This window comes from Mustela putorius, unplaced genomic scaffold (assembly GCF_011764305.1).
Source record: "Mustela putorius furo isolate JIRA1106 unplaced genomic scaffold, ASM1176430v1.1 tig00000242_pilon_pilon_pilon, whole genome shotgun sequence".
NCBI classification, from domain to species: Eukaryota; Metazoa; Chordata; class Mammalia; order Carnivora; family Mustelidae; genus Mustela; species Mustela putorius.
The window spans coordinates 19,285,738-19,429,916 of record NW_025421325.1 but is presented as its reverse complement, the minus strand read 5'-3'; the positions used below and the strand labels follow the sequence as shown (position 1 = coordinate 19,429,916).

Sequence of the window (144,179 nt, the reverse complement as noted above, 5' to 3'; positions counted from 1 at the left end):
GCTTAGTGGGAAGCCTGTTTCTCCCTCTCTTTCTGTGTGTGCCTGTGCTCTCTCTCTCCCAAATAAATAAAATCTTTTTTGAAAACAGAAAACATTATTTTAGCACACATTAGGGATAACTGATAAAAAGAAGTCTTGAGCATACTGTGTCCTAGAGGAGCCAGAAGTTGTGAGATGTAAACCAAATGAGCCTGTACAAATTTGTCCTTCCCTAGACCTATCCATTTGAAAAATCCCCAAATAATTGGAAAATTAAGAAACATACTATTGAACAGTCCATGAGTCAAAGACAAAATCAGAAAACACATTAAGTTAAAAAAAAAAAAGAAACTATTTTAAGCCATGCAAAATGGATACATGATATATCAAAATTCGTGCTTTTCCAGTTAATACAATCATTAGAGGGGAATTTGCTTTAAACATTTTTATTGGAAAGAAATAAAATTCCTAAATACATTTTCTAATTGTCTACCTTAAGAACTTAGAAAAAAGAACAAATTAAATGTGTTACAAGCAGAAAGAAAACCTAAGTATTACATAAATCAATTAAATAGAGATGGAAAAACAATAGAGAAAATCAATGATACTATAAGTAAGTTAATTGAAAAAATCAATAAAATTAATAAACCTCTAGCTAAACTGATCAACTAAAGAGAAAGAGAGAGAATACACACAAATTATCATTATCAGGAGTGAAAGAGAACAGTACCATAGATTCCTATGGAAGTGATAATAAGGAGACATCATGAAAAATCTCTACCTAAATTTGACAACTTAGATGAATGGAAAAACTCCTTGACACAAAGATTATTGAAACTAACTAAAATAAAAACAGAAAATCTGAGTAACCCTGTAGCCACTACAGAAATTGAATTCTTTTTTTATTTTATTTTTTTATTCATTTATTTGACAGACAGAGATGACGATTAGGCAGAGAGGCAGGCAGACAGAGAGGAAGGGAAGCAGGCTCTTCGCTGAGCAGAAAGGCTGATGGACTCTGGGACTCTGGGACTCTGGGATCATGACCTGAGCTGAAGGCAGAGGCTTCAACCCACTGAGCCACCCAGGCACCCCCAGAAATTGAATTCTTAATTGAAAGTCATTCCACAAAGAAAACTCCAGGCCTAATTGGACTCATCAGTGAATGCTATCCAATGTTTAGAAAGAAAAAGAAGATCATCCTATAGAAGCTCTGTCAGAAAATAAAGGAGAGCACACTTTCCGACCCGTTGTATGAGATCCTCATTATTCTGATATCAAAACCAGACAAAACACTACCAAAAAGAAAGAAAAGTACAGATTAGTATCTCTCATGAAAAAAAATTACTAACAAATTCAATATAGCAATACACAGAAAATGAGATTTATCCCAGCTATTTAAGGCTGGTTAAGATTCAAAAACCACAGTTCACCATAACAAGATAAATTTTGTTTTAAAAATTATCTTCATAGATGTAGGGAAAAAAATTGAAGAGTTTCTACTTTTGTGGATGTTAAAAACTTGTAGCAAATTAAGAATAGAAGACTTCTTCAAACAGATAAAGAATTATGAAAAGCCTAGGGATAACCTCATACTTAATAACAAAAGACTACTTTCATCCTTCCTTTGGGAAGAGGCAAAAAATGCTCACTCTCATGACTTCTCTTCATCAGGAAACTCAGAATTCTAGCCTATGTAACCAGGCAAGAAAAAGGAATATAAAGCAGAAAGCACGGAAAGTAAAAGGTAAAATTGTCTTTAGCACAGACTGTGTGGTCATGTATACAGAGAACCCTAACAACCTGCAAAATACTATAAGAACTAATAAATGAAATTTACGGTGTAGCAACTTACAAAGTTAATGTACAAAAATCAATTGTATTTCTTTACATTAGCAACCAGAACTTGCTCCTTTTAAAATGAGTATTCCGGGTGCCTGGGTAGCTCAGTGGGTTAAGCCGCCGCCTTCGGCTCAGGTCATGATCTCAGGGTCCTGGGATCGAGTCCCGCATCGGGCTCTCTGCTCAGCAGGGAGCCTGCTTCCTCCTCTCTCTCTCTGCCTGCCTCTCTGCCTACTTGTAATCTCTCTCTGTCAAATAAATAAATAAAATTTAAAAAATAAATAAATAAAATTTTAAAATAAATAAATAAATAAAATGAGTATTCCAAAACATGAATAATTAGGGAGAAATTTAACAAAACATGGCTAAGACTTGTAACTGAGACATATAAAACACTGTTGAGAGAAACCAAAGAGGCCCAAACTAAATGGAGACATATGCCATTTTAATGGATTAGAAAGCTCTATCTCCCTAACTAATCTGTAGATGTGATACAACTCCAAACAAAATTCCACCAAGGCTTTCTAGTGGAAACCAACAAGCTGATTTTAAAATTTACATGGAAATACAAAGGACCCACAAATGCCAAAATAAACTTGGAAAGAAGGACAAAGTTAGAGGCCCTCGCTATCTGCTTTCAAGACACTGTGGAGTGACACTAAGACAGTGTAGTATCAGTGTAAGGATAGACACAGAAATCAATGGACGGAAGACAGAGTGCAGAAATAGAACCCCATGTATATGACTAATTGATATTCAACAATTTGCCAAGGCGATTCAGTAGAGGAAATTATAACTTTTTCAATAAATCATACTGGAACACCTGGACACTTATATTATTCATATAGAAAGAAAATAAACGCTAGCCTTCACAACATACATAAAAATAAGATAAAAATAGCATTTTTATGATTATGAATCATAAAAAAAGTGGAAACAATCTAAAATGTCCCTTAGTAAATGAATGGATAAAAAAATTGTGGTGACCGCCTGCGAGGCTCAGCATCCGACTCTTGGTTTCAGCTCTGGTCCTGATCTCAGAGTCATGAGACCAAGCCCTGCTGTCAGGCTCCCAGTTGGGTGTGGAGCCTGCTTGGGATTCTCCCTCTCCCTCTGCCCCACCCTACCCTCTGCTCAAGCATGCACACTTCTACTTGCAAAAAAAAAAAAAAAAAAGTGGGATACAATAGAATACCACTTAACAACCAAAGGAATCAACCAATGATATGGTAACATAGATGATCTGAGAAATATGCTGGGCAAAAGAAGTGAACCACAAAAGAGTACGTGCTGCATAATTCCATTTATAAAAGACAAATTCCGTTTACGGTGACAGAACGCAGATCAGTGGTTACCTGGGGCAAAGGCAGGGATTAACTTGGGTTGAGACACAGGGTACTTTGGGGGTAACAGGAATATCCAGTATCTTGGATGTGGTTGTGTGAACATATACATTTGTCCAACCTCGTCAAAATGGGGTATGGACACAGGATAAATTATTTTTCAGTACATTATATCTCAATAAAGTTCATTAAAAAAAAAAAAACCCTAAGCAGTCTGGGGGGAAAGGAGGCTTTAAAAACACTAATAAATAATATATGAAAAGGAAAACCACAACTTGACGCAGTCCTAGAGGCAGGGGCCAGAAGGAAGGAGGCGTAAGGCAGGTAAGAGTCTGTGAAATGCCTTTCCCCTCCGTGGCCCCAGGTGTCGCTGAGGCACAAGCAACCGAATCCTGTCTGCTATCACCTATAGGTTCTGCTGACCTTATTTCTGTAGCAGTTGCTGGCTGAGCCCACGCACAGTTACAGTCACCATCACGGGGAACCTTCCACAGCCACATTGGATCTGAGGGTCCACGGCCAGACATCTTCCCATACGCTTCTTTTCGGAGCCTCTTCACTACAGTGTCATCTCTGTTACTACAGCAAAGGAGACTGAGACTCAGAGAACTGAGTGACTTTCCCAAGATCACAGAGGAAACGACAGACCTCCGATTCAAGTCCAAGCACCAAGGAACTTTGTTTTCTGTATTCTCTGATGCCTTTTACCCTTGTGTCCCTGGGAAAAGTAACTCGGTTGTAATCAGTTGGACTCACCAGGAGCAATAACGTATCAATCACAGATGGTAACAGAGCTGGGAAGTGTATCTGGGATACAACATTCCCCTTCTTGCTCCGGACATTCCACGTGTATTTCTGCAAGAAGGGACTGACTAGAATTCTGCTTGCTGCGCTCAACTAGGTTTTACTTAGCAGTTCAGTTCAACAAATATTCTGCGGGTGGGGCACCATTAGCAGTGGAGCATTCGGCAAGGAATAAGACATGGTCTTTGCCTTCTAGGAACTCCCTAGTTAGTACTAGACCCTCCTGACCAGCTTAGGCCTGTCTTCTCCCGTGGTCCTAATGCCAACTATTACTTCCTACTGAAATCCCATGAGCTCACTCCCAGTGACTCCCAGAATGGGGAAGATAAGGGTCCGTGTCTAGATTTTCTGTTTTCCAAGAAGGACCATGGTGTTCTCCAAGTCCAAATGGAGGCATCTGACAAGTACAAGATCAGTGGTGGCCACAAAGGAAAGAGTAATTTAAATCAGACAGAGTGCGCAGAATCCAGAACAGAGAGCTTCTCTGTACGGAGCTGTAAGCCTGGAGCCCCACACCCTCAAGCTACTTGAGAATTGCTGATGTTACATTTGGGGTTGTTTGTCAACGTAATTGTCAAATCTGATAGGTCAAGGAAACAGTCACCAGGTCTCCTTATGTTTTCCCCTACAAATCTTGTTTTTTAAGATTTTATTTATTTGTTTGCTTGTTTGTTTGTTTGAGAGAGTGTGTGTGTGTGTGTGTGTGTGTGTGTGTGAGAGCATGAGAGGGGAGAAGGTCAGAGGGAGAAGTGGACTTCCACAGAGCTGGGAGCCCAATGCGGGATTTGATCCTGGAACTCCAGGATCATGACCTGGGCCGAAGGCAGTCGCTTAACCAACTGAGGCACCCGGGCACCCATTCCCTACAAATTTTAAAACACTTCTTTTACTTATGATCACATATACCTCAAATCACAAACGTTTCTCTGGGCAAGGAGGTGGCATAGAGAGAGACACATTTGTGATAAGCACCATTTCTTCTATTTCTGCCCAGGCTTTAGAAGGAAGGGGAAGGGAAGCAGAGGTTGTTATTCCCGCTTTCCAGGATGAGATGTTCAGACACCAAGAGGAGTAACATGAGAACAGAATGGATACCCCCTGGTTTTGTGGGTCTCAACCCTTTTTAACATTTTGACATTTCTATAATGCTACATTATGCACATTTATTGGAAAAATTAAAGTGAAAAATTTATTACATCATGACATGTAAAATAGGGATGCCTGAGTGGCTTAGCTGGTTAAGCATCTGCCTTCAGCTCGGATCATGATCCTGGAATCAAGTACCGAGTTGGGAATCCTTGCTCAGTGGGAAGTCTGCTTCTCTCTCTGCCTGCTGCTCCTCCCTGCTTGTGAGCTCACTCTCACTCCGCACCCCCGACAAATGAATAAAAAACTAATAAAGTCTTTTTTAAATTATTAATTTTTAATTATTTAGTTTAAAATTTCATTTTATTATTAATTTTTAATTTTAAAATTTTAAAAAATAATTAAAAATTAATAACTTTGGGTGCATTTTCTTTATGAGACACGTACGGAGCAGAAAGCATGACACAAACCTGATTTTTGGCTTCCTCAGACACACGTGGTTCCTACACAAATGGCTCCTTGCTGGTGATACACAAAATAACCTCTGTCTTCTCACCCATCAATTTCAGCATACACCAACCCATTGAATCTTTTCTCCAGCTGTCCACCCGGTCAACACTGGGGTGCCCCCTGGTGGCAGAGGTTTGGATAACTTTCAAACACCCAAAAATTTTTCAAAGTCACTCCGTATTTAATTAATGTTCTTTCGTCTTGATGTAACGTCAGTGAAAGACATAATCTTTATCTTTTTAGCCACCTCAAGTATCCTTCACAGTTAAAACAGCGTCTAGCACACAGTAGGTGTCCTGTAAGTATTCGTTAAATGACTGAAATAGTGAGTAAGCCCGCCTGCCCACACCTGGCTGTCCAGTGAGCCTGCTCTGTCAGGCTCTTTGGTGTGTTTTTGCTGGTATCCATGTGTGGTGTGTGGCTGAAGCCCCTCTCCCAACTTATCAATGGAAACTCAGCCCCAGCCTCTCCTCAAAGAAATGAGCTTCGCGTGCAGCTGCAGCCTGAATATATTTAACAGCAAGAATGATCATATAAATCATATGCAAATCAAATCAGCAAATATATTCTACTTCATATCTAAATAAACTGAATTCTATGGATACTGCAAACCACAATGGCTTATCAAGACATATAAATTATTATGAAAATAAATCATGAAATCATTCTAGTAGTTTCCAAATCACATATTCATTTTTAGAACTTTTTACAGTAATTTTTTTATAACTACCTGCCAGATGATACCCTTGCCTGAGCCACACTGAAAAGACTTAAAATTCATTATGACTTTTGTCATCAAAATGCATTTACACATAATTTATTTTAAGATTAATAACCTTTCCCTTATAATTGATATTTTCTTTTATTTTAAAATGACATATTTTTTCACAATTTCTTCATTTATTATGTCTTCTGCTTCCTTTCTTATTCTCTTCATTTAGAATGACAGGTTAGTGATTTTATCAGTCATCAAAATAAACTATCAGCTTTGATACTGGAAATATGTTTCTTATATAGCTAAATAAATTTTGAGGTTTGTTAGGATATTATTTACTTACACTAAATCACTGATTAAAAGAATTTTTTTCCACACCTGTAACCACTCCTATTTCACAATTTTTATGCAAATGACTATTTGTACTTTTTTTTTTTTTTGAGAGGTGGGAGAGGGGCAGAGGGAGTCTAAAGCAGACTCCATGTCCAGTGTGGTACCAATGCGGGACTTGATCTCACAACCCTGAGATCATGACCTCAGCCAAAATCAAGAGTCAGATGCTTAAACTGACTGAGCCCCCAGGCACTCCAACTATTTGTCGTTTTAATGTGATTTGCAACCTGCTTTGCAAAGCTTGCAGTTCAGGTTATCACTTAAGGTTATTGAATATTTCAATTATCCTCTCTGCTTGTTAGGAAATCTAAACATATTATCTGTAGATCCCCACATTGGAAAAGTTTTCTGCTCTGTAAGAACTATGTAAGTTTCCCATTTGGATCTAGAGTCCTCAACTATTTAAGCCAAAGAGGCCTTTCCTTCCATAAATTGTCTGATCACCAAGAAATACTCAAAAACATGGGGGCAGGCCACTTATACCTATTGGCCTTGTAGTAGGCATGGTGACAATTGGGCCAATGCTAGGTACCCATGCCTAGATCAACAAGTCCTGGGCCTGGCTATGCTCAGATTCATTCCTCACCCTTGCCCTGCTCTGCTGTAGCCTGCAAGCCCCCATCCATTAGCCCAATGGGAGACACTGGTGGGGACAGAAAGGTGGGAAGAGAAGAGAAGCTGCGGTATTTCTTTCCTGTCTGTCTTTTCTTTTCCTCCCTGTCTGCCCTGGCTCCATCTCCACCAGCATCTACATGCTGTCAGCAGTCCCAAGTCCTGTGGGGCTCAGGTCTGCCAGGGGACCCGTGCCCTGGCCCTGATGACCCTCATTGCTTCTTCTCTTTGTCTCTCAGCTTAGAGATGGAATGCCTTCCTGCTGTTCCTAGTCTTGCATTGTCCCTGTTTGGTTTTTGAGGCCCTCCCTCATCTAGATACCCAATTCTCTGCATTAAATCTCTTTTACTACACATAGGTTTTCCTGGTGAATCTAATGTGGTGTGATTTCAGAGTCAAATAATAACATCCCCTTTAATGCCTCTCACGACTTGAGTCTGTCCCTTTATCATTTCTTTCCAACTCTGCTTTCAACAACATCCTGTCTGTGGTTGGAAAATGCCCATGAAGGGAGCATTGACACCATGGAAACCTGCAAACACTATATACCACGCCCACCCTGCCCACCCCCCACTCCATCAAGAGGTTGTTGACCATTTACCAGCACACCACTAGCAGAACTCTGGATGAGTAGGGTAATGGACACTTGGCCCTTTAACTAGAGACAGGACTTCCTTGTGGAGTTTGGTTTTTAGCTTTCCTCACCTAGTCTTTAAAGAGAACTGCCCCGGAATGAAGACTGCTGTACCGCTCTAGGGAGCCATGCTAACCACTTTCTCCTGAACAGGGTCAGCATTACAGTGAGATGAGGCAGGAATTTGCCTCCAGCACAAAATTTTAGGAGGCATCCGAAAACCCAGTAACCAAGATGACTGGTATTCTAATGCAACATTCTCAAAATTCGCTCAAAATTAATGCTCCTGGGTGGCTTGGTGGGTTGGGCCGCTGCCTTCGGCTCCTGTCATGGTCTCAGGTCCTTGGATCGAGTCCCGCGTTGGGCTGTCTGCTCGGCGGGGAGCCTGCTTCCTCCTCTCTTTCTCTCTGCCTGCCTCTCTGCCTACTTGTGATCTCTCTCTCTGTCAAATAAATAAATAAAATCTAAAAAAAAAAAAATTAATCCCCCCAAACCCATGAAAAACAAAATGTCAAGTTTTCAAGTAAAAACAGGATTGGACAGGGGTGAGATTGGGCTGAGGTGAATAAGGTGAGTAATATAAGTCCAGGTAGAATCCTGTGTGGGTTAGATTTTGGTAGCTTGTTCATATGGGTTTTTTTTTTTTACATTAATTTGGATTTTTAAGAATTGTATTTAGCAACGATTTCTTGGCTATGACGGCAAAAACATAGTCAACAAATGAAATATAGATAAATTGGAGCTCATCAAAATTAAGAACTTCTGTGCATCCAAATACACTATCAATGAAATTAAAAATGCATGCAGAATGGGAGAAAATACTTGTGAATTACATACCTGATAAGGAATTAATATCCAAAATATATAAAAAGTTTCTAAAACTCAACAACAAACAATCCAATTACAAAACAAAACAAAACAAAAAAACGAGCAAAAGACTTGCATACACTTTTCTCCAAGGAAGCTATAAAAATGGCCAACTAAATGCATGAAAAGATACTCAGCATCACTAATCATTAGAGAAATGAGAATCAAACATACAATGAGATACCACCTCACACCCATTGATTGTGTTGACTATTACTAATAAAGAAATTTAAAAAAGAAAAAGTTTTGGAGGGATGGAGAAATTGGAAATCATGCATTGTTAATGGGATGCAACATGGTAAAGCTATGGGGAAAATACTATGGAGGTTCCTCAAAAAATTAGAAATAGGGACACCTGGGTGACTCAGTTGGTTAAGATTTCAACACTTAATTTTGGCTCAGGTCATGATCTCAGGGTCGAGAGTCAAGACCCACAGTGGGCTCTGTGCTGAGCATGAAGCCTGCTTAAGATTCTCTCTTATTCTCCTTCTGCCCCTCATTCCCCCACTCACACTCTCTCAAAAAAAAAAAAAAATTAAAAATAGAACTATTTGATTCTACTTCTGGGTCTATAGCCAAAAGAATTGAAAGTAGGGACTCAAACAGATATTTGTACACCCATGTTCATAGGATTCAGCATTATTCACAATAGCCAAAATGTGAAAGCAACCTAAGTATCCACTGATGGATATAGAGATACAAAAGAATAGTCTATATAATGCGTATTATTCAGCCTTAAATAGGAAGTACATTCTGACACAAGTTATGCCATGGATGAACCTTGAGGACATTATGCTAAGTTAAATAAGCCAGTCACAAAAAAGACAAATACTGTTTGATTTCACTCATGTAAGTTTTCTAGAACAGTCAAATTCATAAAGACATAAACTAGAATGGTGGTTTTTAGGGACTAGGGGGGAAGAGGAAGTGTTGGTGCTGGTGTTCATGGGGACAGGGTTTCAGTTTGGGAAGATGAAAATAGTCTACAGAAGGGTACTCATGAAGAGACTGTCTTTTTTCCACTGTATATTTTTTCCTGCTTTGTTGAAGATCAGTTGACCACAGAATTGCGGGTCCATACCTGTTCCAATGGGCTATGGGTTTGTTTTTGTGCCAGTACCATGTTGTCTTGGTGATCATAGCTTTGTTGTAAAGCTTGAAATCAGGCAATGTGATGCCCCCAGTTTTCTTTTTCTTTTTCAACATTTCCTTAGCAATTTGGGATCTCTTCTGGTTCCATACAAATTTTAGGATTGTTTGTTCCAGCTCTTTGAAAAATGCCAGTGGGATTTTGATCGGGATGGCATTGAAAGTATAGATTGCTCTAGGCAGTATAGACATTTTAACAGTGTTTTTTCTTCCAATCCATGAGCATGGAATGCTTTTCTAGCTATGCATAGAAGAATGAAACTTGACCATTCTCTCACACCATACACGAAGATAAACTCGAAATGGATAAAAGAGCTCAATGTGAGGCAGGAATCTATCAAAATCCTAGAGGAGAACACAGGCAGCAACCTCTTCGACATTGGCCACAGCAACTTCTTTCAAGACATGTCTCCAAAGGCAAAGGAAACAAAAGCAAAAATGAACTTCCGGGACTTCTTCAGGATCAAAAGCTTCTGCACAGCAAAGAAAACAGTCAAAAAAACAAAGAGGCAACCCACAGAATGGGAGAAAATATTTGTAAATGACACTATGACAAAAGGCTAATATCCAAGATCTATAAAGGACTCCTTGAACTAAACACACACAAAACAGATAATCACGTCAAAAAATAGGCAGAAGACTCTTCTCCAAAGAAGACATACTAATGGCTAACAGACACATGAAAAAATGTTCATCATCATTATCCATCAGGGAGATTCAAATCAAAACCACATTGAGATACCACTTTACATCAGTTAGAATGGCCAAAATCAACAAGACAGTAACAAGTGTTGGAGATGTTGTGGAGAAAGGGGAACCCTCTTACACTGTTGGTGGGAATGCAAGTTGGTGCAGTCATTTTGGAAAACAGTGTGGAGATTTCTTAAGAAATTAGAAATAGAGCTACCCTATGACCCTGCAATTGCACTACTGGATATTTACCCCAAAGATACACATGTAGTGAAAAGAAGGACCATCTGTACCCCAATGTTCAAAGCAGCAATGGTCACAGTCACCAAACTGTGGAAAGAGCCAAGATGCCCTTCAGCAGACAAATGGATAAAGAAGATATGGTCCATATATACAGCGGTGTATTATGCCTCCACCAGAAAGGATGAATAGCCAACTTTTGTATCAACGTGGATGGGACTGGAGGAGATTATGCTGAGTGAAATAAGTCAAGCAGAGAGAGTCAATTATCATATGGTTTCACTTAGTTGTGGAGCATAAGGAATAACACAGAGGACATTGGGAAATGGAGAGAAGTGAGTTGGGGGAAATCGAAGGGGGAGACAAACCATTAGAGACTCTGAACACTGAGAAACAAACTGAGGGTTTTGGAGGGGAGGGGAATGGGGATTGGGTGAGTCTGGTGGTGGGTATTAAGGAGGGCATGTATTGCATGGAGCACTGGGTGTGGTGCATAAACAATGAATCTTGGAATACTGAAAAAATAAAATAAAATAAAAAGAAGGGTGCTGGTGATGGCTGCACAACATTATGAAATGTATTTAATGCCACCAAATCGTGCATTTAAAATTAGTTAAAACAGTAAATTTGTCATAATATCTATTTTACCACAATTTCTTAAATACTGCCTTAAAATATTATTCTTCTTGATTACTGTGGTCTTTTCGGCTCCTCCTCAAATTTTCCAGTTGTGGACAGTACCTTATTTGCCTCACTCTAGTCCCAGGCCTGCCCTGGAACACTTGTCAGGCAAATGTAAACAGTTTTCTGGTTGTCTTATTAGTAGGATGACGCTTCTCCCTGACATGAGCGTGGCCCGTGGTTGCTGGTAACCTTCCGCTCCCGAATCTGGCAACTGGGGGATAAGGACTTAGTTTGGGGTGGGGGTTCAGAGCGGAGTGTGACAGATGGTAGATTTGGAATGCTGAGGGATGGACCCGTTTCCGAGAAGTCTTTGAGGCAGGAGATAAGATGCCAAAGGGAGAGTGGGTTTATGGGAATTTGCTGCTACAGGTAGCCGCAGGAGGGACACCAGGGTGGTTCAGTGGTTAAGCATCTGCCTTTGGCTCAGGTCATGATCCCAGGCTCCTGGGATTGATTCCCACATCAGCTCCCTGCTCAGCGGGTAACCTGCTTTTCCCTCTGCCTCTGTCTCCTGCTCTGCCTATGTGTGCACTCTCTCTCTCTCTTTCTCTCTCTGTCAAATAAATAAATAAAATCTTTTGGAGTGTGGCTTCCCTCTCTGTCAAATAAATTAACAAAATCTCTGGAGTGTGATCAGTGTAGGATCAGTGTCTCCCCACTCTTTCAACTTGTGACACACCAGGAAGACGAGAAAACACACACCACATGCTGGAACCTAGGAGGCAGTGTGGCGATTGAGACAGCATATGGGCTCCGAGGGTCCCCCAGGATCACCAAGTGTCCCCAAGGGCTCCCAAGGGCCAGGGGTATCTGCACATTTGTGTTGTATTCACAGCACCCCAGTTGAAAAGCCTTTTTTTATGTCTTAAAAAAAAAAAAAGGTGTGAGTGTGGTGGGTAAGAATCTAGTATTTTATTTTCTTGGATTTGCATTTTTCAAGCTCTGGAAAGATGGAATCAAGTTTACTGAGGGGGGGTGTGGGAACTGGGCAGCTGGAGAGCCAGGGTGGTTATGACACTTGTCACAGTATCCTTTATAAGTTCTCATTCTATGTAAACAGGTCTCAGAAATTCCCAGCTGCTTATGGAAAAGCAGAACTATCCCAGTTGGTTATGTAATGGTCCCAAGACCTCAGAATGCCAACTCTTTCTGGCAGGGTTTACCTTGACCTGCCATTGACCACTGCCTTGTTTTTTATCTTATCTCACTTGAAACCCAGAATGGGCCCTCAGGCCAAGCCCGCAGAGCACTTTCCTCTGGAAAGAGTCCCATTCCCTTGAGAGCAGTGGGGTCAGGGGGCAACGTGCCAACTCAACTGGGAAACTTCCCTTGGGGGGTGGTTCCATCCTGCTCCTTGACTTTCGGTCATCTCCATGGACATTATTGGATTCAGTGATCGTGGACTGGACAGTTCACAGAATTGCTTGCCACGTTCCCCTTTATCCACTAGGAAAATTCCAGGGTCTCCCACCTCAAGTTTTACTGAGGGTTGACAGCACCTGGCGCTGTCAGGGGGCAATGAGAAGGTGAGGACGGACAGCGCCTGGGCGTGCTCCCTCTAGTGCTATTTGCCTCTCCCCTCATCCTTCCCTGCACAGGGGAGAGAACCCAAGGGTCTGAATCCTAAGGCCCTGCCCACCCTCACTCCTTCTGGGGCCTGGCCCTCCAGTCCTGCCCTACGCCTCCCCCCACCGCAACCCCCGCCTCCCACACAGGAGCCTTGCCCACTTAGCACCATCTTGCAGTCAGACCCACGCAGGTGGGTTGAATTCTGGCTGGGCTCCTTCCCAGCTGTGCGTGACCCCAGGAGGGCTATTAACTTACCTGAGCCTGGGATTTCCCCCCTGTAAAATCCTTATAAAGTAACACCTGTAGGTATAATCTCCTGCAAGGGAGTCCACGTCCCACACTCATCTCTGGGTCCCTGCATGGCTCTGCTACTTGGTGCCTACATAGGACTTGTCTTTATAATTATTCAACTACATTTTTATTTTATGCAATTTTCTGTATGTATGTTGTATTGTGCAGTTTCCTCAAAAAAGTAATTTAAAAAAAGGCAAACCTGTAGAGGCCACTTTTAGGCCACAGCCTTGAGCGATAGAATGGAGAAAGGGCCCAGAGTCACCACCTGGCTGAATGCAGACAAAACATTATCCCAAGTGTTTGGTTCTATAGGTGATAAGAAGCAGTATCACCTGCCCTTGCATCAGAATTCCCAGGGTGCTCTTAAAGACACCCATTCCTCAGCCCCACTGTGAAGAAACTGCGAAGAAGGAAACTCAAGAAAATTCTCATCCATCAGGCACCTACTATGTCCCAAGTGCTTCCACCCATCAGCCTATTTCATTCTTCCCCCAGTCCCATGAAGTTGATGCTGTGATCTGCCTCATTCTGCAGGTGAGAAACTGAGGCTCAGAGAAGATAACATGGGCAGGAACAGTGGAGTCAGGATTTGGACCCATGACAGTGTGGCTCCCTGGGCCCTGCTCCCCCTTTTCCTACTCCCCTGGAAACCACACTTTTCCAGACTCACTAACTTAATATCTGGTAGAGCAGTGTTTCTCAAAAACATGGACATGCACTTGAATCACCTGGGAATGTGCTAATTCTGACTTGGCAGGTGTGAGGTGAGGCCCGAGAGTCTCCATTTCTAACAAGCTCTCAGCCCGTCATGTTCTGTACACCTTGCTGTGAGCAGCAACACAAAAAAAGAGGCAGAAGTGCACATTCCTGGGACCCAGGCAATCCTGTAGTTTCTGCTTAAGGGTTTCCAGCTAAGGTGCTATAGACTGAATGTCTCCCCCCAAAAATTCATCTGTTGAAAACCTAAACCACAATGTGACAGTGTGAGGAGTTGGGGCTGCTGGGAGGCAATTAGGTTATGAGGGTGGATCCACAAGAATGCGATTAGAGCTCTTATAAGGGGACCCCAGAGGGCTCCCTCACCCCATCTGCCATGTGAGAGCACAGCAAGATGACCATCGATGAACCAAGAGGAGGGCTCTCACCAGACACGGAACTTGCCTTGATCTTATCACCTTGATCTTGGACGTCCAGGCTCCAGAACTGTGAGAAATAAATGTCTGCCATTGAAACCAGCCATTCGATGGTATTCTGTCATAGCAACCCAATCAGACTAAGACATAACGGAAACTAGATGACCTCCCCCCCCCCAGCCTGAGGGTGCCCTCGCCACACTGCCTCCATTCTGCGGGCATCAATCCGACACAAAGCCCAGCCCTCTGCCTGCCTTACAAGAGGATTTGAGACCTTGGACACTTCCCTACAAATGTGAGAGGTGACAGGGGCAAGCTCATCTCGGGCCACATGCCAACTTCTCCCTCAGCTCTGCTATGTCCCAGAAGGTCATGCTTGAGACCCATGGTCCCCTGGGAAGTATGGTCAAGACCCTGCTCCAGAAGTTTCTCTCTCAGGGATCCCCTGCCCTAACTAGGTCTCTGGTGTCTTGGAGAATAAATGCTCTTTGGCACATTACCACTTCCTCAAGAAATTTGCAAAAATGAGGGCCCTTTGCAAATCCTTGTTCTTATTGTTGTTGTTTTAAAGATTTTATTTATTTATTTATTTATTTATTTATTTATTAAAGACAGATGGAGATCACAAGTAGGCAGAGAGGCAGGCAGAGAGAGAGAGAGAAGCAGACTCCCTGCTGAGCAGAGAGCCCAATGTGGGGCTAGATCCCAGGACCCCAGGATCATGACCTGAGCTGAAGGCAAAGGCTTTAACCCACTGAGCCACCCAGGTGCCCCCTTATTGTTTTTAATGCAAATTCTCTCCCTACTTGGCCGGAAAAAGGGACCAAACACAGTATTTACTTGTCAAACCCAGGCTTTCTCTAACTAATTGTCCTGCCCCTAAGGATTCAGGTGGACTCTTCTTTGAAGCACCTTTTGGGGTGTGGCTTCCCAGCTCAGCCTAGCATCAGTGTCTTCCCACTCTTTCTACCCTGTAGCACACCAGGAAGACAGGAATACATACGCCACCTGCTGGAGCCCAGGAGGCAGTGCCGCGGCTGAGACAATGTGCTGGCCCGGAGGGTCCTGGAGTGTCCCCAGGGGTCCCAAGGGCCAAGGGTGTCCGTATCTCTGCACGTTTGTGTCGCATTCACAACGCCCTAGCTGAGAACAGAGATTCTCTCCTTCCTTTGAGGGCACATTCCACGGATGCCATCTGTCCTTGTAAGTGGCTACAGCTCGCATTGTGAGGGCTTTAAGGTAATCCTCAGGTGGATCTGAGTTCCAAGCTCTGTCCTCAGAACACAAGCCTGCCCTGTGTCACCAAGAGAGTGCCTTGCCCGCTCTTGCACCCACCCCCTGCCCCAGTGTCATGGCTTCTGACAGGGAATAGTGAGTAAGCTCTCTGTCCCTCTCTCTCTACACCCACCCCAACCAGAATTGTTCATCACTCTGTCTCCTCCCCTGGCCCCTGACCTGACATCCTGGAGAATGTTCTCTGCACCTGCTCTGAGATGCCACACAGCAATGGGCAGGAGTGTCTGCCTCTGAATCATGACAGAGCCTGCTTCTAACACTGCCCCACACAGTACAGGGCCTGCCCAAGGCCAGGGGTGAATCTGTTCAGGGGCACATTTACAGGCACAGTCATCCATAAAAACAGCAGCCTGGCTCAGGGTTTGCATTGTCTTCAAGCCAGAAGTGGGGTCCTGCTGGTGCCTGCTCCCTCCATCTGACCCTGGCAAGTTGAGTGCCATCCCTTGCACTTGCCCCCATCCCGTCTGAGTCAGTGCCCCCCATTCCAAAATGGTGGCTTGGCCTCATTTCCCAACCTCAACCAGCATAGCCTCCCCGCTCCCTCTTATGAACTTAGTTTCACAAGGAAGGAGAAGTCAGGGGCCTCTCTGCCCTCTAAGTTCTGGAGCTATGATTTTGCCGTCAGTCACTCCCGCAGTAACCGGCCCATCCAGCCCGATGTGCTTTCCAGGATGCATAGTCGACATGCCGCCAGATGCCTTTCTAGTCACAGCTTGCTTCTTTCTTCTGGAGGTGTAGGGCAGGAGCCCTGGCCGGGAATCCTTGCGACTCTCCATAGTGTCCCCAGGGAACGTGCACCAGCCAAGCCCCTGCGACACCCACCCCACAGAGCAATGCTTGGCTAATTGCCGTCTGTCCTGCACCTGCAGCCTGCCCCAGGTGCTCTCTTACTTGACAACAGATCCATAATCCAGAAACATGGGTCAACCGCAGGTTCCAAGTGCCTACCTGGGGGCCTAAGCTGCCTCCCTGCTCAGGTTTCAGAAGCACAAGGCCCGCCAGCGTTCCCATGGGGGAGGAGAAACGTCCCTGGGCCAAGAGTCCAAGAGAGTGGATCTTACTTGACACCAAATCCAAGAGAGCCCTGGGCAGGAAAGAGTTTCTGCCCTTGGATCCGCTATAGGGCCTGGTCAGAGAAAAAATGAGAGAAGTCAAAGGACCTGTCAAGATGAAGGCCAAGCACACCTGCAGCCTTAGTCACACTGTGGTCTTCAAACATGGCCCCACCTCCATCCCAGGAGCTGCCAGCAGCTTCCCGGGCCCCCAAGGTGTTGACTCTGGCAATAAGGGAGGGTGCTATGAGTGCACAAGGTCTGAGGGTCAAGGCAAGGGCAGAGCGACCGATAAGCTAAGTGGGGTTTGGGAATGGTTCCAGGCAGAGGCATATGTGCCACCACTTTGCTTTTCCCCTGCTGAGAGCTGGAGCTTTGAAGGACTGCCCAGCTCAGGCCTGAGACCCTGGGCAGAGGGTAGGACAAGGTAGCCAGCTGTGCCCCCAAACAAAAGCTATCTGAGTTTTCTTCCAAATGTACTAGTAAGGATCCCCTAAAGCCATGGTTATTCACCTTCTTGGGTAGAAGGGGACCTTTGAGAAACTGATCAAAACCAACACCTTCTGCCTGAAAAAATGTTGCATCTGCTACGTGGCTGAGTTTGGTGTCCGGTCCCTCTGCAACCTGGTTGATCCATAGGCAGGATCAGAGGATGGGAAAGCTCTTGGAGGGTGGGGTGAGAAGTGGGTGGAGGTCACTGAGTGCCTGGAGAAGGGGGAGCAGAACTGGGACAACTGTTAACTAAGGTTAAACCCTGAGGTGAGAGGAAAGATGGTGTTAAAGATCTGAGTGAATTTAAAGATCTGGTTGGCTTTATTCAACTGTTCTTCAAGTGGGCAGCATCCCTTCTAACAAACAGAAGGGTGCTCTGAGGAGTTCAAAATGGAAGCTTTGTGTAGGCAGAAAAGGAGGAAGATAAGCAAGTTAAGGAGCAAAAGGAAAGAAAAGATTGTTTTATGCAGGTTGCCTTCTTTTAGGGGGAAGGGCAGAGGGTCTTATCAAGCAGATGACCTCACGCGTGCTGGTCAGGAAATTCTGGACTGTTGGGTTTAAAATTCCACTCCTGGGAGAGGCTAAAACTGCAGTTAGGTAAGCTATGAAGTCTTTCTTCTTAACAATGGGAATCTCTCTCTCTCCGGGATGGCTGCTGGAATAAAGAAAGGATGCTATATCCTAATCTGGTTGGGTTAGGTGTTAGTGAAGCATCTTCAGCTGGTCCTGACTTGATCACCTGTCCAGGGAAGAATCCAGCAGGAGACCAAGAAGAACACAATTCATGGAAGGCTTTGGGAATAACATGGAAGTACCTCCTCCCTTCCTTTTCTCTTTGGGTCTTAGTAAATAATTTAACACCATCATGTTGAATTCTTTGTGTGGCTTTCAGGTTGCCAGACAACTTTCAAACTTGGCCATTGTAATGGGCAAACCATAAGGTTTTGCCACCCCACAAACCGTGCCTCCAGGAGGGATCCCTCTCCCCTCAGATGTAAGCAAGACCTTGCCTCTAACTATAATAGAAATCAACCAAAGGTGATGGGATGTCACTACCTTAATTAGGTTACATTATGTACTACTCCAGCTTGCTAGGGGACCTACTCTGGAGACTGTCATTGCTGGATGGATCATTTCATTCATGTTAGGAAAGCTTATAATGGCAAGACACTTCCAGAAGCCTCTACAAGCTGGGAGTAGTTTCTGGGAGCTGAGGGTGACCTTTGGCAATAGTGTGCAAAACCCAGGGAGGACCCTTGTTGATATAATCTCAAGGAAATCTGCCAGCGACCTAAATGAGCTTAGAAGCAGATTCTTTCCAGTGAGGCTTCCAGATGAGAACCCAGCCCTGGACAACACTTTGCAGCTTTGTGTGACCCAAAGCAGAGAACTGCTTAGCATCTGTTAGGATTTTTACCTGGACTCTTGATCCACAAAAACTGTGGGATAATAACTATGCATTATTTTAAGCCACTAGGTTTGTTATGAAGCAATAGATAGCTAGCATGGCCATGGGCCAAGAAAGTAGCTTAATGGCTTCTTTTCCCTGGATGGTAGTTACTAGAAATGTCCATGCTGGTGGACAAAAGCAGAGAGGTTCCAGGACATGGATAAGTGGTCTCTCATTGTGTCTCATGTGTCCCTGTGTTGGCTTGGAGTTTAACATTTATCAAGTCTTGGACATTATGCTTTTATTCTATGAATCCATTCTATATCTAAACCTTATCCTTGAACACTGTCGCTGTGAACCACCATCAAGACTTCAAGGGCCTGGATTTGCTTCATCTGCAAAAGAAGCCAAGATAGAGATAAGAGATATGAGGTTAAAACTGATGGTTGCAAAAGCACGGCTGGCAAAACCTGTCCAGACTTCAGTGAAGTCTGAGTTGTCTCGATTGAGTAACCCTACTCATTTGGAGAGTTTTGGATTACTTGTGTCAACCTGAATTCTGGTTACCAAAGCTTTCTCTGATTTGGCTGGTTTCCACTTAACTTTTGATTCATGTCATTAATTGTTACATAATGCTAACATTTGTGTAATACTCAATGATATATTTTTTTCTTTTCTACTCAACTAGCATGTATCAGGTGCCAACTGTGATGCCAAGGACCATGAGCATTGACAGATGATGAAAGGTGGCCCAGGATGCTTATGTGACTTGCTCACTTACAAGGTCACAAGTGAACTGGCAGAGGCTGGAATCCAGCCTTCTGGATGCAGAATGTTTGGGTCCTAAGGTGATTTGCAGGAATATCCCCAACCGCTCTCTTACAAGGCTGCCCCTAATCTCTCAAAGAACATCCCTTCTTGCTCCTATTCAATTCAGTCCTTCAACACCTACCATCACAGTCTCAGAGACAAATACTGGGCTGAAAGGACCACCTAAGGAACCTCTGAAGTCTGAAGATCAAGGCTTTCAAGAGGCTCTGAAGATGGCAAATGTGTTCCTACACATACCCTGTCTGGCTTTCAGGGGTACATGTAGGGATGGAAGATCCCATCTTTGGATGTCCTCAAGCTCTGTTGATCAAGATCAAATCTTCCATGACAAGTTCCTGAAAGCAAAGACCCTGTGACTGACTTGGTTTATACAAGAGCCAGCTGAGGAGAACTAGGTCTCTGTGCTCGGCATCAGGGGAGGGCAGGGTGATGATATTTCGGCCTTTGTATCCAGCCCCTGGCCAGAGCTCCTTAAACCCTTATAATTTCCTAAGTGATAAGAGGTATAGGAGCATCTTTTTGGTTATAATATTTAATTTTTGTCCTTTGCTCCTGAGACAGCTCTAGACTGATAAAGATGAAAGGCACAACTTTTGTTTTTCATAACACACCCCTTTCAGCACCATCTGTGTTTGTGTGCATGAGGTGACTTTTGGAAAACCGCTCAAGATAGGACTGGTGGCCAAGGGAATCAGTCTGTGTTCCGAGAATTGGAACCTTCAGCCCCACCCCAACTTCTAAGAAGGAGACAGGGGCTGGAGCTTGAATTAATCACCGATAGTCAATGATTTAATCGATCATGCCTGCATAATGAAGCTTCCATTAAAAGAACCCTACCTGGAGGGAGGTCAGAGAGCTTCCTGGTTGGTGAGCACATGGAGGTCCCAGAGAGTGGTGTGGCTGGAGGGGGCATGGAAGCTCTGTGATCCTTCCCCATACTTCGCTCTGTGCATCTCTTCCATTTGGCTGTTCCTTGAGTTGTATCCAGTAATAGTACGTAAAACACTTTCCTGAGTTTTGTGAGCTATTCTAGCAAATTATTAAATCCAAAGATGAGGTTGGGGGAAACCTTTGAGGTCTGGACTTGCACTTGACTTTGGAAGTGAGGGCAGGACTGTGGGAGTCTGCCCCAAGTCTGGGTAGTATTAGACTTGAATTAAATCATAGGATGCCCAGCTGGTGTCTACAGAGAACTGCAGAAGCGTTTGGTGTCAGACGCCACGGCAGGGCCGCGGCGGGAGCGGCTGTGCTGCTAGTCTCTCTGAACTATCCAGCTCCATCCTTGTCGCCTGGGTGACACCCGCACTCGCCGCCAACATGACTGAGCAGATGACACTTTGTGGCACCCTCAAGGGCCACAACGGCTGGGTGACTCAGATCGCCACGACTCCCCAGTTCCCGGACATGATACTGTCCGCCTCTCGAGATAAGACCATCATCATGTGGAAGCTGACCAGGGATGAGACTAACTATGGCATCCCTCAGCGTGCTCTTTGGGGTCATTCCCACTTTGTCAGTGATGTGGTCATCTCCTCAGATGGCCAGTTTGCCCTCTCCAGCTCCTGGGATGGAACCCTTTGTCTCTGGGATCGCACAACGGGTACCACCACATGCAGATTTGTAGGACATACCAAGGATGTGCTGAGTGTGGCCTTCTCCTCTGACAACCAGCAAATTGATTCTGGCTCCCGAGATAAAACTATCAAGCTGTAGAATACTCTGGGTATATGCAAATATACTGTCCAGGATGAAAGCCATTCGGAGTGGGTATCTTGTGTCCGATTCTCACCCAATAGCAGCAATCCCATTATTGTCTCCTGTGGCTGGGACAAGCTGGTCAAGGTATGGAACTTGGCAAACTGCTTGCTGAAAACCAATCACATCGGCCACACGGGCTACCTGAACACTATAACTGTCTCTCCAGATGGATCCCTCTGCGCTTCTGGAGGGAAGGATGGCCAGGCCATGCTGTGGGATCTCAACGAAGGCAAACACCTCTATACACTCGATGATGGGGACATCATCAATGCTCTGTGCTTCAGTCCTAACCGATACTGGCTCTGTGCTGCCATGGGCCCCAGCATTAAGATCTGGGACTTGGAAGGCAAGATCATTGTAGATGAACTAAAGCAAGAAGTTATCAGTACGAGCAGCAAGGCAGAGCCACCTCAGTGTACCTCTCTGGCCTGGTCTGCTGATGGCCAGACTCTGTTTGCTGGCTACACAGACAACCTGGTGCGTATGTGGCAGGTGACCATCGGCACCCGTTTGAAATATGGCAGAGCTTTAGGAATAAAACATTGGTTTTCTGACTTTAAAAAAAAAAAAGAAGAAGTGTTGAGAGTAGTAGAAACAAGATTTCCCCTTGTTGGAGATTGTTTCTTTGAGGCAGACATTCCTCCACCATCATGACCCTAGCCAGGCCCAGCTTGCTCTCCTAGAGCTCAGTCCCAGGGGATGTCCATACACGATGGTGGCATGGGACCCTGGAAGTTTGTTCGGGGTTGAGCCCCCAGGACTAATTCTCCCTTCCCTGCTCCTGAGGCTCCTGTCCTCCATCTGCTCAGGCTGCTCACCCTGCCTGGTCCCTAGCTCCTCTGTGTCCATCCCCAGCTCCTCCGTGACCTCCTAATACTGATCCACACTCGGGAGTGCTCTCTCTTCTCTTTCCTGCCTGAGTACAGTGCTGGCAAGGACAACGTCCTTTTTGGAGATGCTCTCCTTAAGCTGTTCGTCAGGCTATTGCCTGAGCCCCGATCCCTTCTGGATGGCTCCTAGAGTGCCTTTGCACAGGTCCCAAATTCTGCAGTCAGATATGTAGGACTTCTCCAGGAAACTCTCTTTTTTTCCTGAATGTCCTCCTGCCTTTGTTACCTGATCCTGGCCCTTTATCACCAGCCTACTCACTGCCTGCCCCAGGCTGTCCCCTGTGCAGACACTCTAGCTAGACTGAGGGATGGGTATTCCTAAGACCATATATTCATACCTTCATGTGGACTTCCTCAATTGGTTGCGGCCCAGGCTCAGAGCCATGCCGGCTGCAATGAGACATGGGAGCAGGTTTCTCCACTTCTCTTAAAGGATCCTGGTATCTTGACTCTGGCAGCATTAAGTACAAGCCAGCCATTCCCAAGCAGTGGAGAGAGAGAGAGAGAATCAGCACATGGCCAAGGATGAAAGCGCTCAGGGAGGCAGTAACTGGATGGACTTGTTCCCAGAGGGCGGAGGGCTGTACAGATGAGAGATTGGCAACCTGTCTCTGAGGTGGGGTGGGAAGATGTATATCCAGACTGCCACATCTGGCTTGGAGGGACTGGCCTCCTGGGCTCGGAATGCATCCTTTTCATCCCGGCTGTAGCAGCTTCCTTGAGAGGCAAGCGTTTTGAAATGCCATTTTTGGATATTGCCTGAGAATTTTACTGGTTTCACTTGGGGGCTGGTGAATGTCCAGGCTTCAGAAGAATGAACCCTTTCTTACAGGCATCTGCTCTGTTGAGGGTACCGTGTTTTTGCAACACTATTTCATTTCTTTCGCACAGCAACCCTCTCAAACAAGTACGATTTTGCGCAGTTGTCACTTAGCATGCTTGTTTTCCTGGCATCTAGTTCAGTAATGTGTAAATGTGTTTTGGGTGCAGTGAGAACACTCAACTATCGGAGAGCTCACAGCTAAGAGGAGGGAGACGTGTGAACAATTACAACACGGTGTTCTTGGGAAGTTGGGCGCATGGTAGTCTGGGTCCTCTGAGCATCTGACCTTGAGATGCAATTAGAGGTGTAAGAGATGTCTTTGGCGGAGTGTCTGTGAGGAAAACAGGATCTCTTGCTTGGTGGTCTCAAGGAATGTCCAAGAGCTTTGCGAATCACTGGTTCAGGGGTGAAAATACTCTTTCCTTGAAAAAACAAGAACCAAGCACAGTTGTATTTCTCTGTCACTACTTCTCCAGTATAGCCTCAACCGTTATATTAATTTTTATAACTTTAACTGATGTGCCCTCGGTTTCACAGAGAAAACTGGCCGGCTGCAGGGGGGAAAATGGGTGAGAGAGAATTGTTCATCTTACACAAGCATCTGAGCAGAATGACAAAGCTCACAACCCCACATAATGTACTTCTAGAGACACATGTGTCCCTTTTACAACTTAAAGTAGCAAAAATGAACTCAGTCATTAACAAGACCCCAAGATACCACCTCCCTATACCATAAAAATAAGAAACAACAGCATGTAAAGTTAAGATTATGTCAGTATCGATGTTTTGGTATTTTACAGTATTTAGACATTCTCTAGATACCCAACGATTATCACTAAACTAACTCAACAATATCAGTCCACCTTGGAAGTGATCTATCAACTACACAAAGTTAATTACAGTTGGAAGAAAAAGTTTTTCAGAATAATGACTAAATTTCCTCGAACACCAGTTTATATAGTTAATAATCCTATGAGTTAAGTTACATTAAGTGTTAGCTTATGTAATAAGTAAGCCTGTCGGGACACCTGGGTAACTCAGTTGGCTAAAGTTTGCCTTCAGCTCAGGTCCTGATTGGGATCAAACCCTGCCTGGAGCCCCGTGTGGGGCTCCCTGCTCAGTAGGGAGTCTGCTTCTCCTGCCTCTGCCCCTCCCCAACTTGTGCTCTCTCTTTGACAAATAAATAAAATAAAATCTAATAAATAAATAAATAAGCCTGTCTACATTTGGGAAGAAAAAGGTTTTCAGAATAATGACTGAATTTAGTCGAACACCGATTTACATAGTTACTAATCCTAATGTTAAGTAACATTAAGTGTGAGCTTATTTAATAAGTAAGCCTGGGGCACCTGTGTTGTTCAGATGGTTAAGCATCTGCCTTCAACCCAGGTGATGATACCCAAGTCCTGGGAGTGAGTCCCATATTGGGCTCCTTGCTCAACAGGGAGTCTGCTTCTCCTGCTGCCTGCTGCTCCTTCTGCTTCTGCTCACTTGCTCGCTTGCACTCTCTCTGACAAATAAATAAATAAATCTTAAAAAAAGAGTAAGTAAGCCTGTCCACATTTGGGAAAGATAAGGCAAATAAAGTAAAATAAAATATATGCTTGTGTGACATACTGAAAAATAAGACAAGTAATAGACTATTTTTAAAAGATTTTATTTATTTTTTTAATTTATTTATTTGACACAGAGAAAGATCACAAGTAGGCAGAGAGGCAGGCAGAGACAGAGAGGGGGAAGCGGGCCTCTCGCTGAGCAGAGAGCCCGATGCGGGGCTCATTCCCAGGACCCTAAGATCATGATCCCGAGCCAAAGGCAGAGGCTTAACCCACTGAGATACTCAGGCACCCCTATTTTTTTAAATAAAAATGATCGAACTAGTCTCATTTGCTAAACATGAATTTCAACAGGGATTATTAACAAGTATGGATTCTTGTGAGGAAAACAGGATCTCATTTGCTAAACATGAATTTCAACAGGGATTATTAACAAGTATGTCCAAATATGGATTCTAAAATGCTTCCGAATTGGTATCAGATATTCAATTCCTTTATTTGCAACAACAACAGGCAGAGAGAGCTTGTCGTTTTTTTGTTTGCTCCCACAATTTCAGCTACGGGTCAAAAATCGCAGAATCACACAGAAGTCCGAGTTACCCGGTACAATGTGTTAAAGAGCTGTTTGTCCCAACGGCCACAGAAGTCTTCATTGATTTGAGCTAAAAAGAGACAAACAGAAAAACTAAAAGAGACAAACGAACCAGATTATCTGTTGTCTCTTACTCACTAGAGAACGGACTCAAAAAACTCACAAAAAGAAAATTCCTCACTGCTGCTGCCTGGGTGCATTGCTTACAAGCCATGTGGGAACCAGAAATCAAAACAAAACACAAAATCAATACAGAGGAAAGAAGAAAACTAAAGAAACAAAGAATCAGCAAAGTTAAAGTGCTATTGCTGCTCGGATTTCTTCTTGAAATTTGGAGAAGAGTTGCCCAGGCTTCCTTCAGAAGAGAGGTACCCTCCCCTGGCAACACAGTTTACCTTGTTCTGTCACAGGGATCCACTGGACATCTAGGAGGATGACCTCCAATACTACTAAAGGATTTTTTTGGGAAAAAGATTGAGTTATGACTCTCACACAAATATAAAATAAACAAAGCTTGTGTTTAACTGATTAGTGAATGAGGGAAACAGTAAGGTGTTACAGTTGACTCAAAGAAGAATTACACAAACACACAAACACACCCCCCTGTGCACACACAATGAAGAAGGCAAAAATGAATTTAATAGATGCACAACTCACTCCTTGGTGATGGGAATCAATTGTAGCTTCACCAAATAAAATCCATTTGCCTTTCTACAGACAAGAATCATCTGCATGGCTTTCAATTAACATACAGGGTGCTCAATAACACCACAATCATGAAAGGCACAGATATCCCAAAAGAGTGTGCCAACAATCTTTTTGTTCATTTCAAATTCTTTTGCAAATTGTCCTGACAGTAACAAGAGATTTATTGTGGACAAGCCAAGTTTCAGATGCCCTTTAGATGTCCAGTTGGAGATGTTAAAATTCCCCTAGATGGAACAAGTCTTTCTTTTGAAGTTAATGCTTTTGACCAACACCCCCCTGGCCCCCACCTCCCCACAAGACTACATGCTCCTTCTTATAAATCATATGTTAACTTTTTAAAAAAAGCTATTATTTAGCATCTACCACAATTGACTATAACTGCCTTTTGACTTGTTCTTGGTTCTCCCCAGGAGACTCTCAGCCACTTAAAAGACAACCTATTTCTTTTTTAAGTGTAGGGCCCCCACGACCCAAGAGCAACCTTTGCCAGGGAAACAAGATATATAGGGTTGCAACCACACTGTTCTACGGTTCTGAGATCTACCTAAGTGTTTGATAAAGAACTTGATAATCCCATATTGACGTCATGGTCCTGTGTGTGGTGTGGTGGAAGTCAGAGAAACAGGTTGGAGTTGACGAGGGAGCAGAAGGCCAGCAGAGGACAAACCATAAGCTGACAACCTGCAAACCCTGCCCGCACTCCTGGGTGGGACCTGTGTGACATTCCTCCGGGAAGTTCCCAACTGTCTTAAGGCCCCCAGTATCCTGCGAATCTTTAACATATGAGAATCCTTCTGAAACCTCCCCAACTCCCAAGTATAAAATTAGTCACCCCTCACAACCCCGGTACAGCAGCTCTTGCTGACCACAGAACCCATCCCCTGTGCTTTAAAAAGAAACACCTTCTTGGTGTGCCTGGGTGGCTCATTCGATTAAGCATCTGCCTTTGGCACAGGTCGTGATCACAAGGCCCTGGGATTGAGCCTCACATAGGGCTCCCTGCTCAGTGGGGAGCCTGCTTCTCTCTCTCTCTCTCTGCTTGTGCTCTCCCTCTCTCTGTGCATATGTGTCAAACAAATAAATAACATCTTTAAAAATAAATAAATAAATAAGACACCTTCTTGCACGTCTCAATTTCTTCTTGGCTGTCAGTTCCAGACCGCACCCCACCAAACCTTGATGTAGGAAAGACGCTAGGGTTCAAAGCCAAGGATCAAGAAAGAATTCTTGAGATGTCTTTGGTGCAAAAAAGTGATTTTATTAAGATAGGGGGACAGGGCCCATGGGCAGAAAGAGTTACTGTGGAGTCATGAGAGGTGGTGGTTATATACCTACGAGTTGGGAGGGATTTAGGGATCCCATAAGTCTCTAAGGAATTTTGGAAAACAAGGTCTTCAGGACCTTAAGGGGACTAAGCTGTTGTTGGGAAAAGGTTATTTATTACTGTCTAGTAAAACCGTAGTCATAGGATCCCTCAGATGTATATTGGTGGGGCATAGGCTTGGAGATGATTGCCAATGTGTATCTTGGGGGCAGTTAGGGATAAAGGAAATTTCCAGAGAATTTTTTTTTTAATTTATTTATCTGACAGACAGAGATCACAAGCAGGCAGAGAGGCAGGCGGAGAGAGGGGCGGCGGGGGGGGGGGGGGAGCAGGCTCCCTGCCGAGCAGAGAGCCCGATTCAGGGCTCGATCCCAGGACTCTGGGATCATGACCCGAGCTGAAGGCAGAGGCTTTAACCCACTGAGCCACCCAGGCGCCCCCAGAGAAATTTTTATATGCTAAAGTAGACTTATAGAGTCCTGGGGGAAGTGGGGGCTCAGGCTAGGATTACCTTTTGCCCTTAGCAAAGTGTTAACATCGAGGCAGCTGAGTCCCTGGAGGAATGTTACTCTGCCTGTTTCAAGGACTTGTCAGTGGGCTCTAGTTAGTAAGGAAATTTAATAATTTTCTCTTTTGGCTTTGTTTCTCACATCAACCTCACCTATATTCCAAAACCACATAATCCAAGATGTAATGAACTGGAACCACTCCAGTCATGAATGGATTAATTAACTAACTAAATTAACTAATTAGTTATTTGGGAACTCAGTGAAACATTGACTGAGAGGACTAAGGTCACAGAAGTAGGAATGGGCAATGCCAAGAAAAGATGCCTCAGGAAAGGGAGAACCCCATAGAGGTTGTGAAGCAAAAGAACAGGAAATGTTTGGGGAACCGCAAACTGGTCAGCATTACTTGAGCTGAAGGCCAGGGAGCAGGTGGGAAGAAATCAGCCTGGCTTGTAGACAGGAGAGGAAGCCTGCAGGGGCCCGTAGCCCTGCATGATGTTAGATTTTACACTGCAGGCAGTAAGCAGTTACCAGAAGAATTCTAGTCAAGAATTCTTACACTTACCAGTACAGAGCTTTGATTAGCAGGAGTGGAGTGACGGAGGTGATGAGAGAAAAGGAGGCAAGCTGAAGACAAAGCAGAAGCTAATGCCCCACAACCCACCCACCACCATCCCACCCCCACCCCATCCCCTGCACTCCCCCACCCCTTCATGGGATATATGTGACATCCCTCATGCACTTGTGGCTGCCCTTAAGTGAAGGGAAGGAAAAACAAATACTTAACTTGTAGAGATTACGATCCTGCAAGACCTAAGTCTCCCTCCCTTTACAAATGTCTTAGCAATGTACAAGAAAAAAGCATTTCTAACAATGATTTAGCTTTCAGAAGGAAATGTAGATACAGTTAAATGTCCTTATACCCTGCAGCCCATTGACAGATACTTGAAAGGGGCAGAGTGTAAGTTCCTCTAGGAAGCTCCCATCTATCTTCATGTCAATGCCTTGCTAGAGCGAAAACAACTTTAACTTGGTGATGGCTAATCCTCCAGTATCCTGTGAATCTTCCTTAACATATGAAAGTTCTTCCTTGAAACCCCCCATTTTCTTTACCTCCTCTAACCCCATAGTATATAATCAGCCATCCCTCAAGACCCCTGTGCAGCAGCTCTTTCTGCACACAAGTCCTGTCCCCATGCTTTAATAAATCACCATTTTGCACCAAAGACATCTCAAGAATTCTTTCTTGGTCGTTGGGTCTGAACTCACCCCACCAAACTTCATCTATATTCCAAAATCCCATCAAAAGCATCTTGAGGAGTCTCATACCCTGCCTCCTTGCCAAAGTCACTCATTAGTTCTTATTAGTAGCTGTTTTCCATGATCTATACAATTTTTTACATAGCCTAACATGTGGTCTGCCAATAAAGACAATGTTACATCTTTATTTCTGAGTTCCTCAGTGTTAGCTAGAAACTCCAGTACAGTATGGAATAATAGTGGTAAGAATAGTCCTCCTTGTCTGTGTCCTGATTTTAGGGGGAAAACATCCAGTTTTAATATTAGCTGTAGCTTTCTTTTGAATTTTATTTATTTATTTGAGAGAGAGGGAAAGAGAGAACAGGAGCAGGAGTGATGAAGGTCTAGAACCTAGGCTGAGGTCCAGAGCTGATGACAAAGAAAGAATTCTTGAGACATCTTTGGTGCAAAATGGTGGTTTATCAAAGCATGGGCAGGAAGAGCTGCTGCCCCGGATTGTGAGGGATGGTAGGTTATGTACCTTGCGGTTGGGGGAAGGTGAGGGGAAGGGAGGTTTCAACGGAGCTTTCATATGCTAAAGAGGGCCTAGGAGATGCCCGGGATACCAGAGGCCTTGATCAATGTTGTCTTTTGGCCAGCCATTAACATCAAGATAGTTGGGAGATTCCTGGTGGGATGTCACAATCCTGCTATCAAGCGTCTTTGTTAATGAGCTTTAGGTTCAGAAGAGATTTAACTATATTTACATTTCCTTCTACCTCAGCCTCCTTCAGTTTTGTTTATGGAGGGGAAGGTGACAGTAGGGTTTGAGGAACTGAGTTATTTGCCTCTGGAAATTGTGCTATTGATAAGGTAACTTCTTTGTTTGTAGATCTCTAGGACATTTGTAAACCAAGGGAGACTCCTGTCTTGTAGGATTGTGATTTCTGCAAGTTAGCTCTTTGTTTCTCGCTTATGGCAGTCAAGGGTGCCTGAGGAATGTCACACACATTACCTAGGGGAGCGGGTGGAGAGGGGGGGTGCAAGGTGGCAGCTTTTGATTTGTCCTCAGCCAGCCTCCTGCTCCCTCATCAGGAGCTGGAGCTGAGGGAGAGAAGCAGACTCCCCACTGAGTGTGGAGCCTGATGCAGGGCTTGATCCTAGGACCTGAGCAGAAAGCAGACACTTGACCAAGTGAGCCACCCAGGCACCCCAGCTTGTAGGATATACTCAGTTGCTCCTCACTACTCTCAGGTAGCAGATCTTTCTACCCATAAGGCTTTAATAGAATCAGCTTTTTATCATGAGTGGGTGTTGAATTCTGTTAAAAGGTGTTTTTTTTTGTTTGTTTGTTTTTTGTTTTTTCATTTTGCATGGATTGATATGATTATGTGATTTTTATTTTTAGGTGTTAATAGTATGGATTACATTGACTTGAATATTGAAAAAACCTTGTCCTTTTGGGGCAAACACTTGTAATGGCATATGATTCTTTTTATATATTGCTTAATTCTATCTGCTAATATTTTGTTAGGGACCTTGGTGTCTACATTCATGAGAAATACTGGTCTGCAGTTTTCTTTCTTTGCACTTTCTTTCATGCCACCCTTCGATCCATGGATTATTTTTAAGTATGTTGTTTGGTTTCAAAGTGTTCAGATATTTTCTTGCTATCTTTCCATTACAGATTTCTACTTTGCCTCCATTGTGATTGGAGAACACATTCTACATGATTTCAGTCCATTTGAATATGTTGAGGTTTGCTTTATGGCCCAGAGTTATGAGCCCACTATGAAGGTACACACATGCGGAGAGTCTTTCTGATTTGGGAAACAAAGGCAGGAGAAAAATTATTAAATTTGCTTACTACCCAGAGCCCACTGAGAAGTCCTCAAAACAGGCAGAGTGACATGCCTTTAGGGACTCAGCTGCCTCCATGTTAATACTTTGCTAAGGGCAAAAGGCATTCCTAGCTGATTCTCCCCTACTCCCCATCCAGGATCCTATAAGTCTACTTTAACATATAAAAATTCCTTTGGAAGCTACCTTTATCTCTAAGCCCTGCAAGATACATGTTGGCAATCATCCCTGAGCATATGGCCCACCAAAATACATCCGAAGGGTCTCATGACTAAGGTTTTATTGCATGGTAATAAATGACCTTTTCCCAACAATAGCTAGCCCCTCAAGGTCCTGGAAACCTTGCTTCCAAAATTCCTTAGGGGCTTATGTTATCCCTAATCCCCTCCCTACCTGAAAGTATATAATGGGCCACTCCTCATGACCCCAGCACAGCTCCTTCTGCCCACAGGTCCTGTTCCTATGCTTTAATAAAATCACTTTTTGCACCAAAGATGTCTCAAGAATTCTTTCTGGGCCATCAGCTTTATTCACTCATAAAGCAAAGTTAAATCACAATTATAAAGCAGGTTCAGGATTCCAAGCTCAATGACAATACCCTATATGATTACACTTGGCTTCTTACACAGCACACAGAGCAGGACAGAAGACAAGCCACACAACACACAAGGTAGCAGAAGAGGGTAGGAAGTTAATGAACTAAAAGCAATGTCACTTTATGAGTGAATAAAGGTGACATTGTGGAAAAGATGTAGGAAAGACAATGTTAGGGTTTGAAGCTGATGGCCAAGAAAGAATTCTTGAGACATCTTTGATGCCAAAAGGTGACTTTATTAAAGCACAGGGTCAGGACCAGTGAGCAGAAAGAGTTGCAGTGAGGTCATGAGGAGTGGCCCATTATATACTTTTTTTAAAAAATTTTATTTATTTATTTGACAGACAGGGATCATAAGTAGGCAGAGAGGCAGGTGGGGGGAGGGAGGGGAAGCAGACTCCCTGCTGAGCAGAGAGCCTCATGTGGGGCTCGATCCCAGGACCCTGAGATCATGACCTGAGCCGAAGGCAGAGGCTTTAACCCACTGAGCCACCTAGGCACCCCCCCCCATTATATACTTTAAAAAAAATATTTTATTTATTTATTTGAGAGAGAAAGAACATAAGTGGAGGGAGGGGCAGAGGGAGAGAGAGAAGCAGACTACTCACTGGGCATGGAGCCCAATGCGGGGCTCAATCCCAGGACTCTGAGATCATGACCTGAGCTGAAGTCAGAAGTTAACTGACTGAGTCACCCAGGTGACCCTATACTTTCAAGTAGGGAGGGTGCTAGGGATAGCAGAAGTCTCTAAGGAATTTTAGGAGCACAGTTTTCAGGACCTTGAAGGGGCTAATCGTTGTTGGGAAAAGGTTATTTATTACTGTCTAGTAATACCTGAGTCATGAGACCCTAGAGATGTATATCAGTGGGTCATATGTTTGGGGGATGGTTGCCAACAGGTATCTGGGGGGTAGAGATAAAGGAAATTTCCAAAAGAATTTCTATATTTAAAATAGACTTACAGGATCCTGGGGGTTGGGCTTAAGATTGCCTTTTGCCCTTAGCATAGTATCAATATCAATTGTGTCCCTAGAGGAATGTCACTCTGCCTGTTTCAAGGACTTGTCAGTGGGTTGTAAGTAGTAAGGAAATTTAATACTTTTTCTTCTGCCTTTGTTTTCCACATCATTTGATAAATCAAATTCACTCTTTTCCTACAACCATAAAATCTATAAGTTCAGAATTTTTTTTATACCATTATCTGAACTTCTCTAATAAGTTTACCTTTAGAGCTTTAATAGGAGAAAAACAAACTTTTTCACAGAAAACCATGTGACACATATTTAAAGGAAAAAGAAAATAGAACATTCTTTGTTTCAATGATTGGAAGAATACTGACTTGCTTTTTTAAAATTTCCTGTTTTGACATCACATTAATTTTAACAAATTTCAAAGCCAAGCATATGACTTCACCTTCTTCAAATCTAGGCCCATTTGTGATTTCCTTCTTTCATTATGATCTGTAATATTGTAAAATACTATCCCAGTTCTAAACAATGGAAATCAAGTTTGGCTTATTTTAGCTGAAAAGAACTTAACAGAAGAATTCCCCCACCCCCACACAAACACAGTCCCCAGATGGCTTCATTGGTGAATTATTATAATATTTAAGGGGAAAAAAAAGAGCAAAAACATTATATAAACTGTTTCAGAGAATAGGGGAATATCAAAAAGCCCTCAATTCCTCTTATGAGGCCGACATAATTTTGACAACAAAACCTAATGAAGACATACAAAGAAGGAAAATTACAGACTAATGTCTCTCATCAACATAGATGCAAATATCCTAAACAAAATATTAACAAATCAAATCCAGCAATGTAGAAAAAACTAATGTCTCTAGGAATGCAAATTGATTTAACTTCCAAAAATTAATCTACAGAATCTGCCACATCAACAGAATAAAGGAGAAAAATCATGTGATTATTTTAATAGATGCAGAAAAAGCATTTGATAAAATTCGTAGCAAGAACACTTACAGCAAACCAGAAATGAAAGGGATTTTCTCTAATCTAAGAAAGGGTATCTATAAAAAGCCTACAGCAAATATACTGAATGGTGATATCTTGAAAACCTTCCCGCTGAGATGGGAACATGCAAATGTGCTTATGGGTATCACTTCCATTCAACCTCATGCTCAAAGTACTAAAATGCAAGATTAAAAAAATGCATAGAGATTAGAAAGGAAGAAACAAAGTCGTCAATATTCCCAGGTGATGTGATTTTTTAAAAATACAAAATCCAGAAGAATCTATAAACTCTAAAAATTAATAAGAAATTTAGACAGGAGGCACCTGGATGGCTCAGTGGGTTAAAGCCTCTGCCTTCGGCTCAGGTCATGATCCCAGGGTCCTGGGATGGAGCCCGGAGTTGGGCTCTCTGCTCAGCTGGGAGCCTGTTTCCTCCTCTCTCTCTGCCTGCTTCTCTGCCTACTTGTGATCTCTGTCAAATAAATAAATAAAATCTTTTTAAAAAAAATTTAGACAGGCCAAAAGGTACAAAATAAGAAAAAAATATATTTTAGAGACACTATGTAAAGAGCATTGAAAAAAATGAAATACCTAGGAATAAATCTAACAAGATATGTATAAGACTTCTCTGTGTGCAAGAAAAGCAGAGATTGAGTAAAACTGTAGAAAAGGCAAAGAAGTTGAGAGATGGGCCCTGTTCATGGACTTAAAGACTCAATTGTAAAGATGTCAGCTCTCCCTGAAACGAATCTATAGATGTAATGTAGTTAGTTCTAATAAAAATCCCGGCAGAGATTTTGAGGAAACTAACCAGATGTTTTTTAAAAATCTGGATAAATTCAAAGGACCAAGAATAGTCAAGGCACTTTCAATTTATTTATTTATCATTATTATTATTATTTTCTTTAGTAATCTCTACATCCAAAGTGGGACTCAAACTCACAACCTTGAGATCAAGAGTCACATGCTCTTTGGACTGAGCCAGTCAGGCACCCCTGGCCAAAGCACTTTTGAAGAAGAAACATAAGGTGAGAGAGGCTTTGTCTATCAGATATTCTTTCTCAAGAATTTTTATAAAGTTCAATAATTCAGATAGTGTGGCATTAGTGTAAGAATAGACAAACAGGCTAATGAAACAAAATGCAGAGTCCAGGAACAGATCCATACATGGACAGCCACGTGATTGATGGGCATAATGACACTATTGCATAGTGGGGAAAGAGAGGTCTTTCTGGAACGTGGTGTTGGATCAAGTGGATATCCGCACAGAACCTCTCATTGTACACACATTAATTCCAGATAGACTGTAAGTCTAAATATGAAGGGTGAAACCCTAAAGCTTTTAATAGATAACAGAGATTACCTTCATGACCCTAAGGTAGGTAAAGAATTTCTCAAAGAGGACATGAGAGCCCTATCCACATAAGGCATGTTTGAGGGACAAGAATTCATCAAATTAAGAACCTCAAGAGGTTTCATCAAGAGTAAAAAGTCAACTCACAGAGTAGGAGAAGACATTTTTAAAACACATGTCCAACAAAAGTCTTACATTCAGAATATCTAAATAGCTTCTGACAATTACAAGAAAGACAAAGACAAGTCAATAAGAAAAAAAGTGGGCAAATCCCTTGAACAGACATTTCACAAAAGAGGATCTCCCAAAAGGCCAAGACACATATGAAAAGGTATGTGACTGCATCAGGGATATAAAAGTTGAAATCACAGTGCAACAGCAGTACATAACCACTGGAATGGCTAAAATGTAAAGAGAAGAAAACACCAAATACTGACAAAAATATGGAGCGCTTGCAATTCTCCAACTCTGCTGACAGGAATGTGAGTTCACACAAACACTGTTGGTGTAGAGAACACTGACACCTCCCACCCCTAACATCTAAATTGGTTTTTCATATGCACTCCTGATGTCCCAGCAATTTCACACACAGACATAGAACCATATAAATGCATTCATGTGTATTAAAAAAACACATATAAAAATATTCATCGCATTATTCATAAGGGTCCCAAATTGGAAAGACCTCAAATGTCCATCTAAAGGCAAACAGATTGTGGTATATTCTTATAATAATTTTAAGAAGAACGGTATGTTGGGTGAAAGCAGCTGGACACAAATTTGAACATATTGCATGATTTCGTTTATGTGAGGCTGAAAAGCAGATGAAACTAACCTATGATAAATCTTAGAACAGGGATTTACCCTTGTGGGTGGGGACAGAAAGGAATCTTCTGGGGCACTGGAAATATTCTATATCTTGATTTGGGTGATGGTTCCATAGGATATGTGTGTGTGTGAAAATGTACTAAGCTCTAAGAAACTTAGCAAGAGTTCTTTAAAAATAAAAGATGTAAAAGCTCTGTAAAGACAACATCAAGGGAATGAGAAAACAAGCCACAAGCTAGGAAAAAATATTTTCGAGGCATCTGGTGGCTCTGACTCTTGATTTCAACTCAGGTCATGATCTCAGAGCCGTGAGCCTTAGCCCCATGTGGGACTCTTCAATGAACATGGAATCTGTTTGACATTCTCTCTCTCCCTGTGCCCTCTCCACTCCACTCACACATGGGCTCTCTATATAAAAAGAAAAGAAAAGATTTGTAAAAGATGTATCTGGAAGAAGATTGTTATCTAAAATACACAAAGGACACTTAAAATTCATGAAGAAAATGAAAAATTCCATTTAAAAATGGGCAAAGATCTAAACAGTCATCTTACTAAAGATCTACAGATGGTAAATGAGCATATGCAAAAGATATTTAACATCATATGTCATTGAGGAATTGAAAAACAAAATGACAGTACCACTACACACCTATTAGAATGGCCAAATTTCTAAACAGTAGCACGCTGCCAAGGGTGTGGAGCGACAGTACCCTCATTCATTGCTGGTGGGAACTCAGAGTAGTACAGCCATTTAGGAAGACAGTCTGGCAGTGTCTTACAAAACTAAACATATTCTTACCATGTGATCCAGCAATCTCATGCCTTGGTATTTACCCAAAGGCATTGAAAACTTAACATCCACACAAAACCTCCTCAAGGATGTTTATAGCATCATATTCATAATTTCCAAAGCTTAGAAGCAACCAAGATGTCCTTCTGTAGGTGATTGGATAAACTGTGGTATATCTAGACAATGGAATATTATTTACCACAAAAAACAAAGGAGCTATCAAGCTGTGAAAAGACATGGAAGAAATGTAAGTGCGTATTCCTGAGTGAAATAAGCCAGTCTGCAAAGGCTACACACTATATGATTCTAACTCTATGATGTTTCAGGAAAGCCCAAACTATGGAGACAACAGAAAACCAGTGGTATCTGGGCTCCCCAAGGGATTTAAAAAAAAAAAATCAGTGTTTGTTAGGAGGGTGGGACAATTCAGTGGAACACAGGGTTTTTAGGACAGTGAAGCTATCCTGTATGGTACCATGATGCTGTATGCTTGTCATTATATATCTGTACAAACCCATAGAATGTACAATGCCAGGAGTGAACCTGAATGTAAACTATGGATTTTGGGTCTTTGTGATGTGTCAGTGTAATAGGTTCATTGATTGTCCCAAATGTCCCACTCTGGGAGTGGGCAGAGTTGATAGTAGGAGGTCCTGCACGTTGGGGACCAGGGGAACTCTACTTTCCACTCCACTTTGTTGTGAATCTGTTAGTGCTCTAAGCAATAAATTCTATTAAAGTGATTAAAACAATGTTATTAAGCTCTGTGAAAAAAATTAGGCAAGCTCCTTGGCCTGTAGAATTTGTGCATTCTTGTGCATATATATCTCAGTAGAAATTAGACAAAGAAATAAGCACCATAATGAGAACTTACCAGTCATTGGCCAGAAAAATTGAAATTGAAGACCCTTGGGGCACCTGGGTGGCTTAGTCATTAATCATCTGCCTTCAGCTTAGATCATGGTCCTAGGGTCCTGAGATCAAGCCCCATGTCAGGCTCCTTGCTAAGTGGGAAGCCTGCTTCTCCCTCTCCCACTCCCCCTGCTTGTGTTCTCTTTCTCGCTATTTCTTTCTCTATCAAATAAATAAATAAGTATCTTAAAATAAAAAAGGAAAGAAAGAAAGAACTTGAAGACCCTGCCAACCCTTAATGTTAGCAAGGATGTGCAGAACCCTGTAACTGTTCTGGGCACTGTTAGGTAGGGTACACCAAAGGTGAGCTTACATTAGGACCTAGCATATGCTACAGACCCTAGGCCTACACTCAATAGAAATTCAAACTTAACATTCACTAACAGATACATAAAAGAAAGTTCATGGCACCCCTATTCATAGTAGCTCCAAACTGGAGATAACCCAAATGTCCATGAGAATTAAAATAGATTTTGGGGGCAGGGGAGGTAGATTAAACCACCAGTAGTTTTAATGGTCTGGTTTTCTCTCTCCTGTTTCCTCACTGTTGTTATTGTTATTGCTATAACAATAAAGGATTCCTGAGAGCTTGTCCTCTCCTCTCCGTTGGGCGCCCCCTTGTCAGGACTCATCCAATCAACCCCTGTCCCTGGATTTTTGAAGGAAAAAAAACAAGGGCAAAGCACCACAGTGGGTGGGGCTCTAGCGCCAGGCAGCCTGAGGGGTGGTGCCTGGCCAGGGCAGGCCCGCCAGGAAATGTCTCCTAGGAGAGTCCTTCCTCCCACCCCCAAACCCACTCTTGGGCTTGCAGCATAAGGATAATTCCTGTTGGGCTCAGAAAGGAGTAATGGACGACCCACTCCACTAGGACTCAAGGACCACACCCGAACAGGGTCCGGGTCGGGGGTGGTGCTGCAAATCACTATATTCCTCAAAAGTCTGTTATCTTTGGGGAAAATTGATTTTTTTTTTTAATGCTGATTTTGTCATACGCTGCAATACTATGCAGCAGTGAAACAAACTTTGTCTTACACAATGGCATGGAGAGTTCTCATGTGTACCGTGTTGAACAAAAGAAGCCAGGCACCAAAAAAAGGACTCTCTGGTTTTATTTATGTTATTGGAAAGGAACAACCTTATCTATAAGAACTAACTTATCTATAAGTGTTAGAATCAAGGGTGCTGTTACCTTTGCGACAAGATTGGTAGTGACAACAGAGGGGCTTGAGAGGGGTTCTGAGAACTCACATATTTTATATCCTGATTCTAGGTAGTAGTTGCTTAGATTTACGTATCTCTAAAAATGCATTCATCGGTACACGTTAAGATTTGTATACCACATTACGTTACACTCCGGTAAGAAATGTTTAAGGATTTTGGGATCTAGTAAGATTACACATGCACTTACCCTCACTAGAGTCGATGGCAACATGTGGCACACGAAAGTGAATAAAATAAAGGGAAACAAGATTGTAAATATGCATACATATTTTAAGTAGAAAGGGGGAAAATAACCAAATAATATTTTAAAATTTCTGTGGGAATAGGAGAGGTAGAAGCGATAGATTTTTTAAAATATATTTTGTTTATTTATCTGACATGAGAGCGAGCACAAGTAAGGGGAAAAGCAGGCAGAGGGAGAAACAGGCTTCCCACTGAGCAGAGAGCCCAATGCAGAACTCGATCCCAGGACCTGGGGATCATGACCTGAGCTGAAGGTAGATGCTGGATCAACTGAGCCACCCAGGCATTCCGGGATAGACTTTTTAATTTTTATGTTGTTGTTATGTTATGTTATGTTATGTTATGTTATGTTATGTTATGTTATTTCTTGGGGGATAGATGTTTTTTTAAATTATGAAGTCATTCTGGGTTTCCTGATACTTGCTGTGAAAAATGATAGCAAAACAGAAGCATTTACTAAAGTGACTATTAAAACATAAAATAAAGAGCATTATTTTTTGTGCAAAGGAGTATTTCCAGGGCAATGCAAATTGTCTTTCCTGAAGGGAAGTGCTGAAAAAAGTTTCTGTACAATTATATAAACTACCTGGTGACCAGAATTCAACATTAACAGGGGCAGTTTTTAAGTCTTTTATTAAAACAGATTCTTTAAAATCATTCCTTTCTCCCCTTGAAACAGAATCCCATCTGTTTAGAGACTGACAAAACATGTCAGCGTAGCAGCTCATTTCCAGAATTTAGTAAACATTGCAAAATTAGTTTTAAGGCATATGGCAGACATTTAGCGTATCTTCTTTCCCTAAATGACTCCAGGACTTCAGGAGAAAACTAGAAATTTCCAAATGTTGCCATATAGATGCTCTACCTATTTCACGCAGTAGAAATGGTTACTTAGCAATCATATATTCCCCAGCCAAATAATTTTGCTTTAATATGAATGTGCTAAATAATTTTAAGAAAACTACTTTTAAAAAATAAGCTGTTTTGACACTAGTTTATTTAAAAGAAAAACAGGAATGGAAATACTGACTCATCATCACTAGAACCTTACTGTCTCCCCGGTGAAGTGTCATCCTCAGCAGTAAGTCTGGTGCCCACCTTACTCGTCAACCCCCTCAGCAATGTAAAAGGCAGGAAGCTGGCCACCCTTGGGCTTCCCTCTTCATGTCTTCAGCCCTTGTGGCAGCCAGAGCAGGGTGGGGGCTGTCCTTGGATTCCACGCGTACAAAGGTGACCATATCTATCCATCATAGCTATATGTGCTAAGACTCACATTTTTTAAAAAAATTAATTTTATTTAAATTCCATTAATTAACATACAGTGTGTTATTAGTTTCAGAGGCAGAGTTCAGTGATTCTTCAGTGGTATACAACACCCAGTGCCCTCCTAAATGCCCATCACCCAGTTACCCCATCCTCCTACTCCCCTCCCCTCCAGCAACCCGCAGTGTGTTTCCTATGATTAAGAGTCTCTCATGGTTTGTCTCCTTCTCTGATTTCTTCTTGTTTTATTTTTCCCTCCCTTCCTCTATGCTCCTCTGTTTAGTGTCTTAAATTCCCCATATGAATGAAATCATATGGCACTTCTCTCTCTCTCTCTCTGATGAACTTAAGTCGCTTGGCGTTAATATCCTCTAGTTCCATCCACATCGTTGCAAATGGCAAGATTTCTTTTCTTTTTTTTTCTCTTTTCTTTTTGATAGCTGAGACTCACATTTTCTTCCATGCTTTAACGTCTTTGAAATCAGGCTATATCTTTTTTTTTTTTTTTCAAGATTTTATTTGTTTATTTGACAGAGAGAGAGAGAGCATGAGCAGGGAGAGTGGCAGGGCAGGAAGGAGAAGCAGGCTCCCCACTGAGCAGGGAGCCCGATATGGGACTTGATCCTGGGACCCTGGGATCATGACCTGAGCCAAAGGTAGACCCTTAATCGACTGAGCAACCCAGGTACCCCAGGCTGTATCTTATAAGTGCTATTGAATAAGTGGCAATTTTCATAGTGTTGGCATTGCCTCCATAGGAACCTTGGTGTCAGCTTCCAAGCTCTTGGGCACCAATTGTAGGTGAATCAGATACACTGAGCTACATCCCTGAACCTGGACGCTGACACAAGGACGCTGACATGATATGATTGTAAAGCTGATTTACAGCACCAATGATTTTTGGTGTTTCTGAATTCTTTTAAGAAATGTCCTCTTTTTGGCACAGAGAGAAACACTGTATAGAAAAGAAAAGACATCCAAGTCAATAGTGATTCAGAAAAGTCAGATCTTGAGTCTTAAGTATACCAAATATGCACTTGACTATTTCTCATTTTATGTACACATGAGTGATAAAAATCTATGTCTGGTAAAATTGAAAGAAGTTTTCCAGTAAGATATAAAATATTAATTCCAAGTAATGTAAAAGCCTGATTAACTGGAAAAACTTTTTCTTTTTTTTTTTAAAGATTTTATTTATTTATCAGAGAGAGGGGGGGTGGGAGAGAGCAAGCACAGGCAGACAGAATGGCAGGCAGAGGCAGAGGGAGAAGCAGGCTCCCTGCCGAGCAAGGAGCCCGATGTGGGACTCGATCCCAGGACGCTGGGATCATGATCTGAGCCGAAGGCAGCTGCTTAACCAACTGAGCCACCCAGGCATCCCAGAAAAACTTTTTCTTAATGGAACATAAAAATGGTGTTACAAAAATGGCATAGTCTATGACATTTTAAAATTATGTTTTTAATGATGTGTTTTCTCAGTGCCTTGAGTGTGGAAAAAATTGGGAAAGCACAATCTTTAGGGGAGAAGGGCTTACTCTGGCCAATCCTTACACACTAGAAATTATCTTTAAACTTTTCTCAATAATCTATGTATTTTAGATTCCTGAAGTCAAATGAGAATTACATTTAAAGAATGGGTCAAAATAAAAATTTTTAATTGTCTCTCGTTAATAAATTCCTTAAATCTTTTTTCCTTAAGGATTTCAAACAAATATATCAATAGAGACTATATTACACATGCCTCAACATAGGGCGAGTTTTTCTTCTACCAAGATCTAGTATCTTTATCACATTAGTTCAAATATTTCAATAAGGATAAGATTCTCCAGCAAAAAAAATGTTTATATTCCCAAAACCTTTTAAAAGATTAAATGTTTAAAGAAATGTAAACCATATCTTGGTAAATAGTATGTACCAAGAGAAGGGATGTTGATGGTAGAGCAGAATTTCTAATTAATTTCATAAATTAATTCAACTCTTGCTCAATAGCAATTTGACTATGTGAAATTAAGAGGCCAATAAAGTGGTTTATAGACTTTGGCCTAGTTAATTGTATTTCCAGGTTTCTTTTTTTTTATTTTTTTATTTTTCATATTTCCATGTTTCTAAGAAAAGCAATTAAAATGTGGAATTGTTACATAATTATGATATTCTATTCAATGGATTATGCAGCTGTTTTTAAATGGTAAATATTAAAACTATATTTAAGTTACCTGTAACACATATGAAAAAAAACAAAACAAAACAGTGAATGGAAATGTTCAAAGAAAAACCAAACAGCTAGTGTGTTAGGTGATAAAAACTGAAGGTGATCCTTTTCTAAAACTTTTGGCAATGTTGTCTCAGCACTACTTTTACAACTGAAAAGAGAAAAAAATGCTTGACCATCTGATACTATACCATATAAGCATGAGGGAAACTGTAGATATGCATTATACTATTAACATCACTTAACTGATTGGGTTTAAAGGAGAAGACAACTTTTTTCATTACATATCTTATTTGAATTCTTAATTTTACCTACTTTTAAATATTCTATTTATTTGTTGGAGAGAAGGCATGAGTGGAGGGTGGGGAGCAGCAGAGGGAGGAGAGAGAGTTTCTGCCTGAGCCAGGAGCTTGATGTGGTGCGTGATCCCAGGACCCTGGGATCGTGACGTAAGCCAAAAGCAGATGCTTTACCAACTGAGCTACCCAGGTATCACTGAATTGTTAGTCCTATTTTTAAAAAATTTTATTCATTCATCTGAGAGAAGAAAAAGAGAGCATGAGCAGCAGGGATGGGCAGGGGGAGAGGGAGAAGCAGAATCCCTACTGAGTAGAGAGCCAGACACAGGACTCGATCCGAGGGCCCCAAGATCATGACCTGAGCTGAAGGCCAACCCTTAACCAACTGAGCCACCCAGGCACTCTTGAATCCTTGATATTTTTAAGTGAAAAAATTTAAAAGGTTTTTTGAGGATTCATGCCCTTGCCATAAAATACAGTAGCAAATCGGCAAACCTGGCCAACAGGAGTTAAAAAATACTATGAACATCCACTCCCTTCTATAGGAAATGTCCAAAACAATGCAATAATATTCGTTGACCAGAACCTATTTCATGATTTTCAGTGATATTCCCGATGGTAGTCTATGGAAATCTTTAAGATGTAAGACATGTGAGCAAAGTCTTCCTTTATATTCTTCCTTTTCTCATTTAAAATCAAAACTTATTTTTATGGTGAAACCCCCACTTTTGTCTTTGAAGCAATGATTTAGATCATTTCCAAATTAACCATAAAAAAACAAAAACAAAAAACCTCTTCTCCCAACAAGAAAGCTTTTCATAGCTGACATTGAGTCATCTCCTGGGACCCCAAGTTGTGCCCCACATACTGAATGTGTAAATAGAAAGGGCAACTATAATTCTAGTGTTAATTGGGGTGCAAATATGCCAGTGAATAAGAATACATGTATTTTGAAGTATTCATTTTTCTTTTACACTTCTTTCAGTTTTCTCCCGGAGATGCGTGTGTAGATTTAGAAAGATTTATTAAGGAAGCCATACTGGAATGCCTGCACAGGGCCCCAGGTCATCCAAGGAATCTGGTCGAAACACTGGAACACTACGGTCTAACGGACAGTGGGCCACTCAGCTCTGTTGCTTCTTCCCTTCCTATGGAAAGAATTAATTTCTGTTCCTTTAAGGTAATGAAGAATAAATTAAGAGAGCTGAAGAATTGTTCTCAAACCAATGAAAAATAAGTGAGCTCCAACAACACAATTATCTACATAAATCTTCATTAACAGTGTGATTCATAAGAAAAAAGTGCCAATGAGCTAAATGTCTCCCAAATGATGGAAACAAAACGTAGTATATGAGCGATGAAGCAGTGATACACGCAATGACAGGAACTTAAAAAAAATTTTATGCTAAATTAAGAAAGCCACTCAGAGACAAGATATTGTGATTCCACTTATGTGGGCTGCCCTGGACAGGCACATCCATAGACCCAGAGAGTAAATTAGTGTTTGCCCAAGGTGGAGAGGGCTAACAGACCATTTCTTTGCAGGATGTTGAAATAGCCTACAGTTACAGTGAGGGTTGCACAACTCTATGAATATACTGAAAAAATCACTGAGCTAGAAACTTCAATGGATGATGTCACCAAGATGCCACCACAGGTTTTTCCTGACTTTGTGCCCCTCTCATTAGAAAATCTAACAATTCTATGGGGCGCCTGGGTGGCTCAGTGGGCTAAAGCCTCTGCCTTCCGCTCAGGTCGTGATCCCAGAGTCTTGGGATCGAGCTCCACATTGGGCTCTCTGCTCAGCAAGGAGGCTGCTTCCTCCTCTCTCTCTCTGCCTGCCTCTGCCTACTTGTGATCTCTGTCTGTCAAATAAATAAATGAAATCTTAAAAAAATTTAAAAAAAGAAAAAGAAAAAAGAAAAACTAACAATTCTAGGACAAGACTCTGTGGAGAGAATTCTAGGGTAAGGCTGAAGCACACCTCCCCTCTACCTCATGTCACAGAGACCAAGATATGCTGTGTTAGAAGGTAAGAGGGGCAGCTACATGTCATGTGAATACACTACTGCTCCCCTGGGCCAGTGTAGCACCACACAGGCCTCTCCTGAACTTCCGATTCTTCCAACAGGAGGAGAACCCAAGGGTAATGACCAGCCGCCCCCCCAGCATTGTGGGTCACAATCCTGACCACAGATATTGCAGGGCTATCTGCAGGGCTGACACTGGGAATCTGTGACAGAAGTTTGGAGGGCCTTGCCACACGTGGGCACACCACACAAATCTTGGCAGACTGAGCACATACCCGTAGTATCCAAGTAGTAATCCCAAGCAGTGGCACTGCTCACCTGCAGACCTAGGTTGGACATGCACTCAAAGGACCTTGGCAGGGTGTAGATCTGCCTGATCTAGATTCTCAAACAAGAAATTTTGCCAGCCTTAGATGGTTCCTTGCCCAGACCCAGGCAAGGAGTTGAATCACAGCTTCACCCACTGTGGAGAGTGTCTTCCAGTCCCATCTGACTAGAAGGGCTGGCCACAACTTCTGGAAGCTGTGTGGCCCAGCAGGGCTTGAAGTGAGAGGCAGGTGGGCAGAGCTCTTTGCCCTCAGAGCAAAGTACCCCTCAGGGAGCATTCCTATGCTACACACAGGAAGGGAGATTGATTCAGAGTCAAGTCTGAGGATTGTTCCTGGGCACCTCCCAACTGAAGAGCCTTGACTTGCACCTTGATAATGATTTTTTTTTTTTTAATTTTTTGATAGGACACCTCAAGCTCAAGCAACAAGATAAAAAACATCACACTAAAAATCTTCTGCCCAGAGAAAGAAACAGTTAACAAAGTGAAAAGACAATCTACTGGATGGGAAAAAATATTTGCAAACCACACATCTGATGACAGGGTGATATCTAAAATATATAAGGAATTCATACAACTCAACAGCAAAAAACCAAATTACCCAAATAAAAAATGGGCAAAAGACCTAAGTAGACATCTCTCCAAAGAAGACCCATCGATGGCCAACACATACATGAAAAGATGCTCAATCATGCATCATCAGGGAATTGCCAATCAAAACTACAATAAAGTATTTCCTCACACCTGTTAGAATGGCCATTAGCAAAAAGACAAGAGAAGGGACGCCTGAGTGGTACACTTGGGTAAGCGACTGACTCTTAGTTTCAGCTCAGATCATGATCTCCAGGTTGTAAGATGGAGCCCCACATTGAGCTCTGCACTCATCGGGGTGTCTGCTTCCTTTCTGCATCCCCACGGGCTCGTGCATTCTTGCTCTCAAATAGATGCATCTTAATAAAAAAAAGAACAAGAGAGAACAAATGCTAGCAAGGGCATGGAGAGAATGGAGCCCTTGTGCACTGTTGGGGAGATGGTAAACCAGTGTGGTCACTGTGGAAAGAATATGGAGGATCCTCACAAATTAAAAATACAACTAACTACCCTGTGATCCAGCAATTCCACTTCTAGGAGTATATTCAAGAAAACCAAGAACACTAACTTGAAAAGACATTTGCACTCCTGTATTCATAGCAGCATTATTTAGAAGAGGCAAGACATGGAAACAATCTAACTGTCCACTGACGAACAAATGAATAAAGAAGTTATGGTGTATATTCACAATGGACTCTTACTAAGCCACAAAAAAAGGAGGAATCCTACTGTTTGCAACAACATGAATGGATCTTGAAGGCATTATGCTAAGTGAAATCAGTCAGATCAAGAGAGGGACAAATACTGTATGATGTCACTTACATGTGTGGGGTAAAAAAGAGCAGAAATCCTAACCTCACAGAAAAGATACCATAATTGTGGTTTCCAGAGGTGAAGGATGGGGGAAGGGGGAATTGGAGGAAAGTGGTCAAAGGGTACAAACTTCCAGTGGTTAGAAATATTAAGTCCTAGGGATATGGTGTCTAGCACAATGAGTCCAGTTACCGCTTCAGGATGATCTATAGGACAGCTGTTAAGAGAGTCCATCTTAAAAAAAAAAAAAGAGAGTCCATCTTAAGAGCTCTCATGACAGAGAACATTTTTTCCCCTTTATTCTTTTTTTCCTTTTTTTCTTCTTATTCTATCTCTAGGAGATGATGGATATTACCTAAACCTACTGTAGCAGTCATTTCACAACTGAACAAATCGTCATGTAATACACCGGGAACTTCTGCAGTGATGTACATCAATGATTTCTCAATAAAACTGGAAAAGAAAAACACCAAAACTTTGAACAGTACATAAAATAAATCTCAGGAAAGTTGTAAAAAAAAAAAAAAAACCCAAAAACCTCAGTACTGGTTTTAGAAAATAATATACATAAATATAAGCATTATATTAAGTAGGGAAAAATGATAAACTATTAAATCATTCAATTATTTAGAAGTTCTCCAGTTAAAAGTTAAATAGATTTTATTTATTTATTTATTTTTTAAAACATTTTTTATTTTTTATAAACATATATTTTTATCCCCAGGGGTACAGGTCTGTGAATCACCAGGTTTATACACTTCACAGCACTCTAAAAGTTAAATAGATTTTTTAAAAAGATTTTATTTATTGATTTGACAGAGAGAGATCACAAGTAGGCAGAGAGGCAGGCAGAGAGAGAGGAAGGGAAGCAGGCTCCCTGCTGAGCAGAGAACCCGATGTGGGACTCAATCCCAGGACCCTGAGATCATGACCTGAGCTGAAGGCAGCGGCGTAATCCACTGAGCCACCCAGGCACCCAGATTTTTTTTTTTTTAATGTAGGTGCAACACCCAGCATGGAGCCCACTGTAGGGTTTGAACTCAACGATAATCCTGAATCAAGACTTGGACTCTTAACCGACTGAGCCACCCAGATGCCCCAAAAGTTAAATAGACTTTAAATCCAGTTAAACCTCCAGAAGAGGTCATGTTTCCACCCCGCAGTTAAAAATTCCAAACATAGAAGCCGATCATTAATCACATAATAGAAATGCCTTTTGGTCCATGATAACTTTGTCCAATATGCCTGTGAGCAGTTCTACTCTAATGATTTCACAGGTCTTTGGAGGTGGCTAGAAGTAAGTAAATCTCTATATACTTATATAGGAATTGCTTCAGAAGGGGTTAGAGCAGTTCCCCTGAAAGTTTAGTCTAAGAGTATATATTTTTAAAATATATTTTAAAAAAGGCTGTCGCAAGAAAAGTTATCTTTAGAAAACTATGGACCTGCTCCATAGTACAGAACCTGTTCCAGTGAGCTGTGGCTGGAACAGAATAACCAAGTGGCGTTTGGAAATTCTCATCCCCATTTGTTGAGTCAACCTGAAAGGGAGGAGCCCAGACACCTGCATATTTACATAAGCTCCTCTAGGAGTCAGACATGGCCAGGGAAGAGAATTAACATCCTGATAATCAAGACTCAGCTCACCAACAGGAAGGTAATCCAAATAAGAGGTGCTCTCCATTACTAGCCAGATTGTCTTTGATATTCTTCATTTTCTACATTTTCTTTTTACAGAAAAGTAAATTAGAAGTAATAATTTTTGAAAAAAATGTTTTAAGATCTCTTGATCATTATGAACATGGGATTATATAGCAAACATTTATGTTCTGATGGGATAGTATTTAAATTAGGAGATCAACTTTGATAGTCCTTAAAATGTAATCTTTGGTCTCTAGTCAAGAGAATAATGGAGTCTTAGGAGTGATATTTAAATTAAATTTAATTCAAGACAAACATCACATACATCCACCTTCTCCAAAATGCTTAATTCATCTGAATTAAGGAAATGGCAATTATTCTGACTGAAGTCTTTGTTCTGTGATATGTGTGTTTGGGCAAGTTTAGGCAAACAGCAAAGGTTTAGAAATCCTACCACCAAGCCTACAGCATTTTGAAAATGCAAAAGCCAACTTGATTTTCCAATCTGGCAGTTCAATATGAGCTGTCAAAATCTCATCCAATTAGTCCTTCTATTCCAGATAATCTAGTTTCCTCGGGGTCATTATGGTTTTCCTTGGACAGCGGTCCAGTACACGTGAGCATTCCTTTCCAATTCCCTCAGTTAGCATTGGCAACTCTAGTATCAGAACTATGGAAGTTCAACATTGTTGTCACCAACTCTGGAAGATCAAATTCGTGTTTCCACCCCCAGTCCTTCCGAGCATTGCTGTCATCAAAGTTCATCGGCCAACTATCCGCTAGGAAAAGACATGGAAGAGAAGCTTGAATTACTCAGACTGTGGACTTGCAAAAATGTCTAGCACATTTTATATAAAGGTCTACTATACAAAATGCCACAAAAGAAATTCACCCTCCGAAATTCCTCCTCCAAGGAGACCAGAGTGGCCATTATGCACATATATAGCCACCCTCTTAGATCAGAAGATTCTATTACATGCCCACGATCAGGCACTGGGGATTGTGACTCACTATTAAAATCTCCCATGGACATGTAGGGCAGCAATCTTCTACTCCAGCAGTGCTCAAGGCCACAGCGGCAATCACAGCATCAGAAAACCCACGGACATTTTCTTGTGCTGTTGGCTGGTTTTATGTATCAACAATAAAATGGTGAAATGCTGAAAAGCTATTTATTTGGAATAGGATGATTCCACCCCTTTATATATCAGTGCCCCAAAGTGCAGCATCTGTTGTCTCAACAACAGCTTCTTCTTCAGAATGTGTCCAGAACCTCCTTATTCTCCATGCTTTATGTCCTCAAGGGACTCACAGTGCCAACTAAAGCTTCACTTAGATTTTGAGGAGAGTTGAAATGATGTACCCACCTATGGCCTGTCGAACAGAATCCACGTTGTACGTGATCTGGAATTCTGGTATGTGCTTGAGAACCTCCTGGGCCAGGTCCTCAGGGGTGAAGCTCATGGCATTGACATTGTAGGTCCTCATGGAGAGGGACTCTGCCGGGGCCTCCATGACTTCCAGAGTGGCCCTGAGGCAGTCATCAATATACATCATTGGGAGCCTCGTGCTGGGTTTCAGGTTGCACTCAAATTTGCCATTCTTTAGGGCATCGTGGAAGATCTGGACTGCATAATCTGAAAGAGAATCCTGTCTGTGACTCGTCTTATAACAAAATGATGAATGTGTTAGGTCAATGGTTACACCTTAGGCTCTTTATGCTCCTCAGCATCACTGAGGACCCCCAAAGAGGTCTTAGGAGTGTGGGTTACATCAATATCTACTATATCAGAAAGTAACGGAGCATTTAAAAAATACTGCTACATCTTAAAATGATAATAATAAACCCATCATATAGTCATATGTATGATATTGTATAGGAAGAAGAATGTATTTTTCAAACAAAAGAAGGCTTAGTGAAAAGAATGGCATGTTTTACATTTTGACCATGTCTTGTTGCCTGGCTCAATAACAGAAAGTTGGAGTCTCCGGTTGCCTTGTGTGTTCAGCTCACTAGGCTGTCACACATCACACAGTCTCTAGAAAACTCCACAGTGCACTTGTAAAGGAGAATGAAAAGAAGGCAAATGACAGCTTCATATTGATACGGAAAGAGTTTTGACCTCTTGGACCACTTGGAAAAAAACAAAGATCCTGAGGGATTCCCAGTGCATAATTGGAGAGTATTGTATTAAGGCAAAAAGCTTTTTAAAAAGTAACCTCAACAAAAATCTCCTTTAAAATCCCTCAGATTTGGGGATGCCTGGGTGGTTCAGTTGGTTAAGCATCTGTCTTCAGCTGAGGTCGGTCGTAAGGGTCCTGGGATCAATTCCCACATAGGGCTCTTTGCTCAGCGGGGAGCCTGTTTCTCCCTCTGCCTGCCACTCCTCCTGCTTGTGCTCTCTCTCTCTTTCAAATAAATAAATAAGTAAATAAAATAAATTTAAAATCTCTCAGATTTTGCCAAGGTTTAGCTTTTATTATTTTTTTAAAGATTTTATTCATTTATTTGTCAGAGAAAGAAAGAGCAAGCAAGCACAAGCAGGGGGAGCAACAGGTAGAGGGAGAAGCAGGCTTCCCCATGAGCAAGAAGCCCAGCGTGGTACTCAATCCCAGGACCTTAGGATCATAACCTGAGCACAAGGCAGACGCTTAACAGACTGAGCCACCCATGTGTCCCAAGGCTTAGCTTTTATATTATATCTCAGAGCCCCTCATATGGGAAGGATTTCTAATATGGGAGTTACTGAACATAATGCATGCTGGAGTTCAAACTCATAACAATAAAAATAACAACAACAACAATGACAAGAACAACACTTATGCTCCTTTAACAACATGCAATGCATACATATAGTCCATTTTCACGGAGTTCTCTGCATTAAGAAACAAAGGCTGGATTCAATTCAATTCTATTTGGTGTTCTCCTACATTACAAATTCGACATGACAAATTTGTTCTCGAATATTACCTGTTTGATTCTAGCACTGGGGATGGCTAATCATGGGCTGGATTTGCAACACCAGCATGAGCTGCCCTTAACACGTTCAAGTCAATGGGACTCCATGAGCTTCTCAGATGCGCTTGCCAGAGAGGGCGCAGAAACTCGGGGTCAGCACACAGCTAAAAAGATAGCTGGTCCCTTGCTGCTCTTCAGGGCACGTAGAAAACCTATCTTACTTAGGGCAAAAACGGGAAACAGCACTTACCCGTTGTTCCTCCTCCAGGCTGGGAGTCTGCTGAAATAATTCCAGGATATCTCAAGCATCGGAAATCTAACCCGTAACGGTAATGGTAATACTACAAAAAAGAGAAAAGCAACTTTAAAACAAATGCTTTAAACCAGACAGAGCAATGCAAAGAAAAGAAGAGCTCTTTCTTGGGGGGTGGGGGATGGAACAGAATATCTTTCCATGCAGTTCTATTGAAATATTCCTAAAGGAAGCGAGACTAGAATTTCTAAGGGCCACTCACTTTTCTTTAACAAGTAACCCTTCCGCTTTCACTTTCAAAAAAATCACTCTGGTGATATATCAACACGGTCAATAACAAATCAGCCTGCGCTGATTGTCAGCTCTTCTTTGGAAGAGAGTCACTGCTCGACACCCCAAACAATCCTCCGGGAGCGTGTTCCTGTAGTGCAGAATGGCACAGAGCTCAGGGGAGGGCTGTGGGGGAGGAGGGTAATGCCTGATACCTCAGCTAAAGGAGCAGACACCACTCCCACTTGTCCTAGAGTTTTGTGGGTTTTTTTAAGTTTTTAAATTTTATTTTATTTGAGAGAGAGAGAGAGAATGAGAGCGAGAGCATGAGCAGGGGGAGCAGGAGAGGGAGAAGCAGGCTCCCCACTGGGTAGGGAGCCCAATGTGGGATTTGATCCCAGGACCCTGGGATCATGATCTGAGCCAAAGGCAGAGGCTTAACCAACCGAGTCACCCAGGCTTCCGTTAGCACAGAATTTTAAAGACAAAGAATATTAAAAAAAAAAAAAAAAAAGAAAAGAACAAAAGTCCTTTGACCTTCTCCTTAACACAGTGTTCAAAAATCACATCCCATTACTGCCAATACTGGGAGCCTGACAGAACGGAGCAGTACCAGTAAGACAGATAGCAAATGAAGAAGAGGGTGCCATCGAGGGGCCAAGGGCTAAGGAGCTCTTCCGGAGCATTCAGTTCCTGCCACTTGGCAAACGCAATCAGTTTGGGAGCACTTCTGGGGGCTGGGCGGGGATGGGGGTAGAGGTAAACGTCTCCTCCAAGGATGAGTCAGCTAGTGTATGAGGCAAAGAGAACAGAAAAGGCAACACTGCGTCATCTTGCCAAGCAAGGCTTACTTCTCCCATGAGCTCGGCGTGGACCTTGGACACCCCGTAGATGGTCCTGGGCCTCTGCACACAGAGATCGGGAGTTGGATTCCGGGGAGAAGTAGGGCCAAAAGCTCCGATCGTGCTAGGCACAAACAATCGCAAACTGTGCTCTGCCGCGACATCCAGGACGTTATGCAATCCTGCAAGGAACAGACATGATGACCACCGTCTCAAAAATCTCCTGCAGAAGAACTGGAAGAGCTGGCAAATCAGCCATCCTGGGCAAGACCCAGAAACTTACCAGTGATATTGACGGCCCTGGCCAAGGACACATTCGCTTCCCCCACCGCACTGAGCAGAGCGCTATAATGAAACAACCAGGTGATGCGGTTGTTTACCACGATCTCCCGAAGATTCTTGTAATCCAGAATGTCGGAATAAATAAACGGGCCTACAAGGAACACAACAAAACCAGAGAAGCACAAGTTAGGGGTTTAAAAAGCCAAGGGGACCTTCCCCCCAGCACCAGTTGGCTCGTGAACTCCATTAGGGTCAACTGGATGGCTGGCTCATTGGACGCTGTGCAGCATTTTGCTTACGAAAGAACAAACCCCAGCCACCGCCCAGGTAACAGGAACTCGTGCTCATGAAGAGCTTAAACTTGCCACTCGCTGTCCAAGGCCTTTCTGTATACTTAGATCTGACCGGGAGGGAAACTGAGGCACAGAGAAAAACTAGCCAGGATCGAGTGAGTGGGAGAACCGGGGAGGGGGGGTGTGTCACAACCAGGCATCTGGCTCCTGAGTTGGTGCTATTAATAGTCCCCCTACAGGCACGGTAATTTCAGTCTGCGGAAAAGTTACCCAATTTAAAAAGGCTAGAGAAGTGGGTTTCTAAAAGAACATACAACTTGGTGTAGAAGAACCACAGGCATGAGCTAGGGAGAGTCAGGCTAGTTCGGTGGCAGCTTCCCCCACTTACAGCAAAGTACCAGGAAGGACCTGGAGACCTTACAAACATGTTTCTAAGGTAGGAAAAAGCTTGAGGACTTTGCAGTGTTTGTGCGTGCGTGCACAGCTGTTTAAGAGCAAATTTATGTTGGGGCCCAACTCTTGATTTCACCTCAGGTCATGATCTTAGGGTTGTGAGATCAAGCCCTGTGTTCGGCTCTGTGCTTAGCACGGAGAGTCTGACTCTGTTGGGATTCTCTCTCTCTCTCCCTCTTGCTAAAATAAATAAATAAATCATCATCATCATCATCATCTTTTTTTAAAGAGCAAATCTATGTTGAAATAGGAGGATTAATTTCTCCAAAGTTTTAGAGTTCTTTTTTCTCATTACAGAACTTGATTTTTGTTTTCCCTCTGAGAAAAGAAATTAAAAACTCAAAAAGGCAGGAATCAAAGTTTTTATTCCAAAGATACTATCCCAAATAATGCACAAAGATATCATCCCCAAACTTTACTTCAAGTTTGAAAGAGTTTTCCTGTTCTTGTAACTCTTAACAAGAAGCAGCATTAACTGCAGACATTTCACAGAATTACGAGGGATCATATTAGGAATGTGGGTTTTTGTGGTTGTTTGTTTGTTTTTTTAAAGAGATAGTGAGTTAGGGGATGAGGCACAGAATGAAAGGGAGAGAGAGAATCCCAAGTCAGCTCCATGGCCAACATGGAGCCAGACGTGCAGCTCAATCTTACCATGCTGATCTCGTGACTGAGCTGAAATCAGGAATTGGTCACTTAACCCACTGAGCCACCCAGGTACCCCCAAATAGGAATTTTTTTTTTTTAAGATTTGTATTTATTTATATGACAGACAGAGATCACAAGTAGGCAGAGAGGCAGACAGAGAGAGAAGAAGGGAAGCAGGCTCCCTGCTGAGCAGAGAGCCCAATGTGGGACTCGATCCCAGGACCCTGAGATCACGACCTGAGCTGAAGGCAGCGGCTTAACCCACTGAGCCACCCAGGCGCCCCCCAAATAGGGAATTTTTAAAAGTCACACAACTGGGCCTCAATAACACCTTTCTTTTCATCACAAGTCTGGTTATGAGCTGCTGCACACACTGATCCCATGAGCCGTCTCTCTAACTACATTTTGAAAATCAAAGATGAAACAAAAACAAGGCATCTTGATCTCTTACCACTGTGGAAGATGTGATCGGGGGGTTTCCTTATGTCAGACAAAATCACATTGTCCTTCCCAAATCGTTTCCTGTAGGAAAGAGCAAAACACGTGACTTGGTACATCTAGGATATAACTGGCCCAATGAAAATGCGCTTTCAAATAGGGCAAAGGACCAGTGGGGGAGACGATGAGCCACAGACCTGCTACATGTTTATGATATGAAGAACAAAATAAAATGATTACATGTTGCCAAAGACAAGTTGTACATACTAAAGAACTCATATTTTCAATTTCAGCTTTTTGGGCTCTTACCTCAAAAAGTTAGCAAGCCCTACTCCAAGCTGGCCAAGACCCCCTAGATGAAGAAGAAAAAAGTGGAACTTTAATTCAAATCTTACCAGTTCATTTATTCCCAGAACATAGTAACAGAATAAGACTGTAGGGCAATCTCAGCTAATTAGGGAAAGGCCCAGCCTGACCTGATAAAACTAAGTTACATCCTTCACACGAGGACAGAGATTGATGCGGGTAATTATTAGTCGCAGAGACAAAACTCTTTCTAGCATTGGGTGGCTGACAGGAAGCAACGGCGCAGAAAGAGAAAAAAATCACAAGAAAGCAGGATAACCTCCTAGCTCCTTAAGTCAGGAATTCCTCTCAGACCTGCCCTCATTATTTGATGAGTTCTGAAGCCTGAATGCAACAGGAGCCAAAACACTCAAAAGCCAAACAGAAAATTTGAGATCAGCCTCTGGAAGGATTATCAAGAAGCCCATCCTCCATTAGGACTGGGCTGGGGTGCAAGAGGGGAAAAGGGGGACAAACCAGGAAATCATCCAAGAAAAGGGAAGACAACTGAATTGACAAGGAGCCATGAAGAAAACTAATTTTTTTTTTTAATTTTTAAAAATTAAAATTAGAGCTTCCTAATTTAGAGGCTTAAAAATGCTGCTGAGCGAGGTGCCTGGGTGACTCACTGGGTTAAGCCTCTGCCTTCAGCTCAGGTCATGATCTCAGGGTCCTGAGATCGAGTCCCACATTGGGCTCTCTGCTCAGCAGGGAGCTGCTGCCCGCCCCCCCGCCCGCCTCTCTGTTTACCTGTGATCTCTGTCAAATAAATTAATAAAATCTTAAAAAAAAAAATAAAAGCCACTGAGAGGGATGCCTGGGTGGCTTAGTTGGTTAAGCGTCAGCCTTTGGCTAAAGTCATGATCCCAGGATCCTGGGATCAAGCCCCACATCCCATTGGGCTGCTTGCTCAGCGGGGAGCCTGCTTCTTCCCCTCCTTTGTCCCTCCCCCTGCTTGTGCACGCGCATGCGCAGGCGCTCTCTCTGACAAATAAATAAAATCTTTTTTTAAAAAATGCCACTGATTGAAATGGGTGAGCTGGGTTTGTGAGTACAGCTGGGGGAATGAAACTGCAAATTTCATCTGAGAGAGGTAAACGAGGCAGGGAGATACAGAAAGTGGGATTTCCTGTAAGTGCTTATTACCATGGGACTGGACCCAGGCCCACTGACACCACCACAGAAGGTGCTCTGCCGGTGGTGGAGGGAGGGAGCCAACTAGCACCAGATAAGTGGGGCAAACCAGGGAGGACAGTATAAGGGGGAAGAGATTACACCTGAAGTCCATTTCCAGCCGGAGTGGAGGCGGCGGAAGTGAAAGAAACACACACACACTGTGAGGAATGTAAGAAGCCAAGGGGATGGTGCAAAGAAGGAAATAAAGTGTGTCCACCACATCAGAGGTGGGCTTGTGTTGGCTGGAAGGACCTGGAGTGCCAGGTGAAACTTGGAGTGACGAGGACATAGCATCAGGGGCTGGGTGGACAGGAGGTAAGGAGCACAGGGAGCAAGTCTGGCGACAGTGAGATTAACGGCTTTCCAAGATGGTGGGGATGGGTTCCTCAGGCAGGCCCTAACATGTCTCCTCTGTCTCCCACACAAAAACAGGCAACAGCTGCTGGCATGATGTGGTTGAGGAGGTCAGTCAAGAAAAGATGCACCTGAGGCACCACCCACACTGTAGCCCCTGCACATTTGCTCCCCTCAGGCGATCTCAGCCACACAGCAGCTTCCTGCCCCCCCCCCCCCGTTTCCTAGAGCCAACCTTTAGACAATAAAAAATCACAACATGCAAAGAAAGCACTAACAACAGTGACAGAATAAGGATTTTGGGCTTGCCATTCTGGAGGAAGCCAATCATGGAAAAGGTTATTTCTGATGAATACATGTTAGCTGGTGGCATGGTAGCCCTTCCAAAGCCATCCAGAAAGAGCAAAGGAAAAAAAAAGGGAGGGGGGAGGAGGAGGAGGAGAAAAGAGAAGGAGGAGAAGGAGGAGGAGGAGAATCATCAAGTTGCAAATGTGGAATAAAGAAGGAAAGAAAAAAAAAAAGCCCAACCTGTAATTAGGACACGTGGCTGGTCTGTTCCAGAGAAGGAGGCAGAGTGGAAGTTGGCATCTGCTGGAATCTGCCGAGGGGAGGTGGCCAGAAACCGGAACGGCGGGGCAGCTGTCCAGCAGCCACAGGCTGGGCTCCCCAGCATCTGGCCCACGACCTGCCGCAGCATCCTAGTGACCAGCATTTCCCTGCAAACACCCTGCAATTAAAAAGGAGCAGAGTTCATTACACAACCTTTTATGCTTCCAACCCCTCTGAACACAAGCTCACGGGCACAACGTGGATTGGACTCCCGAACTGAACTAAAGAGACTGCTGAGTGGGCCAACGGGAAGCCTGTCAAGAGCCTCCTGCAAGCTGGGCTCTGTAAAAAGGGGATCAAACCCGGCAGGCAGACAAAAGCCGGGCAGAGATTTAGAACTGACACTGCACAATGCTGACATCGCCTGCATCTAACGGTTACTGTGGAGGGGACCGTGCATGGACCTGGAAACACCAAGTCAGTGCATCCCAACGAAGCCTTCACATCCTTAGAGCTGGCCGCAGTCTGTCCACGCACCACCAGAAGGCACAGACAGGTCCCAGATTAAATAACTTAGTGCCCTGTCCATCTTGTGCAAATATTCAGATATTATCCTTAGAGTGAACCAGACTAGAAAAGCAGATGGTTAAAAGATGGCGCTCGGTGACATTCGGTAAGCTGTGACCCCTTTGTTTTGCTGCCCTCTCCTTTCAAAAGGATCATCTGGAAGAGCTGTTTTCTCCTTTTCTTCCAGACCATGAACATTTTAGTCCCCCTCCTCTTCCTCACCAGTTTTATTGGTTACAGACCATGAAATCATTTCTGGCCTTAAGAGTTCACCCCTTAAGACAGTCCAACTGCACAAGGCTTGCGACTGGAGGTGCAGGCAGGGCTTTCACACATGACCCCCGGCCCCAACCTCCTGCCCCAGCACCCAGACAAGTGTGTCCCAAGAGTAAATCAGAGCCACACAGCAGGCTCTGCTGCTTCCCACCCTCTAAAGTCAGGCCTCCTGCACTCTGCACATGGCCCTGTGCCTTCCACAGTAAGATTTCCAACAGAGCTGGCAGAGGAAACTTCAGAGCCAACTCCGGTGACTCACGCCCTTCCAACGAGCTCACCAGATCTAACCATCATATCTTTGTAAACTATAGTTCAAGACCCTTTAAGATCTGAACTTAGCCTTCTCCCACATTCAACTCAGTACCTTGAGGAGAGAACTTAATACACAGCATTCAAAGCCCCTACAGCCTTCCCTCCCAGCTAACTTTGCCAAACAAGCAGAAGAGAGCCTTCTGCTGGAGCGTCTCTGGCTTGCTACAGGGGATCAGGCCTGGAAAAGGGGCCCCCACTCTGGACCACATTATAGGAAAGGCCCAAGTGTCCCTCATAAGACCTTTGGGGAAGTCATCTTTTCAACCATCATTTTTACCCAAGACCAGGTAAGAACTCTGATTCTTTTTTGGGGGGGTGGGTGTGGGGGAGGGAATAGAGTAAAATGTAATTTTTTTTATTGGAAAACAAGTACATAACTTGGAATGGATTTGACGCCAATTGTGCCATAAGCAAATTTTCTTTAAGTGGCTAAACAAAGTTTTTTTTTTTTTAAAGATTTTATTTATTTGACAGAGAGAGAGAGATCACAAGTAGGCAGAGAGGCAGGCAGAGAGAGAGAGAGGAGGAAGCAGGCTCCCCGCAGAGCAGAGAGCCCAATGTGGGACTCGATCCCAGGACCCTGAAATCATGACCTGAGCCGAAGGCAGTGGCTTTAACCCACTGAGCTACCCAGGCGCCCCTGTGGCTAAACAAAGTTTAAAAAACAAGTAACAAAAAAAGAAAATGTCCTAGTACAGGACCAGCAGTACCAAAAAAAATAACGTGTGAGTCCATGGAGCATATACCCATTGTGCAACAGTGCAACTCTGAACCACATATTGCCTTCAGTTCATACTCCACGGAGGAGTTATGGCTCCTCGCTTCTACAACATGCCAACACGTCCTCACAAAAACTGCTTAAAACAAAGGCACAACCCAAATCTTCCCTCATCTGACCAACTCCATCTCCACTGAGGTGTGCACAAGGACTGAGACTTACCCAGAGGAAGCCATGTGCACCATGTGACTGGACCGGCTTTCTCAAGGAGGGTTTCAGGACAACCACAGTAAGATAAGGGAAGAAAACAGGGAGGACTGAGGTCCTAATCACTATCTGTGCATGTTTCTGGACAGCAAGGGGGAAACCTTTTACAGATAAGTTACAAAGAAGAGGCAGATAAATAATTTGGTACAAGACACTGAACACATTCTGCACAACACCTGCACATTGCTGTCATCTGAGTACAAACTCCTCATAGCTCACGTGCCTGTCGCTGTGAAAATCTGCTTCCCTGCCCACTTCAACCTTGGCATCTGCTCACTTCTCTCTCAGGTCTGGCATCACATGGCGGAGCCCTGCATTCCTATAGCCGCGGCCATCTTTATCTAACACGCGGATGGCTCTCCAATTTCTTCCTCATTTTTCTTGCCATCATTGTCAGAAATTCCGGGCTGTCAATTGCTTTACCTCAAGACAGCCATCACACCTCAACACGGAACAAGTGTATCCCTTTAACACATGACATACTAAAAAGATAGGTCCCTGAAGGGTCAAGATTTAATACTACTTAACATTTTTACTGTCATATAAACGGCATTCTTAAGTAAATCTGGCAAACTTTTCAAAAAAGCTATCCTACACCAAATACTTTGGCACCAATCACTTTTGCTGCCAAGCAGTCACCAAAGATACTAATGATTGGTTTGGTGCTGATACCAGATGAACACAAACAAAATGACAAATCCAGCCATGACTGCAAATTTTTCCATTTGTAAGGCAGAATACACTTCTGTTAAGATACTAACACAGTCTTCATGTTTGCAGCTAAAATTTTAATTTGACAAGTTTCTCTATTATTAGAAGGTGACAGGACTAGGATTTCCTTCGATGCTTTTTCCTCCAAACAAGGCTTTACTGTGTTTCTCCAGCCACTGCAATTTGATAAACTATCCTGCTAGATGCTTCAATAGCTTTTTCACTACTAGTTTGTAAAGCTATAACAAATCATTTTTGGCTTCTCAAGAGCTCATCATATCTACATTTAAGTCATTCAGTTCATTTTTATTTAGAGGACTCTGAATGGTTGTTCTCAAAAGAATGCTACTGGCACTGTAATATTATACAAAAACTTTCTACAGTGTAAGACACAGAATGTAAATGTCTAACAACTGTAAAACTGATGAAATCTGTCACATTTTTAGGTTTTATGTAGTTCTCTGGAGTAAATTCCTCCCTTTCATTATTCAGGAAACTCTGATAGATCGTTTCATTTTTTTCAGCATTTATAGACATCGATGGTATAGCTCTGAGTAGAAAAATCAAGTTATCTAGTATCCCCCTGTTTAGCCAACAATACAAAAATAGATAAATATCCGTTCACTTTAGAATAGTTTTATATCATTTAAAAATTTATAAAAGTGTTCAAATCAAGACTATGAAGTATAATGTTTTGACTTCTAGGACCCTACAAAATGTCTCTGGGAAGCCCAGGATTCCCAAGGTTATATTTTGAGAAGAGCTGTTCTAAAGTAAAATTTGCTTTGCCAACCTAGCGATTAAATTTATATAGGGAAGTCATCAAAGATTCTTAGTCCCTCTTTAAAGACTCGATTATAGTCCACAGACTTTCTCTCCCAAGCACCTTCTTTACTTTAACTGCACAGGGAAGAAGAAACAATTCAACAAACTCTTCCCCAGAGATAATGGAGTGCCTCCCTGACCCAGGACTCTCCAGGGTAGTTATTATACCACTGCTCCCATCATTCTCCTGGCATTTACCTCTCTGCACAAACCACAGAACTCTAAGACAGCACTGACACTATGAAGAGGGTGGGACCGATATAGATGAAGACTTGGAGCTCAAGTACCTTTGCTCCTTGTATGGATATGGTAGAGCTAGGTAAGGAATCAATGAGGTTAATACTGAGGTCTCTAATGTATGCTGCTGTAAGAATGGGGTCCCTGGGGAAGTAGGTCAGATGAGAAGACAGAGTTTGGTTTTGGAAACATTAGGTGTTTTTTTTTTTTTTTAAGATTTTATTTATTTGACAGAGAGATCACAAATAGGCAGAGAGGCAGGCAGAGAGAGGAGGAAGCAGGCTCCATGCTGAGCAGAGAGCCTGAAGCAGGGCCTGATCTCAAGACTCTGGGATCACAACCAGAGCCAAAGGCAGAGGCTTAACCCACTGAGCCACCCAGACACCCCCAGAAACATTGGTCTTAAGTGCCAGGAGACAATATGGCTATCTCTCTCATAAAGTTGTGAGCTCTTATGAGAAATTCCTACCAGTAACTGATGTATGTCAGTACTCACCAAACAGTGTGGAACAGACCAGAAGGAGAAAACAGGAAATAACAAGGGTTTGTCTACACCACACACACATACACTAAAACAGAATGCCCCTGTTTGCAGAAAAAAATTACTTTGGTTTCTTAGGGGAGAAACTTATTTCAACTGTGACTGCTCTGAAGATAAATAATTCTGTTTCGGGAATATATATATTTTTTTAATGGAAAAACAAAAATGGATTTATTTTACTTTCAAATTTCACACCACAACATTTTACTGAAAATGAAGTGATTTTTAATCTATAAATAAAGGACTCTTTAAATGTCACTCAGGATGTTTTAAGACAGATTTGAATTAACAACACGTCTTACAACATTTCCTTTTTTTAAAAAAAAAAGATTTTATTTATTTATTTGACAGAGAGAGATCACAAGTAGGCAGAGAGGCAGGCAGAGAGAGAGAAAGAGAGGAGGAGGAAGCAGGCTCCCTGCCAAGCAGAGTCCAATGCGGGACTCGATCCCTGAGATCATGACCTGAGCCGAAGGCAGCGGCTTAACCCACTGAGCCACCCAGGCACCCCACACACAACAATTTCAATCAACCAGTCACTCTGAAAACACAATGGGGAGGCGTAACAAGTATGTGATGATTTCTTAATTGTCCAAGAGGATAAAGACCTTTTTCGAATATGGAAAGAAATTAGTCTACAGTATTAACCCCTAAAAACTATTCTCCTTTATAGACAACAATATTCAACAATATTATTTTCAGTTTCATACACTTTTACTTTATAAAGAACTCCCAGAGGAAGAAATTTCTGGAGGCTTTCCCAGATATACACAGCTACATTTTCTGTCCTGCCTACAACATCTGCAAAGTATGGCACATCCAGATCCAGATTCTTATGATCGAGGGGCTTCATAATTGCCTCCTCCATATACTCTTTGAGGTCGGCCAAGTTCATAACCATCTCTGTAACAGGATCAATCTCTCCATGCACTGCCACCACAACTTTATAATTGTGCCCATGGCCTTGTGGATTGTTGCATTTCCCAAACAGTTTCGAATGTTTGTTATTACTCAGAGGTTTGCTGTGGAGTCAATGGGTCATGCTGAAGGAGACAAGGCAGGACACTCAGACCCTGGGGGCGACCGCCCTCACCTCGCCTCCTCCTGTTTCAGGAATATTAAGAAACTCCAATTTGAAATATTTAAGGCCAACAAAATAGGCCTTTTCCCTGAGGGCACACCATCAATTTCCCTTAATGTTCTCACTGGCTTATGATCTCCCCAAAATCCAGGTCTAATCATTCTTGCCACGGAGACAGTAAATAAGAATGTATTAATATCTCTGGCACTAAAGAATGAAAGTAAAAGTATCCAGCACTGACATATGAATGGATTAAAAAAAAAATGTGGTGTATACACACAACAGTGTATTATTCAGCCTTGAAGAAGGATATCCTGCCACAGGCTACGCATGGATAAACCTTCAGAACATTATGCCAAGTGAAATAAGCCAGTTACCAAAGGCTAAACAGCATATGATTCCACTCTTAGGATTAGTTATATAAGGTATCCAAGGTGATGAAAATCATAGAAAAAGAAAGTAGAAAGGCACCTGCCAAGAGGTGGGGCATAACGCAGAAGGACTATCAGTGCTTCATTCATTGGCATACAGCTTCAGTTTTGTAAGATGAGAAAGTTTTACAGATCTGTTGCACAGTAACGGGAACATACTTAAACACTACTGGAGTGTTCAATTGAGTACACTTGAGTGTTAAAAATGGTTAACATGGTAAATTTTACATTATGTGACTGCAACCACAATTTAAAATAAAACATGTAAATTCATGTTTTTAAAAAAAGTCTCCAGCCCCAGTTAATGGTCTGCATATACATACATTGCTGAGGAGCTAGAAAATTCACCCAGAGATCAATGCTGTCTCCAGAAGCCTAACAGTCCAGTTGGTGCCTACCAAACCCTAGTCTCATTCAAACTCCTGAGCCCTTATCCCACTTAACTCCTCAACCTGTTCTTCCCACTCTGCTCATAAACCTGCTGAAACTTGTTCTTGTTCATCTCTTCTTCCAGTCTCAGAGGTCTGCAGGAGGGGTCAGTTGCTCTCAACCTTAATTCCCTACCCCTCAAAGTGGGGCTTCCTACCCTGCACTCTGTAAAACTGCTTTCAGGAAAGGGGTGCCATTTGCCTAGTTGATGATTTCCTGGCACCAGACCCTCCCGCACTAAGCTGCTGATTCCTGCCCTCTGTCCACCCCCCACCCCCGTCCCGCCCCGCCCCGCCCCGCACCCCAAGCCCACGGGTTCTCCCACCTCTTAGTTTGCTTTAAGGACCAATAACCCTTACAAAGGGCATTTGCAAGGCAGTCTCTCCTTTAAATATTCTGGTTCATTAAATAATAAATGTGTACTCTTGGGGCGCCTGGGGGCTGAGTGAGTTAAAGCCTCTGCCTTGGGCTCTGGTCATGATCTCAGGATCCTGGGATCGAGCCCCCCATCCGACTCCCTGCTCACTGGGGAGCGTGCTTCCTCCTCTCTCTCTGCCTGCCTCTCTGCCTACTTGTGATCTGTCAAATAAATAAATAAATAATCTTTAAAAAATAAAAATAAAAATAAATAAATAAATAAATGTGTACTCTTAATAGAACTGGCGCAAGGAAAAATCAGGCACTTCCTAACGACCGAGCACGCGTGAAACGCCTGCTTTCCTGAACCCTCACCGTATTCCTGAAGCTGGGATCTTTCTCTCCCTTTTACAGGATGAACTGCCCTGCCCAAGGTCAGGCAAGTACTAAACACCAAGAGGGGTAGGAAACCGGATTCGCTGAGTCTCAAACCCTCCTTCCACCACCGCCACACTTCTCCCTCAGGAAGCATCCCCGTGGCCGCGCTGAGGGCACCTTCTCCGCACCACCATTCCCGCTCCCCCGCGGTTCCTCCCGGCCTCTCCTCACGGGGTAACCCGACAAGCCCAGGGGCCTCAGGTCACCGCCACTCTCGCTGCGCGAGTCTGAGTACGCTCCTCTGCCAAACCTCAAGGTTCCTCAGTCTTGGGGGACAATGATAGGACTGCCCCACTAGATTGATGAGAACATTTAATAGAGTAATAAGAAGAGCACTTAGCAAACTGCTCAAAGACTCCACCAACGAGCTGGTCAAGTCTGGACTTACCGTGGTGATGATCCGAAAGACAGAAAAAGTTTAGGGAATACCCCAGAGCTCTAAGTTGGAGATACAGAGGGCCTCAGAGGTCTGGCTCTGCAGAGCGAGAGGAGGACGCCGGGGAGAGGGAACCCAAGAAGACACGGGGCCTCAGCCCGGCTCTCGCTGAAAAGGGTGAAGGGTCCCATCTTCTCCGGGAGATGCCTGGGTAAACCGGTTTTAGAACGGCCGCGCCTATCCTTATTCCTTGTTGGAGGGTGTCCTAGCAAAGTGGAAGGGGCCGGGTGTCGCCTCCTGTGGACCGAAGCAGCGCCCCCGACCCCGCGCCTCGCAGCTCCGTGGCGACGGCTGGAGACCGCGCTCACGCCGGGGCCAGGGGGACCCGCGACATCAGCCTCCGCTCCTAAACGGGGATCTGCTCCCGGGGACAGCGGCTGGGGTGACGTCCCGGAGCTCCGCACTTACCTTCCGACTGAGGCACCCAGAGGTGCTGCGTTGCGGCGCGGGAATGGGAGCTGGAGCAGCGCGCCGCCCGAGATCCCAGCGCCGCTAGCGCAAACCCGAGCCCGCGCCCAGTGCTCGGCGCCTTTATCGTCTCTGCATCCGAACCCGCCCCTCCGCGCACCAATCCCTTTCTTCCGCCGGGGCCGCGGCTAAGGCGCCGGGTCACGAGGGGAGCCGGGTGGAGGGCCCCGGCTGTCTGGGCAACCCTTTCCCCGCAAGTCTAGGCCACCTCCTCTGACCGACAAAGTGGAGAACTAAGGAACGGCTGGGAGCACGCGAGAGTCCCGCGCGCGCAGCGCGTCCCGCAGCCGCAGTGCCAGCCTTCCCGATTTCGCGTGGGCCTCGTCAAGGTGCGCGCCCCTCTGCAGGCAGCTTTCGCGACTCGGAAATCGGCCCCTCTGTGCCCCCGAGAACCGGCTCGGTCTGGCGTTAAGCGGCTCCGCAGGGACCTGGGGATAAGGGCGGGACGCAGGAGAGGAATTTGGAAGGATTGGCTGAAGAAATGGCCCAGGAACCTGAGTCTGGAGATGTGGTAGTTATTTCTTCTTGGTTTCCCACATGGGAAACATCATTGTCAGGTGAGATGACCCTCAAGGCCACGGACCAGCAGAGTCAGCATCCCGTGAGAACCTGTTAGACGTGAAAATCTGGGGCCTCATCCCGGACCTGCAGAGTCAGGATCTCTACGGGCGGGGCCCAGCGAGCTCTGTTTTAACAAGCCCTCCAGGTGATGCTCATGCGCACGGAAGTTGGAGAAGCGCGGGTCTAAGGCAGGGATTCTCAGACTTCGTTGCCTGTTAGACTCACCTGGAAGTTTTGGGAAGGAGTGAATCAGAATCTCATTTGGGGGCTTGGAGGGGTTAAGTATTTGTTTAAAGCCCCTCAAGTGATCCCGATGTGCTGTCAAAGCTGAGAACCACAGATTACGGAAAGTCTGGGTACAAAGCAGTCCCCACCCCATCTACTGAATCAAGGTCTACATTTTAAAAGATCTCCAAGTGATTCTCAAGCATATCAGGATTTTGGAAAACGGTTCTAAGAAAGGTCTCCTCCAACATTTAGAATCTGTGATGTTAGACAGCGTGTCGAATTTTCTGTTTAACACGCTCTTGGAAAGCTTCATGTCTTCAACATTTTCTCATACGACATGATCCTCATTATGGCTCTTTCTCTGGTGCACTTAAAGTCTAAAATCTTAAGTATAGACTTTTTAGCCTCCCAGGAGACCTTAGAGATTATGAGGGCACTGTACCCATTTCACAGTGGAAGAGGCGAAGCCCTTTCCAGAAAAGTGAAGACATTTGTTCAAGGCCAGGGGACAGAAACCTGGCCGGGGCACTGCGTCATGGCCCTAATACACCACATCATACCGTGAAGAGTTATTTTTGTTGTTGTTTTCCTCAGACCTTGTGATGGCGTCAGAGATCCTGAGCTTACTCTGAGAGGGATTGCGGGTAGGGATGTTGCTGAGTGGAACAACCCACTGGCATTGCTGCCGGTCTGGATGGAGGAGGGGATTTGGGGGGAAAGGCGTGACTTAAGATTTTGTTTCTGAGGACCCTGTATGAAGGAGGATTGATTTACAAGGGATTGAAAGGTGAGTGGTTTCTGGCTACCTATCATCCATTTCCTCTCTTTCTCAGGGAAACAGTCTGGTATTAATATCATCAGCCCCCTTCCTTTCCAGCCAAGGAACAGGCACTTCCACTGGATTTGAATCCTGGTCAGAGTGAGGGAGAGGCTGAAAACAGGAGGACTGGTCCCCATCAGCTGAGGGCCTCTCTGAGAAGGTTAATGCTGCCTGGAGGCCACTGTCTACGGGTTTCCTAACTCTGGGACTGTCTTGGGTTCCTACCCTTTTCCAGGCTAGTTCTCCAGCTTTGCCAAGTCTGTGTCTTCCTCCCATCCTTTGGCTTAAGTCATCAAAGTAGGTTTCTGTTACCCTAACCTAGATTCGGATAATATTCAAACTTTCCTTTCATTTTCAGGATTGAGATTTGGGCTCTCAGATCATAAAATCAAATAATAAAAAAGCAATATAAATATCCTCTAGTCTATATTGATGTAAATAATGAATAAATAAATAAATGAGGTAGAAAGGACTTTTTCTTACAGAAGAATTCCAACTAATCAACGTGGAAGAAATGAGGGACATAGACATTCTCCATAAGTACACCACAGCAATAATTGCTGCAGGGAACAAATTCTTTCTTCATTTTATTTTTATTTATTTATTTATTTATTTATAGATTTTATTTGAGAGAGGGAGCAGGAGCAGGGTGGGGGTGCAGCACAGAGGGAGAGGAAGACGTAGACTCTCCACTGAACAGTGAGCCTCATGCAGGGCTTGGTCCCAGGACTCTGAGATCAAGATCCAACTGGAAGGCAGATACCTTCCCAGCTGCCACCCAGGGGCCCCCTCTGCATTTAATTCAATCCCTCAATGTATTGGATGATACCAATTTAGTTAGGGTAGTCTACTAAATCCACTAATTGAAATGCTACTCTCATTCAGAAACATCCTCAAAGACACCCAAAAATCGTATTTAATCATGGCCTGCCAAGTTGACATAGACCATTAATCATCATAGTCTCCATAGTTTTGCCTTTTCCAAAATGCCATATAGCTGAAATCATACGGTATGTAGCCTTTTCACATTAGTGAATTTTACGTAGTAATATGCATTTAAAATTTCCTCCATGTCTTTATATAATTATATAACTAATTTATATTAATTATAATTAATTAATTAATTCACAATTAATCTTCCATTGTTTTTTAGCCCTGAAAAGTATTCCATTATCTGGATATACCACAATTATTTAACCATTCACCTACTGAAGAACATCTTGGTTGCTTCCAGACTTTCTCAATTATGAATACAACAGCAGTAAATATCCACATGCTCCTTTATCAAAGATTAGTTGCCTATGGTTGCGTAAGTGTATTACTGGGGTCTGTATTCTTTTCCATTGATATACTTGTCTGTTTATTTTTTTTTTTACCAGTACTACCCTGCCCTGATTACTGCAGCCTTATACTAACTCTTGAAGTTGGGTAGCATCAGTCTTCTGATTCTGGTCTTCTCCAATATTATGTTGGGTATTTGGGGTATTTTGCTTCTTTAGCCTCTCCATTTAAATTTTAGAATCATTTTGTCAATAACCACAAGGTAACTTGCTGGGATTTTCCTTGGGATTGCATTCAATCTATGTATCACTTTGGGAAGAACTAACATCCTGACAATACTGAATCTTATCATTAACATGGAATCAATTTGGTTCTTTTATTTCTTTAGGCAGATCTTATAGTTTACCTAGAGGACTTATACATATTTTGTTAGATTTATACCTATGTATTTCATTTTTGGAGGTGTTAATGTAAATGGTATTGTGTTTTAAATTTCATATTTCACTTGTTCATTGATAGTATATAGGAAAATGATTGACTTTTATATAGAACCTTGTATCCTGCAACCTGGCTATTATCACTTATAAAATCCAATTTTTTTTTGGCCAATTCTTCTTGATTTTCTGCATAGATTATTATCTCAGCTGCAAAGATAGTTTTATATCTTCCTTTTTAATATGTATCCCTTTGGGGTACCCTTGCTTTGTTCCTGATCTTAGTGGGAATGTTTTTGTTTTTGTTTTACCAATAAGTATGATGGTAGCTGTAGGTTTTTTGTAGATGTTCTTTATCAAGTTCTCACGGCCAGTGCGACAAATCGACCAGGAAAACGTGAGGGTTAAGAGAATGGTGAAAAGAAATTACGAGACAGAGAGATGGGGGCCGGAGGGACACTGAGGAGGATGTCCAACAGTGCCGATTTTATTTCACATCTTACAATCATTTATAAGGCAGACCACAATAGGAGGAGTAATACATCGGTACCTTGTCAGATGACTGCAAGTTTCTATAACAAATTTGCATTAACTACAAGCAAACCTCGTGATGCCAGGTAGTCTCGGCTAACGCCATTAGCAAGACAATCAACCAGGCAGTGGGTTATGGGAGGTACAGGAACAACAAGGACCAACTAAGAATTCATGACCCTGACCGCATTGTTCCCTTCTGTAGGGACAGTGTGTGGGAAGTCACATAGGTGAGCACACAACACATAGCACAGACCCTTTTTCAGTGTTACTCAACTTTCCTGTCCTTAACCCCTTATCAAGGTGTCCGGACTTTGAAGGAGACACAAGTCAGGGCCTGGTTTGATCCTCGACTTCAACCATGCCGTGGCCTCCAACACAAGTTGATGAAGTTCTTCTCTATTCTTAGTCTGCTTTGAGTTTTTATAATGGAGTTATTGGTGAAATGATTTTTTCTAAATCCATTAATTGGATGATGTGATTTTTTTTCTTGTTTTGCCTGTGATGTGATGGATTACATCAATTAACTTTTGAATGTTGAATGAAACTTGCACACCCAGATCATGGTGTTTTTCAAATTTATTCTTCCTTTTTCTGCCTTTTATTGTAATTTGTAATCTACTCTTACAATTAAAAGAATTACTGATAAAGAAGAATTTACTTCTGCCATTTTGCTATTTGTTTTCTGTATGTCTTAGAGCTTTTTTGTCCCTCACTTCCTCCATTACTGCTATCTTTTGTGTTTATTTCATTATTTGTAGTGACTTTAGATCTTCTCATTTTTTCCTTGTTTCCTCCTCCATAGATATTGTCTTTATGGTTACTATGAGTATCAAAAAAAGCAACCTAAAGTTATAACAATCTAATTTGAACTGATATCAACTTTATTTATTTAAAGGGAAAGAGGCCCTTTTATTTTTATTTTATCTTTTTTTTTTTTTTTTTTTTTTTTAGAGAGCAGGAGAGTGTGAGCACAGGTAGGGGGGCAGGGTAGAGAGAATATTAAGCAGCCTCCATGCTCAACACAGATTCTGCATGGGGCTTGATCTCATGACCTTGAGATAATGATCTGTGTCAAAATCAAGAGTCAGACGCTTAACTGACTGAACTACCCAGAGGCCCCTGTCTCCTGTTCTTTGTTACTGATATCACAAATTACATCATTTTACATTGTGTGCCAAATAAGATAGATTTTTCTATGTCTTTGTCTTTTAAATCCTGTAGAAAATTAAAGTGCAGATACAAACCAAAATGACAGTAATACTGATTTTTATATTTGCTTACATCTTATATTTGCTGGAGATATTTATTTCTTGATTTGGGTTTCCATTATTGACTATTGTTCTTTCATAACTAACAGAATGACTTCTGTTAGTTTGCGTAGACCAGGTCTAGTGGTAACAAGCTCCCTGAACTACTGTTAATCTGGGATTATCTCAATTTCGTCATTGTTTTGGGAGGACATTTTTCTGGGTATAGAGTTCTCAGTTGACAAGATTTTTTTCTTTTAATATTTTAAATGTGTCATCTGTCTTCTGGCCTCCATGGATTCTGATGAAAGATCAGTTGATAATACCACTGAAGATCTCTTATATGTTTTGATTCTCCCACTGCTTTCAAGATTTCCTCTGTGATTTAGTAGTCTGATCATGTGTTTTACTGTGGGTCTCTGCATTTATAGTACTTGGAAGTTATCGAGTTCCTTGGATTTGTAAATTCATGTATTTTTTCAAACTTGAAAGTTTTCATCCCTTCATTCTTCAAATAATCTTTCTGCTCTTTTATTTCTTTTCTCTTTCTCCAACTCCTATATGTTGGTCCATTGATGGTGTCCCATGGGACTCTTATGCCTATCTCCTTTCTTCATTTGTTTTCTTTCTGCTCCACAGGCTTACCATTTCAATTTACTGATTTTCAAGTTAGCTGATTCTTTCTTCTGCCTGATCAAATAATTTGTTGAACCCTCCTAGTGGACTTTATTTGTACTTCATTTCACTTGTACTTGCAGCTCAAGAATTTGGTTCCTTTTTATAATTTCTTTTTATTCAAATTTACATTATGTACATACACTTTCCTGATTTCCTTTAGTTCTTTGTCCATGCTTTTTGTTAGCTCTTTAAGCCTACTAAATGGCAATTATTTTAAAGTCTTTTTTCTAGTTACTCCAATGTCTAAAATTTCTCAGGGAGACTATTTATTTAAATTTTATAAAATTGGTTATTTTGTTATTTTTTATTTTAAAAAATATTTTATTTATTTATTTGACAGACAGAAATCACAAGTAGGCAGAGGGGCAGGCGGGGTGGGGGGGAGTAGGCTCCCCACTGAGCAGAGAGCCTCATGCAGGGCTAGAGATCATCACCAGCACCTTGAGATCATGACCTGAGCCGAAGGCTTACCCCACTGAGACACCCAGGTTCCCCTAAAGTTTGTTATTTTGAATGGATCATACTTTCCTTGTTTTTTTTTTTTTTGTTTGTTTGTTTTTGTCTTGCATGCTTGTGATTTTTTTGTTGTTGAAAATTAGACATTTGAATATTATAATGTGGTAACACTGGAAATTAAATTCTTATGCTTTCACAGGGTTTGCTGGGGACTTTTTATTTTTTTAATTATTATTTAAGGTTTTCACAGACTACTTCTTTAGTTGCTTTTCCAAACTAGTTTTGTATACATTGTATTCCTTGTCATGTGTGGTCACTCAGATTTCTGTTCCTTCAGCTCCTCTTAATGTTTTGGCAGTTTTCTTGGAATGCCAGAAGCTTCAAAAAATAATATAACAAGGGAGCCTAGGTGGCTCCATCAGTTAAGTGTCTACCTTCAGCTCAGATCATGATCTCGGGGTCCTGGGATGGAGCCCCATGTTGGGCTCCCTGCTCAGCAGGGAGTTTGCTTCTCCCTCTCCCTCTGCCCAGCCCAGTCACTCACGTGCTCTTTCTCTCTCTCAGAAAAATAAAACCTTAAAACAAAAACAAAAACAAGCAAACAAAAAATCTTTCTTCCAATCTTTGCAGATCAGTTCTGTGTTGTGCCCCTCCTTCAACTCTAGTCTTGCACTGAGCCTAGGGATCACCTGTGAGTAAAAAAACCTAGGACCTTCCTAACAATTTTCTCAACATGCATCTTAATTCAGGCATATATGTGGACTTCTAAAGTGATCCATAAATACGAGTTCCTTTGAATGTCTTGATTTCTTAAAGAATTTTCCCCAGGTTTACCACCCAGGCCTTAAATATATTGACTATAATTATATATCTTGACTATATTTTGCTCCAGGTATTTGCAGGTTTTTAGTTCTTCTTACAGTATTTTGGATGAAAGACCCACTGCCTTCCATCCTGAGTTCTGAGTTAGGTAGAAGAAAGATGAACACATTCAGTCAGTCCTATAGGTATCCTCTAGACAGGTTACAACAGATTTAAGCAATGTATTTGATCAAAGTCTGCTCTGCTCTCTTCACAATGAGACACTAGAGGCCCACAGTGATAACTCAGGCTGGTACTGTTTCAAGACTGTGCTGTAGAGGGATGGGACAATGGCAGGTAGAAAAAAATGCCAAAAATTTTTCCTACAGTTTTCAAGTCACCTTTGAATTCATTCAGGATTTCTTTTGTTACTGCAAAACTTGGACTCTTTTCCAGAGTTCTGACAAACTTGGATCTAAAATTTGTTTTTTGACATTTCTGTGTGGAAATACAAGGTTAGATCTGCTTACTCCATCAATTTATATCATTGTATATGCATTTTAAGGGACTTAATTTATTATGAAATTGCACTAATTAAATATTTGTAAATTGAAAATAGGTATATTACTCACATTATTTCATTAGACATTTAAAAATAATAAAAAACCTAATTTACCATCCTAACCATTTTAAGTGTACAGTTCAGTATTGTTAAATATATTCACATTGTGAATTTCTACAGCAATATGAATATACTTAACGATACTGAATATTTTGATCTTGCAAAACTGAAACTCTACTATTTAAAGAAAATAACTGAACAGTAACTTCCCATTTCCCCTTCCATCCAACCTATGGCAACCACCATTGTCCTTTCTGTTCCTACAGATTTGACTGCTTTAGACAACTTATACAAGTGAATCATAGCGCATTTGTCTTTTTGTAACTGGCTTATTCATTTAGCATGTCTTTAAGTTCCATACATGACATAGTATGTGACAGGAACTCCTTTTTAAGCACCGAATATGGGGGATCCGGGTATCTTTGTGAGTTAAGCATCTGCCTTTGGCTCAGTTCATGATTCTAGGGTCTTGAGATGGAACCCCACATTGGGTTCCCTACTCAGTGGGGAGCCTGTTTCTCTCTCTTCCTCTGCCTCTTCATCTTCTGTCTGCTCATGCTGTCTTTTAAATAAATATTTTTTTAAAATGGTGAATAGTATTCCACTTTTGTATATACCACATTTTGTTTGTTTAATCCATTGATGAATATTTGGGTTACCTGGCTATTGTGAATATTGCTACAATAACCTGGGATATCCAAATACTTCTTTAGTTTCTTTTGGATATATAACCAGAAGTGGGATTGCTACATCAGATAATTATATTTTTAATTTTTTGAGGAACTTCTATATTGTTTTCCATAGTGGCTGTGCCATTTGACATTCCCACCAAACAGTACACAAGGATTTCAGGTTCTCTACATACTCAACACTTGTTATGTATTGTTTTTCTGAGAGTAGTCATTCTAATGGATGTGAGATATCTCACTGTGGTTTTGATTTACATTTCTCCAATAATTAGTGATGTTGAATGTCTTTTCATAGGCTTTTTAGCCATTTATACATCTTCTTTGGAGAATTGTTTACTTAAATCCTTTGTCCATTTTTAAATCTGGTAATTTGTTGAGTTGTGGGAATTCTCTATATATTCTGGATATTAACCCCTCATTAGACATGATTGGCAAGTATTTTTCCCCACTGTGTACATTGCCATCTCATTCTGTTGTTTTCTTTGATGTGCAAAAGTTTTCAAGTTTAATGTAGGCTATTTCTGCTTTTGTTGCCTTTGTTTTTAGTGTCATATCCAAGGAGACATTGCCAAATCCAATGTCATGAAGCTTTTCCCCAGTTTTAAGTGTATTATGTTTACATCTTTAATCCACTGCATTAATTTTTGTATATGGTATAAAGTAACTAAAAAAACTTGTGCATGTGGGTATTATTTTCCTAGCAATGTTGTTGAACGTTTTATCGTGTAGTCTTAGCACCCTTATTGAATATCATCTGACCATATACATGAGAGTTTATTTCTTGGTTCTCCATTCCATTCCACTGATTTTTGTGTTTATGCAAGTACAACACTGTTTTGATTATTGTAGGTCTGTAATACATTTGGACATGACTAGAACATGATTTTAAGTTTTTGAGTCACTTTAATTCTGTCTGGTGTATACAGCATAGAGTTGCATTTTGCTTTATCACCCAATTTGGAGATTTTTTTCTTTAAACAGATGAATCAAGGCCATTCACATTCACTGGTTGTCTGACGTTTGGTTCCAATTGTCTTTTGTTTTCATATATATACTGTGTGTATCATGATATGTTTACTGTATTTTTTTGTTGTTCCTTTGTAGTTTTTATTTCCTTGGGTAGAAAAAATATGGAAGATTTTCTAGAGATACATTTATAATACTATTTATAAAGGTAGCTCCATAGACACCTTTGTCCTCACCTTACATTCTATGGTTTGATTTGCTGGGTTTAAATGATACCCTTGACTCCTACCTATTCCTTAAATGACAGCCAAGGAGCTTCTTTTACTTTGTCCCCTTTTCTCCTCTTATTTTAAAAATTTCATTATTTTTGCCAAAATGTATCCCTTCTATCCAATATTCTTCTATCCCTTGTATTAATCTTGGATCTACAATTACAGTATACTTAGCGCCCTAATTTAGTTGTCCCAGTTATCTATTAATTGGATGAAATTCATTCTTTCACAGACTTCCCAGGAAGTACTCTTGATTATAACATTACCTGGGGTTCCTGCATACTTAAAAACTTTGCTTTGACTCCTTAATTATAGGTTGGCTGAATATAAAATCCTTGGCTCCTACTTTTGTCTAATTTGAAAATGCTCTTCTCCTTATTTATCTTAGTATGTTATGGAGAAGTCTAACCTGATTTGACTTTTTTTCTGGACACCCTGAGGAGTTTGTTTTCCTCTTTATATTTCACATCTAATGCTTCTACTAGGATATGTCTTGAAATTGGCCAATCTGGATCCACTTCCACTTGGACATTCTTCATTTTTGGAAGCTCTTCTTGAATTATAGGTTTAAATATTAATTCTGTCCCATTATTATTCTTAAGGAACTTCCAATTATTCATACATTGGCTCTTCTTTGTGAGGCCTCTATGTTGAACTCTTTCTCTGTGACTCTTTTCACTTATTTTAAAAATTTTCACTCTGTCCTTTCAAACTTTTTATTATCTTTTGTACACTTTCAGTTGAACCTGTTCTCCCTCAAGGACCTTGTAATTTCAAAGATGACTTTGTCTTAATTCCTCAGATTCTTTCCGGAGTTTATTCAACTCTTGTTTTCTCTTTTCCTGCTTTGTTTTTCATTCACTTCTGTTCTAAGTTTTGTAGTTTATCACTTGAGGTGTTTTCTCATATCATATCTGGAGTTTTCCTTAAAAGTATTTATTCCTTTTGGAATGTGTGTCAGTTTTCTTCTGTTCAATGTTTCATGTTGGGGGGTAATTTTCATCAGCTGAGATATTTTCTTTTTAATTTTATAGCTCTGTATGAATGTCAACTACTGTTTTCTGTTCACTTTGAGTTCTTAAAAAAATTTTTTTAAAGATTTTATTTATTTATTTGACAGAGAGAGACAGCGAGAGAGGGAACACAGTGGAAGAGTGGGAGAGGGAGAAGCAGACTCCCCACTGAGCAGAGAGCCTGATGCGGGGCTCGATCCCAGGACCCTGAGATCATGACCTGAGCCAAAGGCAGATGCTTAATGACTGAGCCACCCAGGCGCCCTGAGTTCTTAAAATTTTTGAAGTAAGTTCAAACTTACAAAAACTTTGTAAGTTTTCTTCTGTAATTGAAGAATTTTCTTCTGTAAAATTCAAACAGACCAGTTATCTTGTAGAAGGTCCCCCGATTTAAGCTGGCCTGATGCGTCCTTATAATTAGAACCATGTTGTGCTTTCCTGGTTTGTTTTTACAAAAATGCCACAAAAGGGGTGCCTGGGTGGCTCAGTTAAGCATCTGACTCTTGGTTTTAAGTTGTGGTCTCAGGGTCCTGGGATCAAGCCCACATCAGGCTCTGTGCTCAGTGCAGTCTCTCATCCCTCTCCCCCCACATTCCCCCTCACTCACTCACTCTAATAAATGAATAAAGTCTTTAAAAAAAAATCCTAAACTGCCACAAAAGTGATACATTGCTCTTAGTATTTATGATCCATGATGTTGGTATGTACCATAACTAGTAATGTTAATTGTGCTTGGATAAGGTGATATCTGCCTGGTTCCTTCACTGTAAAGTTACTATTTTCCCCCTTTCTAACTAGCATTTTAAGGAAAGATACTTTGAGACTATATGCTTTCCCTTAAAAACTCACCTGCCAGTTTTAGCACCCACAGATGATGACTGCCTACATCAATTATTACTGCAGTGGCTGCCAAATAGTGACTTTCTAATTTTGTCATTCTTCTATGTTTCATAGTTGGCTATTTAGTCTAACAGAGAGCTTTCCCTTTTCCTTCATTGATTTATTCATGGTGATATGAACTAAGTAAACAGAATGCATAAATATATACTCGTAAATCTTGAGAGATATCTTTGAAATATTTATGTAGAAAGGTCATGAGGTCTGTAGCTTAACCTCAAATTTTTCAGCAAAATAATAGCAATAATACACACACACAATCAGGAGTGTCAAGTCAAAGGTGATAAATATTAATTATTCAGTCAAGTTGAACAGTTTATGGGAGATCATTGTACTATTTTGCAATGTTTTAGTGGCTCTGACTTTTTTCAAAATATAAGGTTTATATATAGCAGTTTTGAGATACTGCCAAAACCTTCATAGATATTTGAAAAAAAATTAAAGTCAGTCGATAGATTTAATTTACCAGCATTTGAATATATTCAAATTTTATTACCACTGTCTATAGACATTTAACACTAGCATCTTTGCAACAGTCCTCTGAGACAGAGAGCACACCACACACATCTTATATACTAGGATAACAGTTCCATGTTCAACAAGACTGTTTCATGATTAAGTAAACCAAGCCTGACAAAGCAGCCAACTCACCATGAGTGATTCCAGTTTCAGGACATAACTGAACTGATCACATAGGGAACATTACAAATAATATTAAAATGTTACAGAGACTTTAAAAAGTTTAGAATTCTTCCCTAAGACTATATATAGACAGGTTCACATAATAGAAACCTGTCCATTACAGCACTCTGAGGTTTTAGCAAAGCATACATTATACACATATTTGTCATACAGTGCAATTTTATTATGTAAGACATGAATAATAGCATACTTAAATCCAAGAGTCACATTCAAATATATCAAGAATACAATCCAAATACCCGGCTATTGAAGAAAGACATATTCTTTTTTTTAATATTACTAAATTGTGCAAGTACATTTTTAGTGTAGATGGTAACAGATCTATAAGGATGCTAAACAACAGAACTCAGTGTATTTGTGTAGAATAATCCATGTCTCCAAAGATATACGCATTTTAAAAGTGAAGCAAATGGAAAATGTCTTGGGCAGAGACACAGGCAGTGCTGCACAACTTTTTATTACAAATTACTGATACAGTTAATCTGTATACTCAAAGATCGCTAAACAGAATGTTTCTAAACATCAGGAAGCTTTCATCAAGAATTAGTTTTCAGGACAATGTAGTGTCTATAGTGACCCCCACTATTTTTCACTAAATTAAGCATAAACTACAGTTCCACAACAGAGTTCAAAAACAGGACTTTCTTAAGGGGAATTTAGATAAGAAGTTCAAACTTTCCAAAACCTCATCCTACAGTTTCACAGGGTCTCATCTGAGCTATTGGTTTAAAGGAAGAAGATGCTGTGGACATGATATAAAGACTCAGCGATGGTAGAAATAGTTTACTCAAGGAATAACAAATCAGAAACTGACACTGTAAGGAAATTAGCATTTCATATCGTCTGAGAATAAATATTAATGGAGGAATTAGTCTTTAAATGTTTTTTGTTAAGATGGTAAATTACATAAAAATACTATCTGGTAATAACTTAGGATACCAGCTCTGGAGGGGGAAAAGATCTAACCCACATTAAAGAATAATAAATAACCAATCTATGTTGTCTTGAGGTATAATAAACCTGTATCAGATGTACTGAATGACTTCCTTCTCTGGTAAATTTTGAAACTTCCAGGACAGGGAATCAAGTACTCTAAAATTTGCCCCCTTTTTGGTCCAGGAAATAACTTTCTGATAAAGGGTGCTCGTTATAGCCTCTTGTAGTTTTTAACTCATTAAATCTGGATATGGATGAATACCAAGATTTTGCCTCAGATTGGGGTCTGATAATAAGTGAATCTGATGACCTGGTTAAAACTGATAGTTAAAATAGCTGATTTCAAAACCAGATCAACTACAAGAATTACATCTCTACTAAGCAGATTTTAATTTATTTTAATTAATTAATTAGAGAGAGAGAGAGAGAAAGAGAGATAGCATGAGCAGCAGGGAGAGGGACAAGCAGGCTCCTGGCTGAGCAGGGAGCCCAACATGGGACTTGATCCCAGAACCCTGGGATCATGACCTGAGCCACCCAGGCACCCTGCAGATTGTTTTTTTTAAGTACAGCAAAATGTTCCTTCTATTTTTTCACTTCAAGAGACAAACTATTGATCAGACCTTTTCCATGATACTGATTTTTTTAATTTAGTGTAAATACTGAGTGAATCAAAGACTAAAATGTCACTAAATTTCATCATTTAAAATGAAAAGCAATGACATATCACCTCTGTAAATGAGGCCACAGAATTCAAAGAAAGCTTTTAAATTACCTGTATGGGATCTGAAATGACTAACTGTTGTCTTCCAAAGTTTTCCCAAAAATCACTTTAAAATCTTGTTTTAAATGCCTAATTTCTCTTAGAAATAAAATATATTTATAGGTTGTTTTAATCCTACTAGATTTTATAGTTTCTGCTTGTTTTCTTCTCATTTAATAAAACCAGAATGAAAATCTTGACCAAGCAATTAATTAACTGAAAAGTCTTACCACCCAAAATGTTTCAAAATCTTAATATAATCAACCAACTATGTTCTTGTGGTTTCTAAAAAAAATTGTTAATTTAAAATCTAAGGATCCCTGTATTGCCAACAGAAGACTATAGCAATCTTTTTTATTTTCAGAATATTCTCTGTAGGACCTACTTTCGCATCCCTAAAGTATAAACCAGCCTTTACTACAAATGAATACATAAGATGCCTAATATATATATATACTTGATTATATCTCGCTTGATTATTATTGGCTCCTACGGGGTAATTCATTTGCTCACTAATTCTGCCACACTCTCTAAATTCAAGTTTTTAAAGCCACATTTATCAAAGGTAATTCTCCAAACTTAATGTTTAACAAGTATCTTCTCATGAGTATATCCATTTTATGTATTCTTCTCATCCAAGGAATGGGTAACTTCATAGTATTACAAAATCCCTCTTTAAAGTATATTGATAACGCACCTTTGACACAGTTCTTGAGTTTGGGAAAACCCTAATATTTGCATTATTAATGTCCCCTTTGAAAATGCACTGATATCAAAGTTCGTCTTTATGACCTATAAACAGAACTGAGATTTGCACAATCCTGAATTATAAATTAATACTAAAATGCAAAACTTGTCCAAATAGCTTAAGATTGCTGCCTCAATAAAAGAAAAAGAAACACTATGCTATTATTGGACTCTGTCTCACACATAAAACATTCATCAGGAAGACAGGTTTAAATTGATGGCGTACAATTTCTCCATGACCAAGCCTAATAAAAGCCCTTATCCATGGAAGCCCAATGGCCTATGTCACCAGTGGGAGTTATTTCTAAAGAATCGCTAAAAACAATAACAAAACAAAACTCTCAATAGTTTTCCATATGGGTCCGTTAACTGAGAAGGGCTCCTTCCTATCTATTTTTGAGACAAAAACAGGAGCAAACAAAAGGATCAGCAGCATGAACAAATGTAGCAAGTGATTAAGGGGTGATAAAAAAGCTAGAGTATTTCCTATTTTAAAATATTAATATAAACATTTCACACAACATGGAGATATCAATAGCAAGATCTCCTTTGCTCCTTGCTGTAGCCTTTTGTGAGGGCTTTAATGCCTAAAGACTCATAACTATAGCCAAGAAAAAAAGTCAAGAGTAAATCTGAGCTTAGAGAAGAAGGCAGGCAAATATACCAAAGGAGGGTTCTGATACGTGTTGTTGTTGTCCAAGCCTTTTGCTACCAGTCCAAGGAAACAAAAAAGATGAAGCCTGGGCAACTGGAGAAGGAAAGTATTTGCTATTTTCTAAGGTGTCTGAATGTGGCCATAGATTATGCTAAACTAGATATTTTTTTGAATTATATTTTTAGCTCAATATATAACTCTAAAGCAGGGTTCAGTTTTGGTATGCTTTACACTGAAATGGCTATAAACAGATGGGGTGGAAATGGTATTAAACATTTATTCTTTGACTATCCTTTTAATAGAAAACTAAAATTGATAGTATTTATTAAAATGAACAGTGCCACAAAACAGAAATGTATATAGAAAGCACTGAACCACAGATTTTCAGCGTAGCAGGCATAAACTAGCATAGCATAAATATGGTCATAACATTTAAACATTTCAATCTGTTTCTGCAGTTTAAAACATAGCTTTGTCATGTTCATAAACTTTCACCTCTACTTTAATTAGATTTGCCTAACATATAATGAACAAATCAGCAGAGTCGAGATAAATTTTCAAAAGGCTCAGGCCAACATGAAAGGTTTAAGCTTAGTATCAGTAAACTCTTTGAATACTTAAAAATAAAACATAACTTAATAAAACTTAACACATATAGATACATGAAACAGTACAGTAAGAACTTCGGACAAGGGCAGTGCATTTCTGGTTTAAGGAAACCGTATTTGTAGCTTAATTACAATAAACTAACATCTATCCTAAATGATGGTTTAATGGGATATCCAGCATTTGATACGCATTTAATATGTATGGTGAAAAACCAATTCAACAGTAACGATACTGTATCAGTAACAAAGACCTACTTTATTTCTATATTGCACATACTTTTACTGTCTACTGTTAAAATTTACTTCTTAATGTAAATATCAGAGGATTATACTATAATCCTTGTAAAAATATTTACCTTGAATAAATATTCAGATTTTTCTTTCTTGACAAACCAGAATGAGAATGAATTCAGCTTTGTTAATCCAAAGCTATTTTAAAGAGAAGGGCACAGGTGTTGGAAATAGCATGTTAATCACAAAATTCTTGGTTTATCAACCATTTCAGTTTTGAAAAATATTTCTGTATTTGGAGTGTTTAAAAGTCTGATCTTTTTTAAAACTAACAGATATTCCCTAAAGAGATTAATCATATCCTTGACTGGTCTGGAGCACTGTTTGGAAAATAGACACAGAAAAAATTTTAGGATTAAATGGCATATAACACAAATGGCATTAAATAGGTCACCTGTTTCACATAAAATAAAATGACTAGCACCTCCTTTCTGCTCCCAAAGTAGAGAGGCCTAACAAGCCACATGAATCATGAGTAATTACAGTAAGTTTCATTCATAAAGTATTGAGAAATCCACTATATTAGAGGGTTCTCACATCTAAAGCCTTATGTTCAAGGCTTCCGTTCACGGTGTAAAAGTGAACTGAAGGCCAAGGGAGAGAGAGGTGGGATTCAGGTCCTGGAAGGTCCTTATTTATGCAGGTTGTGGGGAGACTTTTCAGGGACTCTCCTGCATTCCATCCTCAGTTTCCAGTTCTGCCAACTGCCTCCTAAGTACATTTACTTTTGCCTGTAATTCCTTGTTATATTCAATGATGTTAACCATTTCTTCATATGCTTCATCCAAATACTTGGAGGATCTGTTCCAACGTAGGAAAATACCTATTGAATCCAGTAAAGGAAGACAGAAGGCAAAAAGGTACATACAATGGATTAACATTATTCCATATATGATATATTCTTTTTTTTTTAACATTTCGCTTCTATATTTTATTATACTCTGAAATAGGCAAGTATCTTGAGGTACTGAAAGTGTAACTAAATACACTAAACATCACTATTTCTTTGTACATAATTTTCATTCTTCAACCCCCCCCCCACAAAATTATGAAATGAATTAAAACACTATTCTCTGATATATCCAGGATTATAAGTAAGCTGGTAACTTACAATGCCATAAATTTTCCAGTTCCACAATACAAATCTTTTTTTTGTTTCAATTATAGATCTTTACTCAGACCTGTAGGACCTTATATATCTATAAAATCACTTTCACTACAAAAGTGACAGTTAAGGCAACAGCTGAACCATAAACATTTCATTTAAAAACCTAAACTTCCCAACAAACAAAAGCTTGGGACCAGATGGCTTCACAGGTGAATTCTACCAAACATTTGGAGAAGAGTTAATACTTATTCTCTTCAAACTACTCCAAAAAGATGAAGTGGAAGGAATGTTTCCAAACTCATTCCATGAGGCCAGCATTACCCTGATACCAAAACCAAATAAACACAGTGCAAACAAACAAACAAACAAACAAAAAATTGTAGGCCAATAACCCAGATGAAACTAGATGCAACAATCCTGAATAAAATATCAGCAAACTGAATTCAACAATACATGAAAAGCATCATACACCATCAAGCAGGATTTATTCTAGGGATGCCAGCATGGTTCAATACCCACAAATCAACACAATATACCACATTAACAAAAACAAGGATAAAACCAAGTGATCATCTCAATAGATGCAGACAAAGCATTTGATAAAATTCAGTATTCATTTATGATTAAAAACTCACAACAAACTGGTTACAAAGGCCGTGTATGACAAACCAACAGCTAACATACACAACAGTGAAAAGCTGAAAGCTTTTCCTCCAGATCACAGATAAGATAAGGAGGCCTACTCTTACTAACACTTTTATTCAACACAGTATTGGAGATCCTAGCCCAGAAATCAGACAAGAAAAAGATATAAAAGGCTCTCAAATTGGAAAAAAAGTAAAACTGCCACTATCTGCAGATGATATAATATTATATATAAAAAAATCCTGAAGACTCCACCAAAGAACTATTGAAACTAGTAAATTCAGTAAAGTTGAAGGATATAAAATACACATAAACCCACATTTTTATACAGTAATAATGAACTACCAGAGAAATTAAAAGATAAAAAATTCCATTTATAGTTGCATAAAAAACCCTATGAATAGGAGGACAAGCTTTCACCAAAGAGGTAAAAGAACTAAGATATTGATAAACTGAAGACAGCACAAATAAATGGGAAGATATACCATGCTCATGGACCGGAAGAATATTGTTAAAATGCCCATACTACTCAAAGTATCTCCACATTCAATGCAATCCCTATCAAAAGGCATTTTTCACAGAAATAGAACAAATAATCCTAAAATCTGTATGAAAACACAAAAGACCCCAAATAGCCAAAGCAATCTTGAGAAAAGAACAAAGCTGATTTCACCTTCCCTGATTTCAATATACATTACAAAGCTACAGTGACCAACAAAACAATATGTTAACAGCACAAAAGCAGACACATTGATCAACAAAACAGAATAGAGTCCAGCAATAAGCCCCTATTTACACAGTCAACTCTTCAACAAAGGAGGCAAGAATATAGAGTGGAGAAAAGATGGTCTCTTCAATAAATGATGCTGGGAAAACTGGACAGCTACATGCAAAACAATGTACTGGACCACTTTCTTATATCATATGAAAAATAAGCTCACAATGGATTAAAGATTTAAAGGTAAGAACAGAAGTGATAAAACTCCTAGAGGAAAGCATAGGCAGTATTTTTTGACATCAGTCTTAGCAGGAATTTTTTGGATATGTGTCCTCAGGCAAAGGCTAACAAAACCAAAAGTGAACAAATGGGACATCTGACTAGAAAGCTTTTATTTATTCATTCATTGATTTATTTATTTATAAAAGATTTTATTTATTTATTTGACAGAGAGAGACATTGAGAGAGGGAATACAAGCAGGGGGAGTGGGAGAGGGAGAAGCAGGCTTCCTGTCGAGCAGGGAGCGGGATGTAGGCCTTAAGCCAGGACCCCGGGCTCATGACCTGAGCCAAAGGCAGACTTAATGACTGAGCCACCCAGGTGCCCCAGACTAGAAAGGGAAAGCTTTTTTTTTTAAATTTTTTTTTAAGATTTTATTTATTTATTTGACAGAGAGAGAGAGAAAGAGAGAGACATAGCACAAGCAGGGGGAGCAACAGGCAGAGGGAGAGGGAGAAGGAGGCTCCCCACTGAGCAGGGAGCCTTAAGTGGGGCTCTCCCAGGAACTCGGGATCATGACCTAAGCCGAAGGCAGCCGCTTAACAAATGAGCCACCCAGGTGCCCCATGACTAAAAAGCTTTTAAACAATGAAGGAAACCATCAACAAAACAAAAAGCAACCTACTGAATGGTTATTTTCAAATGATATAACTGATAAAGTGTTGCTATAAAATATATAAAGGAATCACTTAATTCAACATTAAAAAAAATCCAATTAAAAAAAAGGTATATGACTTGAATAGACATTTCTCCAAAGAAGATATATAGATGGCTAAGAGACACACAAAAAGATGCTCAACATCCCAAATTATCAGGGTAAAATGCAAATAAAAACCACAATGAGATATTAGCTCACACCTGTCAGAATGGCAAAAAGACAAGAAATAACAACCACTGGCAAGGATGCAGAGAAAAGGGAAACCTCATGCACTATTGGTGGGAATGCAAAATTGTGTAGCCAATATGAAAAACTGTATGGAGATTCCTCATAATATTAAACATAAACTACTAAATGACCTAGCATTTCAACTTCTGGGTATTTATCCAAAGAAAATAAAGACACAAATTCCAAAAGAATGCACCCTTATGTTAAGTGCAGCATTATTTATGATAGCCAAGGTATGGAAGCAACCTAAGTATCCACCAACAGATGAATGGGTAAAGAAGATGTGGTATATATACACCACAATGGAATACTACCCAGTCATAAAAAAAAAAATGACATCTTCCTATTTGCAACAACATATGTAAGTCCAGATGGTATTACGCCAAGTGAAATAAGTCAGGTATGAGAATAATAAATACCACATGATTTCACTTAGATGTGGAATCTAAAAATGAAAACCAAAACAAACAAACAAAAGAAAATAGAACCACACTCACAGATACAGAGAACAATTTGATAGTTGCCACAGGGGAGGGAGATGGGGTGATGGACAAAATAGGAGGGGATTAAAAGGCACAAAATTCTAGTTATAAATAAGACATGGGGATGCAATGTATTAGAGTTAATAACAGTGTAACAACTTTGTATGGTGACAGGCTGTAGCTAGACTTACCATGATGATCACTGTGTAATGTATGTAAATGTTGAATCACTATTTTGTACACCCGAAACTAATTATATGTCAACTACACTTCAATCAAGGAAAATAATAAAAACCTCAACTTCAGTGCTCTGTCTCTTAAGAGGTGCTCTTTTAATTCTACAGGCACATCCTTCTTTTCCCAATAATTATCCTTTTTTTTTTTTTAAAGATTTTATTTATTTGACAGAGAGAGATCACAAGTAGACAGAGAGGCAGGCAGAGAGAGAGAGAGGGAAGCAGGCTCCCTGCTGAGCAGAGAGCCCGATGTGGGACTCGATCCCAGGACCCTGAGATCATGACCTGAGCCGAAGGCGCGGCTTAACCCACTGAGCCACCCAGGCGCCCCCAATAATTATCCTTTTATTATAGACTAAAAGGAAACATTTCCTCATCTGCACAGATCTACATTAACTGTACCATCCCAACATCATGGGTTAAAGACATTCAAATAAGGAGGTACAAAAACTTCCCAGGCAGTAATATGTCAGTAGCTGTTAAGTTCATGAAGGTTTTACGATTCTTTAAAACACTTTCTATAAACCAATCTGCCAGAACCATAAAGTTACTCTCCATCAGAAAGGGAAAACAGAAGCATAGCTTGAAGACTGAACTTCGTGGATTTTTCCATTATATAAGCCTGTGTTTGAAATCCTGTTCTTCAATTCAGGAATTACTTAACACTAATGGTTAACTATGATGTAAACATAAACAGAAGAGAGACATTTTAAGGTCAAAGAGTAATCTCATTATACAACCCATATACCTACTATGAGAAGATTTTACCTTGCACAGAATTTCTTCCATTTCTAAGCTGAGGCACTAAAGACATACAGAAACTCAACTCTATTCTTAATGGAATGGTAGGAATTCATTCATGTAACAAGATTTCCTCCAATCACTTCATCTCTAAACTCTCAATGAGGTTTGGTAAAAACTAGTTTAATCATCCCTTAGGCCATCCAACTCCAATTATGGCTTTTCTCCCAAATAGCTAGTCTCTTACTTTACATATTAAACATGACAGTGGCTTCTAGGCAAACTGTCCCAGAAATCTTTAACAAAAAGTTTGGCTGTAATGTCTCATTGAAGAGATCACTGATCCTGCACAGGTGACTGTCTACAACAATTGAGAAAGAGGCAAAGAGAAGTTCTGAGCAGCCAGAAATTTCCAAGCACTAAAGCTCAGACTCCAAGAATCTGGAGACTATCTGAGGCTGCTTTCTCACAACTCTAACTTGGGAACACCTCAACAGATAAGATTAGAAGCATAAACCGAGGAGGAAGGAAGGCAGCTAATGACAGATATGCCAAGAGGAATGAGAGGTGAGAGCTGACATACAGATAAGTGACAGAGACCCAGTCTCAAACTCAGAGAGCAAAGCAATCTGAGGCCCTTTTACAGTTAAAGAGCAGTTTCCCACATATGAATTGCCCTTGTGGGCATAACATATTAAAATGTGGCATAATAACTGACATTTATGGCAATTACCAAACAGCTAGCATTCTGTGTGTGTATACTTGGTGCTGTTTAATACAAAGATGAGGGGTGCCTGGGTGGCTCAGTCAGTAAAGCCTCTGACTTTTGGTTGAGATCATGATCTTGGGGTCCTGGGATCAAGCACTGTGCTGGGCTCAGTACAAGAGTGTGCTTGAGATTCTCTTCTCTCCCTTTTTCTCTGCCCCTCCCCCTGCTCATGCTCTCTCCTTCCTCAAATAAATAAATGAATCTTTCAAAAATACAAAGATGAATAAAGATGTACTTATTACCTTCAAAATGATTAAAAAGAAATGGCATTTTGTAATCTTTGTTTAATAGATGGCTAATATATTTTAGATTTTGGTTAGATTTTTAAAAACAAGCTTTGGTATTTATGGAAATAAATTTCAGGAGTCTGAAAAATTAATGTAGGTTAAATACCTTCTTTAGAATGGACTGGAAAATTAAGTATGAACTACTGTTCCCATGAACAATGAGATATGTACATCAGTGCATAGAAAACATTATGTATGTTTATAGAACCTTACCAGAATAACTGGTTCATTAACGCTTCTATTGCATTTAGCAAAGTAAACTTTCCTAATGGCTATTTAATAACGGAAACAGAAACCATCTGCTTGGAGCTTAAAATTTATTCCTACAAACTTTTTTACACATGTACTTTCCCTAATACCCATGAGAATGAGAATACCCAAAGGGGGAAAAAGATCCAAAAACAAGAAGTGTTGGCAAGGATGTGGAGAATTTGAAACCCTCATGCACTGCTGGTGGAACTGTAAAATGGTGCAACTGTTATGGAAAATGGTATGGTGGTTCCTTAAAAATTAAACAGAATTATCATATGATCCAACAATTCCACTTCTGGGTACATAACCCAAAAAATCAAAAGCAGTGTCTTGAAGAGATATTTGTGCATCTGTGTGCCAACAGGTAGAAGCAACCCAAGTGCCCATCAGTGTAAGAATGGGTTAAAAAAAAATGTGGTAAACCCATATGATGGCAAACTATTCAACCTTAGACATTCTGACACAGGCTACAATATGGATGACTCTTGAGGACATTATGTTAAGTGAAAGAAGTCAGTCACAAAAAGGCAAACGCTGTATGATTTCGCTCATATGAGGTATCTAGAGTTGTCAAACTCATAGACACAGAAAGCAGAAAGGTAGTTACCAGGGGCAATGGGAAGTTGTTTAATGAGTAGAGAGTTTCAAATTTGCAAGAAGAAAAGTTCTGGAGGTCTGTTTTGTAACAACAGGAATATACTTGACAAGAATGAACTGTATACCTAAACATGGTTAAGCTGGTAAATTTTAGTCACAATTAAAAATAGTAATGTATCTTCCTACCTAGGGAAAATGTCCAATATTAACAGCAGTATCCATCGAATAACCACTGTTTATTTCTGAAATGGGGGCTGAACAAAACAAGTATGACTAGATAACATATGTGAAAGAGAGAACCATGTCCACACTGAGAAAAAAAGAGCAATCACATAGAGCTCTGAGGCTCAGGTCCACTCACCATCTTCAAATGTTAACAACAGCAGGTATCCAGAGGCAGTTCAGAGAGGATCCTTGACCATCAATAAAAAGTCTACAAAAGATGCACGGCTTACCTTCCCATAGCTGAAGACTCTGTGGAGCAACTGAAGGCCAGATGACAAGATTGTTGGCTTCAAAGAGAGGATTGGTGAACTTACTCAGTTCACCAGGCCGATTGACCCAAGACCACAGAGACATCGTCTTCTGCTGCAGCTTCAACTTACATCTGATTAAGGAAGAAAACTGCCATTAAAGCAATTACATGGTAACAACCATCATTAAATGCTCCTTCCCAGAGGACAGTTTCTTCTCTGTGTATATTAAAACTTTTAACAGATGAATAAAATGTTGTAGGATGACAGTATTTGTCAGAAAATCCAACCAGCATTATAACTCTCAGTAATAAAACAAGGATAAAACCAGAATCTGGTCATGTTAGGCATAGTGTTAAACAATAACCCAGAGAACAGAATGTTACTATATACAACTCCTTTATTGTATCTGGAACTGTGTTTTATTTTTTAAAGATTTTATTTATTTAGTTGTTAGAGAGTGAGAGCATGCATCAACATAAGCATGGGGAGAAACAGAATCCCCTCTAAGCAGGAAACCTCACATGGGGCTTGATCTCAGGACCCTGAGATCATGACCTGAGCCAAAGGCAGACACTTAACTGAGCTACCCAGGCACCCCGGCATTGTATTTTAATTTAAAATAACTAAATATAAAAATAACTTCCTTTTTTTGTTTTGGAAAAGTCTAGAATGCACAGAACAATGATTAGAGACATATTAAAAATAGAGGTTGAGTCAAATCTCAAAGCCTAAAATTTTTTAGAGTCTTAGCTCCTAGGACAAATAGATTACATGAACATAAAATGCAGATGGACTGTCAAAGAATAAAAATGAATATATCTTGATGTAAATAAAGATACGATCTACATTTATATACAATGAACAGCCTTCATAAGAATAACCCTGGACTGCCTGCGTGGCTCAGCTGGTTAAGCAAACTGCCTTCGGCTCAGGTCATGATCCCAGAGTCCTTGGATCAAGTCCCATGTTAGGCAACTAGCTCCATGGTGAGTCTGCTTCTCCTTCTGACCTTCTCCCCTCTCATGCTCTCTCTCACTCAGTCTCTTTCTCTCTCAAATAAATAAATAAAATTTAAAAAACCAAACAAACCTGGAATTCTGTAACACTCTGTTATCATAGAATAAAGTGAACTGGTGGAAAGTGAACTGGTGGAAAGTGAATGAACTGGTACATTTAAAATAAAAAAAAATTTTTTTAACAAGAACTGAAAGATAATTTGTGGTAAACCTTACATCAACCAAAAAGAGAATATATTCAATTTTCACAGGGTTCTACTCAAGTTGAAATTTTGCTATAAAATTGGTTTTGTCTCTGGAATTACTAGATTATTAGTTCATTACGCACATCCTTTTTATGCTAGCAATAAAAAGAATCCACATAACCAAAGAACCCCCCCCCCCCCATGTAGTACTACAATTTAATTGCTAGGATAGCAAGTCCTATACTATGTCCCCAGGAACCAGGCATGGCGAGGATAGGAAACCACCGTATCCACTGCTCCTGCAGTAAGTGGTTTGGCCCTGCCCCCCAAGCCTATCACTAGCCAGTCACTGAAGTTTTCCCACCTAAGCCCACCCCATAGAGCTTCAGAATTCTTCTCAATCAGCCCTATGACAGGATCTACCAAATGGCAATCAGAATGTGAGATAAAATGCTACCGTGATCCCTTTATTAAAGGCTAGTTCTGGGGTAAAAGTAAACATAACATCAAAAAGCAGTCCATAGTCAAACATGTTATTTAAATGCTGAATTAAAGTTATAAATGTTGCTTTACTGAAGAGTGTCTTTAAGCCTTTAACAATTATTTTGTGACTTTTTGAGAGGGGACATTATACTACATTATCCAAATTTTAACAAGTAAACCACCAATTCTCCTCCTCCCCCATAAGAGTATAGTCCAGGGGTTAAGCTGAACATGTTTTAAGAAATGGCAGGATTAGGGATGCCTGGGTGGCTCAGCTGGTTAAGCATCTGACTTTTGATTTCAGCTCAGGTCATGATCTCAGGGTTGGGAGATCAAAATCCACATCAGGCTCTAATGCTAAGTGCAGAGCCTGCTTAAGATTCTCACTCTTCCTCTCCCTCTGCCTCTCCCCATAGCTCCCATGTGTGTGCACCCTGCCTCCCCACACATTCTCTCTTAAAAAAAGAGAAGAGAAATGGCAGGATAAGATACTAGATTTCTAACACATTTAAGTGCCATGAAGCATTACCTTTGTGATGATTATTTGTATGTAATCTTTTTTTAAAATTTAGATTCAATTAGCAAATATATAGTACATCTTTAGTTTCAGACGTAGTATTCAATAATTCATCAGTTTCCTATAACCCCCAGTGCTCATCACATCACTATATGTAATTTTATCTGGTCAAAACAAATAAACCAAAACCAAAAGCCTTGACATGTACAATTTTGTTTTGTTCATCATTTTAAAAGCATATCTGAGTAAGAATCCTTTTTGGTGTAATATCTTTTAATTGCTTGGAATTAGTGAAATTGTCAATACATTACATTTTATATGCAGACTCCCAACTACTAAAGGTTACCAATTATCTCTCCTTTTCTTAAGGATCAGATGACATAGAGCATGAAGTACTTGCTGTCACATTTAGTAGAATCAAAGTGCCAGCCAGAGTACTACTGGGGCTCTGGGTCAAAGTGCCATCGGTGGTTAAGTTCTAGGCTCGTGGCTAAGCAGGTGATAGAAAATTCAAAGAAAAAATGGATGAATTTAAATGCCTATTATGTGACAAGTATTATGCTGGTTTTCATATATGCGTTATTCGATCCTCACTGTAACCCAGTGTCTCAGAGATTAAGTTTTGCCTGTAAAAGGAGCAAAAACAGATTCAGAGAAGTCATCTGGCTAGTAAGTGCTATAGTGGAGATTCAAACTCAAATCTTCTAATTTCAAGACTTGAATATTTTCCACGAAAGAACACTGCAGAGAATGAGGAAGGAGCTGATCATAGTAAAAAGAAAGGTACCTAAAGTTTCTCAGAGCATAGTTTAAAATGTTGCATGTAGGTGTGGGACTTCTGGAACGACAGGGTACAGATATCTACATATCTCCTCCAAAAAGTTAAGAAAAGAGTGGGAAAAACAGAAAAAATAAATACTTTCACAACTCTGGAAATTAACAAAAGGCTTGTGACAATCTGAGGAATATCATTCAAGAAAAACTAACGAACCTCTGAAAGAACAGTATTCGGAACATTTCAACTTGGCCAATGCCAACACCCTTTCCCCAGCTCTGCAGTATCACTGCAAACCAGCAGCCTTGTTGCCAATTAGAGGGACAAACCAGCCTTGGAGCTCCTCAAATAATACCACCCTCAGAGCATGTCAATATTTCACGATGTCTTCCAGCCCCCGGTAAAGCCTCCTTTGTAGGGTGTTGTGGTTATTTGACACTGACTCACAGTTTTCTCAGAAGGAAAAGCCCTATTCCCCAGGATATTTGTCAAAAACAATGGGGGGACAGGGGACAAAACAAATGAACAAATAAACAATGAGCCAGAACTATTTAACATCACAGTTGCCTGAGGCTGCCATGCCAGTTGGGGCAAATAAGAGCCTAGGAAAAATAAAAGATTTGGGCAATGAGATGTCCATGGGCAGCAGGGGTTGGGATGCTCTGACATACTCCTGGGAATTCAAAAGGGTGTGCACATGCCTAGGAAATGCTTGGGATAGCCCCAATTCTTGCTCCTCTGGCTGAACCGAGGCCCTGTATAAGCTGATGGTGAAAAGAGAGCTATGAACTAACTACCTGAGCACTGAAGTCATGTCTAATACACATATAGAGCGCCCCTCAGCAAAGGAGGTAAGAATTAACCATTCAGGAAGTAGAGAATCTAATTTCCAGATTTGCCATATCATATTATCTAAAACATCAGTTTTCAAAAAAAGCAAATTACAACACACATAAAGAAACAGGAATGTGTGGCCCATACTCGGGGGAAAAAAAGAAATTGTCCCTTGGGAGAGGCAGAACATATCAAACTTACTAGACAAAGGCTTTATTTAGGATTTTATTTATTTATTTGGGAGCAAGCAAGAGAGTGAGCATGAGTTGGGGGAGGGGCAGAAGGAGAGGGAGAAGCAGACTCCCTGCTAAGCAGAAAGCACCACGAGGGGGTGGGTCTCAGGATGCCAGGACTCTGGGATCATGACCTGAGCTGAAGGCAGATACTGAACTGACTGAGCCACCCAGGTAATCCCACTAGACAAAGGCTAAATTAGCTATCATAAATGTGTTTGAAGAGCTAAAGAAAAATGCCTGAAAAATTAAGGAGAGTAGGAAAACAATGCTATACCAAATGGACAATGTCAGTAAAGAGGTAAAAGTTATAAAAAGAAATAAACAATTCCTGATTTTAAAGTACAATTGAAATGAAAAATGACCACATAAGTTCAACAGCGGATTTAAGCTGGCAGAAGCACTAGTGAATTTGAAGATAGGTGAATTAAGATTATTAATTTCTGAAGAAAAGAAAAATTGAAGAAAATTGAAAAGAATCTCCAAAGCTGTGGAATACCACCAAATATACCAACATGCACCATGGGAGTTCCAGAAGGAGAAGAGAAAAAGGCAAAAAAAATGTTTGGAAAATAATGTCTGAATACTTCTCAAATATGATTCTACATACCTTAGACAATCAAGTCTAAGGTATGTAGAATTGGACTACATACTAAGGTATGTAGTCTTGGATTTATCGTCCAAGTAGGATAAATTCAGTGTCCACACTGAGACACATCAGTGTCAAAGTGTCAAAAGCCAAAGAAAAACAGAATTGTAAAAGCAACAAGAGAAAAATGACTCATTATATACAGGGGACTCAATGAAAGTAATGGTTGACTTATCAGAAATCATGAGGCCGGAAGGCAGTGGTATGACATGTTCAGGGCACCTCGTGACACAGCTGATTAAGCATCTAACTCTTGGTTCAGCTTAGGTGGTGATTTGCTGGTCATGAGATCAAGCCCTATGGCAGGCTCTGTGCTCAGTGTGAGTCTGCTTAAGACTTTCTTTCTGCCTCTGCCCCTCCCCTCCACACACTCTCTCTTTAAAATAAATAATCTTAAAAAAAATGAAGACCGATCCCACTAAAAATGGCAGAGTCAGCAGCTCCAAATGCCCATCCTTCCAGAGAAACATTGAAAACACAAGTAGAAACTGTGAGAACCTACTTTGTAAGACTTCTGGGAAGTAGAAGTACACAGCACACAACCAAATGAAGAATCAAGGAAAAGGGAACTTGAAAAACAATAAAAAAAGATTAATGATATTTTTATTTGCTCTTGCCCTACTGTTTCCCTAACTCATGGAGGTCTTGAAGATGGCAGCCCACGATCTTAGTATGGGACCCTGGTTCCTGGAGCCAGAGAGAATAGAGCAGTCCCCATTCACAAAGAATTGTGTCTCTCTTCTAACTTGACCAAGGGCTACCTGAAAGACTTGTCTGTTATGTCTAACTTCGAAATCACCATGGGCAGAAAAGTGATGGGCATTCCCAGAAAACATAAGGTGAATGGACAGTCTGTAGCCATCTGAGTAAAAAGGTTATGGATGAAGGGTACAACAGAGCCCCAAAAGCCCAAGGAAAAAGATTCTTTGGAAAATCAGTGTATTCAAAGCTGCCCATGTATACTGAGGCTTTGAGAAAGCCATTTGTATACCAAAGGCAGGGAACATGCTCAGAAAAGGCCCAAGAAGATCCCAAGAAGATCCCAAGATTTTGGCTGATCCCTAGGCTCAGTGAGGGCCAGAAGTTAAGGATGAGGCCCGAGTTAAGTATTGAAGGAATATTCCAGCACAATGCCAATCTATCTGTAAAGACTGCAAAAGGATTTTTTTTCCTTTGTTTTGAGTGGTTTTCCCTATCACTTTTCCCCTCCCTCTTTTCAACTCTCTCTTTTGTCTCCAGCCATTCAAGGAAATCACTGTCAAACACTAGCTCCACACAAACTGAAAGAACAGATACTTCAGAAACTACACATGAGAGAAAAATACACTTTACAAAATAGTTTAGAAAAGGTCTAAATAAACAAACAGTTACAGCTTACGGCAAGCAATAAATACAAACTCTGAGGACTGGGAAGAATCTGATTTCCAGAGAAATCACATTATGACATTATAATATTTTACATGTCCAGATTTAAAATTACAAATGATGCAAACAACAACAACAACAACAACAACAAAAAACCAAACCCTAAAAGTATGGCCCATTCTAGAATAATAGAAATTGTCCCTAAGAAAGTACTGACTTTGCTTTTCCTAGAAGAAGACCTTAGATCAACAGTTTTAAATATGCTCAAAGAGCTAAAAAACAAAACAAAACAAAACAAAACAAACCCCTAAAAAACTAAGGACAAAGAACTAAAGAAAACCATGAGAATAATGTCTCAAAACCTAGACTTGATCAATAAACAGACAAAATTATAAAATAGTACCAAATAGAAATCCTGGAATTGAAAAGTACAATATGTGAAATTTAAAAAAACAAAAAACAAAAAACAAACTCACTAGATGGTTTTAATAACAGATCTAAGCAGACACAAGAGTAAGCAAATTTGAAGAGAGCTCAACTTAATTTCCTCAATCCGAGGTGAACAAAAAAAGAATAAAAAAAATGAACCAACAGAGCATAATGGGAATCCCGGAAAGAGAAGAGAGAAAGAATATATAAAGAATTAATGGCCAATTGGTCAATCATACCTCAATACCAATAGAAAAAAATGAACACAAAAAGAACCATATACACAAAAATATTAAGGGCTGAAAACTCCCCAAACTTGATAAAAGATATGAATCTACACATTTAAAAGTTCAACAGGCTCCAGGAAGGATAAAGGCAAAGAGATCTATAAGGAGACACATTATAGTCAAATTGACAAAAGCCAGAGAGACTCTTCAAAGCAGCAAAAGAGAAGCAACTCCTCACGTAGAAAGATCCTATATCATCCCTCTACAAGAGATTTCTCATCAGAAACTATGGAGGCTAGAAGGGACAGCAATGACATTTCTGAATTGTTAAAAGGAAACAAAAACAAAAACAAAACTATCTACCAAGAACTTTACAACCAGGACCACTATTCTTTTAAAATGAAGGAGAAATTAGGACATTCCCAGATAAATAAAATCTGAGGGAGTTCATTGCTAGAATACTTGCTTTACAGGAGAAATGCAAAACAGAATACTTCAAGCTAAAATGAAAGGACACTAGACAGGAATTCAAAGCCATATGAAGGAATAACTCAGAAAAGATAACTATATATGAAGGTATAAAAGTAAGTTATTATTGTATTTTTGACTTGTAAGTCCTCTTTTTATTTTCTACGTAATTTAAAAAAGACAGATAAAAATAATAATAAACCCATGTCAATGCGCAAATAAGAATTTAATTATATGTAAGAATGTAATCTGTGATAACAACATATTGGGGAGTGGAGCTATGGAAGAGTGAAGTTTTGCATGCCACTGAAGCTGAGTTTGTATTCAAAGTAGATAGTTACAAATTTGGGATATTAGTTGAAATCCACCTGGTAACTAGTAAAATAAAAATAATACACACAAAATAAGAAGGGAATCATGACAGTACACTATAAAATAGCAAACATAAAGGAAGGCAGGTAATGGAGGAGATGAAGAACTAAAGAGGCATAAGACAAATAACATCTCAAACTGGCAGAAATAAGCCATTCCTTTTCAGTAATCACTTTAAATATATATGAAGTAAACTCTTCAATCGAAATGCAGAGGTTGGCAGAATGGACTAAAAAACATAATCCAACTATATACTGTCTACAAAAGATTTACTTTTGATTCAAAGATGCAAACAGATTGAAAATAGAAGGATGAAAAAAGATTTTCCATACATAGTAATCAAGAGAGAGCTGGAATGGATATATTACATCAGATGAAATAAACTTTAGGCCAAAAACTCTTACAAGAGACAAAGAAGGAGATTTTAAACTGGAAAAAGAATTAATCGATCAAGAAGATATAATAATTATAAACATATATGTACTTTACATGAGAGCCACAAAATACAGGAAGCAAAAACCCACATAATGAAGCAGAGAAACAGATAATTCTACAATATAGTTGAAGCCTGCAATATCCCACTTCTGACAATGTACTGAACTAGACAAAAGACCAATAAAGATATACAGGACTTGAACAAAATGTAAGACAAATACAGAACACTCTGCTCAATGAGAGTACACATTCTTCTCAGGTGTATATGAAACATTCTTCTGGATAGATCATAGGTTAGGCCACAAAACAAACCTCAGTAAGTTTCAGAAGACTGAAGTCATACAAGTACCTTCTCCAACTACTACAGCACGCAGTCAAAAATCAGTAACAGATGAAAAAACACAGATGAATGAAAATGAAAACACAATATCCTAATACAACATATGGTGATTCAGTGGAAACAGTGCTCAGATGGAAATCTATAGCAGTAAAAATCTACATTAAAAAAGAACAAAGATGGGGCACCTGGATGGCTCAGTCAATTAAGCACCTTCCTTTGGATGAGGTCATGATCCCAGGGTCCCGGATCAAGCCCTGCAGAGGGCTCCCTCCTCAGCTGGATGTCTGCTTCTCCCTTTCCCACTGGCCCTCAACCCCCTCCCCACCCCAGCTCATGCTCTCTCTCACCCACTGTCTCTCTCCCACTCAACTGTTTCTTTCTTTCAAATAATAAAAAAAAAGGAACAACAAAAAAAGGAACAAAGATCTCACATTAACAACTTTTAAATCAGTAACTTTATACCTTAAGGAACTGGAAAAAGAAGGGCAAATTAAACCAGTGCTAGCTAAAAGAAGGAAAAAATAAGTGGAGAGAGTAGGTAGACGAAATAGAAAAGACAACAGGGAGCATCAGTGAAACCAAAGCTGGTTCCTTGAAAAGACCAACAAAACTGTCCTTTAGCTAGAATGAGAAAGGAAAAAAGAGAAGAGGAAACCTTTTGACTATACCCAATTGAGATGACCAGTTAAGTATCTTTAAAGATTATTCTAATAGGAATCTTCTAAATAAACCTATAAACTTGACCTGTCTGGACTGTGAATCCAGGAGAATGTCACTCTGGGCCTGAGGACAGTTTCCAGGGGTAACAGACAAAGTCTGGAGCAGGAGCAGGGAAACCTGTATTATAGCCCTACTACTGGTGACCAACTGGCTGTGTGTCCCTGGTCAAGTCAGTTAACTTTCTGGATATTCCCCTCCCAATCTATAAAACTGGATGGAAGGTGAAGTTCGATTATATGTTAAGGCTTCTTCCAGATGTAAAATTACTGTGATCTTACATGAGGAAATTAACATTTAAAATGGTTACCCAGTTTACTCAAAGCTTTTAAATCAGTGTATGGACTAATTTTAATCTAACAGAACAAATCTAGGGCATGTTCTCACCTAGCACTGGACAGGCTCCTAGTAAGAACACATGTCATGTAATTTAATTTATACTAAATGTAACCTCTACCATCCTATAAATAATATCAATGTAGGACCAAATTCTGGTCTCTTTCAGGAAGTAACCAAAACAACCACAAGCAGAATGGTCCCCATCCCATGTAAGCAGTGTACCCACCTTTCACTTTCATTGTTGCCCAGAAATGTTCCAAACTGTGAGGCATATGCATGCTCAAAGAGCATGATGAGGAAATTCTCATTAAATTCAAAAGAGCAAGGAAACTGACGAAGTATCTGCCACACACAGTCCAAGAAGAGAAGAAATACAGGTGACTCCCACTTCTGTTTACTATTACAATAGGCTGACTGTGCACAGCGTTGCTGGAACGGGTGGCCAGCCTAAGACAGAGAAAATGGAAATGTGACAGTCATAGCCTAGTGAGAGCACATTATAGCACGCTCTATTAACATTATTTTAAACAACTGCAACAAAACTCTTACTAGATGGAATATCATATAATCTGGATGGTTGCCGTTTAATGATCTCTTGGTTTAAAACAATTTTCAGCAACTGGGGAAAACAGGACTTCCAAATATTTTACATAGCCATGCAGTTGAGGCATAACCATAAAATCTGCAATTATCCTTGGTGAACTCTATAAAATAAAATTGTCTAGGTCTCTAATTTGTAGCAAAGTCAAAGAATATAAGGTCTTTAGGTACCAAACAAAAGACAGCTACCACCTTTTATCTCTCCAAAGCATTGCAGATTATTGTAAGCTACGTAAGTGTCACTACTGAACAGAAATAAATATGGGGCTCTTACACACCAAATTTATAAGGTCACTCTTATTTTCATTATATATGGAATAAAGTTATTGTCATGAAAAGATCTTTATAAGTACTTTTATATGAGATAAAATTGTTCCTAGTTGCCCTCTTCTCTCCAAAGGAACTGGAAGAGTCTGCCCTCTACTGACTAAAGGAAATTTAAGATCATTTGGCTCTCTCCACCCAGAACCTTATTGACCTTACCTCAGATCACACCCTTCTAGGTATTTCACACACTTGCTTTCCTTTGAGTCCTCATGCTACCTTATCTGACAAAAATGTCATGAACATTTACCAGTGGCTAATGGTATTTTGATACCCATCAAAATGGTAATGTAAATCACAATCATTTATTCGTTTGCTTTACATCATGAAGAATGTTGCTGAAGCTATAGATTTTTACCAAATATTTGGGATGGACTTGAATAGAGATATAGGTTAGTTGTCAAGCAGGGTAGACAGACATGGTATACATAATAGCATTAACATATAATAAATCTAAATTTTTACTAGAAGGGCCAGAGATGATTTTTCTCCAGAGATAATTCTACTTTAAAGATCTATCTAAACATTTGTTCTTAATCATAACCATTTACTAAGTTACACAGTGTATATACATTTTGTAAGTCGAACTCTGACTTACAGGATTTCAATCTATTTTACAAGGCCTTTTTTCAGTTGTCATTCAGCATTATGTAATGGCACTGCGTTATGTCCTAGGGGTAAAAGAGAAACCAATGGGCATGGTTCCCCGACCTCAAAGGAGTCACTTTATTTGGGTCTCATTTAGGGAACAAGGTATGAAGACAATGGATTTATCTTTAGCTGTGAAGAAGGTTAAGGTCCCAAAAAAGACTTCATAAGCGCAGCGACATTTAGCTCTATCTTAAATAAAGCAGGAGGATGTCACCTGGTAGGGCAAGAGGATAGGGTGGAGCCGGACGAGCAAAAGGCAGAAAGTTCTAGAGCATGTGCCTTATAATACAAATCCTCATGCCCCCTTCCTGCTTTGTTCATGTTTTTTATCTCTACACTATTTTACACTCTTTTATTTCCCCTGTAGGTAACAAAGTACAATTAGTGAGAGTTTGTTAAAGGAATGAAATGCCAAATGAGCAAAATAAGCAAAGAGAGGCACAAAAGTTGAGAGGCAGTGAAGATTATAAATGTTTACTGTGAGAAAGACAGTTAAACATATCATTTAAGCATTTTAATCAATCAAAATTTCATATATTCTTTCCACTCCTGCAAACTGGGATCACATCAATTATTAGCAGTTCCTGTGCACATCAAGCAGCTTTTCTTACCTGCAGCCACTCTCTTTCTATCAGGGCCTCAAAACCACGGATGGTCCTGCTTCTGGGTTCTAAGATGATCTGGGCCAGGGAGGTAACCTGAAGTGTAGAATCAGTTCCTTCTGTTCCATGAATCAATATGGATGCCCCTTCCCTGATAGGAAAATCCAGAGTACAAATGGGATACTCCCAACATGGTCAATCAACTCCATTAATAACAAAACATTTACTGAGTACAGTATTTCAAACTCATGCATTCTGCTCTGTCCAGTAGGATTTAGAGTTGAAATAAGGCACATGAAGAGAGCTTCTCTTAGGAAAGAAATACTATGGGCTTCAAATATCACACGGCAAGATACTTTTTAAGCTGTAACAACCTTCACAAAACAATTTAGTTGAATTTTTTCTCCTTTAACAAAATCCAAAAGCAGTCTTTTATCACACATAATAGGTGCTTATTTCTTCTGCCTTTAATAGATGATTAAAGCGCTTCTCATCAAACATAGAAACATACACTTAAAAGTTATTTTTCTGTATCTCTCTGACCTTGATTCTACCTTTTCACCATTAGCTGACTATTAAGGATGCATTCATAAACTGTAATGTAACAGAGCTAGGAAAGAAGACCTGAACCACACTTTCAGAAACAGGAAAACAAGAAGAACCATTAAAAAAAAAAAAAATGGCATAAAACTGTCAATCTAGAAAGTCAGTGGCAATGATATTACTATACCATGATACTTAGGAGGAGTCTGGGACCCCATTATTCTAAAGACTATGAAAGAAATACCAAAAACTAAATTAAGTACATCTCCCCTCCTCTTCTTCCAACTCTCATATCGAAATGACAGTGAAGGATATTTCAAGAAAAAGGAGAATAACCTCAACCACTTTCTCCTAAGAATTTCAAGTTTGGGAACTACTATTAATTCTCTTCCCATGTACTAATATCCTTTATGTAGCTATAACAAAAAGTAATTTTTTATGATTTCCTCTTTTATTATAAACATTTTCCCATGTTTCCACATCACCTTTAGAAGTATTGTCTTAATGGTTATATAATATTTTATTAGGTGATCAACTAAAATTTGCCTAAATGTTTTAAGAGTTATTTAGGTCATTCCTAATTTCTGTTATACCATACTTAGCTTTTTGTCTTCTGTGAAATTATCTGAGAGTTAATTTGAAAATAAGACTCCCTGCCATTCTCCTACGGTTAGGTTAACAACCTCATTCTTAGGATGAAATCTCATGACTAGGTAGAAGGATAGGAGCAAATATTTAAGACTTCTGATACATACATTCAGTCAATACATCCTAGTTATCTGTGGCACATTTCACATTTAATTCAATTAATTTTTAATGTCTATTTTTACATTTTGAGTGATTGATTACAAAGGCAGATTTTTATGAAGATACAAATAATAAACCAGTATATATCAGAAAAGGGAACCCAATCCATGGCAAAATAAACCAAAACCTTCAAGTCGTACAAGAATGTGGAAGTCCCTATTTGTTTCTGTTGGCCAGCTGAATCTAAACAAAGGTGGAGCTAAATCCTGTTCTTCACCTTGCCTGGACCTGCAGTGTCCCATTAGTATGGCTGCAAATTCAGACAACATGATGACAAGTGTTCATTATCATTTACAGTTCATAAGAAAACAGAAGCCTCCACATTCACCATGCAAGGGGAAATCTTTTTAACTTAGGTTATAAAGAAACAAAACCCTTTAATACTAACATCTCATCATTCTCATCCCGACACCAAGAATCTCTACCCATTACTGGTTTTGTCACTAACTTATCACATAATCTTAAGCAACCTGTTCTATGATCAATTTCTCACTAACCATAAAAACATTACATACATACTTCCGTAATTTGGAAACATCAATAAAACAAATTATAGTCTCAAGGAAAAGTGCCACCCAACTATGCGTTAGTGATACTTATACATACATATTGTGTCAGAGGAATCTCCTTCTTAAAAAGGGCATTCTAAGCTTCTGCAACAACTTACACCAATCCTTTTGCCTCTATGTTCAAGTCTTCTGCCTCAAGTCTCAAGGATTAGCAACCTTCAACTGAGTGAATGAACTAAAATCACTTCACATACTTCACATCACTGCCCTCAGGTATGCTCAACTTGAGATCCTGATGTAACTACACATATCAAGTCGTTTGTTAATAAGATACCTGAGAAATCAGAAAGAATCATTATACTGTGTAACAGAATTACATGTTTCTTTTCACTGACATTTCCAAAGTAAGACGACCGGTTTTGCCCTCTGAGCACGGTTTAAGAAAAGGAAAATTGGTAGATCCACAATTCAAGGATTTTATAGAAAAAAAATAGTTCCTTTAGTACTTAAAAAAAATCTGTATTATTGAAGGTGTGTGATGTATGTGGTCAATTAAATACCAGACTCTATGTACATATTTCATCAATAACTGAATGGCAATGACTATCACATGTAGTAATTTATAAAATGATCTGAACATATAGACTAGGTGCAAACTTTAACACAATATATAAACATAGTCTGGATAAAAGCAAAGTCTAGTTAGTAGTATGTGTCCCATTCCGGAACACTGAAATACACTTTACCTGTCAATACACTGAGCTGCTAGACAAGCAGTTGTAAGAATCTCTTTGATGTGAGTCAGCCAGTTCGAAGCCTCCAATCTACCGAGCCATCGGTCCATGTTATGTGTTTGGTCATTACAAGCTTCTACAAGTTTAATTAAGCTCTCCTGAAGAATGTGATACCTTTAAAAAACAAGAAAAAGCAAAAAAGAAAATAGAAAATACAATGACGAAGGAGAAACCAAACTCAAACCCCAACCTCCAATATATCCAAGAGGCAAAGTAGCTCAAAACAGTACAAAAATATTTACCTAGTTATACAGTAATTTGATAACTAAACACTGAAAAACTAGTATTTAAAATGGTTGCAAAGAAGCTTAACATGCCTGTCATGGTAAATCATTCCTCAGATGAACAGATTAAACCAGTTCATACAGCTGAATTATCTGACTAGGGAGCGGGCCAGAACACTGCATTTTGTGACAAGTCATGAGGCCACACGACTGACATCCACAATCCTGTTCCCACAGGTCCAACACTAGATACCAGTACCTTCGGCAGGGATGGCCAAGGCTAGCTCAGATCCCTTGTTTATTAGCTCCAACCCCACCTGCCCATCCAGAAGCCCTTATAAACCTCTAGCTGTAAGCATAAACAAGAGATACAGGTAGAGGAAATAGGATGTGGGGGAGAGAAGTCTCTAGTCTTCTGACTTAGAAAACTATACTTATCTGTAGCATATCTGATCACTAAGTGTGGTGACCAGTGATCTACAAGTAGAGGAACAGACCTTGCAGTGATGAAATTGCAGAGTTTCACTTAGAGAGGACATGCTATTTGACCAAAAGTCACTTTTGGGCACCCAAGATTAAGTTTCCTGCTTATCTCACAAAACATGACAGGATATCCCACCAATTTCTAACTTTAGGTAAATGGGTAGGTTCCTTTGAGAACCTGTGATCTTTTAACAGCTAATGGTTCACTCTAATGCACTTCAAAAAAGAGTCCATTACTGTCTTTAGAGTCTTTTACCTCTCAATAGACTTATGAATCCGCCTCCACTGGGGATAATGAGCTTCTTGTTCAAAGCCGCCACCTTTGGCTCTAGCTTGCTGAGCGACATTTAAAGAGCGGGTGTCAATGATGTAGCCTCGTTTTCCTGCCCTGAGGGTAGCATTTATCAGCTTTTCATCTTCTTTGCACCTTCTCCCATTTGTGCCAGTGAGTGGCTGACCACTTCGCATGATTACCTAGAAGCACAATGCAGTTTAAAATTGAAGAGTAGCCGCTTTGAAAGTTTCTGAAAACAGAAATGAATTAGCTAGAGGAAGAGTTATCTAAAAAACAACTGTGTGACTCTTTGGAGATGAATTTGATCCTGAAAAAAATAAATATTTCTATATATTTGCAATAGTTAAAAACTATAAAACAAAAATAAGCCCTGTACTTTAACAGTTTTTCTTATCTCAAAAATAATTCCACATAATACAGTATAATTACTAAAGAGATCAAATATTACAATTCATTTAGTCAGTAAATTGTTTACTGGACAAGGCCTTGTAATAGAAGAATAATAGCCTATGTGCTGACAAACTTTTGTTTCAACTACATAAACAGGGTGGCAGGTTTTATCAAGAATTACAGGGACGCCTGGGCTCAGTTGGTTAAGCATCTGTCTTCTTTTAAAAAGAATTATAAAGAGAAAAGGCACCCATGGTAAGATAAAAAAGTTTATGCACTATTCTTCTTGTGGGAATCATTTTCATATCTTAAAAACTGTTTGTCTATTATTTATTCTCCTTTGGTCCTTTTTCATCCTTTTCAGTATTTAAAGACTTGGATGTTTCCAAAGACCATTAACTATATATTATAAAAGGTCTGGTTTTGAAACTTTTCTCAAGAAATCAGTATTATACTGGTCTCTTCCCTGGTGAATGGTTTAGTTATTTCCACTTAACCCCATAATACATGCTGTTATCTTTACTACCTTGAAATTTAACATGATGAAGAAAGATCATTCAGAAGATGACAACAGCTAACTCCCAGATGTCCACAGCTAACTCCCAGGTAACCATGTAAATAGACACATAGTATATTTAATATCAGTTTTCAAAATGCTTTGTAATGAACCCTGATTAACAGAAATACTACTGAGCAAACAGGATAGATGATCTGATGTCAATGCAGCAAATTTTTAGCAATCTTTTTATCCTAAATATCCATACTTGATTTATTATCCACAGAAAAAAGGGAAATGGAATATGAATATAACTTATCCACTAATTTACTATTGACTTCAAGATGAGAGAAAAGAAGAGAACAGAAACAGATTTAGAAAATATTTAGGGGGCAGCTGCATGGCTCAGTCGGTTAGGCATACAGCTCTTGATTTCGGCTCAGGTCATGAGCTTAGGATTGTGGGCCCCATATTGGGCTCCATGCTCTCGCTTAGGATTCTCTCTCCACCTGCGCTACTCTAGCCCCACCCTTGTGCATTCTCTCTCTCTCAAAAAAAAAAGAAAAGAAAATATTTCGGAAACATACACATACATACAGCAAGTGCTTGCCTATTCAATTACTGACTCCTGTATTTACTAAAGTTGTAACAATAACATGTGTCACTCTTCTCCCTTTTGGGAAAATAAAAATGTCCACTCAATTTACCTCTTATAGGGAAATTTAGCACAGATAATTAAATAAAGATAATTAATTAAAATAAAGTAGCCTACCACTGTTCTAGTTGGAGAAATTTATTTTTCTATCTAACAGCATTATTTTAAGTGTCAAATGAACATTAATTCTCTTTGTGCTGAGTCCTGAAGATAAACCTATCTGGCCTTTCTAATTTTGAGCAGCATCATGAACAAAATTCAAAATCATATCCTAATCACAAAACATACTACTCCTGATTCCCTCAAGTTTAAATGAAGGAAGTCCTAACAGGAGAGACTAATCACATCAATGAACATGTACATAGAAAAGGGAGTATTTCTAAGAAAAGATCTGCAAACTAAGGCTTTCAGTGGATCAAGGAGCAGTACCATACACTTACCATTCCATTTTTTTTATGGTAATAGCTGAGTACTGGGAAGCGTCCTCCATGTCGAAAAGCAGCTACCTTTCGAAGAGCTTCATCATCAATGGATTTGGGAACTATGACAATTGGCGGGTAAGAAGGGCAGACAGCAAATTCCTTATTGACATAGCTTAACCTCCATTCACTGGTCTGAAAAACACAAAATACTTCAAAGCTAAGCAAGTATCTCAATGTCACAAAATAATCTGAAAATTTTAAAGGACCTTAGAGATCAACTTCCACACAACGAAGAAGCCATCTCTCAGGAATTTAATGTAAGGATACCTAACCGATACTTGAAGGAGTTCTATTCTTCAGAATCAGCTTCCTGCTATGCTAGGGATCCTCTGTTCCTAGAAACTGCTTCCTTTTATTGAGCAAAATGAGGCTTCTGTCACTTCCTCTACTGTTTTTACTATGATTTCAGCGCATGTTCCTATTTCACATGGCATCCTATTAGCTGACATCATCCCATTCATCCTTTTTGGGTACCATTTATTTTATTTTATTTTTGGTACTCTTCAGTATAGCAACAGGAAGACTGTAATACTCTAGATAATGCTTAACCAGAACAGAGCTACTATGTACATCAAATCTCCTGTTCTTTTCTATTATTTAAAAAAAGGAGGGGCGCCTGGGTAGCTCCGGTCATGATCCCAGGGTCCTGGAATGTAGCCCCACATCAGGCTCTCTGCTCGGCAGGGAGCTTGCTTCCCTTCCTCTCTCTCTGCCTGCCTCTCTGCCTACTTGTGATCTCTGTCAAATAAATAAATAAAATCTTTTTAAAAAATAAATAAATAAAATTAAAAAAGGAAAATGTAGAAAGATCGGTAATATCTTTAAGACAATAATGACTTAATACTTAAAAAAAAAGTTATACATAGGAATCGATGAACTCATTTCTAACTCACTACACTAAGTACTAAAAGTATACCATATAAAGTTATCCAATGACAACTTATTTCGAATATTAAAAATAAAAAACACTTGAAGACTGTAAGAAGTTGTTTACGTAAATTTTGATATATTTCGATAAATCAGAGGTGGCCTAACATACTGGCCATGGGTTGCAGTACCAAGAAGATAAAATAGAACGATGTTCAACATACTGTAGAGAAAGAGATTAAAAAAACAACAACAACAACTTTTTACATGATACATTATATTTTTAAATTAAACCATTTTCACTTTTAAGTTATTCTCTTAACCAATTTTAAAGACAGTTTCCAAAAGATTTATTATTTAACAAAAGGAATTTACCTGTTGTCCTGTACCTCCATCTCATAATTCCCCCTTTCCCCAGAGGCAATCATTTTCAACTCTTTTAGCTTTAATTCTGGAGTTTACCTCCAAATTTCTAAATAATATGATTACATTGTTACTTCTTGATTTTCAAGATTAGGCATTACTTATTGATTTCCTACTCTGGAAAACGGTATGATCATCCACTGACCCGCAACACCACTTTCTGGCATATATTAAGTTTACATACCTAGGGCTCTCTATTCTGTCCCACTGGTGTATTTGCAGTAAGTCCCATAGCTTTTAGAATAGACTTGATATTTAGTAGGCTAAGTCTCTTCCTCCCTTTTATTTTCCCCTCTCCAAGACTACCTGGGCTCCTCTGAGTTCTCTGCTCCTCTGTGCGACTTTTATGAAATTTCATGTTAAAAGCCATTGCAGTTTTAATTAGACGCACTGACCCTATGGATTCATTTGAAGACAATTACATCTTTAAAATATTCAATCTCCTTGTCCACGAGCATAGTGTCTCTCACCTTTTTAAAGCTTTCTTAATTTTTTCAATAAAGTTGTATAATTCTCTCAATAAAAGCCCTGCATAATTTTCTTTAGTATATTCCTAGAAACCTTTTTTTGTTGTTGTTGCATTTTAGTTATATGTTTACAAAGTTGTGGTTGATGGAGAGAAATGCTTATTACAGTCGCCAAGAATCTTTCAGCTTCCTGTGTACACAAGCATATAAGCAACAATGACAGTCTTGCTTCTTTCATTCCAAGCCTTATACCTCTTATTTTTCCTTCTTGTCTTACTGAACAAGCAAGGAGTAGTGGCTGGTAGGCATCTTGTCTCACTCTTGAACTTAAAGTGAATAATAAAAAATTTGCTCTTTTTATGTTCTTATTTTGGGTAGCTTTATTAGATTTATCAGATAGCACTTATCAGATTATGTAAATAACCTTCAACTGTATTTCTGATAAGAGCTTTTATCAAGCATAGATGATTAGTTCTAGCCTACTGTTTTTTTCTATTTTCATTTTATTACACCATTTGTGTAATTTGTCTTTCCTCTCTAATTTTGTGATATTCCCTTTGCCTTACTATTTATAGCTATACTACAACACATTTAGTAAAGATTCTTTTTTATTGTCTTGCATGGTGTTTACCAGGACACTTTTGAGCTTGTGACTTTCATTGATTCTGGAGAACTCTGGACCATAACCCATTTTAATAGTGCCTCTCTTCCATTTTCTCTATTATCTTCCTCCTGAACTCCCATTTAATAAATGCTGGCTCTTTCCCCTTTATCATCCATGCATGTATCTAACTTCTCTATCACTTCCCCCAACTTTCTTGTTTCTCTGCTCTGTACTCCGAGCAATTACTTCAGATCTATATTCCAGATCATTAATTTTGTTTCTCATCAGGTACTTAAACCTTACATTAAGTTTTTTCTTTTTAATCAACTTTGAGATTATTTGTATGAAAAATAAACTAGATCCAGTTAGAATGTGTGGTTTCATGAGTCTTGATAGTCGTATACACCCATGAAACTACCACCACAATCAAGATAACAACATTTCAATCATCTCCCACAAAATCCCATGTGTATTTTTTACAATTTGTATCTTCCCCTCCACATCCCAAATTAGGAAATCACTAATCTGCTTTCAGTCACTATAGGTGTTTATCTAAAAAATCTTTGCCTAATCCAAGGTCATAAAGGTTTTCTCCTATGCTGTCTTCAAGAAGTTTTATAGTTTTAGCTGTTATTTCATCCATGTATAGGTCTTCTTTATACCCTATCACATTCTCTCTCTTTTTTAAAATTTTTTATTTTTTATAAACATATATTTTTATCCCCAGGGGTACAGGTCTGTGAATCACCAGGTTTACACACTTCACCGCACTCACCAAAGCACATACCCTCCCCAATGTCCATAATCCCACCCCCTTCTCCCAAACCCCCTCCCCCCAGCAACCCTCAGTTTGTTTTTTGAGATTAAGAGTCACTTATGGTTTGTCTCCCTCCCAATCCCATCTTGTTTCATTTATTCTTCTCGTACCCACTTAAGCCCCCATGTTGCATCACCACTTCCTCATATCAGGGAGATCATATGATAGTTGTCTTTCTCCGCTTGACGTATTTCGCTAAGCATGATACGCTCTAGTTCCATCCATGTTGTCGCAAATGGGAAGATTTCATTTCTTTTGATGGCTGCATAGTATTCCATTGTGTATATATACCACATCTTCTTGATCCATTCATCTGTTGATGGACATCTAGGTTCTTTCCATAGTTTGGCTATTGTGGACATTGCTGCTATAAACATTTGGGTGCACGTGCCCCTTTGGATCACTACGTTTGTATCTTTAGGGTAAATTCCCAGTAGTGCAATTGCTGGGTCATAGGGCAGTTCTATTTTCAACATTTTGAGGAACCTCCATGCTGTTTTCCAGAGAGGTTGCACCAGCTTGCAATCCCACCAACAGTGTAGGGGGGTTCCCCTTTCTCCGCATCCTCGCCAGCATCTGTCATTTCCTGACTTGTTTATTTTAGCCATTCTGACTGGTGTGAGGTGATATCGCATTGTGGTTTTGATTTGTATTTCCCTGATGCCGAGTGATATGGAGCACTTTTTCATGTGTCTGTTGGCCATCTGGATGTCTTCTTTGCAGAAATGTCTGTTCATGTCCTCTGCCTATTTCTTGATTGGATTATTTGTTCTTTGGGTGTTGAGTTTGCTAAGTTCTTTATAGATTCTGGACACTAGTCCTTTATCTGATATGTTGTTTGCAAATACCTTCTCCCATTCTGTCAGTTGTCTTTTGATTTTGTTAACTCTTTCCTTTGCTGTGCAAAAGCTTTTGATCTTGATGAAATCCCAATAGTTCATTTTTGCCCTTGCTTCCCTTGCCTTTGGTGTTGTTCCTAAGAAGATGTTGGGGCGGCTGAGGTCGAAGAGGTTGCTGCCTGTGTTCTCCTCAAGGATTTTGATGGATTCCTTTCGCACATTGAGGTCCTTCATCCATTTTGAGTCTATTTTTGTGTGTGGTGTAAGGAAATGGTCCAATTTCATTTTTCTGCATGTGGCTGTCCAATTTTCCCAGCACCATTTATTGAAGAGGCTGTCCTTTTTCCATTGGACATTCTTTCCTGCTTTGTCAAAGATGAGTTGACCGTAGAGTTGAGGGTCTATTTCTGGGCTCTCTATTCTGTTCCATTGATCTATGTGTCTATTTTTGTGCCAGTACCATGCTGTCTTGATGATGACAGCTTTGTAATAGAGCTTGAAGTCCGGAATTGTGATGCCACCAACGTTGGCTTTCTTTTTCAATATCCCTTTGGCTATTCGAGGCCTTTTCTGGTTCCATATAAATTTTAGAATTATTTGTTCCATTTCTTTGAAAAAGATGGATGGTACTTTGATAGGAATTGTATTAAATGTGTAGATTGCTTTAGGTAGCATAGACATTTTCACAATATTTATTCTTCCAATCCAGGAGCATGGAACATTTTTCCATTTCTTTGTGTCTTCCTCAATTTCTTTCATGAGTACTTTATAGTTTTCTGAGTATAGATTCTGTGTCTCTTTGGTTAGGTTTATTCCTAGGTATCTTATGGTTTTGGGTGCAATTGTAAATGGGATTGACTCCTTAATTTCCCTTTCTTCTGTCTTGCTGTTGGTGTAGAGAAATGCAACTGATTTCTGTGCATTGATTTTATATCCTGACACTTTACTGAATTCCTGTACAAGTTCTAGCAGTTTTGGAGTGAAGTCTTTTGGGTTTTCCACATATAGTATCATATCATCTGCGAAGAGTGATAATTTGACTTCTTCTTTGGTGATTTGGATGCCTTTAATTTCCTTTTGTTGTCTGATTGCTGAGGCTAGGACCTCTAGTACTATGTTGAATAGCAGTGGTGATAATGGACATCCCTGCCGTGTTCCTGACCTTAGAGGAAAAGCTTTCAGTTTTTCTCCATTGAGAATGATATTTGTGGTGGGTTTTTCATAGATGGCTTTGATGATATTGAGGTATGTGCCCTCTATCCCTACACTTTGAAGAGTTTTGATCAGGAAGGGATGCTGTCAAATGCTTTTTCAGCATCTATTGAGAGTATCATATGGTTCTTGTTCTTTCTTTTATTGATGTGTTGTATCACATTGACGGATTTGCGGATGTTGAACCAACCTTGCAGCCCTGGAATAAATCCCACTTGGTCGTGGTGAATAATCTTTTTAATGTACTGTTGAATCCTATTGGCTAGTATTTTGTTGAGTATTTTCGCATCTGTGTTCATCAAGGATATTGGTCTATAGCTCTCTTTTTTGGTGGGATCCTTGTCTGGTTTTGGGATCAAGGTGATGCTGGCCTCATAAAATGAGTTTGAAAGTTTTCCTTCCATTTCTATTTTTTGGAACAGTTTTAGGAGAATAGAAATTAGTTTTTCTTTAAATGTTTGGTAGAATTCCCCCGGGAAACCGTCTGGCCCTGGGCTTTTGTTTGTTTGGAGATTTTTAATGACTGTTTCAATCTCCTTACTGGTTATGGGTCTGTTCAGGCTTTCTATTTCTTCCTGGTTCAGTTGTGGTAGTTTATATGTTTCTAGGAATGCATCCATTTCTTCCAGATTGTCAAATTTATTGCCGTAGAGTTGCTCATAGTATGTTCTTATAATAGTTTGTATTTTTGGTGTTAGCTGTGATCTCTCCTCTTTCATTCATGATTTTATTTATTTGGGTCCTTTCTCTTTTCTTTTTGATAAGTCGGGCCAGGGGTTTATCAATTTTATTAATTCTTTCAAAGAACCAGCTCCTACTTTCGTTGATTTGTTCTATTGTTTTTTTGGTTTCTATTTCATTGATTTCTGCTCTGATCTTTATGATTTCTCTTCTCCTGCTGGGCTTAGGGTTTCTTTCTTGTTCTTTCTCCAGCTCCTTTAGGTGTAGGGTTAGGTTGTGTACCTGAGACCTTTCTTGTTTCTTGAGAAAGGCTTGTACCGCTATATATTTTCCTCTCAGGACTGCCTTTGTTGTGTCCCACAGATTTTGAACCGTTGTATTTTCATTATCATTTGTTTCCATGATTTTTTTCAATTCTTCTTTAATTTCCCGGTTGACCCATTCATTCTTTAGAAGGATGCTGTTTAGTCTCCATGTATTTGGGTTCTTTTCAAACTTCCTCTTTTGGTTGAGTTCTAGCTTTAGAGCATTGTGGTCTGAAAATATGCAGGGAATGATCCCAATCTTTTGATACCGGTTGAGCCCTGATTTAGGACCGAGGATGTGATCTATTCTGGAGAATGTTCCATGTGCACTAGAGAAGAATGTGTATTTTGTTGCTTTAGGATGAAATGTTCTGAATATATCTGTGATGTCCATCTGGTCCAGTGTGTCCTTTAAGGCCTTTATTTCCTTGCTGATCTTTTGCTTGGATGATCTGTCCATTTCAGTGAGGGGAGTGTTAAAGTCCCCTACTATTATTGTATTATTGTTGATGTGTTTCTTTCATTTTGTTATTAATTGGTTTATATAGTTGGCTGCTCCCACGTTGGGGGCATAGATATTTAAAATTGTTAAATCTTCTTGTTGGACAGACCCTTTGAGTATGATATAGTGTCCTTCCTCATCTCTTATTATAGTCTTTGGCTTAAAATCTAATTGATCTGATATAAGGATTGCCACTCCTGCTTTCTTCTGATGTCCATTAGCATGGTAAATTCTTTTCCACCCCCTCACTTTAAATCTGGAGGTGTCTTCGGGCTTAAAATGAGTTTCTTGGAGGCAACATATAGATGGGTTTTGTTTTTTTATCCATTCTGATACCCTGTGTCTTTTGACAGGGGCATTTAGCCCATTAACATTCAGGATAACTATTGAGAGATATGAATTTAGGGCCATTATATTGCCTGTAAGGTGACTATTACTGTATATGGTCTCTGTTCCTTTCTGATCTACCACTTGTAGGCTCTCTCTTTGCTTAGAGGACCCCTTTCAAGATTTCCTGTAGGGCTGGTTTGGTGTTTGCAAATTCTTTCAGTTTTTGTTTGTCCTGGAAGCTTTTAATCTCTCCTTCTATTTTCAATGATAGCCTAGCTGGATATAGTATTCTTGGCTGCATGTTTTTCTCGTTTAGTGCTCTGAAAATATCATGCCAGCTCTTTCTGGCCTGCCAGGTCTCTGTGGATAAGTCAACTGCCAATCTAATATTTTTACCATTGTATGTTACAGACTTCTTTTCCCGGGCTGCTTTCAGGATTTTCTCTTTGTCACTGAGACTTGTAAATTTTACTATTAGGTGACGGGGTGTGGGCCTATTCTTATTGATTTTGAGGGGCGTTCTCTGAACCTCCTGAATTTTGATGCTCGTTCCCTTTGCCATATTGGGGAAATTCTCCCCAATAATTCTCTCCAGTATACCTTCTGCTCCCCTCTCTCTTTTTTCTTCTTCTGGAATCCCAATTATTCTAATGTTGTTTCGTCTTATGGTGTCATTTATCTCTTGAATTCTCCCCTCGTGGTCCAGTAGCTGTTTGTCCCTCCTTTGCTCAGCTTCTTTATTCTCTGTCATTTGGTCTTCTATATCACTAATTCTTTCTTCTGCCTCATTTATCCAAGCAGTGAGAGCCTCCATTTTTGATTGCACCTCATTAATAGCTTTTTTGATTTCAACTTGATTAGATTTTAGTTCTTTTATTTCTCCAGAAAGGGCTTTTATATCTCTCGAGAGGGTTTCTCTAATATCTTCCATGCCTTTTTCGAGCCTGGCTAGAACCTTGAGAATTGTCATTCTGAACTCTAGATCTGACATATTACCAATGTCTGTATTGATTAGGTCCCTAGCCTTCGGTACTGCCTCTTGTTCTTTTTTTTGTGTTGAATTTTTCCGTCTTGTCATTTTGTCCAGATAAGAGTATATGAAGGGGCAAGTAAAATACTAAAAGGGTGGCAACAACCCCAGGAAAATATGCTTTAACCAAATTAGAAGAGATCCAAAATCGTGAGTGGGGTGAAAGGGTATAAAAAGAGGTTCAAAAAGGAAGAAAGAAAAAAAAAAGAAAAAAGAAAAAAAAGAGAAGAATTTAAAAAAAAGAAAACACCTAAGAAAAATATAAAAAAGAAAAAATATATGTATTAGATAAACTAGTAAAAAATCGTTAAAAAAGAAAAAGGTAATAGTTTAAAAAAAATTTACCCGAAGGCGAGAAAAAAAAACAAAAAATGAAAAAGAAAAAAATTAAATTAACTGCAAGACTAAAAAAAATCACAGGGAAAAAGCCATGAGTTCCGTGCTTGGCTTTCTCCTCCTCTGGAATTCTGCTGCTCTCCTTGGTATTGAAACCGCACTCCTTGGTAGGTGAACTTGGTCTCGGCTGGATTTCTTGTTGATCTTCTGGGGGAGGGGCCTGTTGTAGTGATTCTCAAGTGTCTTTGCCCCAGGCGGAATTACACCGCCCTTAACCGGGGGCCGGCCGGGGTGAGTAATCCGCTTTCAGGAGCTTTTGTTCCCTGAGCGCTTTCCGTAGAGTTCCGGAGGATGGGAATACAAATGGCGGCCTCCTGGTCTCCGGCCTGGAGGAGCCGAGAGCCCAGGGCCGCACTCCTCAGTGCGCCCTCAGAGAACAGCGCCCAGTTACTCCCGTCTGCCTGACCTCCGGCCGCGCTCTGAGCTCACTGAGCCTGCAACCAGTTCAAGGTAACACCGAGCTGTGAGCTTACTGTCGGCTCTGTCTCTGTAGCCGGCTTTCCCGTTCCAATACCCGCAAGCTCTGCGACACTCAGACACCCCCGATCCTTCTGTGACCCTGCGGGACCTGAGGCCACGCTGACCCCGTGTGGGCTTTGCCCCGGTTTAGCCTCTGGAGCGATGTCCCTCAGCGGAACAGACTTTTAAAAGTCCTGATTTTGTGCACCGTTGCTCCGCCGCTTGCCGGGAGCCGGCCCCTCCCCCCGGGGTCTATCTTCCCGTCACTTTGGATTCACTTTTCCGCCGGTCCTACCTTTCAGAAAGTGGTTGTTTTTCTGTTTCCAGAATTGCTGTTCTTCTTCTCTTCGATCTGCCGATGGATTTTCAGGTGTTTGCAATCTTTAGATAAGCTATCTAGCTGATCTCCGGCTAGCTGAAGTAGTCTCAGCCTGCTACTTCTCTGCCATCTTGACTCCTCCTGGTCTACCCTATCACATTCTCTTGATTACTGAAGCTTTATATTAAGTTTTTAAAATCAAGGAAAAGGTTGGGATGCCTGGGTGGCTCAGTTGGTTAATCGGCTGCCTTCGGCTCAGGTCATGATCCCAGCGTCCTGGGATCGAGACCCTGCTTCTTTCTCTGTCTCTGCCTACCACTCTGTCTGCATGTGCTCACTCTCGCTCTCTCTCTGACAAATAAATAAATAAAATCTTGAAAACAAAAATCAAGGAAAAGGGGCGCCTGGGTGGCTCAGTGGGTTAAAGCCTCTGCCTTCGGCTCAGGTCATGGTCTCAGGGTCCTAGGGTCCTGGGATGGAACCCCGCATCGGGCTCTCTGCTTGGCAGGGAGCCTGCTCCCTTCCTCTCTCTCTGCCTACTTGTGATCTCTGTCTGTCAAATAAATAAATAAAATCTTTAAAAATAAATAAATAACTAAAATAAAATCAATGAAAGTAAACCGTTTATTTTCTTAAAGGTGTTTTGGCTATTCTAGTAACTTTGCAATCCATATACATATTTTCAGATAGTTCTGTCAGTACCAACCCCAAAATAAAACAGCTATTGGAATTGATAGGCTTTTCACTGAATCTATATATTTGGAGGCAACAGTCATCTTTTTAAAAAATTTTTACTTGTGTATTTGACAGAGAAAGAGAGCACAAGCAGGAGGGAGCAGCAGAGGGAGGGAGAAGGAGAAGCAGGCTCCCATTGCGCAAAGAGTGAGACCTGGTGCTTGATCCCAGAACCCTGTGAACATGACTTGAGCTGAAGGCAGATGCTTAATTGACTGAGCCACCCAGGTGCCCCAGAGACAATTGTCATCTTAATGAGAGGTCAGCAAATAATAGTCTACAAGCCAAATCCAGCCTACTGCCCATTTTTGTAAGTAAAGATTTTTTGGAACCTAGCACTACCAATTCACTGATGTGTTATCTATTGCTGTTTTCATGCTACAACAGCAGAGTGATGTAGTTGTAACAGAGACTGCATGACCCACAAAGCCTAAAATATTTACTTTGTGGTCCGCTATGTACCTCAGCCCACTAGTGATCTTAACCATACTGTCTTCTAATCCACAAACATGGTATATCTCTCCATTTATTTAGAGATCCTTTAACTTCTCTCTGGAATGTTTTGTGTTTTTCAGTGTAAAGAATCTGTACTTCTTTTGTTAAATTTATTCCTAACTATTTTATTCATTTTCAGATTGCTTGTTGCCAATACAATTAGTTTTGGTATATAAACATTGATCAACCTTGCTAAACTTGTTTATGAGTTCTAAGTATTTCATTGATTTATACTCTTCTTTTTATTATTTCATTCCTTCCAGTTACTTTGCTCTTTTTTCTCCATAGCTTACGTTGGTGATTTTAGACCTTTTCTCCTTTTTCAATCTAAGCATTTTAAAGCTCTAAGTTTCTCTTTAAATATTGCTTTAGCTGTATTCCACATATTTTATGTTGCATTTTTATTATCATTCAGTTCAAAATATTTTCTAATCTTCTTTATGATTTCATTTCTTGACTCCTAGGTTAGTAAAAGTATTTTGTTTAATTTATATATAAATATTCTGGGTATTCCTAACATTTATTTTGTTTGTCCCTTCGGTTTTTATTGTTGTTTTTTTCTTTCCCACTAGTACTATTAGATTATTTATTTTTTTAGAATTGCATTTTAATATTTGTATTAAATTTTAAATTATAGCTCTTCCCATTTTTAAAAAAGTAATTGCTCTAGGATAATGGTTCTCAACCAGGGGTGATTTTGCATAGAGGTAACTTTTGTCAACGTGTAGAGACAACCACAGGCAGGGGGAGGAGTATTCTATTGGCATCTGGTGGTGCCAAAGATGCTGCCAAACATCCTACAATGCACATGACAGATTCTTACAACAAACAATGTAACTGTAAAAGTATATTTATCCAATCAGCCACCGCACACCCAGTCATCACCTTTAACATTATAGTTTCCATATATGTCTACATACACTATAAACACCACAAAGGCAATGCTATAATCTTTAAATAGTCATGTATATTTTTAAAAAAATTTTAAAAATAGCCTGTTATATTTACCTAGGTATTTAGCATTTGCAATATTCTTCAATAATTCTAAATATTCAAGTTTCCCTTGTATTACTTCCCTACAGGCCTCTTGGCAATAAATCTTAGTTTCCTTTTATCTGAAAATGTTGTCTCACCTTCCTTCTTGAAAGATATTTTCACCATATACAAAACTCAAGGTTGGCAGGTTTTGTTTCTTTCAGCACTTTATAGTTTTCTCTTCTGGTTCATGATTTCTGATGAACAGTCCACACTCATTTGATTGTTGTCTCTGTGTATGTAATGTTTCAATTTTAACTGGCAGCTTTCAAGAACTCCTTATTATTTCTCTTTGACAGGTTGACTAGGAAGTGCTTATGTATGTTTTCTGTGCATTTATCCTGTCTGTGGCTTGCAGAACTTTTTGAATTTATAGCAATCCTCAAATTCGGAAAGTTTTTGAACATAATTTTTTTAAAATATATTTTCTACCTTATTCTCTCTACTCTCTCCTTCTGGTTCTCCAATTACATGTATGTTAGACATTCTGATACTGTTACACAGGTCCCTGAGACTCTGCTTTTTTACTAAAACTTATCCCCTCCCTCTTCTTTCTACAAAGTAAGTTCTATTGCTCTAATTCCAAATTCATTGGTTCTGTTTTTTGTCATCTCTTCTGCTTTTAGCTCATTCAATGAATTTTTAATTTCAGATATAATTTTCACAAAGTTCTAAAAGTTCCATTCGATTCTTTTTATATTTTCTATCTCTCTATTGGTATTTCCTAACTTTTTGTTTTGTTTTGTTTTGTTTTTAAGCATATTTTCCTTTATGAGAAATTGGACAGTTTTAAGAACTGCTTTAAAGTCCTTCTGTGATGGGCACCTGGGTGGCTCAGTCAGTCGGTCATCTGCCTTCGGATCAGGTCATGATCCTAGTGTCCTGGGATCAAGCCCTGATGTTGGGCTCCCTGCTGAGTGGGGATTTCTGCTTCGGCTTCTCCCTCTCCCTCTGCTCTCCACATCCAGCCCCACCCAGCGCTCCCTTGCACACACTGTATCAAAAAAATAAAATCTTTTAATAAAAGTTCTTGTGTGATACTTTAAACATTTGAGTGAGTCATCTTGGGGTTGGTACTGCCAACTTTTCCCTTCAGAATGGGTCACAATATTTTAGCTTTATTTTAGATTGTATCCTGCAAACGTTGTGTTGTGGAAACTCTGCATTCCATTATAGTCATTTGGTTTTTTTGATTTTGTTTTTGTTTTTTAAGATTTTATTTATTTGACAGAGAGAGATTACAAGTAGGCAGAGAGGCAGGCAGAGAGAGAGGAAGGGAAGCAGGCCCCCTGCTGAGCAGAGAGCCCGACTCAGGACTCTATCCCAGGACACTGAGATCATGACCTGAGCCGAAGGCAGCGGCTTAACCCACTGAGCTACCCAGGCGTCCCATTATAGTCCTTTGAAGAGACTTAATGTTTTTTGTTTTAGTAGGCAATTAACTTTGTTAGCTTTGAATTGCAAATTCCATTAACACCTGTGGTTCAGACTTCAGCTGAACCAAGGCAGCTCAGCTCTTGGTTCTGACGGATCTTAGTATGCTCCAAGCACACATCATTCACAATCAGCCACAGGTTCAAGGTTGTATACCACAGAACCAAGGTTCTTCTTCTTTAGCTCTCTGATGCCCCAAGCCATTCACCTGGTTCCTCCTACTAGACGGAAAGTGGGCTTTCTATGGGAATGTTAGCTGTTCCATGTTATCAATGCCACAACTATGCTGACCTCAAGACAAAGTTCCCCAAATAGGAATTTCATTCTGTCATTCACTTTCTCTGCATTTTGACCCCTCCAAAATACGCTGCTTTCTGCTCAATTACCAGAGCTTTCAGGTGGCAGGTTTTTTTGTGTTTCATTTATAGTTTGTCACTGATCTCTGTAGGAGGTCTTCTCAGATAGAGGAGTTATTCGATCATAAGCGGAATCTTATTACCTTTTTTATATATAATTTCAAATAGATTGAGGGAGTACAGATATATCATGTATGACTATTTCAACAAAGTACCTGAAATAATCTTTCATGATATCCTAGAATAAAAGCATGCTTCAAGTAGGAGAAACTCTAGAGATCATTTCTGTTCAACATTTTCATTTTGTAGACATGGAAACTAAGTCCCAAAAAGTCAAGCTGCCAGTAACATATCTGGGATGCACCACAAGATATCCTGATAGCTAGTTTTAGTACTGTCAATACCACACATTTCTCTTAGACATAATAATGAAGTAGGGACTGGCTAATATTTTAATTAAAAAGTTTTCAGATGGAAACAACAACAACAACAAAAACCCCTTACTCAAAGAGAGTAACCTGGCAGAGGACTTCTAACAATATATAGAAGGCTTTACTACCCTTTTGACCCATCCTGAATAAATTCACACCTACATTCATTCACTCGACTAATATTTACCCTTTGCCTATCATGTGCTAGCAATACAATAGGAAACCAGAATGATAACGGTTCCAGCCCTTGTAAAGTTTATATCTAGCAGCTTATGCTCTAGACCAGGAAAGAGACAACAAAAAATGACTAAGAAGTTTTGCATACTGCTGACTCTCTCCTACTTGAAACTCACTCGTCCCTTGGGTTTTCCTCCATTCATTTCTTAAATGGTTCAATCCTTGTCATCCTTTTTACTTTAGATGCTTTCCTTAGGCATTCTCAGTCTCTCCTCATGGTTTCCAAAGAGTATTTGCTGATTACCCTCAGTTTTTCATTTTTAACAAGGACCTCTCAAGTAAGCTTCAGACTTTCTCTTCTATATATTCAATGATGTACCATACAGGCTCTTTGAACTGCCATCCCCCAAAATGAACTTACCTCATTCCCTTTAAACACATTTCTCTTTCTGTTTTTCTCTTCTCAATGGTAGCATCCTAGATGCTACTGCCTGTTTTACCTTTCACCTCCAGTGAGTGGCTCACCAATGCCTTTTAATTCTACTTTCTGAATCTTTCTACACTATATCCAACCATCTTCTGTGTATTTTTACAATAGCTTTTTCAAGCAGTTTCTTAGCATTTTGCAACAGAATTGATTTTCAGTAACACAAATCTAATGTCATTTTCCCTATGCCTTGTGGATACTTTTGTCAGCACTTATTTCATTGTACTTGATTAATTAAATAACTGTCAGACTTTCAACAAGGAGAAGGAAGGAACCATGCTTTGCTCATCTTAAATTTCCATCATCTAATAATAGTAACTAAATACCTCAAAAACAAGGCATTAAAGATGTTCTCATTAAATCTGTGGATTATAAAATTTGCAGAAAAATACCAGAATTTCATATATACAAACAACTTAAATAATTAGCTAAACCAAAAAGAAAATGCCTACTTGGAAAAGTATTGAATCTAAACAAAAATTAGTTAGTAAGTAAATACAATAACAAAAACACAGGGCAGATCCCTTACTAACACATATGAGAAAATGTATAAATTTTAGTTTATTTCATTATTAACTTAATTCTCAAAAAAGCAAATATAACTTTAAGCTGCTTGAAAGCATCAATAATAGTTCCAATCTATACCAAGTGGTATGGGTACTATATTTTAAGAGAATAAATGATAAGACGGAAGGTCCTGCTGGGAGAAGCAACAAGGGCAGTGTATGGCCCTGAGGCCACCATTATTAGAAAAAGTTGAAGTAAATACTGATATTTAATCTGCAGGAAAGAAAACTTAATGGGGACATAAGAGTTCCTAATTTGAAGAAGAGTTCATAGTAGAGGAATGAGATAAATTAAATGACACAAGGTAACATCAGAAACATTTCCTGTGCTGTCTATGTACAGGAAAACAGAGATCAGCTAAGAATTAGAGCTGTCCCCAAATGGGACACCATTGTGTTTTTGCAAATTCTCCCACACTATGATTTCAAGCAGAGGCTAAATGACCACATCATGGATGTTTTTAGCATAGCGGATTCCTGCACAGAACAGGAGACTGATTTGAATGTTGACCTGTAGAAGGTAGACTTAGACTGGTTCACTTATGGCACCTAACTCCAAGATAAATCATGGGTAAGTCCTTCGTACACATAGTGTTGGCTACCCAAACAAATCATCCAGACTTCTCCCTTCCTGATCACTACGTGACTGCCACTTCCCACCTAGGAAATAATTAAGGATTCCTCTAAGCTAACTGTTAGTGGTAGGTGATTACAGCAAAAAAGTATCATGCATTTAAGAATGTTTACTCTGCAGTTCTTAATGCAATAAAAACACTAAATGTAAGTGTAAACACAGGTAGTTACCCATGAAGTACATAAACATGCCCATACAATAAAAAAGTGACCTTCTGTTACTTTATTACTTTGCTGACATGTACATCTTTATTCTTTAAGTTACATAGTCCCCTGATCCTTACTTCTTGACCACCACCCCCACCATACCTTGGCCCATTTACATAAGTGTGATGGAAGAAGAAAGGAATAAAATTGTTAAGAATTTAACAATTCTAGTGACCTGGTCATAATAGCCCAAATTATAAAAACACAAAAATTATCCCCCGGAAAAAATTGATGTATGTTTCTCTAATGCTGTCTTAGGCACACAGCAGGTTCAGCAGACTTTTGGGGATGGCTCAGAACCCAATTACTACATATAAAGTTGCTTCTATGGAGAAGCTCTTAAAACAATCAACAATGAACTCAAAACAGGTCAGGACTATCTTCTTGAAGATCTTAATGTTTTACCAATATCATTTGCAAAATTTAAAAAAGTAACATCTGGGATCCAGCCGAAATCCACTAGAATAAAAATCCCTGCAGAATTGAAAACAAATTGTACAAATCTCTGAATGGCAGAAGCTTCAGTACTAGCACTAACAGAAATTTCTTTCAGGCATGGAAAAGCAAACAACACCTTATTAGTTGTCAAAAGGAAGGGATCATTTCACAAGTAAAGTATGGGTTATTTCTCATTACACATAAGTTATCTCAAACGCTACTCACAGCAGAAGAGTAGAGTTCAAACTCTTGCTCAGGAAGGAAAGAATGCCAGCCATCTTCCATCACTTCAAACATGGGCCGATAAAAGAAAGGGTACATCAGAGTGATAGAGTCCAGTGTAGACAATGCCTAGGGCATAAAAAGGAGATAAAAGAAAGAGAAAGGAACTTACCGCAATTTGAAACATCTTCTAACTACCAAATCGGTATTAAATAAATACAGTCTAATAAGGATGCACACCCCATCTACTTCTCCAACATTGTATTTACCACTAGACACAATTAAAGCTTACTGAAGCTGATCTCCATACTTTCAGCATCTAACAAGGTACTTGGCACATAGCATATGCTCAGTTAACATTTCATGAATGAACACAAGAACAAAAAAAGTGTGCACACCTATTCCAGAAGAAAAATTAAATAACTTCTTTTGATACCACTTAACAAAGCCTAATAAAAAAGGTCTAAATATTTCTAGGGATCAGAAAAGAAACAGGATCTGCTTAGAAAAAAGGCCTTGGATCAAAATTCAGATATTGAGTATATCAACATATGTACATTATTTAAAAATCAGTGTCTGTTATTTACCATAAATAAAGATGCTACAGCTTGGTGCCCACGTATATTACCTTCATGTTACAGTGACCCATTCTCAAGCTGGGGCAACAACTCTGTGGTTCCCAAATGAGCCTATAATCATCTGAAACACTTGAATTCTGGATAACACCAACAGGAAAACCTGACTAAATGGGAGGAACAGACAGATGGGACATCCTCCATCACCTGGCAGTTTCAACTTTCTGACAGGGGACTTATAAAAAACTTCTACGGCTGGGAAAAAAGGTACCAAAATCAATTAGCATAATTCAAATTACAGTAATTATGGAGACACTCACACAGGAGCCCAACATCATGTTAGTTCTCCAAAACTCTCAGAATAAAGCTACCTTCCTCTAGATCACAGAAAGACCAGATTCACAAACGAATGGGCCCAAGACTTTAAAAGCAGATTAGACATGTAGTTTAGCAGTTTAACAAAACATCTTCATCCAATGTTATTCTTCCATCTGCCCATAAATCATGACACTTTTCCCCCCGGGCTCATAATACAGAAAGTATGAAGAAGCATTGCTGTATAATCCACTATCCACTTCTATACAGTCTTTGGCTGCCAATCACACTAAACTGACCACTAAAGTGTCAATCACACTAACCTAGGTCACGTGTGACCTAGGCCAGAGCTGCTGTTGTTCAGTACAAACATTACTTTACTGTTTCACCTTTTAAAAATTTTGTTTTTAAGATATTCTTTGCAATATCTTTTAAAAATTTCATCTTTACGGAGGTAAAATTGGCAAATAAAACTAAGATATTGGGACGCCTGGGTGGCTCAGTTGGTTAAGCGGCTGTCTTCGGCTCGGGTCATGATCCCAGCGTCCTGGGATCGAGTCCTGCATCGGGCTCCTTGCTCGGCAGGGAGCCTGCTTCTCCCTCTGCCTCTGCCTGCCTCTCTGTCTGCCTGTGCTCACTCGCTCGCTCTCCCTCTATGCCTGACAAATAAATAAAATCTTTAAAAAAAAAAAAAAACTAAGATATTCAAAATGATGATATGATACATTGTGAAAGGACACCCCCCTGGAGTTAATTAACATATCCATCTTCTCACATACTTGCCTTCTGTTGAAAACATTTAAGTTCTACTCTCTTAGAAAATTTCAATTATACAATAATATAGTTTTATTGACTATAGTTACCATGCTTTACATTTGATCCTAAGACGTTATTTATCTTATAACTGTAAGTTTGTAACTTTTACCAACCTCTCCTTATCTCCCTCAGCCCCTAGCAACCACTTTTCCACTCTCTGCTTCTCTAAGTTTTTTTAGTATTTAGGATTCCACATATAAGCAGGAACATGCAATATTTGTCTTTCTCTTTCTGGTTTATTTCACTTAGCATAATGCCCTCCAGTTTCACACTTGTTGTCATAAATATCAGGATTACTGTTTTCTATGGCTGAATAATATTCTATTGATATACGGATAAATATCATATTTTCTTTATCCATTCATCTGCTGACAGATACTTAAGCTATTTCCATATTTTGGTTATTATGAATAATGCTGCAATGATCAAGAAAGTAAAGATAGCTCTCTGAGATGATTTTGTTTTCTTTGGATATATATCCAGAAGTGGGGCTGCTGGGTCATACAGTAGTTCCACTTTTAATTTCTTGAGGAACCTCCATACTGTTTTCCATAGTGGCTGGTACAACCACAATTTTAAATGCAAATCAACAGCCACTTTTTTTTTTTTTTTTAAGATTTTATTTATTTATTTGACAGAGAGAGAGATCACAAGTCGGCAGAGAGTCAGGCAGAGAGAGAGAGAGAGAGAAGCAGGCTCCCGCTGAGCAAAGAGCCCGATGCGGGGCTCGATCCCAGGACACTGAGATCATGACCTGAGCCGAAGGCAGCGGCTTAATCCACTGAGCCACCCAGGCGCCCCAACAGCCACTTTAGTAGGTAATAAGCACTCATATTCTGACTTGTGATCACATATTATGTCACTAGGACTTTTCCTTTAAACACATTAATGCTGAAAGAACTGAAAACATTTCAATTCCAAAAGACAGTGGAAACTACATAGAAAAAAGCTTCATTAGGCTTCCTGCTACATTTTAGAAAACTGACCACTTGCCAGTTAGTCTTCCAATGGAATTCTATTTGTGGCAGCAGAATATATTACGGTATATGGATTCTTGATTAGAAAGACTAGCTCAACTGTTTTATATAAGCAATTCACTTGTTACTACCAAGTTTTGTCAAGATGTATAGGGGAGGCGGGAAGGAACTGGATACCAGGAAAAGGTAAGAGACCAAGTTTACAATGTATATTTGTATGTTGTAAAATAATTAATAGATCATTCACTTTCTGAGGTCAAGAGTTTCTACATACTCAGTTTCTAAAGTACTTCAGGTACTATATACAGCCAATTAAACAACTGATTAGTGTCAGATGCTAACAAAACTAAATAAATGCAATCAGAAAGTGGGTAACAGGCTTTGCCCTATATTTCCTTTACCATTATCCTTCACCATAAGCAACTTCACTAACATCCACCAACCAGCTATATTTTAAGTTTTATATAAAAGGGATAAGAAGAAAAATGTAGACTGATTAGTGAAAATCCAAACCCACAACAGGAAAAAAAAAAAAAAAAGCTCAAATGAAATGGGTCAGTAGTATTCCCCTGCCCAAAGAGCAGGACAGTGTTTCAATTTAACAGCCTAGAAACCACAGAGTGTCTTCCTTACCCATGTTCACAAATTTGGCCAAATCAACGTTACTACATCACTTCCAAACGACAAGACAAATAGTTCAGCTCATCTTCTCATTTCCTCTAAGTAAAATTCAGCAAAGGCAGAAAGTAAACCAGTTCCATGCCATTTTTCTCAGCATGACAGTTTTTTAAATTTCTCTATTCTTATTTAAAAAAGCAAGTAAGATCCTAATTACAGATTTTTAAACTTTTCTGTCTCCTTTTAGTAGTTAAGCCAATAGCATTCATTCTGGATACAAAGACCAGATTAGTCACTCAAAGACCAAAGTGGGAAAAAAGTCGATGTGTCTATAATTGTTTAAAAATACTATAAACAAAAAGTTAATTGCTGTAATTAAGTGACAATGATTTAAAACAAGGCAATTTAAAATTTGAGTGTAAACCAAAATAGTTAGTTTGAATGGGAAGAAAATGGTGTGAGCTCTTCCATTTAAATATTAAATTATCCAAGCAAAATATCTATTATTTGTTATCTGAACAGATACTCAATACTGTTGTTACGAATATAAAACAAACATGCTCTGTCTTAAGCAAACATGACGTAGGGAAAATTACAACTTACTAAAGACAAACAAAGACTATAATCATTGGTGATAATCCCCTGCTTTATAAAAGAAGTTACTTTTTAGAAAAACCTTATAATATATACATACAGTGGAGTATCATTGAGTCTTAAAAGAGAAGGAAATCCTGTCAAATGCTACAAGTGAACCTGGAGGAATAAGTCACACTAAAAACTATTAAAAGTAAATAAAATCTTATTATATTCCTATAACAATGAATCAGGGTGAGGCCTTTCCTGTCAATTTTCAATATGTGAGTCACAGAATATGACCAACCATCTACTAAAAAAACATAAGAGCCATACTGAGTCAGAATATAAGGTTCTTTTCTAATTACTATTTATTTTCATCAGATTTTTCCTCTGAAATATTTACCTCAATGGAACTGGCTATATTCAAACATTCTTCCATTCCAGGAATATCCAACTGAATTATTCGAAAATCTTTACATTTTATGATGATGGTACCCAGTGGTCCCACAAATCTGTAAAAAATTACAAATTATGCTTAAGAACATATATTTCTATCTTTAAACATATGACTATCTCCTTGAAAAAAGAATGTAGTTGTAATTACCATCTATATTCAACTTTCTTCTCTCAAATTAGTCTAATTAAGGAAGAGTCAGGACATTAAAAAATGTGAGCCATAAATTATTTTAAATAGATGTACTTAAAATTTCCTGAATTCATAACTTCACTTAATGAAGATTATTCAGGGCCTTACTTCAAAGAATAGAGAAAAAAAGATCTGTAATTAATATATTAAATGTTCATAGAGCATAGGAAAACACTTTCAGATTTTACTTACTTCCAAGCTTGTAGTAGTTGATTTTAAATATACGTATCTCTCATTCAGTCTTTAAAAACTATTAACTTACATTATATATTCTAAATGCCATATCTACTCATAACTTTTGTATTGGTAAATTTTGTACAAATATAATTTTACCTTGATTACAATTTTTGTCTTCTTTTTATTATTGTTGTTTTGTTTTGTATTTGCTGACAGCTCTGAGTTTTCTTGTGCTTTGCCACTGGTTGGCCCCTTTTTTTTCCATTAATACTTCTGAGTATTCCCTAAACTAGGAATTCTTAGATTGACCAAATACTATTCATTTTACTTATATTTTGCCCAGTTTAGAAAGGCAATTCCCACGGCTACTCTTCCTGAGCTCCATCTCAACTGTAAGCACCCCTATGCCTCACATCACTGCATTGTTAATTTGGACAGGCAAACATTATCAGCACAGGTCAAATGCTACTAAAGGTAATTCTACCAGACATCCACAACCTATCAACACACTGGAATGCCTCTTATCAAATGTATTTGGAAAACTCACACTCTTGGCACTTCTACTTCCGGCAAAGGTATGACAAGAACCATATTTACCCTCCCACCTGAAACAACCAAAATAACTGGACAAACTATACGAAAGAACTATCTTCAAGACAACAAAGAACGGATATCTCTGGGAGATGGGAAAAAAGGTGAATCCTACAATTACCCCAGTTTACAGTTTTGAGAGTTTCCAAGCTACAGAAGGGGGAACATGGGTGAAACTGATAGTCTGAGGAAAGCCTCTATATTAGAAAGAAAGTTTCATATTAGTGACTCCAAATTCTACTACACTAAAAAAAGAAGAGCAAGTCAAATTCAAAGAAGACATTAAATAAAGATCAAAACCAAAATCGATGAAGTAGAAAAAAGAAAATTATAGGGAATAATAAAAGCAATGGTGATTGCTTGAAAATAATAAAAACAATAAACCACTAGCCAAAGTGATCAGGAAAAAAGTCAGTCTCTATTTACCAATATCAGAAATGAGAGAAACAAGAATCACTACAAACTGTATAGTATAGTATTAAAAAAAGAATCACTACAGACTAGGAGTAGCTTTATGCCAATAAATTCAACAGGGTAAATGACATGGACCAATTCCTCAGAAGACACAAACTCAAGAAGAACATAATTAGTTCTATAGCTATTAAATAAACTGCAATTTTCATGAAAATCTTCCCCATCAGAAAACCCTCCAGGCCTAAGTGGCTTCACTGATGAATTCTATAAAACATTTTAGGAAAATATAATACCAATTCAAGACAAAGTCTTTCAGAAAGTTGAAGAAGAGGCAATTATTTATCAACTCATTCCATGAGGCCAGCATTACCCTAATATAAAAAATAAACAAAGACATTAGAAAACTATAGACCAATATCCCTCAGGAACACAGATGCAAAATTTCTAATCAAAATATTAGCAAATTAAATCCAATAATATATAAAAAGGGTAATACATCATGAACAGTTGCGGTTTATCATTTGAAAATCAAAGCAATTTATCGTATCGCCAAACCAAAAAAGTAAAACTATATAGACGAACATCACAATAGATACTGAAAAAGCATTTGGCAAAATTCAACATCTATTCCTGATCTTAAAAAACAAAAACAAAAAACCCCACTCTTAGCAAACCAGGAATAGAAGGAAACATCTTCAACCTGATAAAAACATTTACCAAAAGAAAACAAACGAAAAACAACAAAACAAACCTACCACTAATCACAGACTTAATGGTGAAAGACTAAATACTTTTTCACTAGTATCAGGAATAACAGAGATGTTCACTCTCACTGCTTCCATTCAACACTGTACTGATAGTTAATGGCCAGTGCAATGAGGCAAGAAATAAATGGTACCCAAATTGGAAAAGAAGAAATATAGCTGTCTTTAGTGGCAGATGACATGACTGCCTATTTAGAAAAGCTAATGAAAAATACAAAAAAAAAACCCTACTGGAATTAAAAAGTGAGGTTAGTAAGGTTGCTGGATACAAATTCAGTACACAAAACTCAATAGTATTTCTATATACTATTGCAACAATTGTTTAAAATATTCAGGACTTGGTTTTTATTTAGGATGACAGAGCTGACAGATCAGGATACAACTGTCATTGGAAAGACAGTTTGTGATTCACAGTTCTCAAAAGGAGGGGGCACGCCATGTCATGCAGGGTGTCAGGAGACAGATAGTGCAAGAGGAAAGCATGGGCCAGAACTTTTACTGTAAGTTTTCACAGAAAGGAATGGGAAAGGCAGGGTAGCTGAGCAAGTTTAGGATCAGGTAGTTTGAATAACTGTCAGGCTCTGGATTACAAGATGATTCCGAGTTGTCTGTACCCGGCCCTGGAATAATGCAGGAGAGGAGAAAATAGTAGTCCTGAGCGCAGAAGCCTGATATGAGGAGGCAGATAAGGTTCCGGACTCCAGATTGGTTGGTGTGCATACCAAAGGTATACTTGCAGGCAAGTTTCTAGCTATTTGGAGTAAATAGCTAACTCTGAGAGTCCCTCTCCAGGTCTGCAAGGCATGAAGACTTCTATGGCAATAAATAATTAATACAAAGCAGTTAGAAATTGAAATTTTAAAAATACTATTTGAAAGAGCATCCAAAAATGTGTAATAAATGGGGAAAATGGGGGAAATCTGTCAAAAGATGTCTGAAATCTGTAAGTGAAAACTAAAACATACTGTTGAAAGATATTAAGCACCTAAATAAAATGAACGGAGACATATACTTTGTTCATGAGACAGAAGACTTAAAGATATCAGATGTCAATTTTGAACTAATTCATTTATCAACAGATTCAACACAATTCCAATAAAAATCACATAGGCTTTATTTATTTACTTATTTATTTTTAGAAATTAACAACCTGATTCTAAAATTCATACAGAAATGCAAATGACCTTAAATAGAAAAATTTTTAGTAAAAACATTCCTAGATAGTTAACACTACATAATTTCAACTTACTATGAAGTTACTGTAGGGGCACCTGGGTGGCTCAGTTAGTTAAGCACCTGACTCTTAATTTTGGCTCAGGTCATGATCTCAGTTCATGAAATAAAACCAAGTCAGGCTCTGTGCTCAGCAGAGTGTCTGCTTTTATCCCTCTACCCCTCCCCACCTTCATGTGCATGTGCACACGTTCTCTCTCTCTCTAAAATAAATAAATAAATATTTTTTAAAGACCTACTGTAAGTAAGACTGTGGTAATGTAAGAGCACCAAGATAAACAGATCAATGGGACAGAAAAGAATCTAGAAATATATGAACAAAGGTGCAAAGAAAATTTATTGAAGAAGAGGTAAAACAATCAGATATCCATATGCAATATACATACATACATATATGCGTACTATAAACCATATATAAAAACTAACTCAAAATGGATCATATACCTGAAGATAAAACCTAGAACTATAAAACTGCTGGAAAAAAATATGAGCAAAAATCTTTGTGAACTTGGGTTAGGCAACGATTTCCAAGATAAGACACTACAACCCCAATCTATAAAAAAAACTAATAAATTGGGCTTCTTCAGAATTTAAATTATTTACTCTTTGAAAGACACTGTTAAAGAGAATGAAAAGGCAAACCAAAGACTGAGAGTAAATATTTGCAAATCTTATTTGATAAAAGACTTGTATCTAGAATATATTTAAAACCAAACCAAAAGAAAACAAGGGGCGCCTGGGTGGCTCAGTGGGTCAAGCCTCTGCCTTCAACTCAGGTCATGATCCCAGGGTCCTGGGATCGAGCCCCGCATCCAGCTCTCTGCTCAGCAGGGAGGCTGCTTCCCCCTCTCTCTCTGCCTACCTCTCTGCCTACTTGTGATCTCTGTCTGTCAAATAAATAAATAAAATCTTTAAAACAAAACAAAACAAAAAAACCAAAATGCTCAAAACTCAATAAAGTAAAGTATTTTGGAAAGATAGTGGAGTAGGAAGCACCAAGAATCTGTCTCCCCATCTAGACAACAATTTCACTGGCATGATCTGCTTGATGTGCCTATTGTGACTCTAGGGTCTATTAAGGCTTGCAGCTCCCAGGGAAAAGACTTGAATGAGATTCTGGATAAATTCAGCTCTTAGCAAACTAGCAGCTACTCACCCTAGCCATGTGATGGGCAGCTATGCACATGTTCCTGGAGCAGCCCGTGCATAGCCTGAGGAAGCCAAGCTGGGCAAAGACACAGTCTACTGAGCATCAGAGAAAAAAGATCCTGTCCTCCAGCTATCAGGGATCTGTGCTCTGACTGTGATTACTGCTTCTGATCACAGCCGTGCAAAGGCCAGCAGTCATTATTGTTGTGCCCCTCCCTATTGTAAGTTTGTCCCCCAAAAGTAACTTCTAGGGAATTTAAAGGCCGGTCCTCTTTCCCCTCCTAATCCTCATTTCATATTTCACTTTTCTCCTTTCAAAAGACAGACATTAAAGATTAGGACATTCAAAAATAATTACATATATGAGGTAAATGCCCAGGGAAAAGCTCAGAAAAGAGCTACTAGATAACCTTAAATTTATACTTCAGGCTGATCCCTGGCATAGAAAAAACTTATAACAATAATAATAATTATAAGTAAGTAACTATCATTAGAAAACAAACAAACAAAAACAGCAAACCCTGGAGAAGGGGAAGAATCTGATTTCCAGAGTCAGTCACCTTGTTATTAGATCAAATGTCCAGTGTTCAACAACAAAAAAATCACATGGCATACAAATAAGAAAGTATGGGCCACTCAAAGGAAAAAAGTACATCAACTGAAACTTTCCCTGAAAAAGACAATGGCAGATTTACTCGATAATGCTTTTAAAACAATGGTCTTAAAGATGCTCAAAGAACTAAAGGAAGATGTGGAGAAAATCAAGAATATGCTGTGTGAACAAAATGGAAATATCAATAAAAAGGGAAAACCTCAAAGAACCCTCCTCCCCCAAATGCTGGAGGTGAAAAGTGCAAGAACTGAAATGAAAATTCACTAGTGGTATTCAAAGGTAGATGTGAACAGGCAGAAGAAAAATAGGTGAACCTGAAGATAAAATAGAAATTATCAGGTCTGAGGAAGAGAAAGAGAAGAGATTGAAAACAAGTGAATAGAACCTAAGGACCTGTGGGATACCTACAAGAGAACCAACATCCACACTGCAGGAGTCCCAGAAAGAGAAGAAAAAGGGACAGAGAATATCTGAAGAAATAATGGTGGACAAATTCCCCCATCTGATGAAAGATATGAATATAAACATCCAAGAAACTCAACAAACTCCATGTAAGATAAACTCAGAGAATCACACCAAAACGCATTTTAATCAAACTTTCAAAAAACAAAGAGAAAATCTTGAAAGCAGCAAGAGGGAAACAAATTGTCACATACAACAAGAAAGCCACAATAAAATAATGAATAGATTTTGCATCAGAAACTTTGAAGGCCAGAAAACAGGCAGCTTATATGTTCAAAGTGTTTAAAAAAAAAAAAAAAGAAAAAAAAAGCCATCAACTAAGAATCCTATATCCAGCAAAAGTGTCCTTCAAAAGTAAGGGAGAAATTAAGACATTCCTGGATAATCGAAAGTTGAGGAACTCATGAGCACTACAAGAAATGCTCAAGGGAGTCCCACAAGGTTAAATGAAAAGACACTAGGCAGTAATTTGAAGCTATATAAAGAAATAGAGATCTCAGTAAAGGTAAATACATGGGTTGTTATAAAACCTAATATTATTGTAACAATAGTTTGTAACTGTGCTTTTTGTTTTCTACATGATCTAACAAAGTAATACATTCAAAGAAAAAAAATTAGTAGTATAAAAGCTATTATTACTGTATTATTGTAACTTTGGTTTTTAACTTCAAATTTTGTTTAATATATAATTTAAGAGACTATTGCATTTATAAGAATTATTAGTTTATGTTTGGGAGCATAAAATGTATTAAGATGTAATTTTGTGACATTAATAATGAAAAGCAGTAAAGCCAGAGTTATAAAGGAGCAAACTTTTTGTATGTTATTGAACTTGAACTGGTATAAATTCCAATTAGAGTGTTATAACTCTAGGATGTTAAATGTAATCCCCATAGTAATCACAAATAGCTACAGGATATATATAAAGGTAACCAAGAAAGAAATTTAAACATTTCACTACAAAAAATCAACTACACAAAAAAAGAACATTAAGGGACAAAAAGCTGTAAGTCATACAGAAAACAAATAGCACAGTTACATAAGTCCCTACTTATCAATAACAACTTTAAATGTAAATGAATTTAAAAAACTGTCCAGTAAAAAGACAGAGATTGGCAGAATGAATAAAAACATGTTAACCAACTATATGCTGTCTTGAGTCAAGAGATTCAAGATCCAAAGACACAAATGGGTTAAAAGTAAAAAGACAGGAAGAAAAATATTTCATGCAAACAGTAACCAAAGACAGACAAAACAGACTTTAAATCAGAAAGGTTACAAGAGACAAGGAAGGACATTATAGTCTAATAAAAGATTCAACACAGCAAGCAGATATAACCATTAAGAAACAATTATACACTTAGCTAAGGCAATCAAAATATATGAAGCAAAAACTGACAGAACTGAAGGAAAAAACAGCTCTACAATAACAGTTGGAAACTTTAATACCCATTCACGATAATGGCTAGAACAATCAGACTGAAGATAAATAAGTAAATAGACATTTAACACAATAAACAACTATATATAACAAACATACACACATTAGCTACCCAACAACAACAGAATACACATTCATCTCAAGAGCCTATGAGACACTTTCTAGGACAGACTATATGTTAGGCCACAAATAAAAATCCCAGATTTAAAAAGATAGATATCTTACAAAAGTATCTTCTCTGAACACAATGGGATAAAATTAGAAATCTACAACAAAAGGAAAACTGAAAAATTCACAAAACTATGGAAATTAACAATGCACTACTAAACAACCTAGGGATCAAAGAAGAAATCACATGGTAAATTAGAAAATGGAGAAAAATGGAAACAAACACATTACAAAACCTATGGGACACAGAGAAAGCTATACATGTATGAAACCACTTAAAATATGATGGATCAGTCAAGAATGGTATAGGCAAGGTATTAGGAAATGGTATTAAGAAAACTGGCTTGCTACTGGAAAAAACACTTGAAACAAATGTAGAATCTAAATGAATTAAGACCTAAAAGTGAAGGGTAAAACTATAAAGCTAACACAGAAGAAAACGTAGATAATATCCTAGTGATCTTGGGATAAGGAAGGACAAACAATAAAGTAAAAAATACACAAACAATAAATTAAAAAATAATGAATTCTGAATTAAAATTAAGGCCTTGTGCTCAACAAAGACCACCACAGAAAAGTCAACAATTGGTTGAGAGACTAAGAGAAGACATCTTCAATGTCTAAATTAAAACCTAGAGAGTATACAAGGAACTGGTGCAAATCAACACTAGAAAGACAACAAACCCAATTTTTAAAAGTGGGTCAAGAAATGCAAGAAAGGAAAAAATATTTAATTTAATTGATAATAAGGCTATACAGAGACACTTAGACTCATCAGTAATTAGAGAAATACAAATTAAAACAAAGAGATACTATTCATAATCATCAGACTAGCAAAACTTAAAAAGACAATTATACCAAATGTTGCTAAGAATGTGGTGGAAATAGGGACCATGGTGGAAGGGGCAAAGGGACTAGTCATTTTGGAGAGTCCTCAGCATTACTTGGTGAAGCGAACTAATTTTATGTATCTGCTTTCTGACTCGGGCCCATCCTGAACACAAGCTCAGAGAAATTCCTGTACAAGACTGTAAGTGGACCCAAACAAGAACATTTTAAGTATGTTGTGATAGCAGGGAGTTAGAAGTTTATCTGAAGGGTCAGATAAGTAAAATGCTCTAAGCAATTTGGAATTCTGTGCTGCAGTCAAAAGCAGTGAAATGGATGTATGCACAGCAGTATGAAGACTACCGAATTAATGCTGAGAAATAGAACAAGATCTGCAACATAATCCTACTGAGAGAAATTAAACTTGCACATGACAGTGCTATATATTTTATAGGGATATATATATATCCTTATATGTACAGCAACACTTAACATACTTGCCTGAAGCGAATGAGGATGAGGTGGAAAATAGGGGTGAAAATTAGGGCTTGAAGAAGATAAAATTTAAAAAACCCCACAAGAAAACCTTGCGATGAATCTATCATGAAAATGACAAGTTCTCAAATGAATAGGATTACCTCAACTTTCTATATCTGGGGTCCATGAAAAGAAAAACATACAATTGTAAAACTTAGTAAAACCCCGTGAGCTGAAAGGATCTAATAAAATTGTACATGCAGTGCACATGAGAGCATTCGATGAGCTTGTAAAGCATCACTCAAACATAAGTTACTACTAGATATGAGAAGGGTTGTCGTCCTCCGTGTGATAGAATTGAGAGGTTCAGAGAGGCTAAGTGGCTTGCCTAAGGACACCTGTGTAACAAGAGACAAAGCTAAAGGAGTCATCCTTAATACTGTACTTCCTCTCACATCCCCTTTACAATTCACTAACAAAGCATGGCATCTCAACCTTCAAAATACATCCCAAACCTGACCGCTTCTACTCTTATGTCACCATCACCTTCTCCCTGAACTACTCAACAGTCCCCTAATTGGGCCTGCTGCTTCTGCAGGATTGCCACTCTGCAATCCGTCTTCTGCCAGTGGCTAGAACCAGCTTCTAAAAAGTCTATTAGCTCTTACTTCCTTGTTTTCAACTCTCCAAAGAGCTTCCTTTGAAAACCATCACAATGGCAAAGAAAGTCTGAGCCACCTGTCCCCGCTTATCCCTCCAATCAGCTTCTGCTACACCCCTAGCCTCCACCCTTGCTCACTGCCCTCCAGACACACTGGCCTCTTCATTCTTCCCAGTACATGCCAGACCTATTCCAGTCTTCGCAATAGCTGTTCCCTCTGGCTGGAATGCTTTCTTCTGATACTCACATAGCTAACTTCCCCTCTTCCTTCAGATGTCATTCATTTGTTCATTTATTTTTAAAGATTTTATTTATTTATTTATTTGACAGAAAGAGAGTGAGTAAACGAAAGGAGTGGCATGCAAAGGGAGAAGCAGGATCCCCACGGAGCAGGCTCCCCAATGCTGGGCTTGTTCCCAGAACCCAGGGATTATGATCTGAGCGGAAGGCAGATGCTTCACTTGAGCCATCCGGGTGTCCTGGATATCATTCATTTAAATGTCACTTATCTTTTCTGAAATCTCTTCTAAGAACACTGCCTCCTGGCATTCTCTATCCTTCCATCTTCCTCTATTTTCCCTCCTGGCACCTACAACCTGATGTTGTTATTTACCAATTTGCCGATTTATTTGACTATCTATCCCCTCCACTAGTACACAAGCTCTTTGACCTCCTTAGTCACCACTATACTTGCAGAGCCCAGATGGTGCTAAGCACATAGAAGTATTTCTTGTGAGCAATAAACTCTAAGCTGACCACCTATCTTGTGCTCTTTCCATCACATCATGTTGCTTCTAGGAAAAAGAGACATATATAGAGTTTGTCATTTCTCCCATAACAGATTAAAAGGTCATGTCTTACATACTTTTTTAAGCCCTACCAGGCTTAGCATATAGTAAATGCTGGGTAAGTATGAAATGAAAGTGTGAAAAGCAACCATGAAATAAGAAAAAGAGAAAAGGGAGTTGGTGGTATGGAGAAACTCTAATTTGTATTCTGTGGCATCACTGATCATTTGGGGGTTAATCCGTCTTATACTTGCTATGTGCCTATCTGCCCAATTAGGTGTTTTGAAAGAGATAAAAATTAACCAAATATAAGTCCTGGCTTCAAGGACCTAACATATACATAAATATTAAAATACAAATTTTAATATATACTTATTAAAGAAGTATAATTAAAGAGTTATAGGATTTCAAGGTGAGGAGAATTACTTCTAGTTGTGGAAATTATCAGAAGAACCCACAAAAGAGAGGGCAGTTAAAATGGTTATACTACCTATTGATAAATGAGTAGCAACTGGATGATAGCTTATGAACTAAAAGATAAGAACTACACTTTATTCATCCTGGTGTTCTACATGCCTTACAAAATGTTGAGAATATAACGACATTAAATAAATCTTCAACAAACTTGGGAGGAACAAGGCATTTCAGGCAGAAGGAAGAGCATTGGTAAGATACAGACAGGAGAATGCAGGCCATAGTGAGAAAAATAAAAAAGTGAGGATTCGGGGCACCTGGGTGGCTCAGTGGGTTAGGCCACTGCCTTCAGCTCAGGTCATGATCCCAGGGTCCTGGGATCGAGTCCCGCATCGGGCTCTCTGCTCAGCGGGGAGCCTGCTTCCTCCTCTCTCTCTCTCTGCCTACCTCTCTGCCTACTTGTGATCTCTCTCTGTCAAATAAATAAATAAATTCTTTAAAAAAAAAAAAAAAGTGAGGATTGGCTAATAGAAAGGGTTCATGAGGGGCACCTGGGGGACTCAATCAGTTAAGCGTCCGCCTTGGGCTCAAGTCAGGATCCTAGGACGATCCCTGGGTCCTGGGATCTGCCCAGTATCTGGATCCTTGCTCAGTGGGTAGCCTACCTCTCCCTCTCCCTTTGCACCCCTCACCCCCACTTGTGCTCTCTTTCAAATAAATAAATAAAAATCCTAAAAAAGAAAGAAAAAAAAAAGATTCATGAAAGGGAATGGCAAGCACTAAGGTGGAAAAAATAAGTTAGGGCCAGACATGGAGTAACATGAATGACACAGTAGAAGGTTTATACTCTATTCTGCAGGCCAGGAAAGACCACTGAACACTTTTACACAGGACAAGGTGATCTGAGGAGTCTAGTAGGAGCCCTCTGCATGAAAAAATAAATAAATCTGTCATCAATTCATCCACAGTGTTTCCAATGCTACCACTGGTAAATACTGTCTTTTAAGGAATCTTAAAATATTAGGAATCTTCTTAATATCCAAATTCTAAGACATAATTTTAAAAAAGCTGTTGTCATTCTTTTTTTTTTTTAAGATTTTATTTATTTATTTGACACAGAGAGAGAGATCACAAGTAGGCAGAGAGGTAGACAAAGAGAGAGAGAGGGAAGCAGGCTCCCCGCTGAGCAGCGAGCCCGATGTGGGGCTTGATCCCAGGACCCTGAGACCATGACCTGAGCGGAAGGCAGAGGCTTAACCCACTGAGCCACCCAGGTGCTCCTGTTGTTACTCATCTATACTTTAGCATAAACTGGGTAATCAATTCACCTTCTCCTGGTTAGAGTCAAATACACAGAGCCATTGGGGAAATAAGAATTTTGACTCAGATAGAAGTATAACTTTTTGACTCTGAGACACCACCTTAGAATGATAGTGGGGGGGGGGGGCTAACTATTAATACCTTTAAGAGCCAGTTCTGTTTTTGCCCACCCCTCATAGTAGAACTTCGTAAGGATAAAGATTCTCCCATAGTAGGAAGTATTTAATCAATGACCCTGAGGTAAGAAATAAGAAATATGATAAACCATTTTTGAAGGAAAGAAAAAGAAAAAGTTTTGTGGAATTTAGACACTACATACTAAGTTCTCTGAGTTTTCCTCAAAAGAGGCAAGGAAAGACTTCACCTAACTCATTCAACCACTTTATGGAACTGTGGCGGGCAAGTAATAATCCAAGGAATATGATGGTGCAAGAACAAATGTTTTTTTTAAAAAAAGGTTAAAAATTCACCCAAGTGATGTTATATACCAAAAATGATAATCAGCCTGATAACAACCATATGGTAACCCTGGGAATTCCATCCGGATGTAATAGAAATCAAGCATCTCACTGGGATGGTTTTCTGCTTTCTAAAATTCATACCCTCAATCTAGGCCGGAGAAGGCTCATTTTGCTGGCGGGCTAGGCGATGGGGCGCAAGGAAAACACTGGACGCGGGGCCTCAGACGTCCGCCTAAAACCCCCCGGGTTCCCGACGGAAAGAGGTAGAATGGGCACTCACCGCTTGTCAATGGCGTCGATGTTTGAATGGAGGAGCCACAGCTCCTCCGTGTTGTCCTGCCGGGAGGACAGGATCAGGTGGTGACCAGTCAGACACAACGTCCCTTCGACGGCGGGATAGAAAGGCCGGTGCAGCACCACATTGTCCACCCGCGGGGTCTTAATTAGCTCCGCAAACTCCATGTTTCCCCGCGGCCGGAGCCACGGGACTCCCCGGGTCCCGGAGGTCCGAGGCGGTCACAGCGCCGCAGGGCTCGGGAGGAGGATGATCGGGCTCCCGGCAGGCCGGTGGGGCGGGGACGGGGCGGGGAGGCCGGGCCCCGCCCTAGACTCGGGTGGGCGCGGCGAGGCCTGCGGTCACAGTCACTGGCCGCGGGAAGAGGAGGGCTGGGGCTGGAGCAGGCCCAGGCGTCTCTCTCGAACTCCGGGAGCCCCCAGGCCCAGGTCTCGGGCGAAAAGAAAGCTCCGCGACAGGCCCAATAGCCGCCGCCGCCACCTGAGGACCCGGCATCGGCTGGGCAGGCTGAAGGGAGAAAGAGGAGGCCGCTTTAGGGCCAGTTTCCGACACCGAGCCGCTGGGGACTCCTGGCGGAAGTAGCGGCTGGGTGCCGGAGACTAAAGCAACTCCGGGCGGAAGCGGTGGAGTTCGAAACTCGGAAGACAGGGAAGTCAGAGCCGGAAGTCACTCCCCTTCCGGAAGAGGGTGCTTCCGGAAAAACAGGCCTCCAAGGTTTGTGCTCCTACGAGAAAAGAGCTTTTCATTACCTTCATGCCCACCGCCGTACTTGCCACCGACTCCAAATAGTCAGTATCAGAAGAGGCCGGGGAAGATGGAACGACGAGAAGAGGTCCTTGTCTGCCTCCCTGCACTTGAGTAGTTATCCCCCCTCCAAGGGCTCTTCACAGCGTGGGGCTGTCGTAAATTGTGAGATGACAGGTGTGGGATCGAATGAGTAATTGTGACCGTAGAGAATCCTCCAGGTGTAAGGGAGAAACCCAGGGCCCAGCACCACAGTCCCAGAGAGCTCCGGGCCAAGGTTCTGTGACCTTGAGCAAGGAAAAGGAAAAGCATGCAAACCCCTATGAGAGAGACCTAGGAAGAAATAACATACAGTGCACAGAAGAGGAAAAGATTAATCCTGTCCAGTGAGGAAGCTCAAGTGACTTGTTACAGCAGTCTGTGGCAGAGATGAACTTCAATCTAAATCTATGAAATCAAGGTATTAGGGCTTTGACACGACCACACAGCCTCCCCATTAGAAACAGTGCCACTGAACTACTCCCAGATGCCTAAATTATGTCAGAAATTTTCCTAAATAAGTTCCCTTTACTTAGTGCTCTCCACTAAACTATTTTTCATTGTAAAATAGAGAATTAGAAGGGAGATATGCAAGGATTTGAGTCCTGGTCTGCTGTCCTTCCATTAACCTGTGAAATCCCCACCAACTAGTCTGAAGTACAGCTAAAAGGCTAAAGTCTGACAGCAATCAAAGACAAAGTTAATTGTCTAAAATCTTACCAGATCACCCACCAACAGTGTCCCTGCTTCTGCCCCTGCCCTTCCTAAAATATTCCCTTATTAAAACAAAAACGCTTTATGAGATTGTTACAGCAGAGAGTCTAGCTTTATTTGTCTGCAAAAGAAAAAAGGAACCAACAGGGAAGGGAGAATGAGGGAATGGGTTTATAAAGCTATTTTTTTAATTGGAATCTTTGTTGTCCTTCACACTGTGGCTCATTATAACAAATGCCAATTGAGAATTTACTTCCAGAATAAAGAATCAGAGGAAGTTTTATGGAGAAGGAATCATTTGAAACAATGACCCTGAAGGATGAGCAAGATTTATATCCTGAGTGGAATGTAGCCAAGATGTCTTGTCTTAATTTAATGATGTCTACTAGAGGTAGGGGAAAATTCTCCAAAAATTCCACGACCGTTTCTTTAGTTTAACTGAAAACAAAACAGAACAAAAAGTCAATGAAAAAAAAAATAGTGACATTACATTTTTAAAATGTTTACTATTCCATAAAGGCATAAACTTTTTGTCCACAGGAGAAAATTGTCAATATTCTGCTGTATTGCTATAAGGAAGCACTAGAAATATTAGAAAATTACATCTAGGGGCACCTGGGTAGCTCAGTCGTTAAGGTCTGCCTTAGGCTCAGGTCATGATCCCAGGGTCCTGGAATCAAGCCCCACATGGGGCTCCCTGCTCAGCAGGAAACCTGCTTCTCCCTCTCCCATTCCCCCTGCTGTGTTCCCTCTCTTGCTGTGTCTCTGTCAAATAAGTTAAATCTTTTTTTAAAAAAAGAAAATTACATCTACTCTGGGTTGAAGCTCAAAGCAAAGAAAGCCCCTGAGATCTGCAGAAAACAAATATTTGATAGCAAATAGAGGAAATGCAGATTATGTGAATTTAGTAAGTACATGAACAGTAGATGGCAGTAGAGCTTGACAGTAATAGGGTAGGCTTCCATTCCATTACATTAATTCATGAAGCTGTAGTCAAACAAACTTACTATCCAAAGTGCATGCAAGGGTATCTAGATGATTCAGATAAATAAAAGAAGATGAAAGAAGGTGGTAGCATTTATTTCTTTTAAAGATTTATTTATTCTAGAGAGCGCAAATGGGAGGAAGGAGAAGAGAGAGAACCCTCAAACTCCCCATTGAGCATGGAGCTCAAGGTGAGGCTTGAGGCTCTATCTCAGGACTCCTGAGATCATGACTTGAGCCGAAATCAAGAGCTGCCCATTCAACTGACTTGAGTTCCCCACATGCTGCAACGATGGTAATTATAATGCATGTAAAACTCTCAACACCTTATTATTATTATAATAAGGTCTTATTATTTTAATCATTTTAAGAGGTAATAAATGGCATTAATGTGTAATCATCTTGTTCTGTCAAATTGTCCCCTAGCATGTATTAAGTGCCTTCTTGGTTATCAGCACCGTGGGGAATAGAAACAATAGACCTGACACAGCCCTTGCCCTCAAAAAGTTAAGAGCTACTTTGGGAAGGCCAACACAACCAACACAACTAATGAACAAAAAATAAGAGAGTAAGTGCTAAATTTTGAAATACAGATTTACTTTCCTGACTCTGTTTCTCTACTATGCCTTGGGTAGTTAGTAAAAATTGAGAGTTTGGCGGTAGTTTGAAGAAAGCAGGTCAACAATTGCCAAAAACAGCAAGAACATCTAAGATGGAGAAGACGTTGCCCATATGTGCCATTGATGAGCAGTTGTTCTCCATGTGCTTGACTACAGCAGCTGAATAGAACTTGATTACCTCATGCCTGATTTTCTTGTGTTCTCCATTACTTCATCCTCACCAAATTTTTGATCTTATCTTCTAATAGTTCTTGAATTCCCCACTTGTCTCCATCCCCAAAGCCATTGCCATAGTTCAGGCACCACCATCTCTCACTGTACTTGAGGAGGAAATCCTCTCAGTTGGTCTCATTTCTTCCAGTGGGGTTTCCCTTCAGACTCCTTTTCCATTTGGCAGCTAAAGCCCTTTGTACTGTTCTAAATTTCATTTTTCTTTTTTTTTTTTTTGTAAGTCTCTTTGTGATATAGCTCCTTAGGTGGTTATCAGTATCACAGATGTCATCTTTCCTGCTGTCTCTCTCTACCTGGCACCACAGCTCCCAACTCCCATTTCTAGCAGTTTGCACACCAGCTCTCCCTAAATAGCTCACAGTTTCCTTTTGAGATTTTGCACCCAATTAGAACCTTGCTGTTGAGTGGAAGCATAGAGCAGGGACCAGCATCATCAGCATTCCCTGGGAACTTTGTTGGAAATATTTCACTCCAGAGCTACTGAATCAGAATTGCACTTAAACAAGATTCCTAGAGGATTTTTATGCACATGAAAGTTTGAGAGAGCACTGTTTTAAAGAATCTAGGTATTCTTTCTGCTGGTATACATCTACCTCACCCCCAATACTTTGTCTCTTGACCTGCTTATTTCTGTCATCCTTCAGATCTCCTCTGGGATGTCACTGCCTCTAGGAAGCCTCTTCTGATTCCACACCTCATAGGCTCCACCTTATATAGGTTCCACAGCACTGTGTAATAATAATAATAATAGTTCTGGGATGCCTGGGTGCTCAGTCAGTTAAGCAACCAGCTCTGGATTTCGACTTAGGTCATGATCTCAGAGTCCTGGGATTGAGCCCCCTGTTGCACTCCATGCTCAGCACAGAGTCTGCTTGTCCCCCTCCCTCTGCTCCTCCTCCCCCTTTCTCTCTCCCCCCAAAAATAAGTAAAATCTCTAAAAAATAATAACAATAGTTGACACTTTTGAGTGTTTATTCTGTGTTCCAGATATTGTGCTAAATGCTTTGAATGCATTGGCCCTGTAGTCCTTGCAAAGTTCTCTGAGATTAGTTAGTATTCTCCTTTTACCAATGAGAAAACTGAGGCTCAGGGATCTTAATAGCTTTTCTAAGGTCAGAGAGCAATAAGGGGTGGAAGCAGGATTCAGACCTAAGCTCAGAGTGCAGGCTCTGAGCTCTTCACCATCATGCTACATTGCCACCCATGAGACCTGAGCCCACCTTGATTGTTCTCTCTAATCTTACCTCTTAAGAAACTATATTAAAATAGATTCCTTATGTGTCATAACATTCCACTAGACAATAACCTCCTTGAGAGCAAGGACCATTTCTTGATTGTAGTATTCCCAGCATCCAGCTTAGTGCATAGACATAGTGGCCACTAAATGTACATTTGTTGATAGACACCCTGTATTCTACTGAACACATTTCACCCTGGCCTCCCTTCCCACCGCCTCAATCTGACTGACTGCAGATATTATTGCACATGTTTGTAACCACATTCTGATGAGAATAGGAGGAAGGTGATGCTATGTTATTCCCACCTTGCAGCTGAGGAAATTAAAATGGATGAATAACTTACCAGTAATGATGATCATCTCTTACGTTTAGTCACTATATTACTATTCATAAAATATTTACAAATACGTTATCACATATGCCTTTCTCAACGACCTGTTGAAATAAGTAGGAGAGGTATTGTTCCCAGCTCAGAGAGGAAGAACTGAGGCTCGAGGGATGGTGATATACTTTCAATGGCAAAACCAAGAAAAGAGGCA

The 144,179-nt window shown here is 39.9% G+C and overlaps 3 protein-coding genes across 5 annotated transcripts; 1 reads left to right on the top strand and 2 right to left on the bottom strand.

Moving 5' to 3' along the window:
* Positions 1-20,834: 20,834 nt before the first annotated feature.
* On the top strand, positions 20,835-22,017 carry LOC101678113 (receptor of activated protein C kinase 1-like). Its single transcript, XM_045078407.1, is given in 1 exon segment — positions 20,835-22,017. A coding segment is annotated over 1 exon segment (1,095 nt). The 5' UTR covers positions 20,835-20,922.
* Positions 22,018-48,234: 26,217 nt separating this feature from the next.
* On the bottom strand, positions 48,235-64,956 carry LOC101691093 (L-threonine 3-dehydrogenase, mitochondrial). The gene is made up of 9 exons (XM_004766068.3): positions 64,848-64,956; positions 56,793-56,991; positions 54,699-54,741; positions 54,403-54,473; positions 52,559-52,708; positions 52,285-52,457; positions 51,161-51,251; positions 49,319-49,588; positions 48,235-48,730 (listed from the first exon to the last, which is right to left on the bottom strand). The coding sequence occupies exons 2-9, from the start codon at positions 56,974-56,976 to the stop codon at positions 48,591-48,593; spliced, it is 1,122 nt and encodes a 373-aa protein (XP_004766125.1). The 5' UTR covers positions 56,977-56,991; positions 64,848-64,956; the 3' UTR covers positions 48,235-48,590.
* Positions 64,957-76,862: 11,906 nt separating this feature from the next.
* On the bottom strand, positions 76,863-139,932 carry MTMR9 (myotubularin related protein 9). 3 transcript variants are annotated; one of them, XM_004766066.3, is made up of 11 exons: positions 139,820-139,932; positions 139,056-139,577; positions 126,572-126,680; positions 122,295-122,420; positions 105,783-105,956; positions 103,763-103,980; positions 102,752-102,913; positions 100,156-100,297; positions 98,196-98,416; positions 88,565-88,716; positions 76,863-81,931 (listed from the first exon to the last, which is right to left on the bottom strand). In XM_004766066.3, the coding sequence occupies exons 2-11, from the start codon at positions 139,235-139,237 to the stop codon at positions 81,768-81,770; spliced, it is 1,650 nt and encodes a 549-aa protein (XP_004766123.1). In that variant the 5' UTR covers positions 139,238-139,577; positions 139,820-139,932; the 3' UTR covers positions 76,863-81,767. The 3 variants fall into 3 exon arrangements, with proteins under 3 accessions (XP_004766123.1, XP_012918756.1, XP_004766124.1); XM_013063302.2 differs by lacking the exon at positions 139,820-139,932 and having other exon boundaries at positions 139,056-139,677; XM_004766067.3 differs by lacking the exons at positions 126,572-126,680; positions 139,820-139,932 and having other exon boundaries at positions 139,056-139,184.
* Between the last annotated feature and the right edge of the window lie 4,247 nt (positions 139,933-144,179).

What these genes read in the sequence shown, in the direction of transcription:
- LOC101691093 (XM_004766068.3), bottom strand. Translation starts at nt 56,976, where the DNA reads ATGCTGGTCACTAGGATGCTGCGGCAGGTCGTGGGCCAGATGCTGGGG. An exon ending in GGGCTTGCTAACTTTTTGAG is followed by an intron (nt 54,474 to 54,698) that starts GTAAGAGCCCAA and finishes TCTTTCCTACAG; the next exon opens with GAAACGATTTGGGAAGGACA. An exon ending in GCCTGGAGGAGGAACAACGG is followed by an intron (nt 49,589 to 51,160) that starts GTAAGTGCTGTT and finishes ATTCTCTTTCAG; the next exon opens with ATTATGCAGTCCAGATCTTC.
- MTMR9 (XM_004766066.3), bottom strand. Translation starts at nt 139,237, where the DNA reads ATGGAGTTTGCGGAGCTAATTAAGACCCCGCGGGTGGACAATGTGGTG. An exon ending in ATCGACGCCATTGACAAGCG is followed by an intron (nt 126,681 to 139,055) that starts GTGAGTGCCCAT and finishes AATTTTTTACAG; the next exon opens with ATTTGTGGGACCACTGGGTA. An exon ending in GCAGCTCAGTGTATTGACAG is followed by an intron (nt 100,298 to 102,751) that starts GTAAAGTGTATT and finishes TTTTCCTATCAG; the next exon opens with GGAAGGGGCATCCATATTGA.